The 120544-nt window shown below is 38.6% G+C and overlaps 5 protein-coding genes across 5 annotated transcripts; 2 read left to right on the forward strand and 3 right to left on the reverse strand.

The window, feature by feature from the left end:
• Window positions 1-37512: 37512 nt before the first annotated feature.
• LOC132932618 (ATP-dependent DNA helicase PIF1-like) lies at window positions 37513-38547 on the reverse strand. Its single transcript, XM_060998998.1, has one exon. It carries the CDS (start codon window positions 38545-38547, stop codon window positions 37513-37515), a length of 1035 nt encoding a protein of 344 aa, XP_060854981.1.
• Window positions 38548-41472: 2925 nt separating this feature from the next.
• On the reverse strand, window positions 41473-41909 carry LOC132933953 (uncharacterized). Its single transcript, XM_061000228.1, has one exon. The coding sequence runs from the start codon at window positions 41824-41826 to the stop codon at window positions 41473-41475; it is 354 nt and encodes a 117-aa protein (XP_060856211.1). The 5' UTR covers window positions 41827-41909.
• A 2530-nt stretch (window positions 41910-44439) lies between these two features.
• On the reverse strand, window positions 44440-49591 carry LOC132932627 (uncharacterized). The gene is made up of 5 exons (XM_060999005.1): window positions 49530-49591; window positions 49265-49445; window positions 45989-46420; window positions 45325-45938; window positions 44440-44698 (listed from the first exon to the last, which is right to left on the reverse strand). The coding sequence occupies exons 1-5, from the start codon at window positions 49589-49591 to the stop codon at window positions 44440-44442; spliced, it is 1548 nt and encodes a 515-aa protein (XP_060854988.1).
• Window positions 49592-64231: 14640 nt separating this feature from the next.
• Window positions 64232-67249, forward strand: LOC132932634 (uncharacterized). Its single transcript, XM_060999012.1, has one exon. The coding sequence runs from the start codon at window positions 64232-64234 to the stop codon at window positions 67247-67249; it is 3018 nt and encodes a 1005-aa protein (XP_060854995.1).
• A 14-nt stretch (window positions 67250-67263) lies between these two features.
• On the forward strand, window positions 67264-69483 carry LOC132932643 (uncharacterized). The gene has a single exon (XM_060999022.1). It carries the CDS (start codon window positions 67264-67266, stop codon window positions 69481-69483), a length of 2220 nt encoding a protein of 739 aa, XP_060855005.1.
• The last annotated feature ends 51061 nt before the right edge of the window (window positions 69484-120544 follow it).

Below are 120544 nucleotides of genomic sequence, written 5' to 3' on the forward strand. Positions count from 1 at the left end.
TTATTTTCAATCACGGCGGCCGGCATCGAAACCACGACCCCCGTGTCATCCGCACCGACGCCTTACCAACCTACCTACCTACTGGGTTAATAACTGGCGTCGAATCTATGACTCTTGAGCCGTTTCAACGTCCCGGCGAATTACGAATGCAGTCCCAGCGTCCGCAGAGGGCTTTTGAGCCGGCGATCCCACGACTTCGGGCAGCGGACGACCGGCTCCGCCACTCCCGGACGTCAAAAACGCGATATTCGTGAAAAAAATCAAACCTTCTGACGCACGTATTTATGCCTGTATATAGTAATACCCACTCGACGGCGCCGCTCTCCGCACTCGGCTCTCGGCGTCATCCCGCGGCCTCGGGACCCGTCCCGGAGGAAGTACGGCCGCAGGCGGCCTATAAATTTAGCTGGGAACGCGAATATCGCGTCGACGGGGAGGTGAGACTTTTGAGAGAGCGGCGAGACGCGACTTTAGTCGAAAAAGTCGGAAAAATCGGTAAGACGCCGCGGCGCTCTAAAATATTCAAGTACGGCCTCGCGCGGCCTATAAATGTAACAGGGAACGCGAATAAGTCGCGAACGGGAGGTGAGACGTTTCCAAAACGGTTAAAACTCGACTATTCGAAAAAATTATCGAAAAACGCGGGCGACGGCGGCACTCCTATCGCACGTCGTCTCGGCCTCGGCGGGACGGGACGGGACAAAGTACGGCCGCGCGCGGCCTCACAATTTAACGGGGAACGCGAATAAGGTCCGAACGGGGCCGTCCGAGGTGCGCGAAGGCGTTAAAACACGAATTTTGAAGAAATTTTGAAAATTTGTCAAAAGTGATAAGGCGAAAGTGATGGCGAAAGGAAAATGACAAAAAAAAAAAACGCGAAAAAAAAAATTCCGAAATATTACAGCCGCCGCAAATTAACGACATTCCCGGCGGCCGGCATCGAAACCACGAGGTCATCCGCACCGACGCCTTACCTACCTACCTACCTACTGAGTTGAAAACCGGTGTCGAATCTATGACTCTTAAGCGGTTTCGCCGTCCCGGCGAATCACGAACGCTCTCCCGGCGTTTGCAGAGGGCTTTTGAGCCGGCGATCCCACGGCTTCGGGCAGCGGACGACCGGCTCCGCCACTCCCGGACGTCAAAAACGCGATATTCGTGAAAAAAATCGAACCTTCCGACGCACGTATTTATGCCTGTATATAGTAATACCCACTCGACGGCGGCGTTCTCCGCACTCAGCTCTCGGCGTCGTCCCGCGGACCCGGGACTTGTACCGGACGAAGTACGGCCGCGCTCGGCCTATAAATTTAGCGGGGAACGGGAATAAGTCTTCGACGGGGAGGTCCGACGTCTTCAAAAGGGGTGAAACTCGAATTTAAAAAAAAAAAACGTCAAATTTTCGTCAAATCCGTATATCACGATAAGGCGAAAGTGATGGCGAAAGGAAAATGACAAAAAAAAAAACGCGAAAAAAAAAAATTCCGAAATATCACGGCCGCCGCAAATTTACGAAATTCCCGGAGGCCGGCATCGAAACCACGACCCCCGGGTCAACCGCACCGACGCCTTACCTACCTACCTACCTACCGAGTTGAAAAGTTGTGTCGAATCTATGACTCTTAAGCGGTTTCGCCGTCCCGGCGAATCGCGAACGCGGTCCCGGCGTCCGCGGAGGGCTTTTGAGCCGGCGATCCCACCGCTTCGGGCGGCGGACGACAGGCTCCGCCACCCCCGGACGTCGAAAACGCGATATTCGCGAAAAAAAATCGGACCCTCCGACGCACGTATTTATGCCTGTATATAGTAATACCTACTCGACGGCGGCGATATCGGCGCTCCGCTCTCGGCGTCGTCCCGCGGCCCCGGGACTCGTCTCGGACGAAGTACGGCCGCGCGCGGCCTATAAATTTAGCTGGGAACGCGAATATCGCGTCGACGGGGAGGTGAGACTTTCGAGAGAGCGGCGAGACGCGACTTTAGTCGAAAAAGTCGGTAAGACGGCGACGACGCCGCGCTTTCCGCTATCGTTCTCTACGCCGCGGCGCTCTAAAATATTCGAGTACGGCCGCGCGCGACCTATAAATGTAACGGGGAACGCGAATAAGTGGCAAACGGGAAAGGCGGACGCCTCGAAGAGGGCTAAAACTCGAATTCTTGAAAACAAAGGCAAAAAACGCGCGCGACGGCGGCGGACGGTTTGCACGTAATCGCCACCGCGGCGGGCCCGCCGGGAAAAAAGTACGGCCGCGCGCGGTACGTAAATTTAGCGGGGAACGTGAATAAGGTCTGAACGGGGCCGCTCGGGGAACCCCGGGGGGGGTAAAACTCGAAATGTGAAGAAATTTTGAAAATATCGAAAGAAATCGCGAAAAGTGATAAGAAGGAGTGATAACGCGGCGACGGCTCCGCCGCCGACGGGAGACCGCCCGTCGAATTTTTTCATTGGTAGTCTCTTACGCTGGTACGGAAAATCGACATAGGAGGCGCCACACGGGTCTTCGTTTTATACTATAAGACTAGCTCTCCGAGCGTCGCTGGGGGAGACCCCCAGACCCCCCGTGGTTGGTGAGGAGTGTTGTCGATGTCGGATGCCGCAGTGGTCTTGTGGTCTGGTCGTCAACCGAAGCCGACGCGGTGTATGGGTGATACAGAGGTCTAGTGATAGGGATCTCTGAAAAAATTAAGTGATAAGGATTTTAGATTTTGATAAGAAAAGTGGATTTATGATAAGGATGGTGGATAAGTGATAAGGATTTTGGATTTCTGATAAGGATTCTGGGTTAATGATAAGAATAGTGGATTGTGAATGGTGGACAATGTGCGACAACTGGGTAACTTCGTCAGGTATGCAATCCGACTGCGTCGAATCGCGGACAGCGTTCATTACTGTCACCGAGAACGGAAAAATTAATTACTTGAAAAAAAATTCAAAACATTTCGGGCTTCTATGCAAATCATATAGCAATCGTCTTTTAAGGGTGTCTAGCAGGTCAGTCACCTCAGTGGTCCGAGTAGGCAATCCGACTTCGTCGGATAGCAGACAATATGCGTCGGCCGGTCGTCAGGTATGCAATCCGACTGCGTCGAATCGCGGACAGCGTTCATTACTGTCGCCGAAAACGCGAAATTAGGTAATAAGTTTCGTGAAAAAAATTGTAAAACATTTCGGGCGTCCATGCAAGTCATATAGCCGTCGTATATCTTTGAGTGTCTAGGTGGTCAGTCACCTCAAATGACGTTCACCGTAATAATAAGGGTAGGGTGTCTAGCAGGTCAGTCACCTCAGGGGTCCGAGTAGGCAATCCGAATACGACGGATAGCAGACAATATGCGACGGCCGGGTCACGTCGTCAGGTATGCAATCCGACTGCGTCGAATCGCGGACAGCGTCCATTACTGTCGCCGAAAACGCGAAATTAGATAATAAGTTTCGTGAAAAATTTCAAAACATTTCGGGCTTCTATGCAAATCATATAGCAATCGTCTTTTAAGGGTGTCTAGCAGGTCAGTCACCTCAGTGGTGTGGGTAGGCAATCCGACTTCGTCAGATTGCAGACAATATGCGTCGGCCGGGTCACGTCATCAGGTATGCAATCCGACTGCGTCGAATAGCGGACAGCGTTCATAACTGTCGCCAAAAATGCAAAATTAAGTAATAAATTACGTGAAAAAAAATTATGCAAAATTCAAAACATTTCGGGCTTCTATGGAAATCATATAGCAATCGTCTTTTAAGGGTGTCTAGCAGGTCAGTCACCTCAGTGGTCCGAGTAGGCAATCGTCGGATAGCGGACAATGTGCGACGGCTGGGTAACTTCGTCAGGTATGCAATCCGACTGCGTCGAATCGCGGACAACGTTCATAACTGTCACCGAAAACGGAAAAATTAATTACGTGAAAAAAAATTCAAAACATTTCGGGCTTCTATGGAAATCATATAGCAATCGTCTTTTAAGTGTGTCTAGCAGGTCAGTCACCTCGGTGGTCCGAGTAGGCAATCCGACTTCGTCGGATAGCGGACAATGTGCGACGGCTGGGGTACATCGTCAGGTATGCAATCCGACTGCGTCGAATCGCGGACAGCGTCCATTACTGTCGCCGAAAACGCGAAATTAGGTAATAAGTTTCGTGAAAAAAATTCAAAACATTTCGGGCTTCTATGCAAATCATATAGCAATCGTCTTTTAAGGGTGTCTAGCAGGTCAGTCACCTCAGTGGTGTGGGTAGGCAATCCGACTTCGTCAGATTGCAGACAATATGGGTCGGCCGGGTCACGTCATCAGGTATGCAATCCGACTGCGTCGAATCGCGGACAACGTTCATAACTGTTCATAACTCCCCGGGTCATCCGCACCGACGCCTTACCTACCTACCTACCCACAGAGTTGGAAACTGGCGTCGAATCTATGACTCTTAAGCCGTTTCGCCGTCCCGGCGAATCGCGAACGCGGTCCCGGCGTCCGCGGAGGGCTTTTGAGCCGGCGATCCCACCGCATCGGGCGGCGGACGTCAGGCTCCGCCACCCCCGGACGTCGAAAACGCGATATTCGCGAAAAAAAATCGGACCCTCCGACGCACGTATTTATGCCTGTATATAGTAATACCTACTCGACGGCGGCGATATCGGCACTCGACTCTCGGCCTATAAATGTAACGGGGAACGCGAATATCGCGTCGACGGGAAGGTGAGACTTTTGAGAGAGCGGCGAGACGCGACTTTAGTCGAAAAAGTCGGAAAAATCGGTAAGACGCCGCGGCGCTCTAAAATATTCAAGTACGGCTGCGCGCGGCCTATTAATGTAACGGGGAACGCGAATAAGTCGCGAACGGGAGGTGAGACGTTTCCAAAACGGTTAAAACTCGACTATTCGAAAAAATTATCGAAAAACGCGGGCGACGGCGGCACTCCTATCGCACGTCGTCTCGGCCTCGGCGGGACGGGACGGGACAAAGTACGGCCGCGCGCGGCCTCACAATTTAACGGGGAACGCGAATAAGGTCCGAACGGGGCCGTCCGAGGTGCGCGAAGGCGTTAAAACACGAATTTTGAAGAAATTTTGAAAATTCGTCAAAAGTGATAAGGCGAAAGTGATGGCGAAAGGAAAATGACAAAAAAAAAACGCGAAAAAAAAAATTCCGAAATATCGCGGCCGCCACAAATTAACGAAATTCCCGGCGGCCGGCATCGAAACCACGACCCCCGGGTCATCCGCACCGACGCCTTACCTACCTACCTACCTACTGAGTTGAAAACTGGTGTCGAATCTATGACTCTTAAGCGGTTTCGCCGTCCCGGCGAATCACGAACGCTTTCCCGGCGTTTGCAGAGGGCTTTTGAGCCGGCGATCCCACGGCTTCGAGCAGCGGACGACCGGCTCCGCCACTCCCGGACGTCAAAAACGTGATATTCGTGAAAAAAATCGAACCTTCCGACGCACGTATTTATGCCTGTATATAGTAATACCCACTCGACGGCGGCGTTCTCCGCACTCGGCTCTCGGCGTCGTCCCGCGGACCCGGGACTTGTACCGGACGAAGTACGGCCGCGCGCGGCCTATAAATTTAGCGGGGAACGTGAATAAGTCTTCGACGGGGAGGTCCGACGTCTTCAAAAGGGTTGAAACTCGAATTTAAAAAAAAAAAAACGTCAAATTTTCGTCAAATCCGTATATCACGATAAGGCGAAAGTGATGGCGAAAGGAAAATGACAAAAAAAAAAACGCGAAAAAAAAAAATTCCGAAATATCACGTCCGCCGCAAATTAACGAAATTCCCGGCGGCCGGCATCGAAACCACGACCCCCGGGTCAACCGCACCGACGCCTTACCTACCTACCTACCTACTGAGTTGAAAACTTGTGTCGAATCTATGACTCTTAAGCGGTTTCGCCGTCCCGGCGAATCGCGAACGCGGTCCCGGCGTCCGCGGAGGGCTTTTGAGCCGGCGATCCCACCGCTTCGGGCGGCGGACGACAGGCTCCGCCACCCCCGGACGTCGAAAACGCGATATTCGCGAAAAAAAATCGGACCCTCCGACGCACGTATTTATGCCTGTATATAGTAATACCTACTCGACGGCGGCGATATCGGCGCTCTGCTCTCGGCGTCGTCCCGCGGCCCCGGGACTCGTCTCGGACGAAGTACGGCCGCGCGCGGCCTATAAATTTAGCTGGGAACGCGAATATCGCGTCGACGGGGAGGTGAGACTTTCGAGAGAGCGGCGAGACGCGACTTTAGTCGAAAAAGTCGGTAAGACGGCGACGACGCCGCGCTTTCCGCTATCGTTCTCTACGCCGCGGCGCTCTAAAATATTCGAGTACGGCCGCGCGCGACCTATAAATGTAACGGGGAACGCGAATAAGTGGCAAACGGGAAAGGCGGACGCCTCGAAGAGGGCTAAAACTCGAATTCTTGAAAACAAAGGCAAAAAACGCGCGCGACGGCGGCGGACGGTTTGCACGTAATCGCCACCGCGGCGGGCCCGCCGGGAAAAAAGTACGGCCGCGCGCGGTACGTAAATTTAGCGGGGAACGTGAATAAGGTCTGAACGGGGCCGCTCGGGGAACCCCGGGGGGGGTAAAACTCGAAATGTGAAGAAATTTTGAAAATATCGAAAGAAATCGCGAAAAGTGATAAGAAGGAGTGATAACGCGGCGACGGCTCCGCCGCCGACGGGAGACCGCCCGTCGAATTTTTTCATTGGTAGTCTCTTACGCTGGTACGGAAAATCGACATAGGAGGCGCCACACGGGTCTTCGTTTTATACTATAAGACTAGCTCTCCGAGCGTCGCTGGGGGAGACCCCCAGACCCCCCGTGGTTGGTGAGGAGTGTTGTCGATGTCGGATGCCGCAGTGGTCTTGTGGTCTGGTCGTCAACCGAAGCCGACGCGGTGTATGGGTGATACAGAGGTCTAGTGATAGGGATCTCTGAAAAAATTAAGTGATAAGGATTTTAGATTTTGATAAGAAAAGTGGATTTATGATAAGGATGGTGGATAAGTGATAAGGATTTTGGATTTCTGATAAGGATTCTGGGTTAATGATAAGAATAGTGGATTGTGAATGGTGGACAATGTGCGACAACTGGGTAACTTCGTCAGGTATGCAATCCGACTGCGTCGAATCGCGGACAGCGTTCATTACTGTCACCGAGAACGGAAAAATTAATTACTTGAAAAAAAATTCAAAACATTTCGGGCTTCTATGCAAATCATATAGCAATCGTCTTTTAAGGGTGTCTAGCAGGTCAGTCACCTCAGTGGTCCGAGTAGGCAATCCGACTTCGTCGGATAGCAGACAATATGCGTCGGCCGGTCGTCAGGTATGCAATCCGACTGCGTCGAATCGCGGACAGCGTTCATTACTGTCGCCGAAAACGCGAAATTAGGTAATAAGTTTCGTGAAAAAAATTGTAAAACATTTCGGGCGTCCATGCAAGTCATATAGCCGTCGTATATCTTTGAGTGTCTAGGTGGTCAGTCACCTCAAATGACGTTCACCGTAATAATAAGGGTAGGGTGTCTAGCAGGTCAGTCACCTCAGGGGTCCGAGTAGGCAATCCGAATACGACGGATAGCAGACAATATGCGACGGCCGGGTCACGTCGTCAGGTAAGCAATCCGACTGCGTCGAATCGCGGACAGCGTCCATTACTGTCGCCGAAAACGCGAAATTAGATAATAAGTTTCGTGAAAAATTTCAAAACATTTCGGGCTTCTATGCAAATCATATAGCAATCGTCTTTTAAGGGTGTCTAGCAGGTCAGTCACCTCAGTGGTGTGGGTAGGCAATCCGACTTCGTCAGATTGCAGACAATATGCGTCGGCCGGGTCACGTCATCAGGTATGCAATCCGACTGCGTCGAATAGCGGACAGCGTTCATAACTGTCGCCAAAAATGCAAAATTAAGTAATAAATTACGTGAAAAAAAATTATGCAAAATTCAAAACATTTCGGGCTTCTATGGAAATCATATAGCAATCGTCTTTTAAGGGTGTCTAGCAGGTCAGTCACCTCAGTGGTCCGAGTAGGCAATCGTCGGATAGCGGACAATGTGCGACGGCTGGGTAACTTCGTCAGGTATGCAATCCGACTGCGTCGAATCGCGGACAACGTTCATAACTGTCACCGAAAACGGAAAAATTAATTACGTGAAAAAAAATTCAAAACATTTCGGGCTTCTATGGAAATCATATAGCAATCGTCTTTTAAGTGTGTCTAGCAGGTCAGTCACCTCGGTGGTCCGAGTAGGCAATCCGACTTCGTCGGATAGCGGACAATGTGCGACGGCTGGGGTACATCGTCAGGTATGCAATCCGACTGCGTCGAATCGCGGACAACGTTCATAACTGTCACCGAAAACGGAAAAATTAATTACGTGAAAAAAATTCAAAACATTTCGGGCTTCTATGCAAATCATATAGCAATCGTCTTTTAAGGGTGTCTAGCAGGTCAGTCACCTCGGTGGTCCGAGTAGGCAATCCGACTTCGTCGGATAGCGGACAATGTGCGACGGCTGGGTAACTTCGTCAGGTATGCAATCCGACTGCGTCGAATCGCGGACAACGTTCATTACTGTCACCAAAAACGGAAAAATTAATTACGTGAAAAAAAATTCAAAACATTTCGGGCTTCTATGCAAATTATATAGCAATCGTCTTTTAAGGGTGTCTAGCAGGTCAGTCACCTCAGTGGTCCGAGTAGGCAATCCGACTTCGTCGGATAGCGGACAATGTGCGACGGCTGGGTAACTTCGTCAAGTATGCAATCCGACTGCGTCGAATCGCGGACAACGTTCATAACTGTTCATAACTCCCCGGGTCATCCGCACCGACGCCTTACCTACCTACCTACCTACAGAGTTGAAAACTGGCGTCGAATCTATGACTCTTAAGCCGTTTCGCCGTCCCGGCGAATCGCGAACGCGGTCCCGGCGTCCGCGGAGGGCTTTTGAGCCGGCGATCTCACCGCATCGGGCAGCGGACGACCGGCTCCGCCACCCTCGGACGTCGAAAACGCGAAAAAATCGGACCCTCCGACGCACGTATTTATGCCTGTATATAGTAATACCTACTCGACGGCGGCGATATCGGCACTCCACTCTCGGCGTCGTCCCGGACGAAGTCCGGCCGCCCGCGGCCTAGAAATTCAGCGGGGAACGCGAATATCACGTCGGCGGGGAGGTGAGACTTTCGAGAGAGCGGTGAGACGCGACTTTAGTCGAAAAACTCGGAAAACTCGGTAAGACGGCGACGACGCCGCGCTTTTCGCTATCGTTCTCTACGCCGCGGCGCTCTAAGATATTCAAGTACGGCCGCGCGCGGCCTATAAATGTAACGGGGAACGCGAATAAGTCGTGAACGGGAGGTTAGACGTTTCCAAAACAGTTAAAACTCGACTTTTCGAAAAAATTATCGAAAAACGCAGGCGACGGCGGCACTCCTATCGCACGTCGTCTCGGCCGCGGCGGGACGGGCCGAGACAAAGTACGGCCGCGCGCGGCCTCACAATTTAACGGGGAACGCGAATAAAGTCCGAACGGGGCCGTCCGAAGTGCGCGAAGGCGTTAAAACACTAATTTTGAAGAAATTTTGAAAAAATTCATCAAATGTGATAAGGCGGAAGTGATAGCGAAAGGAAAATAACGAAAAAAAAAAACGTGAAAAAAAAATTCCGGATTAACACGGCCGCCGCAAATTATCTCCAATCCCGGCGGCCGGCATCGAAACCACGACCCCCGGATCATCCGCACATACGCCTAAACCTACCTACCTACCTACTGAGTTGAAAACTGGTGTCGAATCTATGACTCTTAAGCCGTTTCGCCGTCCCGGCGAATCGCGAACGCGGTCCCGGCGTCCGCGGAGGGCTTTTGAGCCGGCGATCCCACTGAATCGGGCAGCGGACGACCGGCTCCGCCACCCTCGGACGTCGAAAACGCGAAAAAATCGGACCCTCCGACGCACGTATTTATGCCTGTATATAGTAATACCTACTCGACGGCGGCGATATCGGCACTCCACTCTCGGCGTCGTCCCGCGGCCTAGAAATTCAGCGGGGAACGCGAATATCATGTCGGCGGGGAGGTGAGACTTTCGAGAGAGCGGTGAGACGCGACTTTAGTCGAAAAACTCGGAAAACTCGGTAAGACGGCGACGACGCCGCGCTTTTCGCTATCGTTCTCTACGCCGCGGCGCTCTAAGATATTCAAGTACGGCCGCGCGCGGCCTATAAATGTAACGGGGAACGCGAATAAGTCGCGAACGGGAGGTGAGACGTTTCCAAAACAGTTAAAACTCGACTTTTCGAAAAAATTATCGAAAAACGCAGGCGACGGCGGCACTCCTATCGCACGTCGTCTCGGCCGCGGCGGGACGGGCCGAGACAAAGTACGGCCGCGCGCGGCCTCACAATTTAACGGGGAACGCGAATAAAGTCCGAACGGGGCCGTCCGAGGTGCGCGAAGGCGTTAAAACACTAATTTTGAAGAAATTTTGAAAAAATTCATCAAAAGTGATAAGGCGGAAGTGATAGCGAAAGGAAAATAATGAAAAAAAAAAACGTGAAAAAAAAATTCCGGATTAACACGGCCGCCGCAAATTATCTCCAATCCCGGCGGCCGGCATCGAAACCACAACCCCCGGATCATCCGCACATACGCCTAAACCTACCTATCTACCTACTGAGTTGAAAACCGGTGTCGAATCTATGACTCTTAAGCGGTTTCGCCGTCCCGGCGAATCGCGAACGCTCTCCCGGCGTTTGCAGAGGGCTTTTGAGCCGGCGATCCCACGGCTTCGGGCAGCGGACGACCGGCTCCGCCACTCCCGGACGTCAAAAACGCGATATTCGTGAAAAAAATCGAACCTTCCGACGCACGTATTTATGCCTGTATATAGTAATACCCACTCGACGGCGGCGTTCTCCGCACTCGGCTCTCGGCGTCGTCCCGCGGACCCGGGACTCGTACCGGACGAAGTACGGCCGCGCGCGGCCTATAAATTTAGCGGGGAACGCGAATAAGTCTTCGACGGGGAGGTCCGACGTCTTCAAAAGGGGTGAAACTCGAATTTAAAAAAAAAAAACGTCAAATTTTCGTCAAATCCGTATATCACGATAAGGCGAAAGTGATGGCGAAAGGAAAATGACGAAAAAAAAAACGCGAAAAAAAAAAATTCCGAAATATCACGGCCGCCGCAAATTAACGAAATTCCCGGCGGCCGGCATCGAAACCACGACCCCCGGGTCAACCGCACCGACGCCTTACCTACCTACCTACCTACCGAGTTGAAAACTCGTGTCGAATCTATGACTCTTAAGCGGTTTCGCCGTCCCGGCGAATCGCGAACGCGGTCCCGGCGTCCGCGGAGGGCTTTTGAGCCGGCGATCCCACCGCTTCGGGCGGCGGACGACAGGCTCCGCCGCCCCCGGACGTCGAAAACGCGATATTCGCGAAAAAAAATCGGACCCTCCGACGCACGTATTTATGCCCGTATATAGTAATACCCACTCGACGGCGGCGATATCGGCGCTCCGCTCTCGGCGTCGTCCCGCGGCCCCGGGACTCGTCTCGGACGAAGAACGGCCGCGCGCGGCCTATAAATTTAGCTGGGAACGCGAATATCGCGTCGACGGGGAGGTGAGACTTTCGAGAGAGCGGCGAGACGCGACTTTAGTCGAAAAAGTCGGAAAAATCGGTAAGACGGCGACGACGCCGCGCTTTCCGCTATCGTTTTCTGCGCCGCGGCGCTCTAAAATATTCGAGTACGGCCGCGCTCGACCTATAAACGTAACGGGGAACGCGAATAAGTCGCGAACGGGGAGGGCGGACGCCTCGAAGAGGGCTAAAACTCGAATTCTCGAAAAAAAAGGCAAAAAACGCGCGCGACGGCGGCGCTCGGTCCGCACGTGATCGCCACCGCGGCGGGCCCGCCGGGAAAAGAGTGCGGCCGCGCGCGGTACGTAAATTTAGCGGGGAACGCGAATAAGGTCCGAGCGGGGCCGCCCGGGGACCCCCGGGGGGGGTAAAACTCGAAAACGTGAAGAAATTTTGAAAATCTGGAAAAAAATCGCGAAAAGTGATAAGGCGGAAGTGATAGCGCGGCGACGGCTCCGCCGCCGCGTCCCGACCGTCCCATTGGCGGGTTCTCTGTTTTCCCTCCATTATCCTCTATGCTGGTACGGGAAAACGCCATAGGGGGCGCCCTCGGGTTTCTGTTTTATACTATAAGACCAGACCCCCCGTGGTTGGTGAGGAGTGTTGTCGATGTCGGATGCCGCAGTGGTCTTGTGGTCTGGTCGTCAACCGAAGCCGACGCGGTGTATGGGTGATACAGAGGTCTAGTGATAGGGATCTGTGAAAAAATTAAGTGATAAGGATTTTAGATTTTGATAAGAAAAGTGGATTTATGATAAGGATGGTGGATGAGTGATAAGGATTTTGGATTTCTGATAAGGATTCTGGGTTAATGATAAGAATAGTGGATTGTGAATGGTGGACAATGTGCGACAACTGGGTAACTTCGTCAGGTATGCAATCCGACTGCGTCGAATCGCGGACAGCGTTCATTACTGTCACCGAGAACGGAAAAATTAAAATTCAAAACATTTCGGGCTTCTATGCAAATCATATAGCAATCGTCTTTTAAGGGTGTCTAGCAGGTCAGTCACCTCAGTGGTCCGAGTAGGCAATCCGACTTCGTCGGATAGCAGACAATATGCGTCGGCCGGTCGTCAGGTATGCAATCCGACTGCGTCGAATCGCGGACAGCGTTCATTACTGTCGCCGAAAACGCGAAATTAGGTAATAAGTTTCATGAAAAAAATTGTAACATTTCGGGCGTCCATGCAAGTCATATAGCCGTCGTATATTTTTGAGTGTCTAGGTGGTCAGTCACCTCAAATGACGTTCACCGTAATAATAAGGGTAGGGTGTCTAGCAGGTCAGTCACCTCAGTGGTGTGGGTAGGCAATCCGACTTCGTCGGATAGCAGACAATATGCGACGGCCGGGTCACGTCGTCAGGTATGCAATCCGACTGCGTCGAATCGCGGACAGCGTCCATTACTGTCGCCGAAAACGCGAAATTAGGTAATAAGTTTCGTGAAAAAAATTCAAAACATTTCGGGCTTCTATGCAAATCATATAGCAATCGTCTTTTAAGGGTGTCTAGCAGGTCAGTCACCTCAGTGGTGTGGGTAGGCAATCCGACTTCGTCAGATTGCAGACAATATGCGTCGGCCGGGTCACGTCATCAGGTATGCAATCCGACTGCGTCGAATAGCGGACAGCGTTCATAACTGTCGCCAAAAATGCAAAATTAAGTAATAAATTACGTGAAAAAAAATTATGCAAAATTCAAAACATTTCGGGCTTCTATGCAAATCATATAGCAATCGTCTTTTAAGGGTGTCTAGCAGGTCAGTCACCTCAGTGGTCCGAGTAGGCAATCGTCGGATAGCGGACAATGTGCGACGGCTGGGTAACTTCGTCAGGTATGCAATCCGACTGCGTCGAATCGCGGACAACGTTCATTACTGTCACCGAAAACGGAAAAATTAATTACGTGAAAAAAATTCAAAACATTTCGGGCTTCTATGGAAATCATATAGCAATCGTCTTTTAAGGGTGTCTAGCAGGTCAGTCACCTCAGTGGTCCGAGTAGGCAATCGTCGGATAGCGGACAATGTGCGACGGCTGGGTAACTTCGTCAGGTATGCAATCCGACTGCGTCGAATCGCGGACAACGTTCATTACTGTCACCGAAAACGGAAAAATTAATTACGTGATAAAAATTCAAAACATTTCGGGCTTCTATGGAAATCATATAGCAATCGTCTTTTAAGGGTGTCTAGCAAGTCAGTCACCTCGGTGGTCCGAGTAGGCAATCCGACTTCGTCGGATAGCGGACAATGTGCGACGGCTGGGTAACTTCGTCAAGTATGCAATCCGACAACGTTCATAACTGTTCATAACTCCCCGGGTCATCCGCACCGACGCCTTACCTACCTACCTACCTACAGAATAAGTCGCGAACGGGAGGTGAGACGTTTCCAAAACAGTTAAAACTCGACTTTTCGAAAAAATTATCGAAAAACGCAGGCGACGGCGGCACTCCTATCGCACGTCGTCTCGGCCGCGGCGGGACGGGCCGAGACAAAGTACGGCCGCGCGCGGCCTCACAATTTAACGGGGAACGCGAATAAAGTCCGAACGGGGCCGTCCGAGGTGCGCGAAGGCGTTAAAACACTAATTTTGAAGAAATTTTGAAAAAATTCATCAAATGTGATAAGGCGGAAGTGATAGCGAAAGGAAAATAACGAAAAAAAAAAACGTGAAAAAAAAATTCCGGATTAACACGGCCGCCGCAAATTATCTCCAATCCCGGCGGCCGGCATCGAAACCACGACCCCCGGATCATCCGCACATACGCCTAAACCTACCTACCTACCTACTGAGTTGAAAACTGGTGTCGAATCTATGACTCTTAAGCCGTTTCGCCGTCCCGGCGAATCGCGAACGCGGTCCCGGCGTCCGCGGAGGGCTTTTGAGCCGGCGATCCCACTGCATCGGGCAGCGGACGACCGGCTCCGCCACCCTCGGACGTCGAAAACGCGAAAAAATCGGACCCTCCGACGCACGTGTTTATGCCTGTATATAGTAATACCTACTCGACGGCGGCGATATCGGCACTCCACTCTCGGCGTCGTCCCGCGGCCCCGGGACTCGTCCCGGACGAAGTCCGGCCACCCGCGGCCTAGAAATTCAGCGGGGAACGCGAATATCACGTCGGCGGGGAGGTGAGACTTTCGAGAGAGCGGTGAGACGCGACTTTAGTCGAAAAACTCGGAAAACTCGGTAAGACGGCGACGACGCCGCGCTTTTCGCTATCGTTCTCTACGCCGCGGCGCTCTAAGATATTCAAGTACGGCCGCGCGCGGCCTATAAATGTAACGGGGAACGCGAATAAGTCGCGAACGGGAGGTGAGACGTTTCCAAAACAGTTAAAACTCGACTTTTCGAAAAAATTATCGAAAAACGCAGGCGACGGCGGCACTCCTATCGCACGTCGTCTCGGCCGCGGCGGGACGGGCCGAGACAAAGTACGGCCGCGCGCGGCCTCACAATTTAACGGGGAACGCGAATAAAGTCCGAACGGGGCCGTCCGAGGTGCGCGAAGGCGTTAAAACACTAATTTTGAAGAAATTTTGAAAAAATTCATCAAAAGTGATAAGGCGGAAGTGATAGCGAAAGGAAAATAACGAAAAAAAAAAACGTGAAAAAAAAATTCCGGATTAACACGGCCGCCGCAAATTATCTCCAATCCCGGCGGCCGGCATCGAAACCACGACCCCCGGATCACCCGCACGTACGCCTAAACCTACCTACCTACCTACTGAGTTGAAAACTGGTGTCGAATCTATGACTCTTAAGCGGTTTCGCCGTCCCGGCGAATCACGAACGCTTTTTTGGCGTTTGCAGAGGGCTTTTGAGCCGGCGATCCCACGGCTTCGGGCAGCGGACGACCGGCTCCGCCACTCCCGGACGTCAAAAACGCGATATTCGTGAAAAAAATCGAACCTTCCGACGCACGTATTTATGCCTGTATATAGTAATACCCACTCGACGGCGGCGTTCTCCGCACTCGGCTCTCGGCGTCGTCCCGCGGACCCGGGACTCGTACCGGACGGAGTACGGCCGCGCGCGGCCCATAAATTTAGCGGGGAACGCGAATAAGTCTTCGACGGGGAGGTCCGACGTCTTCAAAAGGGGTGAAACTCGAATTTAAAAAAAAAAACGTCAAATTTTCGTCAAATCCGTATATCACGATAAGGCGAAAGTGATGGCGAAAGGAAAATGACGAAAAAAAAAACGCGAAAAAAAAAAATTCCGAAATATCACGGCCGCCGCAAATTAACGAAATTCCCGGCGGCCGGCATCGAAACCACGACCCCCGGGTCAACCGCACCGACGCCTTACCTACCTACCTACCTACCGAGTTGAAAACTCGTGTCGAATCTATGACTCTTAAGCGGTTTCGCCGTCCCGGCGAATCGCGAACGCGGTCCCGGCGTCCGCGGAGGGCTTTTGAGCCGGCGATCCCACCGCTTCGGGCGGCGGACGACAGGCTCCGCCACCCCCGGACGTCGAAAACGCGATATTCGCGAAAAAAAATCGGACCCTCCGACGCACGTATTTATGCCCGTATATAGTAATACCCACTCGACGGCGGCGATATCGGCGCTCCGCTCTCGGCGTCGTCCCGCGGCCCCGGGACTCGTCTCGGACGAAGTACGGCCGCGCGCGGCCTATAAATTTAGCTGGGAACGCGAATATCGCGTCGACGGGGAGGTGAGACTTTCGAGAGAGCGGCGAGACGCGACTCTAGTCGAAAAAGTCGGAAAAATCGGTAAGACGGCGACGACGCCGCGCTTTCCGCTATCGTTTTCTGCGCCGCGGCGCTCTAAAATATTCGAGTACGGCCGCGCGCGACCTATAAACGTAACGGGGAACGCGAATAAGTCGCGAACGGGGAGGGCGGACGCCTCGAAGAGGGCTAAAACTCAAATTCTCGAAAAAAAAGGCAAAAAACGCGCGCGACGGCGGCGCTCGGTCTGCACGTGATCGCCACCGCGGCGGGCCCGCCGGGAAAAGAGTGCGGCCGCGCGCGGTACGTAAATTTAGCGGGGAACGCGAATAAGGTCCGAGCGGGGCCGCCCGGGGACCCCCGGGGGGGTAAAACTCGAAAACGTGAAGAAATTTTGAAAATCTGGAAAAAAATCGCGAAAAGTGATAAGGCGGAAGTGATAGCGCGGCGACGGCTCCGCCGCCGCGTCCCGACCGTCCCATTGGCGGGTTCTCTGTTTTCCCTCCATTATCCTCTATGCTGGTACGGGAAAACGCCATAGGGGGCGCCCTCGGGTTTCTGTTTTATACTATAAGACTAGCTCTCCGAGCGTCGCAGACCCCCCGTGGTTGGTGAGGAGTGTTGTCGATGTCGGATGCCGCAGTAGTCTTGTGGTCTGGTCGTCAACCGATGTCGGTTATGAGTGTTATGATAAGAACGGTGGATATTGATAAGAAAAGTGGATAAGTGATAAGGATTTTGGATTGCTGATAAGGATGTTGGATTAATGAAAAGAATGGTGGATTTGTGAGAAGGATAGTGGATTAGTTAACCGGAGAGCTGTAAGTTTTTTACTGCCTTCAAAAATGCCAAATCAAGTAATAGAATTCAAATATTTCGGATAATCATATAGCCACCTCGATTTATTTGGGGTCTAGCGGGTCAGTCACCTACCTCGACGTTGGACTTATATGTCTCGGCAACAGGTATGCAACGTTCAAAACGTGAAACGTGAAACGTGAAAAAAATTGTAAGACATTTCGGGGGTCCATGAAAATCATATAGCCGCCGTCTTTTTATGGGTGTCTAGCAGGTCAGTCACCTCGAATGACGTTCACCGTAGTAATAAGGGTAGGCAATCCGACTGCGTTGAATCGCGGACAACGTTCATAACTGCCACCGAAAACAGAAAAAAAAATTCAAAACATTTCGGGATTCTATGCAAATCATATAGTAACCGTCTTTTTAGGGTGTCTAGCAGGTCAGTCACCTCAGTGGTGCGGGTAGGCAATCCGACTTCGTCGGATAGCGGACAATGTGCGACGGCCGGGTCACGTCGTCAGGTATGCAATCCGACTGCGTCGAATCGCGGACAACGTTCATTACTGTCACCGAAAACGGAAAATTAAGTAATAAAATTCAAAACATTTCGGGCTTCTATGCAAATCATATAGTCACCGTCTTTTTAGGGTGTCTAGCGACCTGCCGAGTCAACTCGGTGGTCCGAGTAGGCAATCTGAATTCGTCGGATAGCAGATAATATGCGACGGTCGGATCACGTCGTCAGGTATGCAATCCGACTGCGTCGGATAGCGGACAGCGTTCTTTACCGTGAAAAAAATTTTTAACGATTTCGGGGGTCCATGAAAATCATATAGTCTCCGTCTTTTTATGGGTGTCTAGCAGGTCAGTCACCTCGAATGACGTTCACTGTAGTAATAAGGGTAGGCATCCGACAATGTGCGACGGCTGGGTTACGTCGTCAGGTATGCAATCCGACTGCGTCGAATCGCGGACAGCGTTCATTACTGCCACCGAAAACGGAAAAAAAAATTCAAAACATTTCGGGATTCTATGCAAATCATATAGCCATCGTCTTTTTAGGGTGTCTAGCAGGTCAGTCACCTCAGTGGTGCGGGTAGGCAATCCGACTTCGTCGGATAGCGGACAATGTGCGACGGCTGCGTAACTTCGTCAGGTATGCAATCCGACTGCGTCGAATCGCGGACAACGTTCATTACTGTCACCGAAAATGGAAAAAATAATTACGTGAAAAAAAATTCAAAACATTTTGGGATTCTATGCAAATCATATAGCAGACAATATGCGACGGCCGGGTCACGTCGTCAGGTATGCAATCCGACTGTGTCGGATAGCGGACAACGTTCTTTACTGTCGCCGAAAACACAAAATTAAGTAATAAATTCAAAACATTTCGGGCGCATATATTCAAGCCTGTATAAGATAGTAATAGCGACACGACGGCGGAGCTCTCCGCGATGTCAATCGGCCCCTGGGACTCGTCGCGAACGAAGCGCGGCCGCGAGCAGCCTATTCATCTAGGAGGGAACGCGAATAAGGTTTCAACGGAACTGTATGGAGTTCGAAAAGGAGGTAAAACTTGAATTTCGAAAAAAATATTGAAATTTTCGTTAATTACGAATAATATAGGCGGAAGTGATAGCAAAAGTAAATAACGGAAAAAAAAATACGGATTATCACGGCCGCCGCAAAATATCTTCAATCCCGGCTGCCGGCATCGAAACCACGACCCCGGGTCATCCGCACCTACGCCTTACCTACTGAGATGAAAACTGGTGTCGAATCTATGACTCTTAAGCCGTTTCGCCGTCCCGGCGAATTACGAACGTGGTTTCGACGTCCTTCAAAGGGCGCGTAAAGGGGGACGCGATCGCGTCGGGAAGCGGACGACGTGCTCCGCTGTCTTCGGACGTCGAAACGGCGAGATTCGCGAAAAAAATCGAACCTTCTGACGCACGTATTTATGCCTGTATATAGTAATACCCACTCGACGGCGGCGTCCTGCGGCCTGTAAATTTAGCTGGGAACGCGAATATCGCGTCGACGGGGAGGTGAGACGTTTCCAAAACGGTTAAAACTCGACTTTTCGAAAAAATTATCGAAAAACGCGGGCGACGGCGGAACTCCTATCGCACGTCGTCTTGCTCAAAATTTAACGGGGAACGCGAATAAGGTCCGAACGGGGCCGTCCGAGGTGCACGAAGGCGTTAAAACACGAATTTTGAAGAAATTTTGAAAAAATTCGTGAAAAGTGATAATAGGCGGAAGTGATAGCGAAAGGTAAATAACGAAAAAAAAACGCAAGAAAAAAATTCCGAATTAACACGGCCGCCGCAAATTATCTTCAATCCCGGCGGCCGGCATCGAAACCACGACCCTGGGTCATCAGCACATACGCCTAAACCTACCTACCTACCTATCGAGTTGAAAACTGAAGTCAAATCTATGACTCTTAAACCGTAATGCGCAAAAAAATATATCCCTCCGACGCATATATTAAAGCCTGTATATAGTAATAACGACTTGACGCCGCTAAATTAATTATTGTTGTTAATCAATTACTTATTTAAAAACAATATTTACTAAACGTATCTATACATAAGCAATATCAAACAGTATAGGCATATCATTATACAATTTAACTACCAGATTTTACTGAAATATATGAAGATCTATTTGTTTATTAATATTGTATTATATGGTATCTGCAGCATTATAATTTTTAATTTCCTCAACCAATCAAGTCACCTAAAAACTGTAATGAATTAAGTGGGTACTATATAGTTATATTGTACTATTGTCTATTCAAGTAAAGAACCATATAATGCAGCCCTTGTTAAATAATATAGGGGGGTCGCTCAATAAATGTGTAGATAATAAAATAGTATTAATTAAATATTAATTATTAAATAGTTTAATGGTATAGTCATATCATAATACAATTTAACTGCCAGAATTTAATTAAATACATAATATGTTATTTTTTGTCTATTAATATACATAATTTGACTCACCTAAAAACTGAAATATTTTATTATATATTTAATATTTAACCACATAATCGTTTGACATGGGCTCAAAACCTATCCATATAGTATAGTCATATCATAATACATTACCTCAACCAATTAACTCACTTGAACTGTAATATATTGAGCACAACATACTATACGTTAGTTATGTTACTATTGTCTATTCAAGTAATTAATTTATTATGTATTAAATAGTTTTTCATATAATATTCATAATTAAACCTACCTATTTAAGTTGTTTCAAATAGTATATAGTCATATAATCATACAATTTAATTTCCAGACCTTAATTAAATACATACATTTTTACTTCCTATGTTTATTTATATTGTATTATTTAAAATCTGTAGCATCGTTAGTATTTTACACCAAATTTGACTCACCTAAAAACTGTAGTACCAACTACATAGTATATTATATTTTTAATATTTAATATTCGAGCCCATGTCAAACGATATGGGAGTGTTGCTTTATAAACGTAGATAATAAAAGCAATAGCTGTGTATATTTGTTTTTTATTAATTTGATTTTATGCTAAAGATTGAACCTATCAAACGATGCTTAATAAATGTAGCTCACAATTTATCAAATAGTTTAATTGATCACTTGCTACTCATAACTAAACCTACCTACATAAGTAATATCGAATAGTATAGCCATATCATTATACAATTTAACTGCCAGAATTTAATTAAATACATGTAGATCTATTAGTTTATAATAATTATTATTGTATTATATAGTATATAATATGCAGCAGCTATGCATCATACATAAAATTTATAATTAGCAAATCATATTACCTCAAAGAATCAACTGCCATAAAAATTTTAATATATTTAGTACTACCTTCATAGTATACATGTAGGTAAATTATATTACTATTGTCTAATTAAAGTATAAAAGAACCGTCCCATAAGTTCTATTTTGTTATTGTATTATTTAGAATCTGTTGCAGTATATTTTGTATGCTACACTAAATTTATTTACATATTTAATATTTAACCACATAATCGAGCCCAATAAATATTGCTCAATAAAATATGTAGTCAATAAAAACTATAGCTGTGTATATCAATTTGTTATTTACCTTTAAATTGACTGTTTATTAATTTGATTTTGTGCTCTTTACGGGGTAAATAAACTCACTTGAACTGTAATATATTTAGCACAACATAGTATACATGTACATTAGTTATGTTACTATTGTCTATTCGAGTAATTAATTTATTATGTATTAAATAGTTGATTTCATATAATACTCATAATTAAACCTACCTATATAAGTTGTTTCAAATAGTATATAGTCATATAATCATACAATTTAATTTCCAGACTTTAATTAAATACATACATTTTTATTTTCTTTATTAATATTGTATTATTTAAAATCTGTATCATCATTTGTATGCTACAACAAATTTGACTCACCAAAAATCTGTAATGAATGAAGTGGGTACTACATAGTTAACATTTAGTTTAGTTATTATAAGATAATAAAAGCATTAGCTGTGTATATTTGTTATATTTTATTAATTTGATTTTATGCTAATGATTGAACCAATCAAACAATGCTTAATAAATGTAGCTAATTATTTATCAAATAGTCCAATTGATCACTTAATACTCATAACTAAACCTACCTACATAAGTAATATCAAATAGTATAGCCATATCTTTATACAATTTAACTGCCAGAATTTAATTAAATACATTAAGATCTATAAGTCCATAATAATTATTGTATTATATAGTATCTGCAGCAGCTTTGTATCATACATAAAATTTATAATTAGCAAATTATATTACCTCAAACAATCAACTGCCCTAAAAACTGTAATATATTTAGTACTACCTACATATTATACAATGTAGGTAAATTATATTACTATTGTCTAATTCAAGTATAAAAGAACCGTCCCATATATTCCATAAGTTATATTTTGTTATTGTATTAATATTATTTGGAATCTGTTGCAATTCGTTATTATCAATTTGTTATTTACCTTTAAATTAACTGTTTATTAGTTTGATTTTATGCTCTTTACTATGTAGTAGGTACATACTATATTGCAGTTTTTAGGTGAGTCAGAACTGGTAATCATTAATATAATGTTAAATTGTATAATGATATGGCTATACTATTTGATATTACTTATGTAGGTAGGTATTGTGTATTTAATCATGAGCATAAAATCAAATTAATAAATAGATAATCAAAAGGTAAATAATAAATTACAGTTTTTAGGTGAGTCAAATTTGGTAAACAAAAATTTAGTGTGGCATACAAAATATACCTACCCGTAGTATAGTCATATCGACCAATCGATCAATAATAATATATGTATTGTAATACACTCTGCGTTGAAGTATTCGAACGTTTCCGTCACATCCATCGTCGACTCGAGCTAGGATATTATTATATAATTCAACTAACCCAACCACCGTATCGACTCTTAACATTTAGGCGTTTATTTATTAAGTATACATGTACCTACAGTACCTTCTGTGGCTATATCGTGTATCAAATATATATGTATACCGATATGAGTAGCTCACGGCGTCACCGAGACCGAGTAGGCAAAAGTCTGTAAAATATAAAATCGAACGCTTCGACGCATATATATATATATGCCTGTACATAATAATAACGACGCCGTCCGATCTCGCTGTTCGCGAACGAAGTACAGCCGCAGGCGGTCAATACATTTAGCGGAGAACGCGATTAAGTCATCAAGGGGGAGGTCCGACGTCTTCGAAAGGGGTACAACTCGAATTTTGAAAAAAAAGGTAAAATTTTCGTTCAATACGAATATATAATATGATAAGGCGAAAATGATAGCGAAAGGAAAATGACAAAAAAAAAAAATGTGGAAAAAAAAAATTCCGATTTAATACGGCCGCCGCAAATTAAACTCCCGGCGGCCGGCATCGAAACCACGACCCCCGTGTCATCCGCACCGACACCTTACCTACCTACCTACCTACTGAGTTGATAACTGGCGTCGAATCTATGACTCTTAAGCCGTTTCAACGTCCCGGCGAATTACGAATGCAGTTCCAGCGTCCGCAGAGGGCTTTTGAGCCAGCGATCCCACGGCTTCGGGCAGCGGACGACCGGCTCCGCCACCCTCGGACGTCGAAAACGCGATATTCGCGAAAAAAATATAACCCTCCGACGCATGTATTTATGCCCGTATATAGTAATACCTACTCGACGGCGGCGATATCGGCACTCGACACTCGGCGCCGTACCGCGGCCCCGGGAATCGTACCGGACGAAGTACGGCCGCGTGCAACCTGTAAATTTAGCGGGGAACGCGAATATCGCGTCGACGGGGAGGTGAGACTTTCGAGAGAGCGGTGAGACGCGACTTTAGTCGAAAAAGTCGGAAAAATCGGTAAGACGGCGACGACGCCGCGCTTTCCGCTATCGTTCTCTACGCCGCGGCGCTCGAAAATATTCGAGTACGGCCGCGCGCGACCTATAAACGTAACGGGGAACGCGAATAAGGGGCAAACGGGAAAGGCGGACGCCTCGAAAAGGGCTAAAACTCGAATTCTTGAAAACAAAGGCAAAAAACGCGGGCGACGGCGGCGGACGTAAAGCGCGTCTTCTCGGCCGCGGAGGGCCCGTCGGGAAAAAATCGCGGCCGCGCGCGGTACGTAAATTTAGCGGGGAACGCGAATAAGGTCCGAACGGGGCCGCCCGGTGACCCCCGGGGGGTAAAACTCGAAAATTTGCAAAAATTTTGAAATAAATCGCGAAAAGTGATAAGAAGGATTGATAACGCAGCGACGGCTCCGCCGCCGCCGGGAGACCCGTTTTCCCTCCATTATCCTCTAAGAGGGTTCGGAAATTCGCCATAGGCGGCGCCACACGGGTCTTCGTTTTATACTATAAGACTAGCTCTCCGAGCGTCGCTGGGGGAGACCCCCAGACCCCCCGTGGTTGGTGAGGAGTGTTGTCGATGTCGGATGCCGCAGTGGTCTTGTGGTCTGGTCGTCAACCGAAGCCGACGCGGTGTATGGGTGATACAGAGGTCTAGTGATAGGGATCTGTGAAAAAATTAAGTGATAAGGATTTTAGATTTTGATAAGAAAAGTGGATTTATGATAAGGATGGTGGATTAGTGATAAGGATTTTGGATTTCTGATAAGGATTCTGGGTTAATGATAAGAATAGTGGATTGTGAATGGTGGACAATGTGCGACAACTGGGTAACTTCGTCAGGTATGCAATCCGACTGCGTCGAATCGCGGACAGCGTTCATTACTGTCACCGAGAACAAAAAAATTAATTACTTGAAAAAAAATTCAAAACATTTCGGGCTTCTATGCAAATCATATAGCAATCGTCTTTTAAGGGTGTCTAGCAGGTCATTCACCTCAGTGGTCCGAGTAGGCAATCCGACTTCGTCGGATAGCAGACAATATGCGACGGCCGGGTCACGTCGTCAGGTATGCAATCCGACTGCGTCGAATCGCGGACAGCGTTCATTACTGTCGCCGAAAACGCGAAATTAGGTAATAAGTTTCGTGAAAAAAATTGTAAAACATTTCGGGCGTCCATGCAAGTCATATAGCCGTCGTATATCTTTGAGTGTCTAGGTGGTCAGTCACCTCAAATGACGTTCACCGTAATAATAAGGGTAGGGTGTCTAGCAGGTCAGTCACCTCAGGGGTCCGAGTAGGCAATCCGAATTCGACGGATAGCAGACAATATGCGACGGCCGGGTCACGTCGTCAGGTATGCAATCCGACTGCGTCGAATCGCGGACAGCGTTCATTACTGTCGCCGAAAACGCGAAATTAGGTAATAAGTTTCGTGAAAAAAATTGTAAAACATTTCGGGCGTCCATGCAAGTCATATAGCCGTCGTATATCTTTGAGTGTCTAGGTGGTCAGTCACCTCAAATGACGTTCACCGTAATAATAAGGGTAGGGTGTCTAGCAGGTCAGTCACCTCAGGGGTCCGAGTAGGCAATCCGAATTCGACGGATAGCAGACAATATGCGACGGCCGGGTCACGTCGTCAGGTATGCAATCCGACTGCGTCGAATCGCGGACAGCGTCCATTACTGTCGCCGAAAACGCGAAATTAGGTAATAAGTTTCGTGAAAAAAATTCAAAACATTTCGGGCTTCTATGCAAATCATATAGCAATCGTCTTTTAAGGGTGTCTAGCAGGTCAGTCACCTCAGTGGTGTGGGTAGGCAATCCGACTTCGTCGGATAGCAGACAATATGCGTCGGCCGGTCGTCAGGTATGCAATCCGACTGCGTCGAATCGCGGACAGCGTTCATTACTGTCGCCGAAAACGCGAAATTAGGTAATAAGTTTCGTGAAAAAAATTGTAAAACATTTCGGGCGTCCATGCAAGTCATATAGCCGTCGTATATCTTTGAGTGTCTAGGTGGTCAGTCACCTCAAATGACGTTCACCGTAATAATAAGGGTAGGGTGTCTAGCAGGTCAGTCACCTCAGGGGTCCGAGTAGGCAATCCGAATTCGTCGGAAAGCAGACAATATGCGACGGCCGGGTCACGTCATCAGGTATGCAATCCGACTGCGTCGAATAGCGGACAGCGTTCATAACTGTCGCCAAAAATGCAAAATTAAGTAATAAATTACGTGAAAAAAAATTATGCAAAATTCAAAACATTTCAGGCTTCTATGCAAATCATATAGTAACTGTCTTTTTAGGGTGTCTAGCAGGTCAGTCACCTCGGTGGTCCGAGTAGGCAATCCGACTTCGTCGGATAGCGGACAATGTGCGACGGCTGAGTAACTTCGTCAGGTATGCAATCCGACTGCGTCGAATCGCGGACAACGTTCATTACTGTCACCGAAAACGGAAAAATTAATTACGTGAAAAAAAATTCAAAACATTTCGGGCTTCTATGCAAATCATATAGCAATCGTCTTTTAAGGGTGTCTAGCAGGTCAGTCACCTCAGAGGTCCGAGTAGGCAATCCGACTTCGTCGGATAGCGGACAATGTGCGACGGCTGAGTAACTTCGTCAGGTATGCAATCCGACTGCGTCGAATCGCGGACAACGTTCATTACTGTCACCGAAAACGGAAAAATTAATTACGTGAAAAAAAATTCAAAACATTTCGGGCTTCTATGCAAATCATATAGCAATCGTCTTTTAAGGGTGTCTAGCAGGTCAGTCACCTCAGAGGTCCGAATGGCAATCCGACTTCGTCGGATAGCGGACAATGTGCGACGGCTGGGTAACTTTGTCAGGTATGCAATCCGACTGCGTCGAATCGCGGACAACGTTCATTACTGTCACCGAAAACGGAAAAATTAATTACGTGAAAAAAAATTCAAAACATTTCGGGCTTCTATGCAAATCATATAGCAATCGTCTTTTAAGGGTGTCTAGCAGGTCAGTCACCTCAGAGGTCCGAGTAGGCAATCCGACTTCGTCGGATAGCAGACAATATGCGACGGCCGGGTCACGTCGTCAGGTATGCAATCCGACTGCGTCGAATCGCGGACAGCGTTCATTACTGTCGCCGAAAACGCGAAATTAGGTAATAAGTTTCGTGAAAAAAATTGTAAAACATTTCGGGCGTCCATGCAAGTCATATAGCCGTCGTATATCTTTGAGTGTCTAGGTGGTCAGTCACCTCAAATGACGTTCACCGTAATAATAAGGGTAGGGTGTCTAGCAGGTCAGTCACCTCAGGGGTCCGAGTAGGCAATCCGAATTCGACGGATAGCAGACAATATGCGACGGCCGGGTCACGTCGTCAGGTATGCAATCCGACTGCGTCGAATCGCGGACAGCGTCCATTACTGTCGCCGAAAACGCGAAATTAGGTAATAAGTTTCATGAAAAAAATTGTAACTTTTCGGGCGTCCATGCAAGTCATATAGCCGTCGTATATTTTTGAGTGTCTAGGTGGTCAGTCACCTCAAATAACGTTCACCGTAATAATAAGGGTAGGGTGTCTAGCAGGTCAGTCACCTCAGGGGTCCGAGTAGGCAATCCGAATTCGACGGATAGCAGACAATATGCGACGGCCGGGTCACGTCGTCAGGTATGCAATCCGACTGCGTCGAATCGCGGACAGCGTCCATTACTGTCGCCGAAAACGCGAAATTAGGTAATAAGTTTCGTGAAAAAAATTCAAAACATTTCGGGCTTCTATGCAAATCATATAGCAATCGTCTTTTAAGGGTGTCTAGCAGGTCAGTCACCTCAGTGGTGTGGGTAGGCAATCCGACTTCGTCGGATAGCAGACAATATGCGTCGGCCGGTCGTCAGGTATGCAATCCGACTGCGTCGAATCGCGGACAGCGTTCATTACTGTCGCCGAAAACGCGAAATTAGGTAATAAGTTTCGTGAAAAAAATTGTAAAACATTTCGGGCGTCCATGCAAGTCATATAGCCGTCGTATATCTTTGAGTGTCTAGGTGGTCAGTCACCTCAAATGACGTTCACCGTAATAATAAGGGTAGGGTGTCTAGCAGGTCAGTCACCTCAGGGGTCCGAGTAGGCAATCCGAATTCGTCGGAAAGCAGACAATATGCGACGGCCGGGTCACGTCATCAGGTATGCAATCCGACTGCGTCGAATAGCGGACAGCGTTCATAACTGTCGCCAAAAATGCAAAATTAAGTAATAAATTACGTGAAAAAAAATTATGCAAAATTCAAAACATTTCAGGCTTCTATGCAAATCATATAGTAACTGTCTTTTTAGGGTGTCTAGCAGGTCAGTCACCTCGGTGGTCCGAGTAGGCAATCCGACTTCGTCGGATAGCGGACAATGTGCGACGGCTGAGTAACTTCGTCAGGTATGCAATCCGACTGCGTCGAATCGCGGACAACGTTCATTACTGTCACCGAAAACGGAAAAATTAATTACGTGAAAAAAAATTCAAAACATTTCGGGCTTCTATGCAAATCATATAGCAATCGTCTTTTAAGGGTGTCTAGCAGGTCAGTCACCTCAGTGGTCCGAGTAGGCAATCCGACTTCGTCGGATAGCGGACAATGTGCGACGGCTGGGTAACTTCGTCAGGTATGCAATCCGACTGCGTCGAATCGCGGACAACGTTCATTACTGTCACCGAAAACGGAAAAATTAATTACGTGAAAAAAAATTCAAAACATTTCGGGCTTCTATGGAAATCATATAGCAATCGTCTTTTAAGGGTGTCTAGCAGGTCAGTCACCTCGGTGGTCCGAGTAGGCAATCCGACTTCGTCGGATAGCGGACAATGTGCGACGGCTGGGTAACTTCGTCAGGTATGCAATCCGACTGCGTCAAATCGCGGACAACGTTCATTACTGTCACCAAAAACGGAAAAATTAATTACGTGAAAAAAAATTCAAAACATTTCGGGCTTCTATGCAAATTATATAGCAATCGTCTTTTAAGGGTGTCTAGCAGGTCAGTCACCTCAGTGGTCCGAGTAGGCAATCCGACTTCGTCGGATAGCGGACAATGTGCGACGGCTGGGTAACTTCGTCAAGTATGCAATCCGACTGCGTCGAATCGCGGACAACGTTCATAACTGTTCATAACTCCCCGGGTCATCCGCACCGACGCCTTACCTACCTACCTACCTACAGAGTTGAAAACTGGCGTCGAATCTATGACTCTTAAGCCGTTTCGCCGTCCCGGCGAATCGCGAACGCGGTCCCGGCGTCCGCGGAGGGCTTTTGAGCCGGCGATCTCACCGCATCGGGCAGCGGACGACCGGCTCCGCCACCCTCGGACGTCGAAAACGCGAAAAAATCGGACCCTCCGACGCACGTATTTATGCCTGTATATAGTAATACCTACTCGACGGCGGCGATATCGGCACTCCACTCTCGGCGTCGTCCCGGACGAAGTCCGGCCGCCCGCGGCCTAGAAATTCAGCGGGGAACGCGAATATCACGTCGGCGGGGAGGTGAGACTTTCGAGAGAGCGGTGAGACGCGACTTTAGTCGAAAAACTCGGAAAACTCGGTAAGACGGCGACGACGCCGCGCTTTTCGCTATCGTTCTCTACGCCGCGGCGCTCTAAGATATTCAAGTACGGCCGCGCGCGGCCTATAAATGTAACGGGGAACGCGAATAAGTCGCGAACGGGAGGTGAGACGTTTCCAAAACAGTTAAAACTCGACTTTTCGAAAAAATTATCGAAAAACGCAGGCGACGGCGGCACTCCTATCGCACGTCGTCTCGGCCGCGGCGGGACGGGCCGAGACAAAGTACGGCCGCGCGCGGCCTCACAATTTAACGGGGAACGCGAATAAAGTCCGAACGGGGCCGTCCGAGGTGCGCGAAGGCGTTAAAACACTAATTTTGAAGAAATTTTGAAAAAATTCATCAAAAGTGATAAGGCGGAAGTGATAGCGAAAGGAAAATAACGAAAAAAAAAAACGTGAAAAAAAAATTCTGGATTAACACGGCCGCCGCAAATTATCTCCAATCCCGGCGGCCGGCATCGAAACCACGACCCCCGGATCATCCGCACATACGCCTAAACCTACCTACCTACCTACTGAGTTGAAAACTGGTGTCGAATCTATGACTCTTAAGCGGTTTCGCCGTCCCGGCGAATCGCGAACGCGGTCCCGGCGTCCGCGGAGGGCTTTTGAGCCGGCGATCCCACGGCTTCGGGCAGCGGACGACCGGCTCCGCCACTCCCGGACGTCAAAAACGCGATATTCGTGAAAAAAATCGAACCTTCCGACGCACGTATTTATGCCTGTATATAGTAATACCCACTCGACGGCGGCGTTCTCCGCACTCGGCTCTCGGCGTCGTCCCGCGGACCCGGGACTTGTACCGGACGAAGTACGGCCGCGCGCGGCCTATAAATTTAGCGGGGAACGCGAATAAGTCTTCGACGGGGAGGTCCGACGTCTTCAAAAGGGGTGAAACTCGAATTTAAAAAAAAAAACGTCAAATTTTCGTCAAATCCGTATATCACGATAAGGCGAAAGGAGAATGACGAAAAAAAAAACGCGAAAAAAAAAAAATTCCGAAATATCACGGCCGCCGCAAATTAACGAAATTCCCGGCGGCCGGCATCGAAACCACGACCCCCGGGTCAACCGCACCGACGCCTTACCTACCTACCTACCTACCGAGTTGAAAACTCGTGTCGAATCTATGACTCTTAAGCGGTTTCGCCGTCCCGGCGAATCGCGAACGCGGTCCCGGCGTCCGCGGAGGGCTTTTGAGCCGGCGATCCCACCGCTTCGGGCGGCGGACGACAGGCTCCGCCACCCCCGGACGTCGAAAACGCGATATTCGCGAAAAAAAATCGGACCCTCCGACGCACGTATTTATGCCCGTATATAGTAATACCTACTCGACGGCGGCGATATCGGCGCTCCGCTCTCGGCGTCGTCCCGCGGCCCCGGGACTCGTCTCGGACGAAGTACGGCCGCGCGCGGCCTATAAATTTAGCTGGGAACGCGAATATCGCGTCGACGGGGAGGTGAGACTTTCGAGAGAGCGGCGAGACGCGACTTTAGTCGAAAAAGTCGGAAAAATCGGTAAGACGGCGACGACGCCGCGCTTTCCGCTATCGTTTTCTGCGCCGCGGCGCTCTAAAATATTCGAGTACGGCCGCGCGCGACCTATAAACGTAACGGGGAACGCGAATAAGGGGCAAACGGGGAGGGCGGACGCCTCGAAGAGGGCTAAAACTCGAATTCTCGAAAAAAAAGGCAAAAAACGCGCGCGACGGCGGCGCTCGGTCCGCACGTGATCGCCACCGCGGCGGGCCCGCCGGGAAAAGAGTGCGGCCGCGCGCGGTACGAAAATTAGCGGGGAACGCGAATAAGGTCCGAGCGGGGCCGCCCGGGGACCCCCGGGGGGGTAAAACTCGAAAACGTGAAGAAATTTTGAAAATCTGGAAAAAAATCGCGAAAAGTGATAAGGCGGAAGTGATAGCGCGGCGACGGCTCCGCCGCCGCGTCCCGACCGTCCCATTGGCGGGTTCTCTGTTTTCCCTCCATTATCCTCTATGCTGGTACGGGAAAACGCCATAGGGGGCGCCCTCGGGTTTCTGTTTTATACTATAAGATTGGTGAGGAGTGTTGTCGATGTCGGATGCCGCAGTGGTCTTGTGGTCTGGTCGTCAACCGAAGCCGACGCGGTGTATGGGTGATATGATAAGAACGGTGGATATTGATAAGAAAATTGGATAAGTGATAAGGATTTTGGATTGCTGATAAGGATGTTGGATTAATGATAAGAATGGTGGATTTGTGATAAGGATAGTGGATTAGTTAACCGGAGAGCTGTAAGTTTTTTACTGCCTTCAAAAACGCCAAATCAAGCAATAGAATTCAAATATTTCGGATAATCATATAGCCACCTCGATTTATTTGGGGTCTAGCTGGTCAGTCACCTACCTCGATGTTGGACTTGTATGTCTCGGCAACAGGTATGCAACGTGAAACCTGAAAAAAATTGTAAAACATTTCGGGGGTCCATGAAAATCATATAGCCGCCGCCTTTTTATGGGTGTCTAGCAGGTCAGTCACCTCGAATGACGTTCGCCGTAGTTATAAGGGTAGGCTATCCGACTTCGTCAGATAGCGGACAATGTGCGACGGCCGGGTCATGTCGTCAGGTATGCAAACGTAACTGCGTCGAATCGCGGACAGCGTTCATTACTGTCGCCGAAAACACGAAATTAAGTAATAAATTTCGGGAAAAAAAATTCAAAACATTTCGGGCCTCTATGCAAATCATATAGCCAACATCATTTTTTGAGTGTCTAGGTGGTCAGTCACCTCGAATGACGTTCACCGTAATAATAAGGGTAGGGTGTCTAGCAGGTCAGTCACCTCAGGGGTCCGAGTAGGCAATCCGACTTCGTCGGATAGCAGACAATATGTGACGGCCAGGTCTCCTTAACTGTCTCCGTAACTGTCTCCGAAAACAGAAAATTAAGTAATAATGTACGTGAAAAAAAATTCAAAACATTTCGGGCTTCTATGCAAATCTTATAGTAACCGTCTTTTTAGGGTGTCTAGCAGGTCAGTCACCTCAGTGGTCCGGATAATTATATATATGCAGTATAATGTTATACTATGTATACTATGTATATATGTAAATAAACTTTAGGTATATAATAAGCAAACCCATATAATGTTACAAATTACAATAACCAATACGATCTACAAAAACATTAAACATTTCCATGCGTAATATATATTGGAAATATTATGTGAATTTCCAGCGGCCACGTTAATAATTTCTGTCGTCATAAGCTTAGTAGTAGAGTAGAGCAATATAGAAGCGAAACTCGATCAGCGGATCGGGGTTCTGTTTCCCATACGAACCTCCGAAAAACACGGAAACGTTTCCGCGCACCAACATGATGTTTGATCCAAGGTCTCCCGTATCGTGTAATCGGGGGATACGTAACGCGGGGTCGGCTTGTTAAAAGTCGCGCCTACAACTTACTGTAAGTCATTCGCTGATAGCGAGAGGATCGACGATAAACGGTCGGTGATAAGGCCTACCACTTTGGCGGTATTCTGTCAAAGGCGGGAATGTTTGAACACCATGTTTGCGTGTGTATTAATGAATTTGAGTGATGATCCTGTGGCATTATTATGACTATATGAAATTTTTTTGCAAAAATGAAAAAAAGAATGATGGTCAAAAGTGTAAGGTGTAATGCTGTGTTCGAATGAATAATAAAAATATAAAATATCGATATAATATGTCAATTCAATAAATCAGCCGTGCGATATCGTCACCCGCATGGGTTACCTGCCTTGACTCTTGTTATTGTCGCCGCTCTAAGACTGCGCCGACGACCCGACGTCCGACTATAACCGTTATTAAACATCCGACAGCCGTGAATAACAGAAAACACGTGAGTATACAATTTAGTATTAATTTAATTTGTTGCTTTTTAAAACGTTGACCGCAGATCGTAGGTATTAATCAATCAATGTAATGTAACACATGCTTTCCGTTCAACGAATTTAATATTTTATCATACCATCGACTTAATAATACCGACAGATCACTTATTGTTTGTTTTACTATACACTTTCTTTATTGCTTTTTATTTGTCAACTTCAGAATGAGTAACAAAGTCTAAAACATTAACGGCAATTGCCAAGCGTACATCAGGGCCTTGTTTTTTTAACACGTTCAACGCGGATCGTATATAATAATTTATTAATTTAAATAATAAAATAATAATATAAATTTGCGAAGAAAATCGAGCCTTAGTTTTGTCTGCAACACATGCTTTCTGTGAAACTAAATATTTTTTCTATTTTTTGTTTTTGTTTTTAACACGGTCACCGCCGATCGTATTTATCAATTAATTCGAACGCTGGCTTAGTTTTAGTGTGCACCATATGCATTTCGTTAGACAAATTGAATATTTTATAATGCCACAAACATAATAATGCAGACCAATCAATTGTTCTTTTCAACTGTCTTATTCAATTTAGAATGAGCGTCTTCAACATAAGCCACAGCTGCACGGTTTATGTGAACCACGGGCAAGACCGCGCTCAGCGTAAGTATAAATTTGTATAAGATCATTGGTTAATATATTATATATTATCTACCCGTTTCAGAATGTTATAACTGTTATGTATATTATGTATATAATTGTAATTTATATTGTAGCCAAGCCCAGAGGTGGCCCGTTGAAAGGGGACGGTGGTGGTGGTGATGGCGATGGCGGTGGCGGTGGAGGTCGCGACCGAAGTAAGCATACATTTGTATAAGACTATTGGTTAATATATATATATTGTATACAATTAGAAACGATTAAAATGATATCTACCCGTTTCAGAATGCTATAACTGTGGTAAACAGGGACATTTGTCCCGGGATTGCGGTGAGTGTTTACTTTACATATTCCTTAATAACAGTCTTAATATTATGTATCACAGGGTGTTACCACTGGGTATCTTCCCTAATCTAACCACTCATACCATATTTTACCTTTCATATATCAAACCTACTTATTATACAAAAAGCATGTATAGATTGTAGATTTCTTCAAATAAATAAAAAAAAAAAAAAAATATTATGTATATAATTGTAATTTATATTGTAGCCAAGTCCAGAGGTGGCCGGTCCAAAAGGGGCGGTGGCGGTGGCGGTGGCAGGGGTCGTGATGGCGGTAGGCGGAGGGGTGGTGATGGTGGTAGGCGGCGGCCGTCGTCAAGCGTAAGGATATATTAGTATATTTAAAAAGACATTCAAGTTTTCGAAATCAAAAAATCTAATTAAACAAATTATTTTCAGGACGGTCTACTGAAAACGGCCTCGCCGCGGCCGAAGAAGGTAAGGATATATATTTAGTATTATTAAAAAAAGCGTTCAAGTTTTCGAAATTGATAAATCTAATTAAACAAATTTTTCAGGACCGTAGGCAGACGGAAAGTCGGAGGCCGCTGAACGTAATGATATATTAGTATATTTAAAATAATTATCAAGTTTTTGAAATTTATAAATCTAATTAAACAAATTATTTTCAGGAGGCCAGCAGTAGTCGACCAGCAGACGTAAGGATATATTAGTATATTAAAAAAAGCTATTGAGTTTTTGAAATTCATAAATCTAATTAAACCAATTATTTTCAGGAGGCCAGCAGTAGTCGACCAGCAGACGTAAGGATATATTAGTATATTAAAAAAAAAGCTATTGAGTTTTTGAAATTTATAAATCTAATTAAACAAATTATTTTCAGGAGGCCAGCAGTAGTCGACCAGCAGACGTAAGGATATATTAGTATATTAAAAAAAAGCTATTGAGTTTTTGAAATTTATAAATCTAATTAAACAAATTATTTTCAGGAGGCCAGCAGTAGTCGACCAGCAGACGTAAGGATATATTAGTATATTAAAAAAAAAGCTATTGAGTTTTTGAAATTTATAAATCTAATTAAACAAATTATTTTCAGGAGGCCAGCAGTAGTCGACCAGCAGACGTAAGAATATATTAGTATATTAAAAAAAAGCTATTGAGTTTTTGAAATTTATAAATCTAATTAAACAAATTTTTCAGGACCTCAATCAGACCGCTGAAACTGCGCAGCCGCCAAACGTAAGGATATATTAGTATATAATATATTTAAGAAAACTTCAAGTTTTGTCTAATCAAACACATTATTTTCAGGAGCTCTACGTCACAGCAAGGGAGACGCCACCGAGCCCACCGCCAAACGTCGTAAGGATATAATATAAATACTTTAGTTTTTGAAATTAATAATTCTAATCAAACATATCATTTTCAGGTACCGATAGCAGACACCCAATAAGTGAGTTTTTAACAGGAACATTTAGTCTCAACAAAAATTTTTCTATGTTTATTTGTTATGTTTTTTTCAGATGATCAATAAAATAATGACATTTATGACAAAAACATGACTATATCATTTAAAATTATATTTTATTTTCCTTTTCCTCTCCTACTGGATATTTTTAAATTACTATGTGTGTACTTTGGGTACAGTATGAAGGATTTTTTTAAATTTCTATTAGTTACCAAAAACATAATATAGTTCATACTATTACAATTATGTGTGGTGTGTGGATCAAATAAGAGTTATAAATAGTTATAATGGTTGTCAGGATGTCAGTGAAGTTAATGACATTAGGTAGGTATTGCATGGGATGTCTAAAGATTTGCATGTAACAAAATTAAAGATTTTAGAATCAATATACTACAATGAGTAAAACAAATACAACCTAAATTGTATAAATATTTCCATTGTTAAAGTAATTTAATTTCATGTGTAATAATAATATAAAACTAATAAAAACTAATAAAAAAGTAAATAATATAATATGTGTTTCCATCTCATCCGAGAGTTACTTTTCATAGCAATTGATCCAGTGGCAAAATAAATTATATCAATTCACGGTGACCTAGTATGTAGTAGCACACTACATAATATTAAAGTTTTTAGTGAATAAAATAGTATCATCAATGGTGTTTTATTATGTAAAACAAATTATGTAAAAAATAATCAACAGCAATTTGCAGTGTTGTAGCGTGTACAAAATGTTGCATTACACATTATCTTATATAATAAATTATAAATTAAATATTGTTATTAAGATATCCAATTGTGTGTATAGTATCAATGGTTTTTTAAATTGTTATTTTAGTTATATTAGTTAGGTTAGGTTCTACTCATGTACCAAATAGGACAAAACTGTTGTGCTTATTAATTTACTGTATTTTAAAAAAATTGTTATTGAACAAATGGTGTTTAACACAAAACAAATACTCTTTTACTGAGCAAAACAATTAATACAATGTCAATTATATAAATATTGAAATAATTACATTTATATATAGTAAGTAAATAGTAATAAAATCTAATTATATAGAATCTAATAGTAATGAAATCTCAATCATGAGTAAAACAATTAATAAAAATATGTCAATACGTTAATACAATTAAGTAATGTCTCAACCATTAATACAATATAAATCAATCAAGTAGTTCAGCGAAATACAGTGTACAAAATATTAAAAATATTGTGAGTACAGTGAAATTGACTGATTAATGTCAATAGCATATATATGATTACATAAAAACAAAGGATAACCATTAATACAATATAAATTAATACTACTTAAGAAAGAAATACAACAATAAAATGGTGTAATAAATATTGGGAACATAGTGAAATTAACTTATTAATGTTATTTATACATCATATAATATAGGTACATTAGAATCTTAATGTGTGAAATAAAATACAACATTTAAATTAAATTGTCTGTACTATCTGTACTATATCATACTATTCAATAGGATGTGGTACAATACAAATAACACAGACATTACATACATTGTTTGACATTAGTTACGAATTCACATTATAGTGAATTCGCATCCAGAGAGAACCACGAGGAGGTTGTCAAACTTTCTCTCCGTTTAGCCCGAAGGCAAGGTCCACGAAGTACCTCCACACAGACCACGTAGAACAGCGGTGTAACGTATTATGTTTGAAAAATATGTCACACGTGTTAGGTTTAAAGTCACCTAGACTATCATCATCATCTTTGAACATCGGGCGCATGTAGAACACAGACCACGTAGAACAGCGGTGTAACGTATTATGTTTGAAAAATATGTCACACATGTTAGGTTTAAAGTCACCTAGACTATCATCATCATCTTTGACCACCGGGCGCATGTAGAACACATACCACGTAGAACAGCGGTGTAACGTATTATGTTTGAAAAATATGTTACACGTGTTAGGTTTAAAGTCACCTAGACTATCAGCAGGCGTCACCTAATTATAATATACTTACCATTGTCACCACTCGTTGCATTACAGAACTTCCCTGTACACTATGTTCTTGGTGACGAATCGGCCGCTGTCATCGGCGTACATGCCGACTCTCACGGACTGTGCGTTTCTCACCCTCGAAAACGCTACGTACAGTTGCCCGTGCGTGAACACAGGCGACGTCAGTAACAAACCTACACGGTCGAACGTCTGACCCTGCGACTTGTTGATGGTCATGGCGAACGACAATCTCACCGGGAATTGAAGGCGCCGCAGTAAGATGGGCAGGTCGTCCTCGCCGCTGGACGTGAGCGGTATCTTGGGCACGACGATGTCGTCGTCCTGTGCTTCACCGCCCAAAATCCTAGCCTTGAAATTGTGACGCCGCAGTTCGGTGACCACCAACCTCGTACCGTTGCACAGTCGTCTCCTCGGATCGAGATTTCTGAGCAACATCACGATGCACCCCACCTTCAACGTCAGCCGGTACGGCGGCAGGCCGTCCGGTTCCAAGCTGTTGAGGAACTCCGTGGGAAAATTGGCCACTTCGTCGGGATCGTCCGCCATCATGGTGTCGACGGCGGTGTAGCTCATCTGAGCACCGTCGACGCGCTCCAGCACGTCCCTGTTGACACCTCTACAGTCTTCGTTGGTGGGACACACAACGATTCTCCGAGCGAATTCGTCGACGTTGGCCAACGACATTTGCTGCGGGTACACGAAATCGATCAAATCATCAACGTCGCATACCATTTGCCGCGGGATTTGCACGGTGTTCGGAACGCCGTCGACCGCGGGCAGTCGGCCGTTGCCGAGCTCAAGCAACCAAGTCGCAAAGTCCGCGTCGTGGTCCGCGCGCATGTTCTGGACCAGATTGAAGCGCTCCATGACGCGCCAAAGACCGTTTTCCTTGATCGACGACATGACGATCTCGGCTCTCGTCCCTCTCCGGACCACGGGCAATATCTGCCTGAAGTCGCCGGCGAACAGCATGGTTTTACCGCCGAACGGTAATTCCGATGCCATGACGTCCCTGAGCAGGCGGTCCACCACCGTCAGTTGCAGTCCCGGCGACATTGGGGCTTCGTCCCAGACGATGAGCGCCGCGTTGCGTATCTTTTGCGCTCGCTCGGACTGCATGGTGACGCTGGACGTCGAGTCTTCGGTCAGCGTGCCGAAAGGCAGTCCGAACGTCGAGTGTACGGTCATGCCGCCGTCCATGAGCGACGCGGCGATACCGGTGAACGCCACGCACAACACCTCCCGCTGCGGAGGTCGGTGCCGAAGCGCCCATATCAGGCATCCGTACAGCGTCGTTTTTCCGGTACCCCCGGGTCCGTCGACGAAGAAAGTTTTCGCCACCTCCCGTTGGTCGTCGACGGCCGCCATCACGCGGTCGTACACCGTTCGCTGTTCGGCGTTCAAGGCGTCTACTTGTGGGGCCCACCGTGCCGCCGCGTCTATTGCCCGGAACAGCGCGTCGTCCTGCAGCGGTTCCAGTAGACGGGGGTCGGCGAGGGGCAGACCGTAGTCGCCCGGCGATTTTCGGTGTACACGAAGTAGATCCTCGATGGCCGCCAGACACGCGGCCCTCGCGCGGTCGACGTCTTGGAGACGGCGGTTGAAGTCCTCCATCATGTTTGCTTCGTTCGCCTCGTACAACGCCAGCGGGTTTGAGGGCTCGCAGAACACCAGTATAGTGACGAACAGATACCGCAGCTGCCGCGGTGTGTCCAACGTCGCCGATTCCGTCAAGCAATCCCGCCACGCTCGGTCGTCTTCCAATAATCCGAGTGCAACGGCAGCCGCCGTGAATGTTTCGTGAACGACCCCGTCCACCGTCCTTATGTCTTGAAAGGACTTCGGGCCTCTTCGGTTCAGAAGTAGCAATCTCAGGTGGAAACGGTCCCGGTCCAGTGGGTTTACTATGTACATCCGAGCCAACGTAACGTTTGCCATCCGAATCCGCCGCGGCAACCATTGGGTGACATTTCTTACGAGTACGTTTTCTTGATTACGTGGCATCTGCCAGGTGTAATGCGTCGGTATTTCTTGGTACAAGTATTGTCGAGCATTCACGTCTGTTGTGTTGAGCGCGAAGAACTGCGTGAGTTTCGTACTACGCACAGCTTGGTTCTGTAGCCGTTCTTCTGCTTGGCCCGGCGCAAAGTACACGTTCTGACGACCCTCCAGGTGGACAGGAAGTCTGACGACCGTGTGACTTTTGCCGTGCAATTTGTACGAAAACAACCGCCAGATGCCTTCTGGTGGGCTGACATATCTTGAGTTTACGTAACTGAAAATTAATATTGAAAAGATAACTAACAATGGCTCTATAGATGATACCGTCTGGTGTTGTGATTGGTATTATTATTATTATTATATAATTCAAGTAAATGTAATTTATTTTTTGTTCTGTAGACACAAAGCATTGCATTACAATGTGCATGTGACGAAGAATCCCTACAACCGTTGAACGATATATTATGATGTTTTAATAAATAAATGTCGTGAAATCAAATTGTTAATGTCAACTTGAGTAGCTAAATATAATCATAGTGGACGTCTAGTGAATGTTATGAATTAATTTATATAAGTAAACAATTTAATCTATAATTTACAGAGTTGGTATTAGTATATTAGTAGTATATTAGGTGATCAAGGTGATAACAGTGTACACATAAAATATTCAAAATTTAAATTATTATTATTATATTTTAAAATTTGTATCAGGTGGAATACATTATAACTGTATAATATTATTTAAGAATGGCAAAGCTGTAGGAATGTTAATTTATGCCAACGAAAATAACAATCCATAAAAGCATGTTTCACATTGCCGAGGTGTTGAAGTTTACAATTTGAGACAGTATATTATGTGATCACGGTTAAACTTAGATCAGGTTATAAACCAAAATTTATATCTATTAGGTATGTTAGTTAATTGGTGTACTTAATGTCATTGATGTTCAGTTCTGTATGCAATGTAATGTGTATAAACAACTTGAATGAAAAAGCATAAAATAACAAATTTAATGTAATAATAATAATACCTAAAGAACACACATTAAATGTTAAGTATATAATATAGCTAGTATACAATAGTAAAAAAACTAAAAGTTATCGGTAAACGATTACAACTACCCTAAAAACCTATAAAATAGTGAGTAAAATAATTCATACACACTGGACACACTGCTAAAAATGACACATGCATAAAATATTGTTATATGCTAATAATGATGGAATGGTAATAATTTTCAATGTAATACCTATAATAAAAATCTATCAATAATAATGTAGACCACCTATAGAACTCTCTGTAGAAGTACATAATATAAGGTACAACCTACATATTAATTAATATATAATATTATAAAAATCTTAAGACACTATTAAATCATTTATTAATTAACTATTTATTTAATTTATGTTTAATACTGTATGCAATAGAATGTTTATTATACACAGCTTGAATGAAGACACATGAAAAAAAGGATTAAAATTATAAAAATTACACTATTGATGGGAATTATTAAAAATTAATAAATGATTTATTAGTTAACTATTTATTCAATTGATGTTTATTACTGTATAATAATAATAGTTTATAAATGTAGAAGTTCCTAAAGTTTTGCTCAACTGAATATTCTTATTAAAATGTAGAAATGTTTTCATAAAAAAGTGAAGTTCTTTAATCATTAAAATTTTAGTTTTTAGCCAATGTCAAACCAAAGTAATTTTATTATTTCAAACTAAAACGTGTACATATTTAAAATTAAAAACAAAACAAGAGTAATACAATGGAATAAAAACAAATGTAATTAAGTAACAGAATTTCTAAATTTAAGATTTTTATGTAAATTTTAAAAATTGTCCAATTTAATATTTAAAATTCCTGAACATATAAAGTAGTAAACACACTAAATAAACATACAATATACTATTATAATGATTATACCTAAATTTAGAAATATGTAAATTATAAAATTAAGTTAAGACTCACTTGGCAATCTCATCCTGGTCCTGAACTTCCAACGTCACACGGTCGTGTCCCTTGTATATATACTTGTAGATATACATGACACTCTTTATGGACGTGCATATCTCGACGTTGATGTGCGCGTCATACTTGGCCAGAAGGTAAGGGTTGTACGGCACTACACACTCGTTACCAACCTCACGACCTCTCACAAGTACCACCCGGCCGTCATCCGGTCGGCGGTACTTTGGATATCCGCCGTCCGCAACGTACACAGTCTCCTCTGCGTACGCTTTCGGGAAATCTTTGGAGCATTTGTTGTCCACCATGCACGGACACTGTGGATTGACTGTTCCACACGGCCCGTGGATCATGTGAGACTTGACGCAGTCGTGTAAGCGCCTGTCGATTGCGGGGTCCGGCAAGAAGGCGCAAACCACGTCGTCCACGTCCTCGGCCGTGCGGAACTTACAGTCCTCCGCCAGGATTATCAGTATATGCGCATGGGGCAGACCACGTTTCTGAAACTCGATAGTGTACACGTAAGCGCTGACATTACCAAACACACGATGTACAGTTATGTCACCTATTAGCTCCTGTAGCTTACTGTTGAACACTCTGGCCACCAGGTCCGGCCTGTCGCTTGCCGTGCTGTGGGCAGCCAGGTTTTCAGTGATCTCTGGCCACCTGGGATTGCACGTAAACGTTATGAACAGGTCGGGTTTCCCTTTGGTACGCACTATGGTGATGGCGTCTTGATAATTCATCTTGTTGAATCGGTCGCTACCCGTGAACGTCGACGGCAATATGACCCTACGCCCGACCGCCATGGGATCGACGTGGAGCTGTTGGTTCACATGGTCCATGAGCCCTTGATACGCTTCGGCGAGGAGATCCCTCTGGTGCAAACGTATGTAGTTCAGATTGTTCGACTCCATTCGAACATACTGGTCGCACACATACATCTGCAACAAGAACCGACCTTGATGTAATAAACTAAACAGTTCATGCCTTTGGTCGTTATTTCCCTGATATCTAACAGCCAAACGGTAGCACGCAAACTCTCTGATACTGTTGCGATTGCGGACATTGTTTCGTCGGTTGCCCGCTTGCAACATCCCGTTATGCCAACCGGCCTCGCCGTAAGGGAAAAACAGCGGATACAACATCGGATCCGAGTGACACGACCCTTGTGAAATGTAACGAATGGTATATATTATTTAAAGTGAATTGCTAAATCAACGATTTGTAGTAGCTGGGGGTTAGAGGATGGAGTATAGCAAGTACATAACCGCAAAAGAAAGGTTATTAAAATATTAACTCTGATCTCTTTGTATTCCAAGGATTTATAGTGTATATTTGTAAGTGATGTCTGTTATGAAGTCCAAACAAATCATGAAATTAAGCACCGAATTAATGTGACTATATTATGTTTGATTATTGATAAATTATATAGTACACTACATACAAATCATAACACGACTTATTGTCATACTATCACTACAAGATGAATATAATTTATAATGAATATGGTTTGAATTTAATATTGTTAATTTAACTTTATCTAATATTTTATGTATACATAGGTCCCCTAGCTCGAATAGCAATACCTGATCTATTATGATTAAATTATGTCCTGAATAGAATTCCTGGCCTGTCTATTTAACATTCTAATCACTGATAAATCTTTGAACGACACTTATTATCGGAGATGCGAACAATAATATAATTATCCTTCAGTCTTTCAAAAAAAAAATAGGAGAACGCTGCAGGATTTGTCAAAATATAAATAAAGCTTATTAAAATAATTTAAAAAGTAATAGAATTTAATAGATTCATTCAGAACTTTAATTTAAAAAAGTAAAAACTAAGTAAAATGTACTATTAATTCTGAAAAAAACTGTTTTTGTTGCGTTTTCTATTTATAATTGTACTCAGTTTTTTAAGCACAAACTAATAATATAAAATGATAGTCATAAAACTGACAGTGCATATTATTTTAAAGTTAAAAGATAAAAGTCAGATAATTAGGTTTAATATTAAGACTGCAATTTGAGATGGAACATATTAATATGCGCTTACAAACTATTATTACTTGACACTATATCAATCTATTTTACAATATGGGATAACTATATGGGGTGGTACCTCTGAAAACACACTAAAACCACCAATATAATTTAATATACATAAATAAACGTGAATCTATAAGATACAACCTAAATATCAATTATTCAAAAAACAGTATTGGTCAGATATTTCTAGACTATTTAGGACCAACTTATTTCAATAAACTAGAAATTAATTTTAAGAGGTATCTAAGGTAACTAATTTGTTATCTCAATTACATAGTTTATAAGTTTCTCATTTTTGTTATAATTGTATCGAGTCTTTTTATAATTATATTAATAATTATCACATGCGAATTATTTATCAATATCAAAAACCTTATTTATGTTAATTACTGTTATTATTAATCTTAATTAATTATTCGCTATTTTTATATATTTAATATAATCTGTGCACTTTTCTGTCCATTTGTTAAAAATTGTTATAATGTTTGATTTAAAACTGTTTGAATAAATAAATAAATAGTAAATTGTATATGCTGTGTAATCTCTCTAGCTAAATAGCTTGTTGAGTATCCTTATATTATTTTATTGATGATACACATGATAAGTACTATATGTTGATCCCCGCTGTATTTAATGTATAATGATGTAATTTAGTAAAGTATTACTGCACAAGTGAACGGGTTAAGGTCGGTTTTGACCTAACGAATTAGTTATTAAGTAATTATATTTCAAAATAATGTCCAAAATGTAGTGTATACTTAATGTAAATTTAAAATCAGGGCTTTACTGTACAACAAAAACTATGATTCTATTTGATGGTGTTGATATTAATGTGCAATAAATATAGTGAATATAAGTGAACAATTTGAGACAGCTGTGTAAAAAATTGTGTTTTTAGTAAATAATTATTAACTAACCCGCTGGTATGGTTTGCATCCTGTGTTGCGGGTTGATTGGATTCGTATCGTAGATGACCAGATTAATGTCTCTTGGCGGACGACCCCCTTCACCTATGAACACGGCCGCAACTTCGTTTGCGGTAGGCAGGTTGTTTCGCCCGTCGTCCCGGGCCGCATCTCGGACAAAATGCATCGTCACTGGCCTAGGTCGTACACCTGCGGGATCGGCGTCGGCTAGGTCTCTTTCTGCCAGCCACACCTCACGCATGTTCCTGGAACAAATATAGACATGTATATTTTTATACTTAGACAGACTCCATTTAACTGCATTTAACTCTATAATTGTATAATTAACATAATACATAATAATAAATATATATATTATAAATGTGTGTGAAGTGTAGTAAGCTTAGGAGACCACATAGGTTGGGTAATAACAATAAAACCTATACTTCATATAAATCCAAGCATTAAATTAGTAATATATTTTGGTATAATTATGATATAATAATAAAAACGTCCCAGCCCTAAGTTATATTTAATGTTACCTATATCATTCATAAGTACATATAACTCTGTTGGTAGCAGAGTAAAATTATAATAAACACATAAAATACATATAATATTTAATATAATTTAAGTAATAAAGTAAAATTTTTTGCTTTGTATACTATTTTGAATCAACATTAAGTAATAACTGCAGTATATTGGTAGCTGTGAGTGTCTAATATCAACGTAATATCTAGTTCAACAGTTAACATAGTTAGTTTATTGGTTACAGTGTGTAATTTTTTTTGTTTTTTCTGTCTACTTTGAGAAAGGTATCTGTAAAAGAAATTTACTCTAAGGGGCAATTTATATTCCTATTGTTAATAAATACAATAAATTTATATCTTACTTAAAAGCCATTGCGTACGGATTTACGTCTCGCAGAAAACCGTCCAATAGTCCCATCACAACTACGGACAGTTCACGATGATTTCTCTGCAGAGCCATCCCAACGCGGCGGGCGTTGGCCTCTGCGGACTCGAGGAAATACAACTGACAGTAGTTGGCATCTACTCGGTCAACGGCCACGTCATTATTTATCCTCTGATAAGTTTGGCCTTGGATACACATCGTTCGCGGTCCACGCCCTCGCAATCGCCTGTCGTCTGTGCCACAGCTAAACGCAGCGAATGCCAGGGCGTTGTTGTACCGGCGAATGTCGTCTCGGAATCTACGACCATCCTGTGAATCTCCAATCAACAAACTCATTAGTAAAAAAGGGGCGGGCAACAACGCGTGTTGACCTGCAGCGGTCACTTGACCGTTGTTACAGCAAGTGGAGAAGTGCATATTGGCACCCTGGCCCACAACCTCGCCTTCGAAGTGGCGGGCGTTACACTGTGTGCAGATTCTGTTTAACGCGCCCGCGTTGTGCTGCTCTGGAAGCGGGTGTGTCACGCCTGCCGGCCTGTCAATTATTGGCGCACGCCCTCGGGGTTGTTCACCCACGGCAAGTGGTCGGAACTGCAATTTAAATGATAAGTTTTATCTATGGTTTTTTTTATAAGTAAGACATATTTACTGACCTCTTCGTCGACGTCTGGCTGCAACTCGTCGAGCATGTCCACAAACTCCAGTTCCGCTTGCACTTCGTCCATCTGCACTTCTACCACTTCCACGTCCTCCCCTCCGTCCATCTGGACTTCTACCACTTCCACGTCATCCCCTCCGTCCATCTGAACCTCAACAAATTCCACGTCCTCCACCACTTCCATCTGGACCACCTCGTCCTCCACCACTTCCATCTGGACTACCTCGTCCTCCACTTCCTCCACACCTTCCATCAGGACCTCGACAAATTCCATGTCCTCCACCACCTCCACTCCTTCCACATCATCCCCTACATCCACTGGGACACCAACGACTTCCACGTACTCCACACCCTCCACTGGGACGCCGACGATCTCCACGTCCTCTCTCTCTTCCATCTCGACGTCCCCAAGCACCTAAAAGTTAGGTTGAGTTTAGAGTAGGTACAATTGTATTGATAATTCTATATAATTATAATAATAACAACAATAATTGACAGTAAGCGTAGGTACCTATAATATGCAATAAGTGAATTTATATGAAATAAGGTTTATGTCACACAAATAAAAGCATACATGTTATGGTTCAAATTTTTTTTTAAATAGTTACAAAATAATGTTTAGCTGAATGTGATCAAGTCACACCTATATACAAGCCCTGCCTAACCTAACCTTAATACAATCTTTTATGATAACATTGCAGTAGGTATACTGAATTTTGTTACAGTGAAATAAATAAATTTAAACTTTAAATTAAAACTTTGGTTGAATGAAGTTTAAAAAGTGAGCTGTATATTGAACGCCATAACTATATCAAATATTGGCAATAAGGTTTATAGAATGTTTTTGCTGTTGTCATTTCGTACTGGTAGTACAGTGTACCTACACACTTTATTTGAAATAAAATTAGTTATAAAATCATGTGATAATTATAAACCATCAGCACAGCAAGTAGGCTATTGGATTTGGTTTGCAGTCTAGTGAAGTATCAAACTGTAGCCACTGTGAAATACCGCCCACATGGGTAAATTGAAATAATAAACACATTTTAATGCACAAAAGTTGATGTAGTAGGTAACATTTAAAATAAAGTGAGATAATTGTAACTCAAACTACAGGAGATTAAACCTAGGTCAGTAATAAGTAGTGAGTAGTAGTAGTAATAATATTAAGAACAGTGTGAGGAAACGTTTAAGTATTTTGTTTATTGGTTGTAAACACCCATAATAAAAGTGAAAATACAGTGAGTTAACTGGAAATTACACTACCCATTGCGTATGAGTAGATAATATACAGTTTAACATGACATTTTGAAGTGAAAAAAGTCCAACTGAACAACATTAACAAAATAATTATTTGTTTTAGTTAATGAATCACAATAAGCTTGACCCAGTGTTTAATATGCAATGAAACAGCAATGTTGTTTAAAGAATAAAAGCAATAACAAAATAAGAGTATAATTTAACACAGAATGTTAACCAACAACAATAACTTAATGCAAGTACCTATTGTAAATGGTTTGCAGTCTGGTAAAGCATTAAACAGTACCTAGCCGCTATGAAATACCTGGCACATGGGTTTATTGAAATAATAAACACATGTGATATTTTAATAACGTTTGAAACAAAGTGAGATAATTGTAACTCACACTACCTACAATCGTGTATGAGTGGACAGATGGCAGTTTTACATGACCTTTTACCACACATTAGTAGTAATATTACACTGTAGTGTATAGGGTAAACAGTGTACATATTTTATTTTAATCAAAGTTATTAGTTGTATAAATAAAGTGAAGAAAGTATTGAAATAATCTTAACATTGCTAACATATGTGACAAATGTTGTTAAATGATAAAATACTTATCCAGTAAAGAGTCTATTTTGTGTAGTAGTAATATTAAGAAAATGTAAATTCATGTAAGAAAACGTCAAATGTTTTGTATGTGTTATGGTGAAATTACATGATAATTTAAGGTTTATAAAAGTATACATGTTGTAGTTAGAGTAAGTCTAAGTCTAAGAGTATCACATGTGAAATGATAAAATACCTATCTAGTACCCAACTTACAAATGAGGGTAAACCTAGGTCAGTAGTAAATAGTGAATAGTAGTAGTAGTAGTGGTGGGGGTAATATTAAGAAGTGTGTGAGAAAAGTATTTTGTTTATTGGTAGTAGAATGTATATTATTACTTTCACTCAACTGTATAAACACAATATTAAGTATACAATATCAGATATGTAAACATGTATTGCATGGTTACTGTAATCATTGTTATGAATGTATACAATACAATATATAGTTTGTGGATAATGTAGCAAAGTAAATAAGCACACACGTATGTTAATATAAATGTTTTTTTTTTTTAGCTGTGTAAGAAAACATTCCAAATGCCTATAATAATATAATAACTAACTGTAACCGTAGAACATGTATAATACTACTAAATGCCATTGAAGGTGTGTGAGCACTGAAAAAAATCTACCTAAATAACATCAGTACAATGCTATTGGTTAAGATAAATGTTGTATTAAAAATTAACAAGTACCAATCATAGAACAAAGAAATCCACAGAAGAATGTTTAAGTGGTTTCATACATATTAATAACTTTGAAGCATTGTAAAACTGTATTGCACTGTATAACAGTAAGTGTTATAGTAAAATCATATGATAATAATTTAAGATTTATGATATACCAACAATAAAAGTATACATGTTATAGTTAATTTTTCAGAGCTGTACAAAATAAGTAAGTAAGTAAGTAAGCTCTATCTAACAATCTATTGTTTGTATTAAGTATTGAAATAGTATAAACATTTCTAAGAGTACCACATGTGAAATGATAAAATACTTATCTAGTACACAACTTACAAATAAAGAAGAGTAGACCTAGGTCTGTAGTAAGTAGTAGTTGTAGTAGTAGTACCTAATATTAAGAACTGTAAGAAAACGTTTGAGTATTTTGTTTAATGGTTGTAAATACCCATAATAAATGTCACAATAAGCTATAAAAGCAATAAAAAAGAGTATAATTTAATACAGAATGTTAACCAACAACAATAACTTAATGCAAGTACCTATAGAATAGTATCAAAATGGGTATATTGAAATAATAAACCCATATGTGATATTTTAATGCACACTGTATTAGTGAGTATAGTAATGTAATGATCAAGCGAGTGAATCTTATACGGTACGTGCAGCCCGACACTATTTGTTTAATACAGTGATCAAAGGTTGTATGTTGGTTGTCACTCACTACTGACGGCACTGCTCCAACAGTTAGTCGACGGCGATGTACGGCTCCTCCGTAGTAATCACGACCGGCAACAAAATGCCTTGAACAGAGCTTGGAGTGAGCCAATATCTGTCGAGCATTGACACCATTGTCCTCGGCGAACATCACCCATTGACGCTTCCGATCGACATTTGCTGGAAAACTAATACAATCATCGTATCATGAATAGTTGTGTTATAATATGTCAAAAGTAATCGTAATAAGTACGTATACATTATATAAATACCCATGCACTGAAACGCCATCCACGCCTTCGACGTTGCCACAAATCATACAATGTTTGACCATTGTTATATTTGTCTGAAAAGATATATAATAACATTTTTAAAAGGTAATGGCCAAACATTTAGTATATTTATTATTATTATTATTATTATTATATTATATATTATATTTTAATAATAATGTAATATAAGCAAAACTCCGTGTTCGTATAATGGAATTATCTTATCAGTACCTATGTTATCAGTTAATAATCCGGTGTTGTGTGTTTATTTTTAGAAATGCAGTAAATATTATTTGTTCACGGTAGGTATAAAATATTATTACGTGTACATAGAGTATTGAGTATGAACTAAAAAAAGTGACATACTATTGTAGGGTGAGTCCGCACACACAATATGGTCTTGGAAATCGTAACTGCAAAAAGCGTCGTTTAAAAATTTTTGTGCACGTAGGCGTTTAAGTCTATGTCCGGATATGAACACGGAAGTACAAATGTCGTATTAACATTGAATATGAAACGCGAAAAGGTGGAAATAGCGTGTATATAGTAATACACAATATCGTGAATACGGAAACGCATCGTACACGGATGAAAGAAGATGAATCCACCTCGCGTACGTACAATGTCATGAATAAACCAGTAGGTACGCGGGCTATACAAACGTTCTACTATTAATTATTATTATTATGTATTTCAAAATTGTACTCACCGGTTTTGAAAAGCGCCCAACGCAGAACACAATACGCTAATGAAAGCTAAGAAAGCTAAAAGCCTAATATTATAATATTATATTATAAAAAAAAAATATGTTTTTCTGTGCGCTTGGGTTGTGTGTTGCATGGGCGTTCGTCACAAGATGACGTTAGATAACACGGGCGCGTTGCGCGTCGCTAAAGTTGTCCCCCGCACGCCACCACTCGACCGACAAACCCGTATCAATTAATAATGGCCATACTGTAGCATTGCGTGTAACGTTTATTATATTTTATTTATAATTATTATTAACCGTCCGACACGCATTCGATACGTCGTCCCTAGGTGTTATTTGTCCAAAGCCCTAACCTACCTACCTACGAATTGAATTGTAAATGTTGTTCAAATCTATAACACTTAAACTTTATCTACACTACGACGAAATATCGTTTAATTGGTAAATCGTACGAATCGTGTGTATTCTCACGTATCCGGTGTGTAGGTATTACCGTGTCTCCCGTCAATAATTATATATATATATATATATATATATATATGAATACTACTGTGGTGATCTGAGCATTAATATTGATATTATAATTAATAAAGTGTATCACAGACATGCCAATATCATACTAAATAACAACACATTGGAATTTGTATATAGGTATATGTTAATATGTATAATAGCTTCTTAATAAATATTAGATAATAAAATCCAGTATTAAACATTATGCGTTTAGTATCATCGCAACAACAAAATTAGTTGTGTACATATATTATCAATTAATCTTTGTTATTTATCATTTATCTATTAATTTTATTGAATAAATAATTAAATTATACAAAAAATGTATCTATATTTTGAGTAATATCAAATTATGTCATATCATTATACAACTTAACTGCCAGAATTTAAATACATAAAGTTATATTTTGTTTATTAATATTGTATTATTATTTATAATCTGTAGCAGTGTTTTAAACTGTAATATATCAAGTACCTACTACATAGTATATTAGATATTTAACCACATAATCGAGCCCATGTCAAACGATTTAGGTGTGTTGCTTAATAAATGTAGATAAAAGCAATAGCATCGAAGTAGTATGTCCAATCGATCAATATACACTCTTCGTTGGTTTCAACAAGGCCGAACGGAGTCCGTTAGGGCGGTAAAACTCGAATTTTGAGAAAATCATAACATTGTCCTTATAAATATGATAAAGCGGAAGTAATAGCGAAAGGTAAATAACGAATAAAAATTTCAGAAATTACACGGCCGCCGCAAATGAACTTCAATCCCGGCTGCCGACATCGAAACCACTACCCCGGGTCATCCGCACCAACGCCTTACCTACCTACCTACCTACTGAGTTGAAAACTGATGTCAAATCTATGACTCTTAAGCCGATTTCGACGTCCTTCAATGGGCGTCGTAAAAGGCGACCCCACCGCTTTGGGCAGCGAACGACCGGCTCCGTCACCCTCGGACGTCGAAACGGCGATATTCGCAAAAAAAATCGAACCCTCCGACGCACGTATTTATGCCTGTATATAGTAATACCCACATGACGGCGGCGCTCTCCGCAATCGGCTCTCGGCGTCGTCCCGCGGCCTCGGGACTCGTCCCGGAGGAAGTACGACCGCAGGCGGCTTAGAAATTTAACAAGGAATGCGAATAAGTCTTCGACGGGTAGGGCAGACGTGTCGAAAAGGTCTAAATTTCGAATTTTTGAAAAAAACGGCAAAAAACGCGCGCGACGGCGGCGGACGTAAAGCACGTCGTATCGGCCACGGAGGGCCCGCCGGGAAAAAAGTACGGTCACGCGCGGCCTCAAAATCTGACGGGGAACGCGAATAAGTCATCAACGGGGAGGTCCGACGTCTCCAATAGGAGTAAAACTCGAATTTTGAAAAAAAAGGTAAAATTTTCGTTCAATACGAATAATAATATGATAAGGCGGAAGTGATAGCGAAAGGAAAATAACGAAAAAAAAAAACGTGAAAAAAAAATTCCGGATTAACACGGCCGCCGCAAATTATCTCCGATCCCGGCGGCCGGCATCGAAACCACGACCCCCGGGTCATCCGCACATACGCCTAAACCTACCTACCTACCTACCGAGTTGAAAACTGGTGTCGAATCTATGACTCTTAAGCCGTTTCGCCGTCCCGGCGAATCGCGAACGCTTTCCCGGCGTCCGCAGAGGGCTTCTGAGCCGGCGATCCCACGGCTTCGGGCAGCGGACGACCGGCTCCGCTACCCCCGGACGTAAAAAACGCGATATTCGCGAAAAAAATCAAACCTTCCGACGCACGTATTTATGCCTGTATATAGTAATACCCACTCGACGGCGCCGCTCTCCGCACTCGGCTCTCGGCGTCATCCCGCGGCCTCGGAACCCGTCCCGGAGGAAGTACGGCCGCAGGCGGCCTATAAATTTGGCTGGGAACGCGAATATCGCGTCGACGGGGAGGTGAGACTTTTGAGAGAGCGGCGAGACGCGACTTTAGTCGAAAAAGTCGGAAAAATCGGTAAGACGCCGCGGCGCTCTAAAATATTCAAGTACGGCCGCGCGCGGCCTATAAATGTAACGGGGAACGCGAATAAGTCGCGAACGGGAGGTGAGACGTTTCCAAAACGGTTAAAACTCGACTATTCGAAAAAATTATCGAAAAACGCGGGCGACGGCGGCACTCTTATCGCACGTCGTCTCGGCCTCGGCGGGACGGGACGGGACAAAGTACGGCCGCGCGCGGCCTCACAATTTAACGGGGAACGCGAATAAGGTCCGAACGGGGCCGTCCGAGGTGCGCGAAGGCGTTAAAACACGAATTTTGAAGAAATTTTGAAAATTCGTCAAAAGTGATAAGGCGAAAGTGATGGCGAAAGGAAAATGACAAAAAAAAAAAAATTCCGAAATATCACGGCCGCCGCAAATTAACGAAATTCCCGGCGGCCGGCATCGAAACCACGACCCCCGGGTCATCCGCACCGACGCCTTACCTACCTACCTACCTACCGAGTTGAAAAGTCGTGTCGAATCTATGACTCTTAAGCGGTTTCGCCGTCCCGGCGAATCGCGAACGCGGTCCCGGCGTCCGCGGAGGGCTTTTGAGCCGGCGATCCCACCGCTTCGGGCGGCGGACGACAGGCTCCGCCACCCCCGGACGTCGAAAACGCGATATTCGCGAAAAAAAATCGGACCCTCCGACGCACGTATTTATGCCCGTATATAGTAATACCCACTCGACGGCGGCGATATCGGCGCTCCGCTCTCGGCGTCGTCCCGCGGCCCCGGGACTCGTCTCGGACGAAGTACGGCCGCGCGCGGCCTATAAATTTAGCTGGGAACGCGAATGTCGCGTCGACGGGGAGGTGAGACTTTCGAGAGAGCGGCGAGACGCGACTCTAGTCGAAAAAGTCGGAAAAATCGGTAAGACGGCGACGACGCCGCGCTTTCCGCTATCGTTCTCTACGCCGCGGCGCACTAAAATATTCGAGTACGGCCGCGCGCGACCTATAAACGTAACGGGGAACGCGAATGAGTCGCGAACGGGGAGGGCGGACGCCTCGAAGAGGGCTAAAACTCGAATTCTCGAAAAAAAAAGGCAAAAAACGCCCGCGACGGCGGCGCTCGGTTTTCACGTAACGGCCCACGCGGCGGGCCCGCCGGGAAAAAATTACGGCCGCGCGCGGTACGTGAATTTACCGGGGAACGCGAATAAGGTCCGAGCGGGGCCGCCCGGGGACCCCAGGGGGGGGGTAAAACTCGAAATGTGAAGAAATTTTGAAAATATCGAAAGAAATCGCGAAAAGTGATAAGAAGGAGTGATAACGCGGCGACGGCTCCGCCGCCGCCGGGAGACCGCCCGTCGAATTTTTTCATTGGTAGTCTCTTACGCTGGTTCGGAAATTCGCCACAGGCCGCGCCCTCGGGTTTCTGTTTTATACTATAAGAAGAAGAAGAAGACGTGGTTGCCGGTTGGTGAGGAGTGTTGTCGATGTCGGATGCCGCAGTGGTCTTGTGGTCTGGTCGTCAACCGAAGCCGACGCGGTGTATGGGTGATACAGAGGTCTAGTGATAGGGATCTGTGAAAAAATTAAGTGATAAGGATTTTAGATTTTGATAAGAAAAGTGGATTTATGATAAGGATGGTGGATTAGTGATAAGGATTTTGGATTTCTGATAAGGATTCTGGGTTAATGATAAGAATAGTGGATTGTGAATGGTGGACAATGTGCGACAACTGGGTAACTTCGTCAGGTATGCAATCCGACTGCGTCGAATTGCGGACAGCGTTCATTACCGTCGCCGAAAACGCAAAATTAAGTAATAAATTACGTGAAAAAAAATTAAAAACATTTCGGGCATCTATGCAAATCATATAGCCACCGTAGTTTAAGGGTGTCTAGAAGAGCAGTCACCTCAGTGGTCCGAGTAGGCAATCCGACTTCGTCGTATAGCGGACAATGTGCGACGGCTGGGTAACTTCGTCAGGTATGCAATCCGACTGCGTCGAATCGCGGACAACGTTTATTACTGTCACCGAAAACGGAAAAATTAATTACGTGAAAAAAAATTCAAAACATTTCGGGCATCTATGCAAATCATATAGCAATCGTCTTTTAAGGGTGTCTAGCAGGTCAGTCACCTCAGTGGTCCGAGTAGGCAATCCGACTTCGTCGGATAGCAGACAATATGCGACGGCCAGGTCACGTCGTCAGGTATGCAATCCGACTGTGTCGGATAGCGGACAGCGTTCATTACTGTCGCCGAAAACACAAAATTAAGTAATAAATTCAAAACATTTCGGGCGCATATATTCAATCAAGCCTGTATAAGATAGTAATAGCGACACGACGGCAGAGCTCTCCGCGATGTCAATCGGCCCCCGGGATTCGTCGCGAACGAAGCGCGGCCGCGAGCAGCCTATACATCTAGGAGGGAACGCGACTAAGGTTTCAACGGAACTGTATGGTGTTCGAAAAGGAGGTAAAACTCGAATTTCGAAAAAAATATTGAAATTTTCGTTAATTACGAATAATATAGGCGGAAGTGATAGCAAAAGTAAATAACGGAAAAAAAATACGGATTATCACGGCCGCCGCAAATTAACGAAAATCCCGGCGGCCGGCATCGAAACCGCGACCCGCAAGTCATCCGCACATACGCCTAAACCTACCAACCTACCTATCGAGTTGAAAACTGATATCAAATCTTTGACTCTTAAACCATAATGCTCAAAAGAATCTAACCCTCCGACGCATATATTCAAGCCTGTATATAGTAATAACTATTTGATGCCGCTAAATTAATTATTGTTCTTTATTTACTAAAGGTACCTAATAAGTTAGGTTAGGTTAGGTTATAATACTATATTATAATAGAAAAATATAGGTTGTTTTAAATTTTTATTAATAATTTTTTTTTATTTCTTTGGGCCCCTATACGAACGGGCCCGGGTGCGACTGCGCCCTCTGATCCCTCTTAGTTACGCCACTGGTACCTATACATAAGCAATATCAAACAGTATAGGCATATCATTATACCAGATCTTACTGAAATATATGAAGATCTATTTGTTTATTAATATTGTATTATATGGTATCTGCAGCATTATAATTTTTAATTTCCTCAACCAATCAAGTCACCTAAAAACTGTAATGAATTAAGTGGGTACTATATAATTATATTGTACTATTGTCTATTCAAGTAAAGAACCATATATGCAGCCCTTGTTAAATAGTATAGGTGGGTCGCTCAATAAATGTGTAGATAATAAAATAGTATTGATTAAATATTAGTTATTAAATAGTTTAATAGTATAGTCATATCATAATACAATTTAACTGCCAGAATTTAATTAAATACATAATAAGTTATATTTTGTCTAATAATATACATAATTTGACTAACCTAACAACTGAAATATTTTATTATACATTTAATATTTAACCACATAATCGTTTGACATGGGCTCAAAACCTACCCATATATTATAGTCATATCATAATACATTACCTCAACCAATTAACTCTTTTGAACTGTAATATATTAAGCACAACATACTATACGTTTGTTATGTTACTATTGTCTATTCAAGTACCTAATTAATTTATTATGTATTAAATAGTTTATTTCATATTATACTCATAATTAAACCTACCTATATAAGTTGTTTCAAATAGTTTATAGTCATATAATCATACAATTTAATAAAAGCAGTAGCTGTGTATATTTTTTATTTATTAATTTGATTTTATGCTAAAGATTGAAGAATTTCAAGAAATTAATTAAATACATTCATTTTTACTATGTTTATTTATATTGTATTATTTAAAATCTGTAGCATCGTTTGTATGCTACAACAAATTTGACTCACCAAAAATCTGTAATGAATGAAGTGGGTACTACATAGTTTACATTTAGTTTAGTTATTATAAGATAATAAAAGCATTAGCTTTGTATATTTGTTATATTTTATTAATTTGATTTTATGCTAATGATTGAACCTATCGAACGATGCTTAATAAATGTAGCTAATTATTTATCAAATAGTCTAATTGATCACTTAATACTCATAACTAAACCTACCTACATAAGTTATATCAAATAGTATAGCCATATCTTTATACAATTTAACTGCCAGAATTTAATTAAATACATTTAGATCTATTAGTTCATAATAATTATTGTATTATATAGTATCTGCAGCAGCTTTGTATCATACATAAAATTTATAATTAGCAAATTATATTACCTCAAACAATCAACTGCCCTAAAAACTGTAATATATTTAGTACTACCTACATAGTATACAATGTAGGTAAATTATATTACTATTGTCCAATTCAAGTATAAAAGAACCGTCCCATATATTCCATAAGTTATATTTTGTTATTGTATTAATATTATTTAGAATCTGTTGCAGTATATTTTGTATGCTACACTAAATTTATGATTGCCAAATTTGACTCACCTAAAAACTGTAATATATTAAGTACCAACTGCATAGTATAGGTATTACATATTTAATATTTAACCACATAATCGAGCCCAATAAATATCGCTCAATAAAGGTAGACAATAAAAGCAATAGCTGTGTATATCAATTTGTTATTTACCTTTAAATTAACTGTTTATTAATTTGATTTTATGCTCTTTACTATGTAGTAGGTACATAATATATTGCAGTTTTTTGGTGAGTCAGAAATGGTAATCATTAATTTAAAGTTAAATTGTATAATGAATTGGCTATACTATTTGATATTACTTATGAAGGTAGGTATTGTGTATTTAATCATGAGCATAAAATCAAATTAATAAATAGATAATTAGAAGGTAAATAATAAATTACACTTTTTAGGTGAGTCAAATTTGGTAAACAAAAATTTAGTGTGGCATACAAAATATACCTACCCGTAGTAAGTACACGGCTTCGGGCAGCGGATGGTCGGCTCCGCCACCCTCGGACGTCGAAAACGCGATATTCGCGAAAAAAATATAACCCTCCGACGCATGTATTTATGCCTGTATATAGTAATACCTACTCGACGGCGGCGATATCGGCACTCGACTTTCGGCGCCGTACCGCGGCCCCGGGAATCGTACCGGACGAAGTACGGCCACGTGCAACCTGTAAATTTAGCGGAGAACGCGAATATCGCGTCGGCGGGGAAGTGAGACTTTCGAGAGAGCGGTGAGACGCGACTTTAGTCGAAAAAGTCGGAAAAATCGGTAAGACGGCGACGACGCCGCGGCGCTCTAAAATATTCAAGTACGGCCGCGCGCGACCTATAAATGTAACGGGGAACATCGTTTTTTTGCGAATATCGTGTTTTCGACGTCCGAGGGTGGTGGAGCCGGTCGTCCGCTGCCCAAAGCAGTGGGATCGCCGGCTCAATAGAACTCTGCGGACGTCGAGACCGCGTTCGCAATTCGCCGGGACGGCGAAACGGCTTAAGAGTCATAGATTCGACTCCAATTTTCATCTCAGTAGGTAGGTAGGTAGGCAAGGCGTTGGTGCGGATGACCCGGGGGTCGTGGTTTCGATGCCGGCCACCGGGATCGGAGTTAATTTGCGGCGGCCGTGTAAATTCGGAATTTTTTTTTCACATTTTTTTTTTTTGTCATTTTCCTTTCGCTATCATTTTCGCCTTATCATATTATTCGTATTGAACGAAAATTTTACCTTTTTTTTCAAAATTCGAGTTTACCCCTTTCGAAGACGTCGGACCTCCCCGTTCACCCCTTATTCGCGTTCCCCGCTAAATCTATAGGCCGCGCGCGGCCGTACTTTCACCGGTACGATTCCCGGGGCCGCGGGATGGCGCCGAGAGTCGAGTGCCGATATCGCCGCCGTCGAGTAGGTATTACTATATACAGGCATAAATACATGCGTCGGAGGGTTATACTAATTTCCGTGATTTTTTCGTATTTTGTCAAAATTTTAACTTTAAATGCTTATAAATAAAAACTGTGACTAAGGTTTTTTAATTTTTTTCATCTGCCTTTGAAACAATAACCTAGGAGCCTTCTATTAAATTTTCAAGGTTTTTATTTTACAGATAAAATTTTATTGATATTTATAAAAATAAAACTAAAAAAAATGGAAATCGACAATGTCGGTAAACAGCTCAAAATAAGTCAAAATATTTCTAAAATGTTATGGTGTATAGGAAATGCAATTATAAACATTCAGTCAAAATTGCATGTCCTTACGGTAATTTGTTTTAGAGTTACACCAAAAACCAAAATCGATTTTCTGGAAAACAGATTTTGCGTAAAAATTCCCGTTTTTCCTTAATTTTTCTTTTGTTTTTCACGTCGCTTGTGAAAACTACTGGGAAATGTTTACTTTTGACCCCCCCCCCCCCCCCAAGTACCAACTATATTCACTTTCCTATCAGAAAAGTTACTATTGAAGAAAATCCAAGCACTTTTACTGTCCTAAAAGGTGATGACAGACACAAAAATAAAAAATTAAAAAAATTAAAAAAAAAACACATCATTGTAAAATCAATACATTCATCGCTTCGCTCAGAATCTAAAAAACGTAGAAGTGACGGCCGTAACATGGATAGATCAAACAATCAGTAGCGTAAGCAGTGGTAGGGTTCTAGGGTTCTGACCCCCCCCCCCCCCCCCTGAAATTTTTTTTCTATAAGAAAATCTTATTTACCATCATATTGATTACACACGGGTTAATTGTTGGAGATTTTAGATTCTGAGCGAAGCGATGAATGTATTGATTCTACAATGATGTGTGTTTTTTTTTTTTATTTTTTTTTTATTTTTGTGTCTGTCATCACCTTTTAGGACAGTAAAACTGCTTGGATTTTCTTCAATAGTAACTTTTCTGATAGGAAAGTGAATCTAGTTGGTACTTTGAGGGGGTCAAAAAGTATAAAAATTTCCCAGTAGTTTTCACAAGCGACGTGAAAAACAAAAGAAAAATTAAGGAAAAAACGGGAATTTTTACGCAAAATCTGTTTTCGAGAAAATCGATTTTGGTTTTTTGGTGTAACTCTAAAACAAATGACCGTAGGGACATGAAATTTTGACTGAATGTTTATATTAGCATTTTCTATACACCATAAAATTTACAAAATATTTTGACTCTTTTTGAGCTGTTTACGGACATTGTCAGTTTTCAATTTTTTTTAGTTTTTTATTTCTATAAATATCAATAAAATTTTATCTGTTGATTAAAAAAGCTTGAAAATTTAATAGAAGGCTCCTAGGTTATTGTTTCGAAGGCAGATGAAAAAAATTAAAAATCCTTAGTCACAGTTTTTAATTATAAGCATTTAAAGTTCAAATTTTGACAAAATACGGAAAAATCACGAAAAATAGCAAATTATTTTGAGTTGAGAATTCATAAAAATTTTTCTTTTTAAATCTAAGATTTGAAAATGTAATATAAGATTACTCATAAGTTTGTCTACCTTTATCAAAAAAAAAATGTCTAGAAGAAACTTAAATTAAATTTTTATGTGCGTCTGAAATTTATATTTTTACAACATTTGATATTTACTCGATTTCTCATGTAACAATTTTCTTATTTTCTTGTAATTAAAAAACGAATGACTGTAGATACTTGAAAATTTCACTGAATGTTTATATTAGCATTTTCTATACACCATAAAATGTTGAAAATATTTTGACTCTTTTTGAGCTGTTTACGGACATTGTCAGTTTTCAATTTTTTTAGTTTTTTTTTCTATAAATATCAATAAATTTTTATTTGTTGGGTAAAAAAAGCGTGAAAATTTAATATAAGGCTCCTGATATATCGTTCTAATAGCAGTTGAAAAATATTGAAAATACATAGGCACAATTTTTTTTATAAGCATTTAAAGTTCAAATTTTGACAACATTTATCAAATTTATAATTTATTAATTATTTTGTGGTTAAAAATGTGTAAAATGTTTAACTTTAATGGCTAAAGATTGGAAATTTAAAACAAGGCTCCACGTAAATAGGTTATATATAAATTACTTTATTCACAATAATATCATCAAATATACTTGGTAAAATCATAGGCTGACTGACCGTTTTCGCTCAGAATCGTTTTTCTTATACAATGATATTATATCATTGAATTCAAATTTAACACCATCCATTACAGTGACCCACTTGTAACCTACTGTACAGCAGAGCGACATCCACTTATCCACCTTTTTAATAGATTTAAAATAAATTGTTGAATATGACAAAGACGTCGATAATCATAGTTTCTGTTTTTTTTTTTTTTGCTGACTTAGAACATTACTATAATAAACGTCTGCCATAATCGATAGTGTATAATCGTCAATCAATTATTACCACGTTTATTATGATCCTGGGAGGCTCTATAGCTGATGACCAGATTAAACACTGTAAATGTAGACTAAATTTGAGACTATAACTATAATTAGTTTTATTAATACTGTTAAGTAAAAAATAATGCTAATTATTTACTTAGATAAAACACTAACCGAACTAAAATCCTACGTACGCTACTGCAAACAATGGATAGCGTCAAAAACGTGCTGTGTTGACGTCGGTCACCGTGGCAACATCACGAACGTCAACTATGTGTTGACATCGGCGATCGGCAGTGAACGTTTTAAATATAAATGACAAAACGAAAAACAATTTTAAACAAATAATTCTGATTGTATTGATATAATATAAATTATAAAAAGGTGGATAAGTGGATGTCGCTCTGCTGTACAGTAGGTTACAAGTGGGTCACTGTAATGGATGGTGTTAAATTTGAATTTAATGATATGATATCATTGTATAAGAAAAAAGATTCTGAGCGAAAACGGTCAGTCAGCCCATGATATTACCAAGTATATTTGATGATATTATTGTGAATACAGTAATTTATATATAACCTATTTACGTGGAGCCTTGTTTTAAATTTTTAATCCTTAGCCATAAAAGTTAAACATTTTATACATTTTTAACTACAAAATAATTAATAAATTTGATAAATGTTGTCAAAATTTGAACTTTAAATGCTTATAAAAAAAAATTGTACCTATGTATTTTCAATATTTTTCAACTGCTATTAGAACGATATATCAGGAGCCCTATATTAAATTTTCACGCTTTTTTACTCAACAAATAAAATTTTATTGATATTTATAGAGAAAAAAACTAAAAAAATTGAAAACTGACAATGTCCGTTAGCATCTCAAAAAGAGTCATAATATTTTCAAAATTGTATGGTGTATAGAAAATGATAATATAAACGTTCAGTGAAATTTTCAAGTATCTAGTCATTCGTTTTTTAATCACAACAAAATAAGCAAATTGTTACATAAGAAATCGAGTGAATATCAAATGTTGTGAAAATATAAATTTCAGACGCTTAGGTATAAAAATTTAATTTAAGTTTCTTGTAGACATTTTTTTTTTTGATAAAGGCAGACAAACTAATAAGTAATCTTATATTATATTTTCAAATCTTAGATTTAAAAAGAAAAAATTTTATGAATTCTCAACTCAAAATAATTTGCTAATTTCCGTGATTTTTCCGTATTTTGTCAAAATTTTAACTTGAAATGCTTATAAATAAAAACTGTGACTAAGGTTTTTTAATTTTTTTCATCTGCCTTTGAAACAATAACCTAGGAGCCTTCTATTAAATTTTCAAGGTTTTTTATTTTACAGATAAAATTTTATTGATATTTATTAAAATAAAACTAAAAAAAATGGAAATTGACAATGTCGGTAAACAGCTCAAAATAAGTCAAAATATTTCTAAAATGTTATGGTGTATAGGAAATGCAATTATAAACATTCAGTCAAAATTGCATGTCCTTACGGTAATTTGTTTTAGAGTAATACCAAAAACCAAAATCGATTTTCTGGAAAACAGATTTTGCGTAAAAATTCCCGTTTTTTCCTTAATTATTCTTTTGTTTTTCACGTCGCTTGTGAAAACTACTGGGAAATGTTTACTTTTGACCCCCCCAAGTACCAACTACATTCACTTTCCTATCAGAAAAGTTACTATTGAAGAAAATCCAAGCACTTTTACTGTCCTAAAAGGTGATGACAGACACAAAAATTAAAAAATTTAAAAAAAATTTAAAAAATTAAAAAAAAAAAAAAAACACACATCATTGTAAAATCAATACATTCATTGCTTCGCTCAGAATCTGAAATTAAAACAATTACCTACGTTGGCTGGAAAATAATATTTAGTTACACGCAAACTGAGGTGTTGGCGCTGACAATGACCATCAGCGATATGCTAATGAGCACGACGGCACGAGTGTCTTATCGGTCAGTCCCACCTTCCACTCATCTCTTCACCCTATTATATATTCCTTGTGTATTATTATTATTATTGATTATTAGAATCACCATATTTATCGTCTTTGTTTTAGTTGTATTATCTTAATCTTTATTGTGTTTTTCTTATTATCATTTATTGCGGCCAACGCCCTTGTTGTCATATCTTTTTTTGTGTGCTTTTTTTCTCTCGTCAAATTTTTTATTGTCCCGCTATTGCAGCGTTCTTTTTGTTAATGTGATGTTCGTGTTCTTTACAATCTTGTCGGGTGTACGTATTTATTGGTACACACCAAGCCTCATTTATATATATATTATTAATTTCGATCTGTACAATCGGACTGTCTGATCATTGTGATCAACCAAATTGTTATTATTACTGCGGTGTTACTTGCGACGCTACTGAAATCCGTCACTGCACCTGCTCATTATTATTGTTTAAAATAAACGGCCAAATTATTACCATTCAAACCGTGAGTTATAAATTTATATATCTTAATTATATTATTGCCATCCGTGGGTCACCTGATCCGACGGCTTGTACGCCCACTGTGCGCCTCACCGTCACCAAGTACCAGCTCCTCCCGCGTAAGTCCGCCAGCACTCGCCGTAGTGTGTGAGAGGCCGCCCAGGTCTTCGGAATCCGCATTCAACGGGTGTCTCCAATGTGGGCAGGCTGTCCGGGTCCACGTCAAGACTTTTAGTTTAAGCTTAGTCATTAAGGTTTAGCCAACTCATGTGAGCTCCGTGGTCATTGCACCTGTCCTAACCGACTACGGAGACCCCCCCCCCCCAATAACTAAACTCTAAAATCTTGTTCTCCTCAACACCTCACGTCCCTTTCCTAATCTGAGGTCATCGTTGTCGTCGTGCATATTAGGTTGCCTACCCAATTTATAAAAGGCGACATAAGCAATCCAAATCAATTTTTTTTTGGTCTCGACTGTTCGTCGAGTGGTCCTTCGGGAATGTGCTGCGTCAGCTGTCTTGTCGTACACATATTTTTGGTCCTTCGGGCCGGATGTACTAACAAACTGCGACTAGTGTGGTGCTCAAGTTCTGCTTGAATTCGTCGTTTGTAAACAGTGACAGAGAAAAATTGTCATTACCTGTCCGTAATGCTGTAGTTGCGTTCAAAATAAATTCATACGATCAACACCCTGTGTTGATTTATTCTAATTACAAACTCCGTAACTTGTTGTAAAAAATGGTCACTCCTCCTTCAGTAACTTATGCAGAGGCAAAAGCACGGGTTGTCCGTGCAATTGCAAAAATCACTTCATTTGTCGCTGCAGCCGGTGAATATAAAGCCGATCGTTCTAATGCGGGCAAACATGCTAAAGTAGCTAAGATGCTGTCTGAATTAAATGACATTCGTCGAATTGCTGAAGACGATTTCCAAGTCATGGAATCTTCTGTTAGTAAAAAGTTAGCCCCCATGGAAGTCGTAGATAATAAAGAGAGTCTAAGCCTCAGTGCCGATTTTGACAATTTGTACTATGAACTTGCTGCTTTTGCTGATGTGTATCATATTTCATTATCTCCCGGCATGGATACATCCTCAGCTCAGTTGTCAGTTAACCAAACAACAGGCTCCAGTAATTTGTCACATTATCAACTGCCCAAACGGAGCTTTCCTACGTTTTCTGGAGTGCTTATTGAATGGCAGGGTTTCGAAGATCTCTTTAAATCAATTTTGTCCCACGCTCCTGATCTTCCCGATGTTGAGCGATTTGAAATATTAAAGACCTCTCTGCAAGGTGAAGCTCTATCGTTGGTTTCACATCTCCCTTTGACGTCCGCAAACTATAACAAAGCTTGGGAAGTGTTGCGTGCTCGTTATGGGAACAAGCGTGATTTGGCTCGAATTCATCTGGACGCCCTCCTAGCACCCCACACAGTCAATTGTAACGACGCGGCTTCCATAAAAACTCTTCTCACGACCATTCTTGAACACACTGCGGCCCTAGATAATTTAGATTTTGTTACTCGCCAATGGAGTCCGATTCTTGTTCATATCTTTGAAAATCATCTAGATTATGATCTTCGCTCTCGTTGGGAACTCACTGTTGGAGATCGCCATCAACCAGCCACGAGTGACTTTGTAGAATTTTTAAGGAGCCATGTTCGGTCAGCCGAAGCTCGTGCAGGAAATTATTCAACGACTTTACAATCTAGTACTTCCCAACCAAAACAGTCAAAAAAGGTATATACTACACACTCTCGTCCCACTTATGGACCAAAAGTGTTGACCGCCAGTGCGGCGTTATCCACTGAATCAGGTCATCGGTCACCTGCTATCAGTAACTGCCAAATTTGCAAAAAGCCTCATTCGATTCGACAATGTCAATTGTTCCTTAGTAAAGGCCCAAACGATCGTTTTCAGCTGGCAAAAACCCATCGTCTCTGCATCAACTGTCTCGGCTGTGGACACTCGTCCGCTGCGTGCCCTTCGAAATTCAAGTGTCAATCGTGCAATCGTTCTCACCATACCTTGTTACACTTTGAATCAAGTCCAGCCACGAGTACACCACCAAGTAGTTCCATGGTGGTCCAGTCAGGTGATCCTACCCGCACGGTCTCGTTAGTTGTAAAAGATAACCCCCAGAAAGTGGTATTATTATCAACTGTGCTTCTGGACATTTGTGGTACCGATGGTCATCGTCATTCGTTTAGAGCCCTATTAGACAGTGGCTCTCAAGCCAGCTTTATCACGGGCAAATCGGCTGACATTCTTATGCTCAATCGCCGACGTTCACCTGTGAGTATAACCACGTTTGCTAACACTACTGCTACTCCTGTTTGTGGATCATCCGTTGTCATTGTGACTCCTCACGGCAAACAAACACCCAGCCTAAGTATTGACGCTTTGATTGTACCACAGATCACAGGAAAAACCCCGCAAATCTCGTTCACACCTGGTCAATGGACACATATTCACCATTTGCCCTTAGCAGATCCGTCATATCACATTCCTGGTGACATAGACTTGCTGTTGGGCGCCGACATTCTACCGTCCATATTATGCGACAGTCTCATTTCGGGTAGTGCAGGCGAGCCTACTGCGTTAAAAACAATTTTCGGTTGGGTTTTGTTTGGGCCGACCACCACAGCTCCCCCTGTTTCACTGGCCACAATGTGTGTGTCAACATCCAGCAACCTTGATGCAACCTTAAGAAAGTTTTGGGAGTTGGAAGAGCTACCTGTAGTTCATCACTTAAGTCCCGATGACAAAGTTGCAGAAGAGATCTACGTCTCAACCACTACTCGTCTTAGTTCAGGTCGTTTTATGGTTACACTTCCGTTTCGAACACCGTCTCCTGTGTTAGGTGATTCTAAGACTCATGCTCATCAACGCTACAAGGCCCTTGAGCTTCGACTAAGTCGACAACCTGATCTTCGAAAACAGTACATAGACTTTATGCAGGATTACTTGTCAAGTGGTCACATGGAACTTGTGCCAGTGTCTGAACGCGACAATCCACTGAATTACTATATACCACACCATTGTGTCATAAAACCTGACAGCAAGACAACAAAATTGCGTGTTGTATTCAATGCTTCAGCCCGTACTTCAACCGGAGCCTCTCTGAATGAGAGTATGTATACTGGTCCAAAGTTGCAACCAGATATTCAAGTTGTATTGCTCCGCTCTCGTCTCTGGAAGTACCTGTTTATGGCTGACATAAAACAGATGTACCGCCAAATCCTAGTTCAACCTTCAGATCGAGACTATTTGAGAATCCTGTGGAGATTTTCACCCTCGTCTCCAATTGATGAATATCGGCTCTGTACAGTTACGTATGGAACGTCAGCAGCACCTTTTCAAGCTCTGCGAACTATTCGTCATCTTGCTACACTGGACGGTGCTAGGTGGCCGGTGGCCGCTGACGTTTTACTCAATGACACTTTTGTCGACGATATTTTAACTGGTGCAAACTCAGAAGAAGACGCTCTCAACTGTCAAGACCAATTGATAAACCTTTGTGCACTCGCTCAATTTGAGCTCCGCAAGTGGGCCAGCAACAATGTACAACTTCTACAAATGGTCCCACCAGAATCTCGTGCAATGTCCGTCTCAGTCTTGTTCGACAGTGACGAACTCTCTGATTTGAAAGTATTAGGGTTAAAATGGGACCCATCTGCTGACACTTTTTCCTTTAAAGCTCACAACCGACAAAACGATCTGTTCTGTCCGACATTGCTCGTGTCTTTGATCCGTTAGGACTGTTGTCACCCATGACCTTTTTCACAAAACACGTCATGCAACAGCTGTGGACCTCCGGTATCAACTGGGATGACCCAGTTCCCTCTGACATTGCCTCCCTATGGGCCCGATATCAGTCTGAACAGCAGCTAATTGAAACCATTAGTATTCCTCGTCGTATTACCTATGATCATGCTATTTCTGTACAACTCCATGCCTTTTCTGATAGCTCTGAAAAAGGTTATGCCGCGGCAGTATATCTCCGTGTAGAGACAGTCACGTCAGTGTATTGTCATCTCATAACAGGAAAGTCAAAAGTAGCCCCTCTCAAGCGGTCCACAATTCCCCGTCTGGAACTGTGTGGTGCCGTATTGGCTTCGAAACTCCTCCGATTGGTTGCTGACTCCTACACTAATCGCATAACTATTGACGAACTCCACGCCTGGACTGATTCCACCACAGCTCTCGTTTGGATTAGGTCTTCCCCTCATCGATGGGCCACATTCATCGCGAATCGAACCAGTCTGATCCACGATTTAACCACACCTGCAATTTGGCGCCATGTTCCCACGAAGGAGAATCCAGTCGATTGCGCATCGCGCGGATTGTTTCCTTCCGAGCTCCTCAACCACTCACTGTGGTGGACTGGTCCATCATTTTTACTGAGTCCTCCAGACAAATGGCCAAAATTACTGTTAACCAAACTTGAAGATTTCACTGGGCCCCCCACAAGGGAAGCTCGAGTACCTACTGTGCTCACCGTCACTGTAGACATTCCGATAATCAATTTGTTAAATCGCATGTCATCTCTGCAGAAGATCCTTCGCGTAATCGCTTACTGTTTTCGATTTTCCAAGCCCCGTTCTGACGCTCCAATTAGCAACATTATAAATGCGACAGAGATCACTCGTGCTCTCTCTGCCTTGGTCTACTTAGTCCAACGTCAAGCGTTTGCCGTCGAAATTGCAGCTCTGTCAAACGGTCTTCCCTGCTCAAAATCTCTCCGACGTTTAGACCTGTTTATTGACCCAGTTGGTGTTCTCAGAGTGGGCGGTCGGCTTCGCAACGCAGAAATTCCATACGTTCACAAGCATCCTGCTTTGTTGCCGTCCCGTCATCGTTTAACTGATCTAATAATTGATCACAACCATTGTGCATTAAGCCATCCAGGAGCCATGACCCTCCAATCACATTTACAGCGTGAGTTTTGGATACTGTCAGGGAGGCAGGCTATTAGGTCCCGGCTGCGATTATGTCTTCCATGCTTTCGCACTAGACCTCAAACGGTTCAACCAAAAATGGCTGCTCTTCCTAAATACAGAGTACAACAGATAAAACCATTTGCTATCTCAGGCGTTGATTATGCTGGCCCGATATCTATCAAAGGATCCCGTGGTCGCGCATCATCCAGGAGCTCTGCCTACATTTGTTTATTCGTCTGTACCGTAACCAAGGCATTGCACATCGAGCTCAGTTCTGACCTGTCAACGGAAACTTTCCTCCTAGCGTTCACTCGTTTTGCTGCTCGTCGTGGACCGATCAAAGAGATCCATAGTGATTGTGGTACTAATTTCGTTGGTGCCGCGAATATTTTAAACCCGCTACATAACTTCATCGCATCAGAAACCTATCAACACAGTGTACGAAATCATTTGTCCAAGGACCAAATTACTTGGTTTTTCAATCCTCCGTCTTCTCCTCACTTTGGAGGACTCTGGGAAGCTGGAGTAAAGTCGACTAAGTCGTTAATTTTTCGATCCATTGGAACCCATAGACTCACAAGTGAAGAACTAATCACTTTGTTGACAAAAATTGAAGCCACTCTAAATTCACGGCCTTTGTGTGCCCTTAGCAATGATCCCAAAGATTTAGAAGCTTTGACGCCAAGCCATTTTTTAACGCTGGTCCCATCGACATCTCTTCCGGACCCTTGTTTGGAAAACGTACCACTCTCAAAAATGCAGCGTTGGCGCTTAGTTACTGATCTCCACCGGTACTTCTGGACCAGATGGAAAAATGAATATTTGTCTACTCTCCAGCTGCGAACAAAATGGTCTGATGATGGAAAGCAGTTGAATGTTGGAGACCTTGTCCTAATAAAGGAACCCTCGCATCCGCTGTATTGGCGATACGGACGTATCACGGACCTCCACCCTGGTGCAGACGGGGTGTCACGCGTTGCTACTGTCCACACGTCGTCTGGAGTTCTAACTCGGCCAGCTGTCAAGTTGTGTCCAGTGCCTTCTTGTTGAAGTTCCTTCAAAGTGGGCGGTGATGTTGGCGCTGACAATGACCATCAGCGATATGCTAATGAGCACGACGGCACGAGTGTCTTATCGGTCAGTCCCACCTTCCACTCATCTCTTCACCCTATTATATATTCCTTGTGTATTATTATTATTATTGATTATTAGAATCACCATATTTATCGTCTTTGTTTTAGTTGTATTATCTTAATCTTTATTGTGTTTTTCTTATTATCATTTATTGCGGCCAACGCCCTTGTTGTCATATCTTTTTTTGTGTGCTTTTTTTCTCTCGTCAAATTTTTTATTGTCCCGCTATTGCAGCGTTCTTTTTGTTAATGTGATGTTCGTGTTCTTTACAATCTTGTCGGGTGTACGTATTTATTGGTACACACCAAGCCTCATTTATATATATATTATTAATTTCGATCTGTACAATCGGACTGTCTGATCATTGTGATCAACCAAATTGTTATTATTACTGCGGTGTTACTTGCGACGCTACTGAAATCCGTCACTGCACCTGCTCATTATTATTGTTTAAAGTAAACGGCCAAATTATTACCATTCAAACCGTGAGTTATAAATTTATATATCTTAATTATATTATTGCCATCCGTGGGTCACCTGATCCGACGGCTTGTACGCCCACTGTGCGCCTCACCGTCACCAAGTACCAGCTCCTCCCGCGTAAGTCCGCCAGCACTCGCCGTAGTGTGTGAGAGGCCGCCCAGGTCTTCGGAATCCGCATTCAACGGGTGTCTCCAATGTGGGCAGGCTGTCCGGGTCCACGTCAAGACTTTTAGTTTAAGCTTAGTCATTAAGGTTTAGCCAACTCATGTGAGCTCCGTGGTCATTGCACCTGTCCTAACCGACTACGGAGACCCCCCCCCCCCAATAACTAAACTCTAAAATCTTGTTCTCCTCAACACCTCACGTCCCTTTCCTAATCTGAGGTCATCGTTGTCGTCGTGCATATTAGGTTGCCTACCCAATTTATAAAAGGCGACATAAGCAATCCAAATCAATTTTTTTTTGGTCTCGACTGTTCGTCGAGTGGTCCTTCGGGAATGTGCTGCGTCAGCTGTCTTGGCGTACACATGAGGTCTGAGACAACTGAAATGCGCAACAGCTCCAGGATAAATGACCTGATGTAAATTGATGGTTATTACCCATATTTAAATAAATACTTATTGATTATCCTATAAACCACGAGTTGATTACTTTCAGATTTAATACACAAATCCCACACGCTCCGATTTCCGAATCTCGACTGTGTGTTGACGACCTATTACCAGTCTTGTCAATGTACGCTCCACGCCGAATCTGGGTACGCCGTCGTGCGAGACGTTACGAAATAATTTTAATGTACAACATTTTTTTGTTTATTTTGAAAGTCGAATATAAAGTGAAATAACAATAAAATATTTAAATGGATAAGTTATTACTTATGTACCTATGTGTTTGTGCGGTGTGCGCGCCGTCACTTGCAGAGTCGCTGCGGGCGTTCGAACATTCGCGAACATTCCCCTCCTGCCGTCATCATCATAGCTGCGCACCTCTAGCGAGTGGCTATCGGTTATCGACAGTCGCCACCGCCGAACCAGTTCCCCACGGCACCGCCGGTACCTACTAACACGACGACGTCCGGCCGTACGCTGTTCTCGATTTGTTGGCGTTCGTCGTCGTTTGCGCGATGGCCGACCGAGGTTTTCCGAAACCATTGGTGAATCAACTGTTCGCGCCGCTCTCGTCGTTTCCCTTTCAGCTTCGAATCGTGTTTCGCGCTCCAGACGCGACGCTTCCGTACCAAAACGCCCACGTCATCGTCAACGCGATCGTCGGTGTTTGTCCTAGCCGTGTACTCCGCAGTCCGCGTGCAGGTCGCCGTATGTTGTTATTCGTTACCGTTACCGGCCGTGGCGCACCGGTGAATCGTGTGGTTCGTTTGTTCGTTCACAGCGTCGCCGCCCGTCAACATGGTACCTACGTCACTGTCGAGCAGTCACAAGCACATCGTTGGCCATCCACGGTTAGGTTACCGCGGTCGCGGGCCAAGCGTCTGCATGAGCAAATCTGACAATACGGGACAAACAATGACAATTTATTGTAGACGACAAAGCCCCCTGAAAATACTCGAATGAGCTTTATAATATTATAACGTATATTACAATTTACAGTCCTATAGATTTATAGAGCGCGTTCGTTACCACCTGCTCAGGGGGCGTACACGCATGTACATGTGTCGCGATTTTTGACACTACTTGTCCGAAAAACGATGTCGTCCTTATCACCACCGCGTTTCAGATAAGAAATTATCGTTTGTTTATTAATTATTGTATTTCTCTGGCGTGGCCTGCATACGTTATAATGTTATTTTATGCCACAGGCCACAGCCCAGCACGGTTTATACAGTAAGTAGGTATATAAGTTTATTAGAGGTAGGTACCTATATTGGATATTTGATTGTTAGGATGTTATGATCATACCCATGCTAATTTGTATTGGTACATAGTTTGTTTTGCCATTCAATAATAATTAGGTATTTGGTCCTTTGAACACGAAACTTCCGGCGATATTATTCATTCCTAAGACTCTTAAGTAGTTCATAAGTAGGTACCCACTCCCAGAACACAATTAAATGTTTCACTCACGGAGGCGCACGTCCGCCAGTGTTGCGAAGCCGGCTAAAGATTCAACTTTGATAGATCCGCGATAGTGCGTCAGTAACAGTATAGGTATATTTCTGATCTTACATAATAGGTATTGCCAATTTTTAAGTTTTAATGTGCCTACCTAATTTTAAATGTACAATCATTTGAACATGAATGTATATTTTTATGGAATAAAGTGAATCGATTTTTGTTTTTACATCAAAATTAATTCAATAAGAAAACAGATACCTAACCAATATTTCTATTTTTTTTAATTAATTAATATTTTACACGCCTATAAATACTTCTTCGTTTAGGTACTTACTTATATTAAAAGACGTAATTTCACATTTTAATGCTGTGTTACATTGCATATTAAATAATATTTATCTATATTGTATCGACTCTTGAAAACGCATTTTGTTTATCCACCTATAGAAGAACCTCACGACAAGGACGTCATGATGAGCGAAATAAAAGATGACATCATCGACGAAGTAGATTCTGAAGGTGTTTAGGAAGCAAATAAGATGGACTCCTCCGGAGTTAATATGAGAAGTAAATAATGAGAGCGGCAGAAGAAAACAGGCCCCGGCCAATTTCCTGGGAAGAGAAATTCCCGATCAGGAAATGAAACAGGTAACTGCGACTTGCTAATACAATTAAACCAACTTAGACATTTTTACAAATGTAACTGTTTTTAAGAAGAACATAGGACAGTGGATGTGTAGGCAGCGAATCAAAAATATTTACTGCCGAGAAATGAAAATATAAATAACGAACAATCAACTCCAGTTAAACAAATTATTTATAACAATAGTAATTTAATAATAATTTGGTAAGTCTTTCTAGTTTAAAATATCGTCAATATTCATATTACATTTTTTTTTTACAGGTCAGTCTATACTCCGTTCCAAGAGAGAAGGAACTCGTCTCGCAATATTACTGACAGCGTTTTACAACCTAGCGCATTACTTCCTTCACTCAAACATTCCTGGAGGTAGCGTTTGTAGCACTACAACTACAACTACAAACTATGTATGATTAAAGTAAATAGTGACCCGGGTCGTTAAATGCCAATAAATGTTGGTATTTTTCTTACATAATGTACGATACATAATATATAACTAATGGTATATATTAAACTTGTACAGTTTCTGCTGCTGAAAATGATAAATTTATATATTTTATTTACAGTTTTTCATCGCTGTCTGTTTCGCCAACACATTTTTTCTCGACACAATCACCAATACAGCCATGACATATAAAACAATTGTCATGAATAACTGTAGCAGAGGAAACCAATGGGTATGAAGAAAAATTTGCCTTGTCCGAAATTAGTCAACAGCGTAATATAATATTTTGTATTTCAAGACAACAACTCATAAATGGGTATGTATATATTTTTAATTTATTATTTTATTTTTATTCATAGTAGTATTGATAAAGGTTAATAATTTCTATATTTTGTTTAGTCCCTGTCCAATTTGCGGTGATAAAATGTCTGGTTCACCTGAGAAGTAGATCGTTATGAATATGTAGCCATGAAAGCAGTGGTGATGGGTGGGTGAGAGGGCATAAATGTGCTCAAGGTAATTTTTCTATGGTAGTATAATTTTGCACCCACAGGCAACCGTTGGAAATAATATAATATTTTATAGGTAACTCAATTAATATAATGCAATTTAAGTAATCATTTTGTTACATCATAGACCACTTAAATAATTTAGATACTTGATATTTATATCATATGTTAATTTTATCAATTCATATACTTGTAACATTTTCAAAATATTTTTACATGTTTTGAGTTGTTTACAGACTATTTCTAATTTCAGTTTTTTTAGTTTTTTTTCTATAAATGTCTATAAAATTTTATTTGTTGGGTAGAAAAGCTTAACAATTTAATATAAGGCTCTTAAAATATTGTTACAATGACACAAAAATATTAAAAATCCAGTCACAAAAAAAAAAAAAAGTACAAATAAATCAAATTAAAGCGTATGAAGTCCATATTTTTACAACATTAGATATTCACACGATTTCTCATGTAGCAATTTTGTTATTTTTTTGTAATTCAAAAACAATTAACTGTAGATGTATGAAAATTTCACTGAATGTTTAGAATTAACGTCTTATCTTCAATGTCCAAAACTCAAATAAAAATTATCATTATATTTACTTAGATACGCAGCAGATTGATTTATAACTTCCCTCTTTTTCTTACACATAACTGCCACAGATAAACCGGGCTGCAAGTAACTGCGGCCTGTATCTTCCCAACAATAATGACTCTTTACTTATGCAAGATTCTATATGCTTTTTAATGAATATAGTTATTTCATTAAATGTATTTACCCTTGTAATTCTCTATCCTCCTCTTTTTTTCTTTGGGACTACTATGGACTACTAGTTGCCAACCTTTTTTTTGACATCGTTAATAAGTAGTTTGTAATAAATCACCATTTGAGTCCCTTTTACGATTATTTTTTTGATATTCTTTTAACGTGCCTCCAAAAATAACACCATCTTTTAATTTGGAACAACTTCCAAGTTCTGGGAGCAAGTTTCTCTCTTGAAGATAATTAACACATGTTTCCTCAGTACATATCATATGCCCGTACAAATAGCTCATGGATTTGTTCATTTTTGTTTATTTTAAAATAAACAAATAAAAAAGTAAAACTTGCAACAAATAGGACACACACATACCCGAACACAACGCAAACTAAAATAATATATCTAAAAGCAAGTTATCATGGGTCTTGGTGGATCAGTTATCTTAATGGCTAGTACGCTATAATTTTGTACAATTGTTATAATATGTTATTTATCATAATGACTCAAATGTACTTTCCCGCAATAAAATAAAATAAAAATAACTACGGTAGGTAGCATACTACATGCATACAGTTTTTTGGTAGATACCATTTTATGGTAGGTAGCATATTAGACGAGTACCCACCTTTTCTTATAGGTTCAAAATTCCATGTTTTATCAATCATTAGTAATGTAACATTTGTTTACAATTTTAATACCATTTTAAATTGTACTATAATAATTATTAGTAATTTATTATCAGGGAATTTAAATATAAACAGTATAAAATTATAATAATTATAATAATCATATATTATTTAAGCGAATAAACATAAGTTTTAACAATGTCTAAAGAAATTATAAATATACCCAAATTGAAATATATATTTTAGTATTAATTATATTGCAGTATAGGTAAATACTACTTACTTCAGTTTTATTGGCTAGTTTCTCAACATCGCGCTTCTTTGCTTGAGTTAAAGGTGGAACATTAACATAAACATTTATCAGAACCAATTATTTAATTCATAAATCAAAATTAATAACATAGTGTTTATTTCAGTATTTTGGTTACTTACCTTTTTAGTAGCTTCAATCATTCATCTTGAGAGTTTAATTTCAATTTCAAATGTATTACAAAGATTTTTAATTGATAGATGAAAATATTATAATAATTACTTCTAGTTTTATATTGAACGTTTTAATGTCAGAATAATACTCGGAACTTTGATGGACAATATTAAAACATTTATAGTGTCACAGTGAAACACTCAATTTGATAACTCACTTTAAACAAACCACTATACTTAAAGGAGCTATTTTTAAAAATATAGGAATGTTTATTTACTTATTAAATTATAACACATTCACTTTCAGCGCACAACTTTGTATTTACCAAAACTTAAAACTACATTTTTTTTCAAACTGGCATTATATTCATATTCGTAATAATAATTCATAAAAATTATATGTTGCTACGGACTATTTCAAATTTCAATTTTATTAGTTTTTTTTCTATAATTGTCAATAAAATGTTATTTGTTGGGTAGAAAAGCTTGACAATTTAATAGAAGGCTCTAAAAATATTAACAGTATAAACATATAAATTACTTTATTCACAATAATATCATCAAATATACTTAGTAATATCATAGACTGACTGACCGTCTTCGCTCAGAATTGTTTTTCTTATACATTAATATTATATCATTGAATTCAAATTCATTGTGCTATTATCATCAGGTATAATATAATATGCTTAGGTTGATTATATAAAACATACTTAAACCTATAACAAATGTAAATGTTGTGCTTTATAAACAGATGAATTTAATTTGTTAATTATGGTTTCAGATACAAATAATTTGAAAGAAACAGAAAAAGTGTGTGCATCTTAGGAAAAAGACATCAAGCATTAATTTGAAAAACAAATATAATAGCTCAGTTTTTCAGATTATTTTATTACGATTGTTAAGTTTTAAAGATTTATTCACTCGATGTTAGGTCTAAGATAAAATATAATAACTATATTCAGTTTAATTTAACTACATTATACATATATAATATGAAATGTAATCAAGTAGAGTTATAAAGCAAAACGTATGAACAATTATCAAAACCCAACAGCCAACACATATTATCTAAAATAATATAAAATTAATTCATTAATTTGATTCAATTATTATTTGAAACTAAAAAAAAAAATCCTTGTATAATAATCACATTAATTATTTTGCTAGGACTATTTACTATTCTGCATTCCTCTCCACAATGTTTTGTTGTGTTATTATTAGATTGTTTAAAGCACGGTCCATATGTCAGTAGGTTCGGATTTATGACATTTGAAATTGGTTGAATGTCATTAGTATATTATCTAAAGCTATGCACTTACCCATCCTTAGAGTCTGGTCCGCAGTTGTAGCTATTGTTTTAAAGGGCTGTTTTTCCTCGTTTAGTTTTCCTTTTTGATGGTAGTTGGCCAATTGTGTGGATATTCCTGTCTATTACTCATTTTGTAATCAGCTCTATGCAGCTATTAAGACTGTTATGCCGACTTTCATGGCACTCGATTTAATTATCTTGCTTTCTGACAACCACACCACAATCCAGTGTCTGCCAACGTTTTATGTGAAAAATATGATGTCTTTACAACTGTAAAGGATTCAGATTCAGTATTTTTCCATCTCTATGATGATATACGATACAACAGTTGGTACATTTACCTAGGTATGTTCTCGTGGTTCTTCAATATATTAAAACCACTATCTAAATGATATGTGTAATTATTTTAATTATGATGAATTTGATCACATGCGATACATCTTGTTTTTTATTGTGATAATATCTATTTTTTTTCTCTCCTCTCTGATGTGGGAGCTAGTGTACTGTTAGATCAAATATGTTACACTTCTATGTAAACTATTGGATCAGCTACCATCTTCTTACCTTTTCCTCCTCCTATGAAAAATATACTATAATAATTAATAAAAATTCCTTACCATGTATTATTTATATTAAAGTATTAAACAATTATCTTCGTATAATCCATTACAATTTTTACTGTGTTTATATTTAATTATTCCATTTTTTTTATGATTTCTTTTTAGTCATGGTATGATTTGGGAAAACGTGCTCTGAGAAAACCTTGGTTTAAATATGGTGCCGCGAGCCACGTTTAAAGAAATTATAAATATATATTATAATATTAATTGTACTACAATATAGGTAAATATTACTTACTTCAGTTTTATTGGCTAGTTTCTCAAAATAATACACTTAATTTTTTGATACATTATTGGATCAAAGACATGTAATGAACCACTCATGGGGAATTTTGTTTATTTTTATTTATCTAATTTTCTTTTGATTTATTTTATCTATTTTTCTACCACTTGGGTTTGTACTTATGCTTGAGTCTTAAGCATATGTCTCATATTCAGTTATTTTAAGATCAGTACTGCATGGTATTTGTATAACAATAGGAAACAAGTCATCAAGTAGTGCGTTATTATCAGGAACCTTTTCTTCATTTTTGTAAATAAAATCCATTTCTTGGACTGTCTAGAATTCTAGATCATTCTATAAATATATTAAATAATACTTATTACAACAATGTAAAAATTAATACAATTTTCATATTTTTTCCTCAGGAATATTTGATATAATAAATTGTGTGTAAGTTCAGTATTTTCACTTATATTCAGAAGACCATGGTTCTAAAATAAATTATATATAATTCAAATATTAGTATATTGATTCAATAAATACCTCTTCTTATTTAATCTCACTATATTAATAATGTCTCTTGAGTCATAGTTCTGGGGTTCACATGCATTTAACAAATTTGTAGCTTTATCATGAAATACAAAAAATACTTTTTTAATAAATTCAACTACCTAGCAGGACAGTATTATTATACTTTCATACATTGAATAAATTGTCATTGATTTTGTTAACAAATATATCAGATTTGTTTTGTTATTCATTAGCAGTATCCTAAAACAAAATATAATATTCATTGGTGTGTGTTTGTTATTTGTTAGAAGTTCAAGACACACATTTTACTAAAATTTATTGTAGCTATTGTTTAATACATTATTATATATTTATTATAAATATGTCTAATTTCTATTTGAAACGTAAACTAAAAGGTATATATATAGATATTCAGTGTTTGGTTGTAACGTAAGAAACGCGTTACTCAAACTATTTGCGAAACCAGCAGGGGGGGGGGGCTTTGCATAAGCCTTTTTCCAGCTTTGCCAATCAATAGATTTTTATAAATTTATATTCGTATTTAAATTATTTAGGCACGCATTAAATAATTAATTACTAAATTAGTATTTAAGCATAATTGTATAGTCAACGACGCGAATAAGCTGAAACTTAGTGATAAAATATGTTACTACTTATTCAAAATATATTTATACAACAACTAGACAGCCATCTCTTTCTTAATATCGAAGTTGGTTGCTATTTAAAAAGCAGGCAATGTTTACAAAATAATATTATCAAAGAATAAAATATATATAATTATTAATTATGTATATGAATAAATGTAAAACAAATGTAAACATTGGCTGCTTTATACATGGCGGCCGACATCAACATTGGTCACAAATGTAGTTTAAGACGGCTATCTAGTTGTTCTATGATATTTAATGAAGCAATTTGACATTTTAATGTAAAAATAGCTTCCAAAAATGTTGGCATTTTTTTTAAACAACGGGGATTGTCGTATATTGTAGACAATCGTCAATATAATATTATTTATTATGTATTATGTAATATAGTTGGGAATGTTTAAAGCTGTTAATTTATTATTAATATACCTTCAGGCCAGTGAAGCAAAATGTGCTGAGGCCACAACAATATTTTGCATTATAACATCGGAGGCACGTTTGGATTTAGTGTTGTATTTATGTTTGCTTTACATTTAAATAAAAGTGTTACCGACCTAAAAACCTGAGTCTTGAACATTATTTCAGTCATTTTTACGTTCTTACCTTTTATATAGGAACAGCGCCGGGATATACGTAGGTACCTACTATACCTGCCTATTATATGTGCCAATAACGGTTTTATTAAACTGAATAGTGTAACTGTGTATGTAATCTTTGAGTCATTCCAACTTGGAACGAACGGACATAGCATTGGCAAGCGCATACCATCGCATTACACAAGTTAACAGTGCCATCCGGCACGGGTGATACCACATGATTCTTACATTCAAAGAAACTACTTTTTGCAGATGATTTAAAAACATTTAGATTCATAAACACACGATGTATCTTTATTACAAGCCGATTTAATTATTTTGTATGAATGGTGTAATACAATATTGAAATATTGATATATTTAAAGCAATGTTATTCACTAGGTCACGAGATGAACTTCTTCAAGCTTACTATATTAACAACTCCCAAAACGACATGTGTTTATAAGTTTATAATTGTTGAAAGTGGAGCTCGGATGGACTAATGACTGGTATTAATATAACTAAGTAACACGATAATATGATTATTTATAAGTATAATATTATATAAGTAACGTACAATTGGACAATTATCTGCGACTGTACACATACCGTATACACACTGTACGACGGCGTTCGTGTAAATTATTTTACATGCAATAGAATGTTCTATATATAAATTATATATCCATAACCAAGGTTGTGTTACAATCGTATATGGAGAGTGATCGTATTGACTATCTGTTGCATACTCGTATAACTAGAAACTAAATTGTACACACGTGTCAAGGTTGACTACTAATATTAATTATACCTATATTTCAACAATAATAATTGTGATTTAGGTATAATATTTGATACTATTGGTACCCTTTCTTTTAACAAACATTTAGTACTTACAATTAACAAATCTTCTTCCAACTTAGAATTTGTCACAAGAACTGCATTAGTTCGAACTAAATTACAATATAATTCTGTGGTATGTTGTCCGTATTTAAAACTCAAATTAAGTCGTTACTCAAAATCTAATTTAAAAAAATTAACAAAACTCTAAGTCAAGCTGTGCTTGTGATGCTGCTCAATATCTACTAATAACTTAAATACCCAAAATTGTGGAACGGCTGTTAAGGTTAGTAAGTTATTGATTCAATGGATTTTATGAGGAGTCAGTTTAATTGTTTTAATACCAAATTAAATTAGTTTTAAATGAGATAAAAACCCTAAAAGCTGACAACTGTAAAATAACTTAAGAAAATATAAAACTTAACATTGAAATTAATCCATTATAAATAAAGCTGTATGAATTGGAACAACACAACTTTCGTCACAGTATTTAAATAACAGGTATACTTATGATCCTAATTGAAAATTGTTTATATAACATAATATAAACTATTGCCAAAACTGTTGAATGTAACGTAGTTATCGTTAATTTGGCATAATATAAAATAACGCGATGGACAACAACTCAGGAATATTAATAGATCACTAGTATTTGCACGGCGAACCCAAGTCCCAACCAATTCTAGCAGAGCTGTAACACCACTACTACACACGTACATTACCTCCAGGTACACCTTTGGATCGGTCAGCGCTGATAAATTGTGCTACGTAAATCGCGTAAGGTAACCGGGTCACGCATAATTTATTATTATACGTACCCGGCCCCAACAAATACAATTGTAACAAAATAACTAATCTTAATTGTGTACTTAACGCATTATTCTCGAGGTTAAAACAACAAAAAAAAAATTAGCAAAAAATGTTTAATACAAATAAGTCACGAATGACAAAACGTCAACACTTATAAGTTATAAGACGCTAGGCTAATTGAAAAAAAAAATAAAATTCAATTAAATTTAATAACGATTATGAAACTTTTAGACGTTTAGATAATAAACAACAATATTATAATAGATCTAAGGAATTGATGTGTTTAGTGGAAAATAATAGAGTACAGATTCATAAATAAAATTTAATTCAAATCAATTATGACTTATAAGTTATAAGTAAACCAAAGTGCAAAACAATTATTAATATTATTATTTTACCATTAAGTAATAAAAAATGTTCGTCTCGATTCATTGTTAGTTTTAAAAACTAGGTGTATTAATATTCAATAAACTACAGTAATCATTTACTACAGTGAAACTTCCATATAACGAACTTCCATTTAACGAAATTTTCTGTTTAACGAAATATTTTTAAGAACTATGACCTTCATTGTTAATTACACGTAAATGTATCTCCAAATAACGAATCTGATGTTTCTATATAACGAAATAATTATTCGATAAAAATTAGTTTTTGTAAATGTTGTCACTATCAAATTGATAGTTTATATCATAGTTCTAAAATTGTACATGAACAATGTATCTGATAAAGATAAGACACCGAAACTTGACAATATAAAAACTTTTTACGAAAGGACAATTTTCAAAAATAATAAGCAAACAAAACTTACTGATTATTTCTTTTAAATTATATTTAAGGTTAAAAATTAAATTAAACTGTAATATGATGTTTGATGTTATTTTACATACATACAATATACATAATAAAAAAATAATAAAAAAAAAGTTGAAAAAAATACGTAATTCTATTTAACGAATTCCTCTATACAACGAATTTTTTTTGCTGCTTATTCGACTTCGTTATATGGAAGTTTCACTGTATAATATATTGGAAACTTAAGAGGACGTCACACCCGCAGGTGTTGTCTCCGTCTTACACTTGTACGACATAGACAAAACGCGTTTACGCAGTCTGAGTAGAACGAGTTCAATTTTTGTTCAAGAGTAAAAATACCTATTATAAAATTGAATTGTGACAATATTTCCGATGCAAGTTGTTGCGTTTTTTCCATTATACCCAATAAGTTCATTATATCGTTTAGAAATAGCAAAATTTCAAAATTTTTAAAATACCGTTAACTTTTTTAAATAAAATTTTTTTTTAAAACTCACTGTCTTGTTCACAAAAATATTGTCATCTTTTAATTTTGTAATACGTGTTTTTATTCTAACATCAAAATTGAGCAAGTTCTACGCTAGCTTTGTAAACGCAGTTTGTCTATGTATACGTGTGTAAGACAAAAACAACACAAGTGAATATGATGTCCTCTTAAAAAAAAAAATTTAATCATACTGGTAATGTAATTTTTAGATTACTGACAGTCCTAAGTCTGTAAAAATGAGAAGGGAAATGTTTTTTTACATCGCAAAAGTGCACGGTTTACAGATAAGTATGACGTGTATTGTTTGTATATATTAGAACATCATCGTTTTTATTAAAACAATTTTCAATTATATAACTCAAAAACCAGTGTTGAGTTTATCTAGATAAATATTATTTTATCTTTTATCTTATCTAGATAAATAGAGATTATTAATTTACACAGTTATCTAAGATAAAAATCACCGTTATCTAGATGAATTTATCCAGATAATTTAATTTATTAAACGGCTTTTATTTATTAAGTAATTTATTAAGTAGGGGATTTTTACTAATAACTATCGACATTTTTGATAACATACTATGAAGTTATTCTATATTTCTACGAGCTTACAAACAGTTCCATAAACCAATATAAAAAAAAATTTTTTCATCTTTATCTAGATAACAGTATTATAATTTATCTTTATCTTTATCTTTATCTAGATAAAATTATATTTATCTTGGCTCAACACTGTCAAATACCCACTGATTTTTTGAGAAATAAACTTCGCGCTGTTTCAAGTTTTACTGAGAATAATTATTACGCCTATTGAGTCGTTATGTCTATGTGCCCGTTATATCCAGCACCAAGTCTAAAGTCTTACTGTGGTCTGAAATCCAATTTTTCGACGGAAAAAATTAAAACCTCTTTATTTTTAGTTTAAATGATAATTTAATATATCAAAACTACATGTTTTGAGTATGCAGAATCCAATTTTGGCATCGGTTTTGAAGTTGGCCCAAAGGGAGGAGATTATAGGGTGAATTTATTTAAGTATTTTAAAATGTTTGTAATTTACATCAACTTATACATTTAAATGACTGCTGAATTCAATTCTTGTTTTAGATAGCAAAACTTTTTTCCGCCTAAAATTGGATTTCAGACCATTGTGAGCCGCTTTGCCGTTATTACGACGTTTTCAGCACATTGGCCATCGGTGTCCGCTTAGTACCTACACGTGTTCCGTGTGCCGTCGTTCGAAACCGAGATTCGTGATGTCCATGAATTTGACCCACCCACTTTCTATGATAAGACCCAAACTAATACCAAAAGTTAGCAAATAGTTAGCAAATAATAGCAAATTTACTATAGAAGTTAGCAAATCATTATTGAGGCAGTTATAAGCATTATTTATTTGGGTGGGCCAAGTTCAGGTAACCCACCCACTTTGTCCGATCGTCTCCAAACAAACGCCGGTAGTTAGTAAACAGTTAGCAAATAATAGCAAATCAATTTTTGAAGTTGGCAAATCAAAATTCTATTTTTGGCCGATTTTAGAAAAAAAAATTCCAGTCCACCCACTTTGTCCGATCGTCTCCAAACAAACGCCGGTAGTTAGCAAACAGTTAGCAAATAATAGCAAATCAATTTTTGAAGTTGGCAAATCAAAATTCTATTCTTGGCCGATTTTAGAAAAAAAAATTCCAGCCCACCCACTTTGTCCGATCGTCTCCAAACAAACGCCGGTAGTTATCAAATAGTTAGCGAAATAATAGCAAATTATTAATTATTATTTTTGCATGACTCTTTTATATTATTTTTAGATTATGAATTACGATAATATCCATAATAAAACTCATATATTCATATACGATATTAGTTATTACTTATTAGGTGTAATTTTTAGTGTTTTATAAAATAGATACGACATACGTGTATGAGTATGATTTTTCGTATCCTTGGTGATATGACAACTTCTAAAATATTCTCAATCTGCTTGAGTAGCGTACATAAAACCTTTTTTATGAGTGGGGGATTACAAAAATATTTTCATATCTACATTATATGGGATTTGACCATGTTACAAATAGTATAGTTAATACCTACTTCACTTTCACGAACTTCACGCCCGTGTATTATTTGGCTGTAATAATATCATATACTAATTAGTGACATAAAGCAAATAAACGTGTTGTGTTATTTTACCACCTCAATCCAAACTAACACTACGACCGGATCATGATCAACCAGTGTTCAATCATCGTGTATGCATCACACTCTGTAGTCTGTGTTTTTTTCACATGATTAATGTCTTCTGGTATCATCACATATCGTGGTTACTGCTAATAAGATGAACACGACAAATGTAAATCTATTAACGGACTAAGATATTAATATTATACAGGATTATGGAACACAAATAATATTTGTTGGGGACTTCAGCACTTGGGCTAAATACAGGACTATAACATAACCTAACCTAGACAAAAGGTTAGAGAGTGTGTTACACTGGTGCACAAGCCACAAATCTTACGGTTGGATGGAGTACGACACTGCATTTTCGATACTGCGTTAAGTCTTTAGTGGATATCATCAAAGACTATAATATATTAATAATTAATATTGTACATAAGATACTGTGGTCAAACTGCGGTATTTTCGCCGTCGGGTCCGAACGGCTTTACCACCGAGGTTTTTACGTTCACGAAAATCAAACGTGTTTAAATATAGTGCGCCAAACACAGCGATTTTGCTGTTTATCGACGTTGACACCGCTCAACCGTTCGTATCGTAAAAACTGCGGCGGTAAAACTGTTCGGACCCGACGGCGAAATTACCACAGTGTGGAGGGGGCCACTTGTGATCTAAATATAACATACATTATACTAATTATTGTTGTATTGAAATTATTGATAAAAAGGAAATATTCAATATTGTATTTATAGATATTCGTCGAAATTATTTTATTTTATTATCGATTATATTTTAATACCATTGTTGTATCTGCATTCGATGTCTAAATATTACCTTGATGTACTTGATTGTGAATCGTGTCTCTTTTTTGAACCTAATTTTAAGTTGTATTATATTGTTAATTGTTTATAATAATAAGTAAAAATAATAATTAACATATACGTAATGGAAACGAAGGTAAGTACATTCCTTTATTGAAATACATAATTAAGTAAAAATCATTGATTAATTATTGTGTAGCAACGCAAAATCTCAGCAAAGTAAAATTGCTCCGCCTGTAGTAGCTAGTCTATAATCGCGTCGGGATGAAATCTAGGTAATTTGAAATGTTGAGATTTAAGATTTATAAGTTGAGTATAATTATAATATAATATTTTATCGATTAATTTATACAGAGTCTGTTCACTATTCAGACTTTCAGGACTCTTGGATTTTCTCTTTCATTATTATGCTAGGTACTGATAAACGTTTTAGATTCTGAGCGGTGATTAGTTTTACTATAATGTGTTTTTTTATCCATATATATTCAGATATTCTATATAATTTCTAGGTATATAATTGGTATATAAATACAATCTTAAGATTCAACATTTTTTGTCAACGATTATTTTGTAACGCAACGTCACACATCGTTTTAAAATCGAAAAAAGCTGGAATAAAGTCTATTAAAAAAAATTGTTTTTAAACTAAAATTATTACAACTATTAGTCCTTAGATATAAAAGTTAAACAGTTTATAAATTTTTAACTACAAAATAATTATTCAATTTTAAATTTGATAAATTTTGTCAAAATTCGATGCTTATAAAAAAAAATTTTGTATTATGTAACTATGTATTTTTAATATTTTTCAACTGATATTGTACTAATATATCAGGAGCCTTGTATTAAATTTTTACACTTTTTGGCCCAACAGACAAAACTTTATTGATATTTATTGAAAAAAAAACAAAAAAATTGAAAACTGAAAATGTCCGTAAACAACTCAAAAAGATTCAAAATATTTTCAAAATTGTATGGTGTATATAAAATGCTAATATAAACATTCAGTGACATTTTCAAGTTTCTAAAGTCGTTCGTTTTTGAATTACAACAAAATAAGGAAATCGAGTGAATATCCAATGTTAAAAATTTGAATTTCAAACGCTCATCAAAATTTAATTTGACTTTCTTATAGAAATTTTTTTTTTGATAAAGATAGACAAATTTATGAGGAATCTTGTACTACTTTTTAAAACCTTAGATTTAAAAAGAAAAATTTTTACGAATTTTTAACTCAAAATAATTTGCTAATTTTCGTGATTTTTTCCATATTTTGTCAATTTATGAACTTTAAATGCTTAGAAACTGTGACTAATGATTTTTAATATTTTTTATCTGCCTTTGAAACAATAGACTAAGAGCCTTCTATTAAATTTTCAAGCTTTTTTAGCCAACAAATAAAATTTTATTGATATCTTTAGAAAAAAAACTAAAAAAAAAATAGAAAATGAAAATGTTCCTAAACAGTTCAAAACAAATCATAATATTTTGAAAATTTTATCGTGTATAGAAAATGCAAATATAAACAACCAGTGAAGATTTCAAGAATCTACGGTCATTTGTTTTTAAGTTACACCAAAAACCAAAATCGATTTTGTCAAAAACCGATTATGCGTTAAAATTCCCGTTTTTCCTTCATTTTTAGTTTGTTTTTCCTGGAAATTTTGAAAACTATTGAGAATTTTAAAAAATAACCTTCCGAATGCACTAACTAGATTCACTTTCCCATCGAACAAGATACTGAAGTTGAAAATCGAAGCATTATTTCGACTACTTATCGTGTACACAGACACAAAAAAAAAAAAAAAAACACATCATTGTAAAATCAATACATTCATCGCTCCGCTCAGATAAATTTAAAATTAAAAAAAAAATTAATTTATGATGAAATAAAAAAACATTTTGAAGTACATTTAAAACCAATTCTACAATCATCGTTCCACACAGAATCTTGGTACCTATATAAAACATAAAAAAAATTATACTTTTAAAATGTAATACATACTTGACGGCAAACATAACAATTTGAAAATTAACATATTTAATGAGTGACATTTTCTTCACTTTCCTATGTTTAATATGTTTAAAATATTTTTTTGATAGTACTGCGGTGGTCCTAAACCTAAAATTCCACATGATTTGGTTTTTCAAGCACTTGAAGCTAGTCGTGAAGAGCTATTTGACATAGGTAGAAAATTAGTGTCCTGTACATCACAAATTTGGACAACTATTTGTGATGATTTGGATAACAAGTTAACTGCAAAGAGTTTATATATATCTGTCTATCAGAATCGACATTCATGGCTATCACGTTTAAAGAACGATACAAATTCTTCAGTTATTAAACACTCTGATTCAATAAATATTGAATCAGATGAAGAAAGTTCAAAATCAGTAACATCAAGTTCCTCGATTGCTGATAGCAATATACAACGTTTCACTATTGAAATTGCATACAACAAATTTATAAAAATGAACCCAATCAAAGTCATTTATGGTAAAAAAAAGCATAAAAAACAATATACTGTATTAAAGCCAGGTGTTTGGACAAATATTATAAACGATGAATTCCTCAAAAATTACAAAATGCCATGTGCCTATGTGTATAGAAGATGTCGTATATCTACTGATTTTTCTCGTTCCAATCGTTATCTTACTTTTAAAGCAAAATGTAAAGACTGTGGAGTGTTTTTAAATGGATGGGCTGATCGAAAACCCGAAGAAGGATTTCCATTACAATTAAACATAGACACTAAAGATACAAGACATTGTTGGGAAGACCATAATTTCTAACCACTGTGTGACGGAGAGTTATAAGACCATTCCCTCGGGAGTTTTTACACCTTTAGCCATATGTCGCGAGGGCGGCTCCTTCACGCCTTTGGGTGACGCGGAAACATCCCTCCGACGGGTTACGTCAGGGCGCCCTGGCGCCAGGCTGACGGTCTCCCGCCGGCTGCTCTCGTTCGAGATAGATCGGTGGGTTTCGTATAACCGCGTCGGCGAGCGCTGGATTCGACCCAGTCAAATAGCTCCCCTTCTACTAAGGCACTACTCCCGACAGCCCCCGCGAGGCCATCCACATATGTCGCGAACGCGCGGCCGGCGAGCGCGAGCACGCGAGGTACACGCGCGCGTCGGCCGGACGCACGCCACATAGCTCGACGCGCACTGATACCGTTCGGGCGTTAGCTAAGTTGGGTTTTCAGTGGGGCTGTCCTCGTCGCCCACGGGATGAGATTGAAGGATCCGTTATCCAGAGTACTCACAACGACTCTTTTCCCACTAGCATCGACACCGGGGCAGTTCTTACGCTGACGCGATGCGACCTTTTTTGAGTGGTACGGTTTTCTTTTGCCGGGTGCCGTGTCCGTACCGAATGCTCGGGTTTGAGTGCTTGTCGGTGGGTGTCCCCCAGCCGGACTTCCAACTTCCACGTGTTCGCACACGAGTTGGTCGGGCCTGTGTGCTCTCAGTCAAGTTCGTGCTAGAAGCACCAGCGCGCTCACGGAGGTCCGCGTCTGCTTCACTCGTCATGCTCTGGCGCCTCTCGCCCAAGCACACTGGTTTGTCGCAGGTGGTATAGTTCCCCCACTTGGGTAGATGGTTCCTGTGCGGAAAAGGAAGGTGCCCTCCATCACCTCTTGTATGTGAGTTCTATATAAAATGGAAGTTGTTTGAGTTCCTTAAAATCGAACACATTGTGTAATACTGTTTGAACTTGGAACGTATATATAATCCACGATCATGGTTAGGTACCCAATGTTTTGTGCAATATCGTTTGACTCGTCCTACTGACTTGAAAATGTATTTATTTATGCTCATGTCAAAAAATGGAATGCGTAATATGTAATGCTACTCCAGAGTCTAGTTAATACATGAACACTTTATATTTAACACTTTTGCTTGGACTTAATGCTGTTGCCTGGAGAATTATTAAATATTTTGGCTCCGCAATAATGTTACTGTGTAAACTAAACTCTGCTTTAGGTGAGTCAAAATAGGTTTTGACTTAATGGACTTGGGACAGATGATATATGATTGAATAACTTCTTGTATACACAATATTGGTAAATATTTTAACTTATAAGTGATAATAATATAATTTGGTGTGTTAAAAATTAAATAATGGTAATATTTAATATCACATAAATCATAATTTGTGTTTACAGACAGCAAAAGGCAAATCACTCGTCATAATATTTCATCTGCAGAAAGAGATGATATGGATGATCAATTGTTTAGTAGACCAATAGGACACAATAGTAAGAAGTTTTATACTTTAATTGTCATTGTTTTTCATTATTATAATATACAACTATTATTATACAGTTAGTAATGGTACCACAAAGAAAAATAGTTTGGCGGCTTATAATAATTCGACAGAATTTGGTCATAATATAAATGGTAAAACATTTAAATTAAATGACTGTTACAGATTTTCATTATTTTCATTTAAGTTTTGTTGTTTTCAGATCTATTGCAATCTCAAAATCATTTACTGAGAAATATAATATTCTTAAAATAAGAGTTGAAACAAGTATTATGCAATCAAACGGTAATGCTTGATGAGCTAGACCAGATGGAAAAGTGTTTGGAACACAATTAATTTAATAAGACTCTGATGGAAGTTGACAGTGTTCTGTTGTGTTTGGTAATGATGCAGTAATTAATTAATATTTGTGATCATTAAATATATAATATATATAAAAGCCATAGATAATAATTTAAATATTATTTATTGTTTCAGTTACCCGAATGATTCCGAACGATAATGTGAACTTTATCCATATGAATAATGTAATGTATACATTTCCCACCTTAAATATGTATTATCTAATCAATGTATATATTATCCGGTGTGCTGAGGTTAAAGTATTCGTATAACTATAATAATCGTAAACTGATAACGTCGGTACAACATGACCAATGAATCAAACACTTAAAATGGTTCAATTATACAGTCTTTCTAGTTTCAAAATCCAAATTATATTCATCAAAAAAAAAAAAATTATTTATCATTATTACTATTAAACTATTAATTATATCATATTATTTGAACTATATTACTATTTATTTCTTCCAATTCTTGTTCAGTAGTTAATTTTTCCACTGCTCCAGCTGGTAGTAGAGATGATGACAAACCAATTTTCTGTACTAAATATTCTTCTGTGTGGTTCTTCAAAAACAATTATCTATAAATATAATCGTTATTTTATCGTATACATTTTATCAAAGTACTTTACCCACTCAGTCGTATATAATGTGTAAAATATCCGAGCAATGTACGAAATAAACGTCTTATAAATAGTATTTTTACTTTATCCAATAGGTGCAGATAGTACACTAACCGTATTTCGTACTTATATATTTATTTTATATTTGTACGTCTAAATACGATACGCCACACCACTATCGAACGTCGCAATATAGATATTACCTATCTATATAATTTAGATAACTGTATAATAAATCCATACATTTACGACCGGCTGTTTTTAATATAATAATCGAATATTATTAAATGTATAATCATTATCGTACTGACTGAATAGATAAGTAAGAATAGTATTACATATTATTATATTGTGATAAACACAAAGACGTGCTGGTAGAATGCAGTAGATACATAGACAATTTCATCTCAATTTGAATAAAAATAATATTAGGAAATATGAAATAAAATAAAACGTCGTATCCGTTACCTTAGCAAACATATAAAATATTCTAATTACTGGATCAGTAAGTTGTTGGTACACCGTGTGGCGGCGATAGTAATGGCGTTTTGTGGGGGGTGGGGCCTTGACGTGTTTGTGGAGAGAGATGCGGCGGCGGCGGCCGTCCATCGAGAATCCGGTGACCGGTCTCCGATCATTTCGTAAACGACAGTAATTGGCGCGTGTCGTTCTCAGTTCACCTATCGTTACACGTCGTCTCGTCGATACGATGCTTCGCCGCATGCGTTGTACGTTATTTTGCTCTCGCGGACGCCACCGTCGCGCGTTCAACTAATTGTATGCAATAATTTTCAAATTGTATTCATCCACATCGTGTTGTGTAAAATGGCGCAACGTTCTGTTATTGGCGTCCGTCGTAATTGCCGGCCCAGATCGATCGCCGTTCAGTTATGGTCCCGCTGGATTTTACCGTCGATTTTCCGTTCATTCGGCGCACTCAATATGCCCGGACAGGTTTTATTTATTTCATCGTCCTACTGTCGGTAATATATTCATTGCTTATTTTTTTAATGGTAATATTTAGGGATTAACATGCACCGTATTTCTATACAATTTAATACTCCGATAAACTTCAGTATGCACCCGAATATTATATAATAACATAATCATTAAAAAATGTTGTAAATCCTACAAATATTGTTTGTTTAACTAAAATTGCACATAGATTAATATTTTTATTTTTCTTAACCAATGTAATCATTAATTATTATAATATTTATATAGAACTAATTGTTCAATTTTATCAATAATTTTATGTTTCGTACCAAGATTTGTTTGATGTTTTAATCTTATTCTCTTATATTAATCACAAGATATTAGTTTTATAAATATAAAGTTTAGAGCTAAGCGAACGGTTTTCTTTAGCTATGTAGGCCGGCCAACACCATTTGCTCCACTCTATTGCAAACAGACATTTTCGATCCAAACTAGACTCCACGATTGATTTACCTCCACGCATGACAAATTAAATAGGTATGTCAGCAATATTACCGGTTTAGAAACAAATCGCGCACCCACCGTCCGCCCAGCCTTGTACTGTGACGTAGGCATTCCCCGGTTCTCATTGGTCCACCGCCGCCCCTGCCGCGAATAGCCGCCGCCGACGAAGACTCCACCACTATTCCACCGCTCAGCCAGTTGGAGAAATGCTTACGTCACAGACATGCGTATCACGAGTTGCAGACATACCTATTTAATTTATCTTCAGTGTGGCAGTCACACAGTGCGGACGTGTTTTCAGGCGCTCCGTGTTTCACTCGATTTCCGAACGGGTTAGGGTCGCTCAAATTTTGCGTTCTTGGTACCAGAAGATTCGTCTTGAAGAGACGCTTCCGACGGTGCAACGAACGCGAAAATCGGTTAGGTAACAAAGCGTTAAGGGCGTTATTAGTTGGCCGCGAGCGTCAACGAGGGTTTACGCCCGGTAGACGAAAACCCTTTTTCGTTTTTCTCGGCAACCACCACGAATTTCGTGTCGGACCAAACGCCCACAGATTAGTGCTGTTAAGGCGCTAATTTAGGTGCAGGTCGCGCGCAAGTTCGTTAAGTTGCACCAAAGTTAGGTCAGAAAAGTTCAAAAGCAGACAGAGGGCCACAGAAAAGCGGTACGGCGACGCGGCTTGGACAGTCGGATAGTCTTCCTAAAGATAAATCGGCTTGTCAAATCGGCGTGAGTGTGCGGCAAACAGTGACTCAGGAATCGGCTACCAAAGTTGCGGCGAGGCGAAGGACTCGCAGCAGATCGTGTGCGTGCGTGGAACCGACGTCCCCGTGGTGACGTGTTACGCAGTCCGAGTGGCGTACGTGCGGCGCGCGGTGTTCAGGATCGTGCGAGTGCGCGAGACCCGAGCGGTGGCTTCGCCCGGGAATCGGTGAGTGCGTGAGTGCGTACGGGCGCGAGGTGCGTGCGCGTTAGTGAGTGGCGCGCAATAAATACCGCGTACAGATCGGTGTCGATTTTGAGTCGATCTGTTTAAGCATCAGGGCGAAAATTGCGGCGCTGTCGGCCCTCAGGTAAGGTGTCAGGCTTATTAATTAATTAGCAGAGCTTCAACGGCGTTAGTACGCTCGCGGAAAAATCGTAGTTGCTTGAGTAGGCAGGCTCGATAATCATAAGTTAGCAGAGTAGATCCGGCGTTAGTACGTTCAGTCGGAAAAGTCGTTGCCACGCGAGTAGGTAGGCTGTTTGAGACCCAGTCCATGGACTCAGACATGGATCTGGATGCGTCGTGTGTGGCGGGGGGAAGCCTCGAGGAGGCAAGGGCTGGAGGAGGGGTGCCGGTAGTCCCCTCGGAGGATGCTGGTACCTCCAAAGGAAAACGGAGGAGGGTGGGATCCCCGGAGGTGGACGACATTTCAGAATGTGCCATCGTCAGGGTCCAATCCTTTCCCGAAAAGGCTAGGAAAATTGGCAGGGACTTGGACGCGGCCCTTCTCGAGGAGAAGGACAAGAAAAAGATTTCGGCGGCTTTTCACGAGCAAATTTTGGAAATTCGTAATAGGTACGAGGTCTTGCTCGACGAGGCCCTCCGGCAGAACACGGTTCTGCAGGGGAGGGTTGAGGAGGCGAGGCGCGTACACTCGTGCGTAGGTATGACTAGGGACGTGGTAGCGGAGGACGTTGCGATCGCCGCGAAACCCCCCCGGAGACAAAGCACGCAAGAAGAAGGCAGCCCCCAAAGCCAGCAAGGCGAAAGAGGCCTCATTCACAGAGGTGGTAAGCAAGAAGAACAAAAGGAAGAAAAAGAAAAAGAATAAGAAACAGGTCACCTCGGAAGTCGCGAGAAGGCCCCCAGGTGTGGTAGCTGCCTCAACCAAGGCGGTCAAGGCCGTCGAGAGGGAGAAGGCGATGGCTCCGGCCCGCGCTTTCATCATCTCGGCGGCGGGGAATGGAGCCGAGGAAGCATAGAGGAGACTCTGGGCGGACTTGGTTAAGGTGGTGGCGGAGCCCAAGCTTGGGAACTTCGCAAGACTCCCAAGAGGTGACCGGGTCGTAAAGGCAGCTGCTGAAGCCACCTACAAGGTCCTCAAGGATATGGTGGCTGGCGGCAAGGGTGTCTCGGAGGAAAAAGCAAGGTGGCCCACCGTCCTCATCTACAACGTGGATAAGGACATCGTTGGTGAGAGGATCCCGGGTCAGATCTTGGATCAGAACCCGGAGCTAGGCTTGGGAAAGGAGGACGTGGTCCCCCTCTTCAGGAAGGGGCCCAAGACGGGCGATATGGTGTGGTGGGTCTGTTCTGTCAGACCGAGCGCCCACAAGATCCTGGTAGAAAACAGCCTTTTCATCGGGCTCTCCAGATGTAGGGTATTCGAATACATGGACGTCAATAGGTGTTATAAATGCCAGGGCTTCGGCCACATGGCAAAACGTTGCCAGGCTTCGGAGGACACTTGCGGACGTTGCGCGGTCAAGGGCCACAAGGCCAAGGACTGCAAAGACGTGCCGGTCAAGTGCGCCAACTGTGGTCTGGCTGCTCAGTCGGGCCACAAGGATTGCTCAGCTCTGCACAAGGCGACCATCAAGGTCGCTCGTAGGACAGATTTCGGATCGAAATGATGAACTCGTCTACTTACTGTGTAGCTCAGTTGAACATGAACGGGAACCATCTCGATCCGGATCAGATACTGGACTACAGCAGGGCTAACGGGGTGGAGGTGCTTCTGCTTCAGGAAGTACCTACCTCGGGGAATAGACTGATAGGTTTTGACTACAGCGCCGTGAGAACGGTCCTCAGCTGTAGGGACGGTAGCGCAAGGGCAGCCATAGTTGTCCTAAATCAGGACATCGAGGTGGTTGCTCTGCAGGGGCCCAGCGATAGGAACTTCGCCGTTGCCAGCCTTAGGAAAAGGCAAGGCCAGGCGGTCGTTTTCGTGTCGGCTTACTTCAAGTACAGCATCCAGACACAGATCTTTACGGATAGGTTAGGTGATATCTTGGATAGGGTAAATCAAGACGTTGTGATAGGCGCCAACGTAAACGCGCACTCGCCGCAATGGTTCAGTCGGCCGGGGAACAACTCGGGCTCAGCCCGGGGGACCCACGTCGAATCCCTAATCGCGGAGAAACACTTGACGGTGCACAACCAGCCTGGTCGTCTCGACACGTACGAGAGACGGGGTATGGGTGCATCGAACATAGATGTTACTCTGACGAGAGGACGAATTCCGTTTCTGAGTGGGACGTGCTCGATATCACAGATAGCGATCACAGGACCATCAGATTCACGATCCGAGTAGGATTAGGGTCGGATGGACCCGTGGTAGGGAAAAGTCGCTTCAATACTAGGAAAGCAGATTGGGATAGGTTTAGGTGGGTTCTGGCCCAGAAGGTCCTTGGGGACCCTGAGACCATGGTGGGCGATTGCAACGCGGTCGCGGGCGCTCTGACGCGTGCCCTCGGGCAGGCGATGGAGGCCTCGATGCCACGCTCTCGCAAGTCCGCTAGGATAAAACCACCTTGGTGGGACGCCGGACTGGAAGAATCCAAGAGGCGTCTCAATAACTTCAGACGTACTAGGGACTGTCTTGGATAGGGATCAATTCAGAGTGCTCAGGAACGAGCATCTGAAAAAGATTAGGAAGGTCGAGATGGAGTCGTGGAGGAAGTTCGCTACCCCTATAAACTCAGACATTTGGGGCCCGGTCTACCGCTGGGCTAGGAATGGTCCTTAGAAAAGTAGGATTCCAAGCTCCGTGCTCCGAAAAGACGGAATCTTCACGGTGACGGCTCTGGAGACGGCCGAGTGTCTGCTGGAAAGTCTCATCCCTAGGGATAGGATTGCTCCAATCTTTGAGAACGAAATCGTTGGGAGAGAGAGGCCTGATGTTTCGGAGGCGGAGGTTAAGAGGGCCGTCTGGAGGATGGCCCCTAACAAAGCTTCGGGACTAAATGGTATCACCGCTGGAGTGCTCAGGAAGGCCTGGGGCGTTATAGGTACGTCGCTAACCAGTATCCTGAATGAGTGCATAAGGAGGTCGGTCTTTCTGGACTGCTGGAAGACCGCTGAGGTCGTCGTAATCAGTAAAGGTCAGGATAGGGACCCGAGTCTTCCTAAGTCATACAGACCAGTTAGCCTGCTTTCGGCTCCGTCAAAAGTGCTGGAGCGGTTGGTGGTGGACAGGCTGGATGAGGACACGGGGGGCACTCTCTCAGAAGAGCAACATGGTTTTAGAGTCGGCAAGTCCACAATCAGCGCGATCAAGTCGTGCCTGGATTGGGTGGACAATAGTCAGGATATGGTGGTTGGTGTTTTCCTCGACATCTCAGGAGCTTTCGACAACCTGAGATGGAACATTCTGCTTAGGGATATGGTGGACCTGGGAGCATCCGATGCGAGCAGGTCTATCATACAAAGCTATCTCACGGGCAGAAGGGCAGTGCTCTCAGTGGAGGGAGCGACAGCGTTCGCGGATCTCACCAGAGGCTCTCCGCAGGGCTCACAGTTAGGGCCAAGTCTTTGGAATTTGTCGATGGATAGGGCGTTGGTTACCAACAATGACGATAGGGTTAAGCTGGTCGCGTATGCGGATGACCTGGTGGTTCTTATCGTGGGCTCCAACCTCTTGGACGTTCAAGGGAAAGCAAGAGCAACGCTCGGTGCTCTATGCACTTGGGCGGAGCTGAGAGGTCTCTCCTTCTCGGCAAGTAAGTCTCATTCTATCCCTCTGAAAGGCGGGTTGCGGTCAGGGTTCACCGTGCCCTTCGGGGCGCAGAACATCGTGACCGTAGACTCAGTTAGGTATCTAGGTATTGAACTGGACAGTAGGAGAAACTTCTGGGCGCACGTGAGTATCGTGGCCGGAAAGTCCGAGTCTATGTACAGTAGGCTTAGAGCGGCATCGTCGGCGGACTGGGGGCTTCGACAGTCCACCTCTGCAGTAATATACAGGGCAGTATTCCTGCCCCGTATCACTTACGCCGTGGAGATCTGGTCTAAAGGAGTCCTCACGAAGAAGGTGATAAAACTCCTCGGCAGCAAGCAGAGGAGGGCCCTCCTCTCTCTAACAGGGACATACAGAACAACCTCAACGGATGCGTTGCAGGTGGTTGCTGGGCAGATGCCTCTTGACCTGGAAATTCAATGGTACGTGGTTAGGACAAACAGGAAAGCGGGTCAAATCTCTGGGGAGGAGATGAACGACCAGTGGGATAGGCTCTTGGACATCTGGCAGGATAGGTGGGACAATAGTGGGAAGGGTCGCTGGACCCACGCTATCTGTCCCGACATCAGAAGGAGACTGGTTCTTCCCCTTGAGGTGGATCACTACGTGAGCCAGTTCCTCACGGGGCATGGTGACTTCCACTCCAAGTTGGAGACGAGACGAGACGAGACGAGACGGTGGACCATGTGCTCTATAGATGCCCTGTGCTCTCCGTAGAGAGAGGCAGGCTCATCAGGCTAATAGGCGAGGACGTATGGCCGTGTGAGACCAAGGTGTTTCTGGACACTAGGTCGAACTACTGTGCTCTACGTCGCTTTGCTAGGGAGGCCATCGAGGCCAAAAAAACTTCGGACAGAATAGGCTTACTCCAGGCTAGGTAGGAACCGCTAAGGCAGCGGACGGGTTGGTGGGGACCCGGGGTGGACGCTCGCGTCTGCCCATATCTCCACCGACAGGCCCACCACTAGCCGGCTGGGGAGCAAAAATAGTGGGAGGTCGTAGACCGGGTTGACCAACCGACGTCAACTAAAAATCTAGTCGGCACCACGGGAGAGGGGAGCCCTAATGCGCGCTGGTACGGCCAGCCGAACCGGCCGCGATACCCCTCAAGGTTGAGGAGCCTACCTCGGCTGAAACGTGGTGGCTGTGGGACAGGCGCCAGATAGTAGCAACAAAACCACACGACCTAGTGGGAAGACGGTACCCAGGTGGCACTTAACTGAGTCATCCCAGTCTTCGAGAAAGGTACGGGCACAATCCCGGTGCTGGTATTCCATAGAGTGACGTGCACAAAACTCGGAGAATACCCTAGTCCGGAGGGAACTCGCTCCCGACGTTCTAGTTCCTCTCTCGCCCGTTAGTAGCGCCCCACGCTAAGGCACGGACGAGTAGCGGTAAGGCGCAAGCCAAAAAACCCGGAGACTCCATACCTATTTAATTTGTCATGCCTCCACGCATCTTTAGTACTTATCAATTTCGGTAATAATTGATATCAGATAAATTATCAGTATTAACATTACGTCCAATCAAGGACCATGACGTGAAAATGTTAGGTTAGGTTTCACATCGGACGTCGAGCACTCGAGCCTCCCGTGCTCCGGGTGCTTCGGCCTTTATTTTGTTTGTCTATGCTTGGAACGTGAAAACTCTTGTCTCATACTCTCCTAAGTCGTGACTCTCTTAGTCAAGTCTAAAAGTCTCAAACTCATAAAGCCGTATCTGATGGAGTGCCGAGGAATTAACAATGGATATTCTTGTAAGTAAACACATTTTGTATGTTAAGATGGGGTTACACGTGCATGTTGTTGTGGCGCCATCACCAGTTCGACAGTAATGTTGGAATATTCCAACTTTTATTTTCACTTACGCGTCAGAACATGTTTACACCTCATTGGTGCCTCAACTTGCATGGGTAAACCTATCGTTGATTACGCTGACGCTGCTTGTCGCAATCAAAGTCGAGCGTGAGTGGCGTGTAAAAACTAGTTGGATTACACTTGAGAGTTGAAGTATTTAACTTGCTAGTCGCTTGGCACAAGTCTCTATAGTGATTTTACTAGCCAGCGAATAGCAACACAAGGAGGCCGGTCGTTAAGTTTATTCGTGGTCAAGCAGTGCGTTATTTTGTTTATTGCAAGGTCCTCGATTAATTTCAGAAGCGGGCTATAATTTTAATTACATTTAGCCGGCGGGCCATCTAACGAACAACACGTCTTGCAGATTACACATATGGTCTCCATTTTTACAATACTTTAAATTAAAATTTACTATCCAATCAAGCCAGACCGATATATCACGACCGTCGATGGACATACAGTCGTGACAATCTATAAACATAAAAAAAATACCGATAAGCTCGTGTCAAAATATAAACGGGTATCTAACCACTGGAAAATTCAAATGTGTTGACAGGCCTGGGTTTGGGCAGCTTTGGTCTATTGAACGAGTATTTGAACGAGTTAGCAGCAATTACATTTACCTACCTAACGGCATGTATGAAAAACCATTTTTTGACACGTTAATAAACACTTTCGTTTTTTGTTTGCACAAAATATACTAAATTATTTCATCAAACTACAGTATGACATCATGATATCATACAAAAACATCGATTAATCAATTGTTTATGTATTAGCTTAATTATGATGATAATTATTGTTAATCTACTTATTAATGGTTAATATTTTATTACTACCAAGTAAATATTATCTAAATTTATATGTATATGTAGTTTTTTTTATGTATGTGAACTGTAAAATACATTTATCGTTTTTATATAAGTTTATAAGTTAGAATTCATATTCTACGAACAAGATTAAAAACTATCCAGTTTAAAAATGGTTAGGCTCATAGTTAAGGAATGGCCAGCTACCCTAATATATTGTTGAAATACCCAAGGCTCAAAAAATAGTTGAACCATATTTTAAAACTTTTTCTATGATATTTGTTATTATTATAAAATTATCTTTAACACCATGTTCTATGTAAATACAATAATCAATAAGAACAAAACAGCTTGAAATTGGTCGCAAAGGATACAATTTAATATTATTTTGAACGGCATGCTCAGAATAGAAAATATTTTTATATTGTATTTGTAGTGTTTATGATGGAATACAATGCATCTATATTATAAAGTTGCATAAACCTGCATTCTTATTTCGCTATTTTTGAAGTAAATTCACTGCTTCGTGTAGATAGAGCAAATTATAATATTCGTGGTGGGTAGTAAGTACTATTTATAATCTATGAATATACATACAACAATACGTTTATAATATATTATTCATTTTTAAGGGGATGAGGAGGCAAAGTTGAGCATGCATTATATACTTAATTATTGTTTTTTTTATTAAATTAAATACATAGATAATAATTTAAATATTATTTATTGTTTCAGTTACCCGAAAGATTCCATACACACTACAGAAAATTGTGAAACTCCAATAAAAACTGAATTGAAAATATTTGGTGATGGCATAATAAAATATGAATGTTTTTTTATACACGAAAACAATAATGTGCCATCATTTAAATGTTGCATCTACAACATTACGTTATGTCCTGGTTGAAAACAAGTCTTCTAATTGAAATAGTAACTCGTCGTCAACTCAGACCAACTCAACACAACAGTATTTGTAATGAATATAACATTTATATGGTTTATCTCCAGTGTGAATTCTTATGTGAGCTTTGCTAGGTTATCAAAAGAAATCATACAATAAATTCTGGAGATAAACCATATGAATGAAATATTTGAAATGAATCATTTTCTCAATTATACCGTTTAAGTAGACCCAATATTATACAATATATATCATATTTGTTATGTTATTTTATATCTTAATATGTAGTCAAATATCTATGTACTGTAACTATATCCTACCATAAAATAATTTGGGTAATTTTAGCTTAGTTTATAAACTTGACTACTGTTATAAATGTTATCATAAAAAAATATATCAAGTATCAACAAATTATCATTTTATTTTGCCATATTTCTTGATCAAACAAATGATTTGTAATTTGATTTTATAATAATTCACGTACTCTGTTTTGAAAATGTAGAATATAATATCAACAGCTTAAAAATTATAGTTAACAAATTATATATTAAGACATAAAGTACTACTTTGAAAATGTATTTATTTATGCTCATGTCAAAAAATGGAATGCGTAATATGTAATGCTACTCCAGAGTCTAGTTAATACATGAACACTTTATATTTAACACTTTTGCTTGGACTTAATGCTGTTGCCTGGAGAATTATTAAATATTTTGGCTCCGCAATAATGTTACTGTGTAAACTAAACTCTGCTTTAGGTGAGTCAAAATAGGTTTTGACTTAATGGACTTGGGACAGGTGATATATGATTGAATAACTTCTTGTATACACAATATTGGTAAATATTTTAACTTATAAGTGATACTAATATAATTTGGTGTGTTAAAAATTAAATAATGGTAATATTTAATATCACATAAATCATAATTTGTGTTTACAGACAGCAAAAGGCAAATCACTCGTCATAATATTTCATCTGCAGAAAGAGATGATATGGATGATCAATTGTTTAGTAGACCAATAGGACACAATAGTAAGAAGTTTTATACTTTAATTGTCATTGTTTTTCATTATTATAATATACAACTATTATTATACAGTTAGTAATGGTACCATAAAGAAAAATAGTTTGGCGGCTTATAATAATTCGACAGAATTTGGTCATAATATAATTGGTAAAACATTTAAATTAAATGACTGTTACAGATTTTCATTATTTTCATTTAAGTTTTGTTGTTTTCAGATCTATTGCAATCTCAAAATCAAGTACTGAGAAATATAATATTCTTAAAATAAGAGTTGAAACAAGTATTATGCAATCAAACGGTAATGCTTGATGAGCTAGACCAGATGGAAAAGTGCTTGGAACAAAATTAATTTAATAAGCCTCTGATGGAAGTTGACAGTGTTGACTTTAGTGACTGTCCTCTGCCAATTGATGACCTACAAACATTTGAAGATAGAATATCGGGCGATCATAGTTATAAAAATCAATTGGTAAGTTAATCAACTTAAATCATTATACTATGTTTTAATGACAAAGGGAGACTATATTGTTTAAAGTTGCTTACATCATACATAATTTTCCATATAAGAAATTTTTTTTTTAAGCTGATTATGGTATAGATTAGTACATCATGGACTTTAGGCATTTGAAATAACGTTTATAATATTAGCACAATATTATTTATTATTTTCAGATCACAGAACTTTCTCATATAGGAGGAAAAATTGTGAAATCAGTTGTCAAAAGACTTAGGTAAAAATTGTTTTCTGACAGTTTACTATCACAGTACTCTTATACGGGTAAAAAAGGGGAAAAAAATTGTTCAAGTTTATTTATATGTTCTGTTGTTTTTGGTAATGGTGCAGTTATTAATTATTGTATGTGATCGTTAAATATATAATATATATAAAAGCTATAGATAATAATTTAAATATTATTTATTGTTTCAGTTACCCGAAAGATTCCATACACACTACAGAAAATTGTGAAACTCCAATAAAAACTGAATTGAAAATATTTGGTGATGGCATGATAAAATATGAATGTTTTTTTATACACGAAAACAATAATGTGCTATCATTTAAATGTTGCATCTACAACATTATGTTATGTCCTGGTTGAAAACAAGTCTTCTAATTGAAATAGTAACTCGTCGTCAACTCAGTCCAACTCAACACAACAGTATTTGTAACGAATATAACATTTATATGGTTTATCTCCAGTGTGAATTCTTATGTGAGCTTTGCTAGGTTATCAAAAGAAATCATACAATAAATTCTGGAGATAAACCATATGAATGAAATATTTGAAATGAATCATTTTCTCAATTATACCGTTTAAGTAGACCCAATATTATACAATATATATCATATTTGTTATGTTATTTTATATCTTAATATGTAGTCAAATATCTATGTACTGTAACTATATCCTACCATAAAATAATTTGGGTAATTTTAGCTTAGTTTATAAACTTGACTACTGTTATAAATGTTATCATAAAAAAATATATCAAGTATCAACAAATTATCATTTTATTTTGCCATATTTCTTGATCAAACAAATGATTTGTAATTTGATTTTATAATAATTCACGTACTCTGTTTTGAAAATGTAGAATATAATATCAACAGCTTAAAAATTATAGTTAACAAATTATATATTAAGACATAAAGTACTACTTTGAAAATGTATTTATTTATGCTCATGTCAAAAAATGGAATGCGTAATATGTAATGCTACTCCAGAGTCTAGTTAATACATGAACACTTTATATTTAACACTTTTGCTTGGACTTAATGCTGTTGCCTGGAGAATTATTAAATATTTTGGCTCCGCAATAATGTTACTGTGTAAACTAAACTCTGCTTTAGGTGAGTCAAAATAGGTTTTGACTTAATGGACTTGGGACAGGTGATATATGATTGAATAACTTCTTGTATACACAATATTGGTAAATATTTTAACTTATAAGTGATACTAATATAATTTGGTGTGTTAAAAATTAAATAATGGTAATATTTAATATCACATAAATCATAATTTGTGTTTACAGACAGCAAAAGGCAAATCACTCGTCATAATATTTCATCTGCAGAAAGAGATGATATGGATGATCAATTGTTAGGTTACGAAATAACGAAATAAATTATACAAAATATAAATAAATTAGGTCATTACTAATACAGTGTAAGCTATTTCAATTATTGATATAAATTATAAGAACCTCTGAACCTATTAATTTGTAATATTTTACATGCGGTATGTGATGTATTCGCAAAAAGTCTATAGAGTGTATGCTCATTTATGAACTTATTCAATGAGACAAAAATATGAAATTTTATAAGCACAGAACTAATTAACATTTCAATAAGTATAGCTCATCACTTCACTCGAGAAAATCTATTTTTTAAGGCTCTTATGTACTAGGTACATTTTTAAATTCCCAAATTTAAAAAAAAATACATTTTTTTTTAGGTACCTAGTTTTGTTTCAACATTTTTATTATTCACACGTCAGATTTAACGTTTTATAATATTTAACTTGATAATTAACTTGGAAATTGTTATTACTCTGTGGCGGGAACTCAAACGGTTTATTAAAAAAAAATTGCAATAATCACGGTCACGGATACTACCTATACACTACTTATACACTTTTGCGTGGTATAAACTAATAATAATTATTTATTAAATGGTTCTAAATTATACATAATTGATGCATGTTACGTGACCAGTGTTGTAAAGTTTTTGAGTAAAAGTATTCAAATACTTTTTTCCGTATTAAATAGGTACTTTTTTAAATACTTTTTATTTTGAACTATTTGAATGGTATTTCAAATACTTTTTTTATTATTTAATAAAAAAATTAACTCTTTATTTAACTCTTTATTTGTTCCTACTTATAATATTATTCTTGTTAAATAAAAATACCATGCCGTCGTTTTTTTGCTTTAGCATTATAATAACAACATAATATTATTTATTTATCATTTATGACTTACAAACAGTTTGGTACCTATCGGTTTTCGTAGATTAAATTTTTTTTTTCTCAAGGAGACAGTTTATTGTTGACGAATATCGAAAAGATACATCTGTAGTCACTATCAGCTTAAGTCAATAACAAAATATATATGTAAAAAACTTCTGCTTAACGGCTGTTATACTTTATAGTTTATACTTTAGAATTATTTAGTTTTACGAAAATATAATTACTAATTATGAGTACCTACTTTACAAAGAAAATTGTTATCAATAATTATCACTATCATAATCGTCGACGGCGATCGATGACGGTATGAGATATGGATATCCAAATACATATATAGCTTTAAATTAATATATAACTCTGTAGAAAAAATTCATTGTTGTGTGCAACTAACATGACTGATCAGAATTTTGGTTATTGAACGAATCGTGTTTTTAAAATGCAATGAACAGTTAATTTTTGATTATAACAAATTATTTTAGAACTAAAAAGTAAAAAGAATTTTTTTTTTATATTTGAAGATGATTTAAAATACATCTAAAATGTATTTGAGTATTACTCAATATTTATAGAATTTGAGTGGTATTTAAAATACTTTATTTTAAGAGTATTTGAGTAATTACTAAAATACTTTTAAAAAGTATTTTTTACAGCACTGTACGTGACCATAAATAATAATACAGAATACAGATTGCTTAATTATTTTAAATTCTAATGTGTACCTACGAGCGTAAACGTGCGTATTCATACTATTTTTGTAGGGTATACGCTAATTTGCCAAATAGTTAATATGTATATACTGTATAACTTCGGAATGGTGAACCAATAAATTTAAATCAATTAGTCTGTGTCAATTATTATTAAAATATACTATGTATTTTTATTGTTGCTCATTGAAGGCAATCAACTTGCAGTAGATCACAAACCCCGCACTACGGAAGTGTATAATTTACCTCTAAAGTATCAAAAAATGCATACACTTTGTTCAACGAAACCATGGTTCAAACTCGATACATTCTGTACTAAAATACACAGGCTTATCGCATTAATATTAATAATAATTATTATTATTAAAACCACAAGCAACCATATTTATTTTATAAACAAAAGTTTCCATCCTAAATCTCAAGATCCTTGTTTGTGAACCTCTTCGGTTTAGACCTCTTATATACGGTTTTTTGCGACCAAATTTAGCCTATCCTTTTCCCCAAAGTCTATTTTATCTCTGAACAAAATGTCCTCGCAATCGTATGAACAGTTTAGGAATGCATAAAGGACATATAGCTAGGCAGAAAAAAATGTTTGTTTTTATAATATACTTTTATATAGACTTATGGTGTTTAAGACTTTATAATAGTTGTATGACTTACAAGCAATGCGTTTTACTGACAACTATCATTCAACTATTAATATAATTATAATGTGGTATAATTATTGTATTACTTTATTTTGTCATGTGTAAGAACTATCAAATATTATTACAATTAGGATAAGTTGAGAGTCGGACAATGATGATCTTTACAATGCACATTATAACAGTTTAAAACACTGTTGAGCGTGGTTAAACGTTAAACTAAAACCGTAATTTTTATATCAAAATAATAAAGGTTAACACATAGTTATTATATATGATGTGATTACATATTATATATATATATATATATATATGCGTATGATTTCACAATCACACAGACCATAATAATATTATAGTATTATATACCACCATTTAACGGTAGAGGTCACCTATCTACCATAACGAATATGAAATGTAACGTGCCACAAATTTTAAAAAGTGGACCTAAAACTTAAAAACACGTAATATAGTGATGGAATGGATAATAATTTTACTATAATAATGGAACACGGAACATTGTAAATACAAGTAATTAATTGTAAATTTGTGAATATCACAATGAATTGTAATGTAAATATTCTTTTCTCGTGTGATAATATATAATAATTAATAATATTTATACTAACTATACCATAATAATGAAAATTTATTAAAAAAAAAGTATCGACGAAATTCGAAAGTTCGAATTAAATAACACGATCAGAAATAGCCAAAAAAAACATTAGTTAGGTGTTCTTATTAATAATAAATATAAATATTATAGAATTAAATAAAATAAAATACCAGGACATAAATATTATAGTATGTATAAACAATTACAAATATATTAATCCGTAATACCTACTTTAAGAAACAAATTAAGTTATTTAAAAAATATTATGTATTTATAAAAATATAACACTTATTTTAAATTAACCTATACGTAGATTGAATAAAAATTACATTTTAAAAATTAATTTTTTTTTAAATTTTAAGTGGCGCAAATTTTCTAGTTATACCATCAACGATAAAGTACACAAAACCTGCACATTTATTGAACCGTTCATCCTGTAAGATTAGTACAATATACAGTTAGTGGTTACTCTATAATATAGTTTATATCAAACGTAGTATATTATACATACTACATAAAGTATAATCATAATACATTTAATAATATTACATAGGTAAACTACGTATAACGTTCAACGCTATTTATAATATACCTATATGAATCAAATAGTAAATATATCGATCGTTCAACGTAGTTTTGTCCTCGTTATTATATTTTCATAGCACGTTTTTTTTTTTCTGTAGTTAGGTACTTATTGAGTCTCAAATTCTAAATATATTCTTAACGTCGCATTATATTACGGACTGATGCAGATACCCGAGATACCGTCTCCGTGCGAACCTTTTTCAGGAATTATATTATACTTCAGTATAGTATATTATTATTGGACGTGACATCGATGCCTTGTAATATCTCTGTTGTTAAGTCCCAGCTGACCAGCAGCTGGCAGCCACGCATTAATACAATAGTGCACGCAGCTGTTATCCTGTTAATATTAATCTATATAGACATTGAACCAACACACGTGAAAAATATATAATAAATATAAATTGTGAATATGCACTCATAAAAGAAAGTCACGTATGTATTCACATCTCTCTCTTTTTCGTACGTATTTTTAAAAAATACACACTATTTGTTATTACTCAACGTATTTTTTTAGCTCTATATAAATCAAGTCTTTTTTTTAAATTCATGGATTGCACGAAAACCGAACACTGATATCACTTACCTGATACCAGTCGTTTTCTAAACTATAAAAAAAATATATAGTCAGATGATATGTTGTTTTAGGAAGGCATAAAGGGCATAGCTAGGTAAAAACAATTTTTGCGTTTATGTACTTATATATTATAAACGTATGGTATTTAAGACTATAAAATAGTTGTATAGACTTACAGGCAATGCGTTTTACCGACAATCATCATGATTAAATAATGTGTCATAATACAATTATTGTTGTACTTTATTGTGTCCCGTGTAAGAACTATAAAACATTACTACATTTTGGATTTTTTTTATCAAAATGGTTATCATAATACAATTATAAAGCTAAGCATCTAGTTATTATATTATATGACTTGAGTATACTGCCGTCATAAGCGAAAACGCCATAGGTCACCGGAGAATGATTTTGAGAAAAATGCGTTTTTGCGTTTTGAATTTTCATAAAATCATATCACCTTGTACATTTTAATTATTTAAATATGATATATGTGTTTTCCTATGTAATTTTACCTAAGAGATGCAATGAAACAATAATAAATATGATTAAATTAATTTTTAACAAGATATTTTACTTTTCACGTTGATATTAGAGTGAATTGACTTATTATTTATTTATTAATTAATTAACGACAGTCGGCATTTACATAGTTGGTGTACGGGCCGGGAACGAACAATAATAGTCCGTGACGCCCGGTCACCAAAATATTTCGCGCGTTATGGCTTATGCACGATACACGGCTACTCACCAACCGACCTGTGTTTGTGTGTGTGATGTATGTATAGCGACTCAAAGGAAGTGGACGGGATCAGCGAGCAAGACCAGAGAGTGATAGGGTGTGCGGATGTGTGAGTGTGTATAATATGTATAACTGCAGTGGTGTAGTGGAGCGTATACGCGGGTATACGGCGTATAACGACTTCTCCAGTTTTTGGTTGATGCGTATACTTATAATATAATTTGTGATACGCAGGTATACGGATATACTGTATAGCTATAAATCAATAATATTAATAGTATTAACGAATAACCAATAATACCAAACATATTTCCTTGTGATCATGTTCATTAGGAACTATTATTATTTTTACATTTTACACATCTATTTTTAACTTCATTGCATGGATCTATATTTATTATATATATATATCATACGTCTAAAATTATAAGCTTATCTATAACGATAGCCGACGCCGAGATTCACGGTCACATGCATTACTGAAAATAATTTTGTCAAAAAATATTATTTTATGTACCTACACTGTGTCACACAATAATTACATAAATAAAACAATTGATCTACAAAAAATGATGTTTTCATTTATTTTTAATCATTCAAAGTTGTGATACCTAATTTATATACTACCGAGTATACATTTAAGACTATAAATATTAATAAATATTTAGGTTTTTTGACTTTAAAAGAAGTGGGGATAGGGGGGTTAAGAAATTAACATAGGTAATCATAAACAATTTAAATGTATAATCATATATTTTAGGAGTATGATTGTAAACTATAGAGACTCAATTGCGGTAAGGTAGTAGTAAAGTGTATGTAATTATAAATATATCATTAGTAATAGCGTAGTATATATAGTGGTTGGGGGGGGGGAGAAGCCCCCCACGTTTACATATCAAGTACATTAAAACGTATACTCAGTAAAAAAATTACGACTACATCACTGTGTATAAGTGTATGGTTAAATTAATAATAAGAAATAATATTAGGTACCTAACTCAAATAAATGAAAACTAAAATTATAACGGTAGTAAATTGCGATAATATAATAATTGTTTAAATAATACACAGTGTAAATATATAGCCCTTTTGGCCTAACAGATAAAATAATATAAGCCGTTATTTGAGCTGTTACTCGTAAAAGTATAAATTTGGCCTACTGGCTCGACAATGAAATATAATATAATAAATAAATTGTTAAAAAACTTACAATTTGTCGGTGCATGGCTGGCCAGCTGCTGTATAATAGTTGTATAATAGACACACAACAATAATAATTTAACACGATTTACAACAATAATAATATAAATTCACTGGCTATTCAAGCCAGACAATAATTTAAATAGCAATAACTAAGTACAGTTATAATATGATAATACAAATTATGATTTAAATTACGATCGCACTCGTGACAATGTTATAATATAATACTGTCTGAAATAACCCGACGATTAGCGTTGCGGTATATATCAACAAAATAATAAAATATGCAAACGGCTATTAGAGCCGACGCTAACAATATAATATTTGTGGCGATTCGCGCCTATATACACAATGAATGATTACAAGAATAATAAAAAACACTGACGGCGATTCGCGCTTTCAAAGAGTATAATAATTGTTGGCTATTCGAGCCAAAAATGTATCTAATAAAATGCCGGCGATGTGGCGCCCACGTACAATAATTATAGGTGTATCGCGTTGACTATGTGCAACGAAATAGTTGTATCGGTGGCCGTGATAATTACCCTCGTCCAGCTAGACGGCGGCGGCTGGTATCGAATCTACATATTATAACTCAGAATACACAGCTGACACAATTAAACAGAAATAAAATAATACAAATATAAACATAAAGATGTGTTGTGTGTGTGTGTGTGTCGGTCAGCCGGTCGGTCGCCAGCGGCGATCTGTACTTACGTAAATCCTTAACACGATTTAAAAAAACAAAAAATTAATAATAAAACCACAAATCATTCATATGAAAGAACAATTTAATTATTATAATTATTATTTACTGCATATTATTATAATTTTGTAACCTAACCTCAAAAAGCACTCTTATAGTCTATCTCTCTCGTAAATATTGAACATTCTGTCTTCCCCAAAAAAAGGCCGCAACCTCTTACGAAGCCAGTATAAGCGTGTCCTCTCCAGTTTTATAATATCTATGTTTGGATAGGCATCACTTTTACATTTATACCTAGTTTATACCAGTGTTTGGAACGTTCACTAAAAAAATGAATTTATTCACGTTCACGTTCGGTGCTTAAAAAAAGAACTCGTTCACGTTCAAATTCATATTTTTTTCTAATTAACACGGTCACGTTCACGTTCTTTGAAAATTTTGAAGACGTTCCTTTCATCGTTCGTTTTATTTCATTTATTTTATTTTTATGTGCTTATTGACTATTGTTTAAAAACGAATACAAAATCGTGGACATCATAATATTATTGTTATATGTTCAGGCGTGCCCACTGGAATTGCATGTTTTTTATTTTTGTAATTCGTAGTATAATATTATAATATATCATAATAGTATTATCAATCACTATATTTTAATAATTAAAAAAACATTTGAACGTCTTAAAAATCATTCAAATTCATTAAATATATAAACGTCGTTCACGTTCACGTTCTATTTGGAAAAAAAAAACGAGCGACGTTCAGTAAATATGAACGTGAACGCGTAAACGAGCGTTTATGAACGACTTTCTTTCCAAACACTGGTTTATACTACCTAATACCTATACATAGTAATAATTGACTAAAAAATGCAGAAACATAAAAATGTAAATCTGGTTTAAGACTAATGCATTTATAAATATACAACATAATATTACTATAGGCAATCGTAATCTACATCCATTATTCATTAATACAACATAGCGACAATAATTTAACTGTACAACTAATGAAACTAAAAGTACAACTAATACAATTCATATTTTAAATAATATAATAGATTTTTAACTTAAGAAAAATCTCATACTTTAATCAACTACAAAATAAAAACTTTAAAATAAAATCATAAAGTAATAAAAATTATACTATATTGACATACTTGTACAAACATACCTTCTTACTTATAATAGTATATTTAAGTTATAGACGTAGGTAGGTATTCAAATAATTTCAAGTATATATAATATTTGTATAATATTTGATAAAATCAGATTTTGAAATATTTTAAATGTATTATAATATGTAGAATAACATTTACGGAAAAAAATTAAAAATGCCCGTTAACAACTCAAAATGAGTCAAAATATTTTGAAAATTTTTATTCAATTTTCAAATCTTAGATATAAAAAGAAATACATTTCTAACCCAAAATTATTTTCAAATTTTCGTGATTTTTACAAATTTTGTCAAACTTCTTATTTCAGACGCTCATAAAAATCATTGTGGAATATGCACTCACTTTTTTTAATTTACGCTTACAGTATTTTATAAGGAATTTTTTATCGCATTTTTAAGTTTTTTTTAATTATTTAATTTTTTTTATTGATATTAATTAAAACAATCTAATATAAATCAAAAATTCCATATGCCTATAGATAAATAGCTCAACACGAGTCAAAATATTTTGAAAATGTTATTGCGTATAGAAAATGTATTTGTTATCGCTCCGCCATAGCACCTTAAAGAACATTTATCACTCCACCATCGGATAAGTATGTCCGATGGGGGTAGGTATAGATACCATAATATTCATTATTTTCTATATTATGTCATGATAAAACTTACATACCCAAAAATCGTTTAATATCATAATGTGAGATATAAGTAATTAAAGCTTAAATAGCCATGGAATGGCGTAGTACAGCAATACTCCGCTAATCTAAACTTTAAATACTTGTTAGGTTTTAAAATAATAATAATTACATTTAACGGCAAATAATAATTTAAACTTAAATGTAGGTACATATTTTTAAATTACAACCAGCTGTGCATATACTGAGGACGCTACCCGTTCATTTGTTGTCTTCGTCTTACACACTTACGACATCTCAAATTTCCATTCACTAGTATCAATATTTTGCTGTTGCTTTGATATTAACCTATTGTCAAACTTTTAGGTAAGAACATTATCTGTGTTTAAGCGTTAGCTATTTTGCAATATTTTAATTTTCAAGTGAGATATGAGCATTTTTTATAATTCTGATACCCATATCTCGCTTGAAAATTAAAATATTGCAAAATAGCTGACGCTTAAACACACTGTGAAACGTGAATTCAAATACTTCTCTCGACACGTGATGAATGCTTATTATAATTTATAATTCAAAGATTAAAGTGTATTCGCGGTTAGGTGCTTATTGAATTATTATTTATCATACAGTCATTTATCTAACCATAATAATATATTATGTGTATAACATGTTGTTATAATGATAAAATGTATATAGTAATATTGTAATACTAGTAATACTACAAGATACAAACGCATAGGTACGATACGACGACATAATATAATAATATAATATGTACGTAACAAAGTACAAATTCCCAACGATGACCGATCGGCCTATGTCAAATGTACTGTGTTGTTTAAAGATACGGTAAAAGAGATGCCATACGGTTAGAATACACCACCTACTACGACCCATCTACTCTAATGGCCGAGTCGGACAGTTTTATGGAATTTACAGAGAGCAGAACGATGATAATAATACATTATTAAATACATACAATAAATAAATTATTATAATATAATATATTATTTATTATTTATACCTTCTAACTTTGGCGCCTTTGGACGAAAGTTAGCACTTAGCATGCTTCTAATTTTCCCATTCGTGGGATCAGTAGTAAAAGTATATTGATCGTTCCTTTGACTAGTGTCACATTTTGACGACAATCCTCGGGAAAGGCGAAAGTTTTAAATAATAATTGTACAAGTACGCTGATCCGATGGTATGGCACAAAATATTGGTCAAGTACACCAGTCGTGAAAACCGTGTTCTTGCACGTGTTTTCGTGTCGGGAGAAGATGAACGGCTGCATGTTACTTGCGTCCCAAAAAAAGATATATTTTTCAGGTATTAAATTTTACCGGTAACTTGCGTCCCGTTTGTGGGACGCAAGTCGGCTATATAATTATTATCGATATTATCTAATAAAATCACTAAAATCGATAATATCGTGTCATTAAAATCGATAGTTCATAAACCTTAATAATTAGGTACCTACCTAATATATAAATAACTATTATATTAATAACTTATGTGGGTATTAATTTATGTGAAGAAGTCAAAAGGTATGGGAACATGTATACATAGGTAATACAACTTATTGGTTGTTACTTGTTAGATTCGATAAGATATAGCAATTACGTCGATAATCTTTTGTATTTTACTCGTACAAATTATATTTTCACATATTAAATTTATTCAGTACAATTTGTCTGTTAGACCAATAGTTGTTTCTGCAAAAATACCACTCATCAATTAAAAAAAAAAAAAGTTAATTTAATAGTTAAATAGTTAAATTTTTTTAAGCTATGGAAAAAATGTGTATTTCTAAATTGGTTTTTTATATAATTGATGGTTATAAGTTTGGATATCATGACAAAATGTAAAACATGAATTTTTTTAATTTAAATTTTGATATCGATAAATTGATATTTTCGGGACGCAATTAGGTTATAAAAAAAGGTACACCGGGACGCAAATAGACTATGACCTTTTTTCGAACCTTTTTTTGCGGGACGCAACTCACCTACTGATAATAATTTCGGACGCAAGTAGTATGCTCCCAGATGAACATGCCCCAGGAGAAGAATAAAAGTCTATTGTGTCTTTTGGGTCTTAATTCTTAGCCACCGATGCCGGGCAGATACATTTTAATGACGCCTCGCTACACACCTACCTACCCTCCGCCGAATATAGTCTTGATCAGTATAAAGATTATGTCGCGTCTCCATTTTTTTCTTTTTTTTACCCCAAATTCTTCGAACAACCCCCTTTGTTAGTGGTAGTGAGACAGTTTCGGCGTGTATCGGTCACAGTAATTGCACACGTGCAAGGACAATCGTCACGCATTGTTCCAATAATTCATGGACGTCTTAGGGATCCACTCGCATACAGCGAATATATATTATGTGCTATGCATATAGTATATTTAAGTAGGTATATTATATACATACAAATATATGTCTATCGAAAAACGCATTGTGTTGAATTATGTTGTTTCCCGCTGGTGTAGTGTTGTGGTGGATTAGGTTAGGTATAATACGATTATTTTAAAAACAATTTATATAAAAGGTCTATTGGTTTCGTAAAATCATTTATCTCATGCAAACATTCTAAGAATAACTACATAGTACATAATAATACTATACAAGTATAATCCTAATACATATTATATAAGACGGTGAAATCGGCGTCGGCTGGTGATACTACATAATATAGGTATACCATATAAAAAAAAAAATATAATACAACGCTTTCAACCAACCTCGTTCATGCCATGGACCGGATGTCATATACCTTTATATTATATTATATTCTGTGTAAGTAAACGACCCGAAGATAGTATTGTCTGTTCGATTGTGTTATGCGGTATAACCTATTTTCAAAAATGTGTATAGTATGAAATCGTATTTGTGGTTGGTGAGCAGGGTCGGTTTGCCTTGTTTCGTTTTCGATACCTGCAGGACATATGCATATACGTTCTGAAATAACGTCTAAAAATATAGTGTGTGTGTGTGTGTGTGTGTGTGTGTATAAATATATTATATTATACAATATACATAGTATAATATGGAACAATAGATAATAATATATTATTCACACCTCGATCAATACTACCACACTAATAGCAACTTTTAATTTTCTGTACCAGATTTTCACTAAAACACATTTCTATTATATTACTGTTACTGTATTTTAAATTATATTAACCAGTAACCACATATTACTGCATTGACATAATAGTCAACGAAATATGTCTAATGGCTACGGCCATAAGAGCTTGTATCACTGTTTTACTTTCTAAGCGGAGCTAATATTAATGTAAAAAACCCTTCATAAACTGCGTGTAAAAATGGCTAAGTAAAAAAATATAAGATCTTTAAGCACTATAAAGATGTGATATAATATTATGAATGAATGTTAAGTATATTGCATTTAAGTATACTTATTTTGTTTCAATAATTTATTTACTTGTTGAGAAGTTATTCATAAAAGAAACAAAGCGTGATGAACAAAAACAATTAAATGGCGAAGCACTATTAAAATATAACTTACAATTATTTTAAGAATATTATTATTAATATTTATATATTATCATAAATAATTCTTCGCCAAGTAAATAAATTATTGAAACAAAATAAATTTACTTAAATTCTATATACTTAGCAATATTCATAATATTACATCTTTATAGTGCTTAAAGATATAATATTTTTTTACTTAGCTATTTTTACACGCAGTTTACGAAGGGAATTTGTTGTGATATCACAAAATTTTATCATCAATGCAAATATATAGAAGAATATTTTATAAAGTACGGATAACAAATGTTTGTGTAAATACTGAGTAAAAATTGAGTATTTACACAATAATCTATAAGAACGGTAATATTGTTTATAGTATGGTTAATTTGTCATATTTTCACCGATGACTAGATAACAAATATTGGAAACGCTGATACGACAACGACGGCTACCGTGATTCTGAATTTCTAAATTTACATTAAAAAGTTTGCACATTTTCATTTAGAACTTAATTTGTAACGTATGATTTTTATGATTTTTACAAAAGCACGTTCTTCACAATACTTCTGATGTTTTGGAGTTTACTAGGAGTTAATTGATGCATTAGAAAATTAGTTATGTCGTATAACAAATTTACCTGTATTTTACACAGTTCAGATAGGCAACTCCTGCTTCCATATACTACACACACACCGTCGTACACATACGAATAATATATGATATACTATTATTATAGTAGTCAAAATTAAGTGATTTTCAACTTTAGTATCTTTTCTGTTGGAAATGATAGTCTTTCGGGATACCAAATTTAAAATAAGTTGATGTCGCTCTGCTGTACAGTAAGTTACAAGTGGGTGACTGGATAGTGGATGGTATACAATTTGAATTCAATGATAACATAATAACTAAAACAGTCATTCTCAGTTATTTAATATATAGTATTTTTCTGCAAATTAGAACATAAAATAACTATAAATAAAGGTGGGTAAGTGGATGTCGCTCTGCTGTACAGTAGGTTTCAAGTAGGTAACTGTAATGGATAGTGTTAAATTTGAATTCTATGATATAATATCATTGTATAAGAAAAAGAATTCTGAGCGAAAACGGTCAGTCAGCCTATGATATTATCAAGTATATTTGATGATATTATTGTGAATAAAGTAATTTATATATAACCTATTTAAGGGAAACCTTGTTTTAAATTTTCAATCATTAGCTATAAAAGTTAAACATTTTATAAATTTTCAACTACAAAATAATTATTAAATTTTAAATTTGATAAATTTTGTCAAAATTTGAACTTTAAATGCTTATAAAAAAAATTGTGCTATGTATTTTTAATATTTTTCAACTGCTATTGTAACATTATATCAGGAGCTTTGCATTAAATTTTCACACTTTTTTACTCTACAAACAAAATTTTATTGATATTTATAGAAAAAAAGAACTAAAAAAATTTAAAACTGACAATGTCCGTAAACAGCTCAAAAAGAGTCAAGTTATTTTATAAATTTGATCGTGTATAGCTAGTATAAACATTCAGTGAAATTTTCAAGTATCTACAGTAACTGGTTTTTTAATTACAACAAAATAAGAAAATAGTTACATGAGAAATCGAGTGAATATCAAATGTTGTAAAAATATGAATTTCAAACACCCTTGTGAACTTGGCAGCGCTACATTAGCAGACATCGATCCAATCAATCCAACATATTTGTTGGTGGATTGTTGGACATTGTTGGATAACTTACAAAATGTGTTGGACATTTTTTTTTGACTTAGCGAAAATAATTTATCGACGATATTGAAAAAAAATTAATAAAAAAAGTGGTTAAGTGGATATCGCTCTGCTGTACAGTAATACATGAACTTCAAATGCTCATAAAAATTTAGTTTGACTTTCTTAATGACTTTTTTTTTTTGCTAAAAGTAAACAAACTTATAAGGAATCGTGTATTACATTTTCATATCTTAGATTTAAAAACGAAAATTTTTATGAATTCTTAACTCAAAATTATTTGATAATTTTCGTGATTTTTATATTTTTATATTTTGTCAAGATTTGAACTTTTAATCCTTATAAATAAAAACTGTGACTAAGGATTTTTAATATTTTTTAAATGTCATTGAAAGAATATAGTAGGAGCCTTGTATTAAATTTTCAAGTATTTTTACTCAACGACAACACTAGACGACCTATATATTGTCTACTAAACTGAGAGTCTCCGACGAGGGTGTGCAGCTGTCGCCTGTCCTTTGCCGTAGGTATTGAGGTTTATAAAATGTTTTTATGTTTTATTTGTAGTCCTAGGTACGAAATTGTAGGTCATTATTATCATTTGACATCATATGTTCTATGTTTTTATTATCTGTATTCGTAGTACGAATATGTAGGATACCTATCTACCATAATTTCCAGAAATTTCTACCTACATAAAATGCGCGTCGTTATTCCCACCATAGATATTTGTAGAGTTCAGAATCTAAAGCTCTATAAAACTACGAAAAAAACTTTTTTCAAACAAAGCGCCTTAACTATTTTTAATAAATCCACAGATAATGTATATCAGACGCGAATTTTTTTTGTTCCGATATTATTTAATATACAAGTACAACACAAAATACACACATGAAGCGATTTACATGCACATACAACGTTGTCATAGAAAAGATGTTTAGCCGTATAGGTACATGAACAACATACTATAAACTGGACGTATTTATTTACAGCGATCTGTGTAGCCTTGGTACCCATAGACCAGAGTAATATCTAGGTATTAATTTAAAAGAGTTGGGTCGAATCTACAAAATTTTCGTTAATATACGATCAACAAACTATTTATTAATATTACAAGGTAATTTAGGTTATAATCACCTTTGTTATTTTTTTTATCGGTAGAATTAATTAAATAATTTTTAATATTGTCAAGTAAAACTTCATCAAGGTTATATATGGATACCAGATATGGACTTCAGGCATTGTGTTATTTACGTATTTAATGAAATCTTAATCATTTTTAGAAGCATTACAAAATGTTATTTTCTCAATTTTAATCATAATAAACGAAACAAAAATATTGTTCGTTGAAATACGAGAATTGTTAGAAATAAAAATAAAAATAGGTATTTAGTATTCTGGAATAAAATACAATGAACAAGTATTTTATAGTATTTGAAATACCAAAAAAGTATTTAAATACAAGTATTCGAATACTAACTAAGACTGTATGCTATATAATATTATATAATATTATATATATTATATATACTATATTATATTATTATTTATTATTATTATTACGGTAGCCGGTAAGTTGAATTAATATATTTAAAATTACAGCGAAATTACTAAAATAGTTATTCATGGTTATTTAAAATGTAATTTCGTCCAAATTTGAACATAAAATAAATATAGCTAACAGAATAACCTACTTACGTCTAACATTATTTTAAATTTTCAATCCTCAGCTATACAAAATGAACACTTTGTACATTTTTAAATTTGATAACTGTTGTCGAATATCGAACTTTAAATGCTCATTAAAAATTGTGCCTATGTATTTGTAATATTTTTCAACTACTATTATAACAATATATTATCAGGAGACGGGAGACGCTTGTATTCATTTTTTCACGAGTTTTGTCCAAATAAATAAAATTGTATTGACAAATATGTCATAATATTACTTACTATTAAAACGGTAGCCGGTAAGTTAATTAATTTGAAGTTAACATGTTAATCTTGAAAAAAAGTAACTTATTAAGGTAAAAGTTAATTTGAAGAAAAGTCAACTTATGTATATTTGATTATCTCAACAAAAAAACTACATTAAATCTGTTTTCAGAATTCTCATCACTTCATTAGATCAAATGATATGTTTGCAAAGAATCCGTCAAAAATACTATGTCACGCGTGTGTTAGACAAAAACAGAAAATCCCGGTATGGAATCCCCTTAAGACGTGGTTTCAGCTCGCATATGCGTGTTCAGCTATTGAAAAAGAATCAAGGTTAATTGACCCTGCAACCACCCCCTGCAACCACAGAAATTGTATTGTGGAATTATCTTAGTTTCTTGCCAGTTTCGTCATCTCGCCACAATATAAATCGACTTGATGGTCGAATAGTTATAATATAATATAATATATTATATAGGCATATATAAATAATATTATCGTATAAGATACGGTGCAATAAATATATGTCACCACAATGCGATGACGATGATAGATTATACATGTAATATTGCCGTTAATATAATATCATAAAAAATAATGTTATATGTGCTATTGAATAAAATAAATATTACTATAGGCTGTTGTTTAGCTCAATATTTGGTCTTTCAAACCTGCAATTAATAATCGAGCGAAACTTGTGTATCGACCTAAAAAAGGACCGAGCATAATATTGGTATATTATGAAAAGATCATTTAAATTTTAATAGGAAAACTACTATAAATATGTTCAGAATAAATTGAAAATGAAAATAATGATTGCTTATCATAAACGTAATTATTTAAATACGTATTTGATTTTATCATTTGTTTTTTTTTATATTATGTTTTTTGGTAGGTACATAGCTTATATTAATGAATAAATAGGGAATGTATCGTATACATATACAGTATGTTGTACAATATATGTGTTTATACACAATACATGCATAATATATACAATTATGTGTTCAAAATGTTTGGAAACTTAAATTGCCGTCTGTATATTTTGATACCTACATATTGTGCAATATAACAGATAACAATGCTGTGTGTTTATCAGGTCAAATATTTAATCACTTCATTAATATTTATTATACCATATTAGTCCGTTTCCAAAGTTTTTGAATACCTTGTATACACATAGGTGTAAAATATGTATACACTGCATTGTTTATTTTTCATTCTATTATTATGGCATAATGCGTGTCGTAATGTACCCAATATTATATATGTAATCGGTGTTTCGGACACTGCGGTAATAAAATATAAGTACCTTCCTCACACCAGTGTCCTTCCAAATTGTACACTAATAACTGTCTACAGCATAGGTAGGAAAACAATGTTGTTTCATGGTTTTTTTTATATAAATTGTTCTCATATATATTTTTTTTTAATT

The sequence above is a fragment of the Metopolophium dirhodum genome, chromosome 1 (assembly GCF_019925205.1).
Source record: "Metopolophium dirhodum isolate CAU chromosome 1, ASM1992520v1, whole genome shotgun sequence".
Classification (NCBI taxonomy): Eukaryota; Metazoa; Arthropoda; class Insecta; order Hemiptera; family Aphididae; genus Metopolophium; species Metopolophium dirhodum.

Excerpts from the sequence above, each read along its gene's own strand:
- LOC132932618 (XM_060998998.1), bottom strand. The coding sequence starts at position 38,547 with ATGTCGCCGGGACTGCAACTGACGGTGGTGGACCGCCTGCTCAGGGAC.
- LOC132933953 (XM_061000228.1), bottom strand. The coding sequence starts at position 41,826 with ATGATCCACGGGCCGTGTGGAACAGTCAATCCACAGTGTCCGTGCATG.
- LOC132932627 (XM_060999005.1), bottom strand. The coding sequence starts at position 49,591 with ATGGTCAAACATTGTATGATTTGTGGCAACGTCGAAGGCGTGGATGGC. Across the intron at positions 49,446-49,529 it reads GATGGCGTTTCAGTGCATGG|TTTTCCAGCAAATGTCGATC; the intron begins GTATTTATATAA and ends TGATTGTATTAG. Across the intron at positions 45,939-45,988 it reads ACGAAGAGGTCAGTAAATAT|TTCCGACCACTTGCCGTGGG; the intron begins GTCTTACTTATA and ends TTTAAATTGCAG.
- LOC132932634 (XM_060999012.1), top strand. The coding sequence starts at position 64,232 with ATGGTCACTCCTCCTTCAGTAACTTATGCAGAGGCAAAAGCACGGGTT.
- LOC132932643 (XM_060999022.1), top strand. The coding sequence starts at position 67,264 with ATGACCTTTTTCACAAAACACGTCATGCAACAGCTGTGGACCTCCGGT.